Source organism: Delphinus delphis, chromosome 6 (assembly GCF_949987515.2).
Source record: "Delphinus delphis chromosome 6, mDelDel1.2, whole genome shotgun sequence".
In the NCBI taxonomy this organism is placed as follows: Eukaryota; Metazoa; Chordata; class Mammalia; order Artiodactyla; family Delphinidae; genus Delphinus; species Delphinus delphis.
The window spans coordinates 38,065,317-38,209,495 of NC_082688.1; positions in this window are offsets into that span (position 1 = coordinate 38,065,317).

A 144,179-nucleotide genomic window follows, 5' to 3' on the forward strand; every position below is an offset into this window, starting at 1 on the left:
CTGCAAGTGTGGTCCAGGGGCTGGGAGCTCGTTAGGAACGGCAAATGCTCAGTCTCCACCTCAGTCTTGCTCAATCAGAATCTGCATTTTAACAAGATGCTCAGGTGATTCTTATGTACGCTGAAGCTTGAGCACCAGTATTCTTCCCCCTATCACTCTATTCATCCTGGTTTCTCAACCACCCCACTCCTGAGGGCCCTCCTCACCCCTGGACTTCTCCACCTCTCACTTAGTGTTTCTTACCCTGGAAGCACACTAGAATCACCTGGGGAGTTTTATTTGTTTTCTATTTGTGATTTCTAGTTCACACCCCCAGAGTTTTGTTTTTAGTTTTGTTTTTTAATTAATTGAGAGTACTGACTGAGATCAGTTTTAATTGTCCCAGGTGATTCTAGTATGAATGAGGCTAGTATTGAAAACCACTGAAACACTTTCAAGAAATGACTGGTTTGGACTTCTGACTTTTGCCCTCTGGCTTCATAAGACCATTCTAGTGGTAGTGTATATGCTCCCCACTAAAACATGTTAGGCCCAGTGAGCCTCGCTTGTTGTCCTATATCAGCTGTCCTATACCAAGGGAAAGTAGCTGATCACTTTTCCCCTCTAAACAATCTATGGGAAGAAACCCACGTGACTGATGTAGCATCAGCAGCAACATGATGCTTTTTCTTCACTACGTTAAAACCAGCTATATCTATCATTGTAAGTGTATAAGTTTCAGTGTTAACAGATTTAAAATCTGTTTAGAACTGCTAGCCCATTTTCTCTTTTTAAATTAATTTTAGACACATAAATGATGTAGCTTTCATAAAAGCTCTATCTCCGAATTTTGTCATTGTGGAATTTTAGACATAACCATAATGTGTTCAAGTAACACTAAGAGTGAAAAAACCTGTTTGGGAACAAATAAGTTCATTTTGGAAGAATCTGCCTCATGTACACCTTGTGTCAGTAACTTCCCACTATGCCATGTACATATTTGTCTCACCACGTAAACCTGGATCTGTCTATGCTCTCAGATGACCTTGGTCTTCATCAGAAGTCTGTACAAACATGTGCCTCAGTGGACAGCTGGCTCGCTACCAAGTATCATACTTGCTGCCCCTCTACTCCATCACCTGGAGTCTGCTGGTCATGCCTCCAGCTGAATCCCCACATTTAGTTGTGTAGACCTCTGACCTTGCAGCTTTCATCAATTCCTGCCTAGTCTTTCTTCTGGATTCCTGATCCCTTCTTCCACAGATTCCCTGCCTGGGTCTCTGGAATAACAACAATGACCACTACTTGCTAGATTCTGCTAAGAAAACACCAAACATCCAAATATCATCCCATGTTCTCTTCAAGATAACCTAATCCTGATTTTATAGATGAGGAACCTGAGGCACAAAGACATTTATACAATTTGCAATATAAATCATTTTTTGCCAGGTTATGCTGTCATGACAAACGACCCCAAATTTTAGTGGCTAACAGCACAGACTCATGATGTCAGCTGTATGTCTTTATGACTTTGGCTCTCCCCACAAGTCTTTATTCTGAGATCCAGGCTGAGGGAGCAGACCCCAAATGCAACATGCCCTTCTTATGGCAGAGGGAAAAGAACAATGACAAAAAATCATGCAACGGATCTTGACATGATTTTCATTATTTCTGCTTATATGTTATTGTCCACGCAAGTCACACGGCCAACCCTGATATCAGTGGGTATAGAGGGACTCCTCCTACAGAGAAGACTCTGAAGGAAGGAAGCAGCAGAGAGAGGCAGCTAGTATTTTAAGCAAATAATATTACCATAGTTGTCCAGTCTCACAGGCAGAAAGAGGCAAAGTTGGCGATTGAATCCTGCTCTATTTGACTCTCAGCTGTCATGCAACGGTACTTCCATTTTCCTTTCTCTTTTTGCTGATTTCAAGTATTTAACCTCTAACTTGTCTGGCTCCACAGTCATTGCCTGTTCCTTCCTATTTAGCTGTTCTCCCCAGATATAATTTCTGGTCTGAGTTAATTATATTCTTGACAAATAGGTCTTCAGCTTAGCTGAACTGTAGGTCCCTGCCCTCTAATTGGCTTGGTTCTCCAGCTGCCCAAGTTTAGGATAAGTTTTAGTCTATTTCTCCAGCTTTTAACTCCACAGAACAAAGGCACTCCCATCCTCAATATGGTAGATACAGACAGCTTCCTTACTGCTGTAAAGAAATTCACAGGGAACAAATTTTAGCAACTTGGCCTTAAAACCTGAAAAATTATATTTAAACTGGGACAAGAAACTTTTTAGGACGATTTCCTGTCAAGAAACAAATCCTTTTTTATGGTGGTTATACATGCTCCATGGGAAGCCTTGTTTATTGCTGGTCTCGGGGCAGCGAGTTAGTGAGATTCTGTCAACACACTCGGATCATCTTTGGGTGGGTTAGCCCCTCCAAAATCTACCCACTCATGTCATCTTTCACCACTCATTAAGAGAGGTCACAGATTTAAAGCTTCCTTTCTCTTTTGCCAATGTGAGATAGCAGCACAATTTTACATGCTTTACTTTGAAACAGAAAATATGTTTTGTTGTTACAAGATCCAGTTTCAATCATGTATCACCTGTCATTTAATTAACCACAAATGAAGGCTGAGTTCTTCCTTTGTGGGTACTAATTTGGACCCACTTTTATATCAGCATTTGAGAAAGTCACCTTCTAACTTAAAAGTTGAGTTCATTTTTAAAAGAATGCTATTGCAAAAGCAAATAAATAGTAGGCTAAAACTGTCTTTTTTATCTCTTTGCCTAGTTTGAACTCCCTGTATTTCCTTTTAAGGAAGGATGTTTACTTTCTCCAGTTACATATCCAACTATTCCCAGAGGGGTCATCTTTATAGTTACCAATGTACTAACCTTATGTCCATTAGAGATGATGAACGTAGGACAGTATTATGTACATAAAAGCATAATTTATAGTTTCAAACTCAAAACAAAGCTTCTTTACAGAAGAGCACTTATTTCCATACTAACCTGCCTCCCAATAAGCTCTTGTTCACATATTAAGATTGACTATCTCAGAAACTATCATCTCAATATTTTTTCACTTGATGGTTGGTATGTATGAAATCATAATGAGGCATAAAAAACACTAATGTTTTTCAATATTTTTTGGTCTCTTGACTTAAAAAAAAATTATATATCGGAGGCCCTGAACCTAGAATAAGACTTTTCTTTAAATGCTTGAATCATAATTAGATGTTCTCTGTATGTGCCTACTATTAATTTTCATTATGTATTTTTGTGTAAATAAAATAGAGGAAAGGAAAATTAGGAAATGTGTTTCTGAACAAATAATGATTCTCTTTCTTCAATTTCCTCCAAATTTAAGAATGTGGTATTCATTATTACCCAATGCTTAACAAAGACGCAGTGCCCATTTAGACTTGGCAATCAGGACTTTAGTCCTGTAGCTTTATCATTTTCTGTACAAGTAGCAATCACTGTAGTAGTTTTGATTAAATTATTATCCATAGGCCTGCTCTTGAAAGAAATGACAAATGTCCTCTGGAAAAATTCAAGTACACTGTAAACTTGGAAAATGTCTAGTGTGAGTATGCCCCAAACAGTATTATGTATTATTAATAGCAATGACCTATGACTCAAACATAATAATCTATTTTCTACAGAGAGGAGGAACTAGCTTCATTTATTAAAAATCATGGGGGGAAAAGTAAAAAACTATATATATATATTTTTTTTTGGTGTAACGAGAGAACTTGGTGAAGTTCAAAACTTTCTTATCTTGAGTACTTGTGGAAAGCATGGTAGGTACGTATAAACTAATATGGTATACCTGGCCAGAAAAGAACACCTTGGAAGGAGATTTAGAAGGCCAGAGAATTTTGTTTTCCTCCTTTTCAGTCTCTACCGCTTGTTTTCTTTGAATAAGAGAAAAATGATTTAGGTATTCAGATAAGGAAAACTTCACAAATCTTGTTTTTAATTTCTATGATCTAATTGATGAAATATTCTGTGCTTTGACTATACTGTCTTCATTTTAGTTTTTTAACCTTGTAAGACAAGACACCAGCAGGGCAGAGTCTTAAGTTTCAAAGCATGAAGACGCTATGTGTTTTCTAAAATATTCATAACTTTAAATAAAAATTTAACTTTTGCAATTTGTAGGTTGTAAAGGCATACTCCCTATTTTGCTTGGGAAACAACAGAATTATTCAAATATCTAAGTATTAGATTGTTTTAGAAATTCTGACCTTAGCAAATCTTAAAATGATACTGATTATAGCTTAAGAGTTCAAAGGGATACAGGGAAGGGACATTAATTTAGGCCACTGATATCAAAACAAACCATTTGCTTTTGAAATTTGAGCGATTTTACAAATACAAAGATAAAATATATGGGTTGCTACTTTATTTACGTAACATAGAATAAACACTTACTTTGGGTTGGATGTAAAATTTTTTTTTCTTCATTAAAACATAATCACACTGGAAATTTATACAATGATATTCTACCTAAAAATTATTTAAACAAACAAACCCGACAGGTTTTAGGAAAAAAGCACTTGGGAACCAGGTTTTCATTCTGGCTTTGCCATTAACTAGCTGTGTGATTAGCTTGTTGATTTCAGGGAGCTAATCTATATGCTTCTGTTTTCTTTCCATCTGTAATGGAAGAGGGAGCCTTAAGATTAGGACTCCCCATTGTTCATTCTAGCTCTAATTTGTTTTTTTTTTTTTTTACTCTAAGCCCTCTGTAGGGATATGGCATAGTTGGGGATTGAACAGAGGTTTAAAATCTCCTTGAAAATAGAAGGTGTTAGATTGGTTAATGAAGAAAGAATGGAAGATTTTAAGTAAATTGTCCCTTAATGGCAGCAAGGAAGGCAAGGTCAGTCGTGTAGAAGATAAGGATAGCATTAGCAAGTGACTGGCCACGAGTGGAAGTGAAAGAGGAGAACATTTCTCACAGATGTCACCAGTAATTCTTAAAGCAATATCAGCAGGACTCTTCGTAGCCAATGACCTTTCTTCCCTAACATTGGTAATGACATTGCCTCTTATGAATGGACAGTCTGAATGTGTGTGGCATCTAAGCAGAGGACAATGGACAGAATGCCATAACTCTGCTATTTCATATGGACTTAACCCTTGTAGTTTACAAAGCATGTCTCCTATATTAGCTTACTGTTTCTTCCCAATAACCCAATTGCTGAGGCAGGGAAAGAATACAGTGGTGAAGCATATAGGTTTTAGAGTCAGACAGTCTGGGTTCAAATCCCAATTCCATCCCTCTTCGTTAGTTGACTTTGGACTATTCATTCTTTTAACAAATATGTGTTGAATCTGCTATGCTAAGCACTGAGAAATTAGGAGGTAGGCAATAGAGTAAATGATGATTTTAGATTATGAAAAGTGCTCAGAAGAAAATTAAATAGGGTAATGAAATGGCAAGTAATGGGGCTGGGGCTAAATGGGATAGGGTTTTAGGAAAAACTACTCTAAGGAAATAACACTTAAATGAGAAGAAGAAGTCAGCCACGTAAAGAAATGTTGGAAGAGTGCTTCCAGAAGAAGAAAAAGCACATGCAAAGGCCCTGTGGTGGAATAAGAAGCAGATTTTCATGTGTGGCAAACTCAGTGATTTGAAATTATTGGTATAAACAGTATGTGCAGGAAGAATGAGGAGTTGAGGTTGGGGGAAAGGGAGTCAGGGGTGTAATAATTACCAATAGGAATGATAATATGGTTGAAAGTAGAAACCACCAATTTTGTAACTTGAAAGTGAGTAGGACACCTGGACTGCCAGGAACAATGGGGCAATACTGACACTAAAGAAATAGCATCACATGGCACTTAAACATACTGCTTGACTTACGCTGTCTTATAGAAGCCTGAAAGCACCTCCATGAGTACTCGGAGCACAGAGTGCACATACGTGGAGACCAAAGCTCAGCTGGTAAGTGCCTTGCCCAAGGTCACTTGGATGGCAAATAAAAGAACCAAAAGGAGAACTTAGATTCCTTACCTTTTGTTCACATTCCATCTATCAACTACATTACTTGTCTATGTGGCCCGTGTAATAGTGAACATTGTTGAGAAAGAACTAGAGGCAGAGCATAGCAGCAGAGTTGGATGGTAAGGACGCTGAGAGCATAAAGGAAGACTTAAAGAGAAGGTGAAGCAGAGAAATTAACATCTGTCTGGATAATACCTGAATATAGGTTAACTTTGGGGAATTGGGGGAAAAAAATGACATAGTGTCTGAGGACAGCAAGGACCCAAAGACTTCTGGAAGGAAGGAAAGAAGGATGGGAAAGAAACAAGAAAAGAGTAATAGGGAGAAGTAAAGGGAGAAGAAAGGAGTGAAAGGCAGAAGGAGAAGGAAAGATAAGCTGGCAGACAGGCAGTGGGGGAAATTGTGGCTAAAGCATGCAGATGACTATGCCAGAGGAAAATGTCCCCATGAATGAAAAAGCAGGGACATAAAACTCTGAATGGATATACACAAACAGTTGGTAGTTCAAGGTTTACAACACTGGGGCTGCATGGTTTGGAGCTGGAGAAGGCTGTAGGGAATTTTCCGCTCCCCACTGTTTCAATACCTGTGTGCTTTCTCCACATGACCATATTTTCTGAACCTCAAATAAAGACACATAATCTGATAAAGGAATTTTCTGTCACTTTCAAGCAGGAAAGATCATCTAAAACTGTAGCTTGTTGGCATTTTTAGGATTTTTCCATGATATATAATTTCAGTAGAAAAGAATATTTGAAACTGGAATATCTCAGAAATTCCACAATATGTAATAATAACAATTAATCCTTTTTGAGTGCTGAGCATTGTTCTAAGGGCTTAAGTCACTTAATCCTCTCAACAGCCCTATGAAGTGGATTCTTTTATTATCTCCAGTTCACAGATAAGGAATCTGCGGCACGGTGGGGTTGAGTAACTTCTCAAGGTCACACCAATAACAATGACAGAGCTGGCTCTGAATTCTGCTGCTCCCTTCTACTTCCTGAAATTCCCTAAGGGTTTGATTACAATTCTTTTTTTTCTCTTTGAAGGCGACGTTATCTCAAAGAGTTTTGCGACAGAAAGGTTATGAGTTTTAGAGGTTCTGTTAATGTGCATCAACAAGTTTAATTCACCATTTAAAATATTTGTATAAGGGTAACATTATGAACCACCAGATAATTTAGGCAAAGCGCTTTGAGATCGTCATAGAAACCTGACATGAATTGTTCTCCCTCTCACTCTTTCAAAATGAAAAACATCTTGCCAGACTAAGGCAAAAAGTCCCAAGCCACACACTAAAGTACGTAGTATTTCTCTCTACGTTGCTTTATGAGATACTGGCAGCCAGACATATTTCTCAACCTTAGAAGACATAAATCTTTCAGAAGGAAACCAAATTTCATTGGTTTGCCTGCCAAACTATGACTTCAGCCTTGAATTTCATCTCAGAAAACTGTAAACACCCTTTTCCTCCCCTTTTAAGCATATCTTCCTTTCCTGTAGACCATCTTTCTTCCTTTTGGGTGACTGTCTCTCACCCCTGTCTTATCCTGCATGCCAGCCTGTGTGTGCTGACCTGCCGAGAGACAGGCTGCCCAGGCTGATGTCAAGCCCTCTGTTCTCACCTCCCGCTCATTCCACTCTTCCTTCTCCCCTCTGCTTTTCATCTTTTTCTTTTTACTACCAGTTTTGGGCTTTTAATTCACATTCCACTGAGGGCTGATGATTTTGCTGTGGAGGTCTTTTCCATGGACCTGCTGCTGTCTCCCTTGCCACAGTGACCCTAGGCTTGTACTTTGTGTCTATGATGCAAAAGGATTCAGAGGTTTCATTTTAAAATGGTCTTAGCTTACTTTTCTAGTAACTAAAGACTAATGGAGTAGGTCAACCCATGAACAATTCAGTCTAAATCTACATAAATTTGAAAACATGTGCTTTAGGATGAAAGGAATTAATGTGCCTGGGAATGGGGAGGGGATGGTGTTCAATCTCCAGAAATTCAGGTCAGCATGACACCTTCTGGGTATTCACATGAAGGGGACAGCAGAGTGTAGATGAATGCACCCCAGATTAGGAGACAGCACAGTAGATCAGGTAATAGTCCAAGTTCTGACACATAGACAAACCAGCTGTGTGACACTGGAAAGAAAATCATACTGTCATTCACTCCGAGTATCACTTTTATCATCCTCAAAATAAAGCACTGGACTAAGTAGATTCTAAACCTGGATAAACCTTGGAATCACTTGGAGAATTTTGGAGTGTCAAAAGAAAAACAGATTGGTCAAAGGCGTCAATGCTAATATACTTAATTAGAATCCTGAGTATGAATACATGATTTGATGTAGCTATACCCCAGCCTAGATTTGAGGACCAGCATTAGGGCGCCTTTTGATTCATTAAAGTCTTATGCCCAAGTTCCCTTGGCATTTCCTAGGCAAGGAAAAGCACAGAATAGTAACACCCACTGCTGTCCACTAGAACAGGCTTCAGAAGTGGCTAGCGATGAGCTGGGCAAGGAGAGAGCCAGACTTGTTACTTTCAACTGGTTGCTCACAGGTTCTAGTATGGTAAGTAACAGAGCAACAATTCCTTCTCCTAGATGATTTTCCTGTCTTAATGCATTGAAATCACAATCACTTGCAAGGTTGCTCCTAAAAGCAGGCACATTATTTAGCTGTGATCTGACCACTTCTGCTTGAACCTTAAGGTGCTGGTCAGATCCCTGCCGTAAGATTATATTGTTGGTTCTAGGAGTCTTATTAGTCTCCGAAAGTGCGATGGGAGGAGCCACATAAAGCTGCTGTTCATGAGAGCCAGGTGAGAACACGGCTTTTTAGCAATTAGGTATTTGTTGGTGTCATTTCCTTTTTGCTACGGAGTCTTTTTTTTCCCATAAAAACACTGATTTCTTTTATGATAATTATCTCTTTAATTCTTAGCTAATTGCCCCAGTTTAATTATTAACTCCTTTTCTTCATTTCTTCCTCTACTATTCCCGTTTTCAGTTGATTCTGCCATTACTCCCACAAAAAGCAGAGGGTACTTTTTACCGCTTGGCTTTGGGCTTGGCCACATGATTAGCTTTGGCCAACGGGATGTTAGTAGATGTGATGTAAGTAGAGGCTTCAACTCTGCCTACACAGGGGGGCTTGCATTCTTGTACTTTGCTATGGGAAGAGCCTCCCATCTGCAGATGCTGCCCCTCACCTGAGCCTCAGAAGGAACAAGCGTGAAGCATACCTTCAACACCTGACCCACATTTTTAAGCAGAGCCACATAGCTGGGCCCAGCTTAGATCAGCTGATCCCCAGCCTGTCTGCAGATGCCTGAGGAAATAAATGAGTCTGATTTCAAGCCACCGAGTTTTGGAGTGGCTTGCTACACAGCAAGAGCTGACTGATTCAGTATGTCAGTCAAGAATTCCTGCCTTTCCCTAGGCAGTGGGTGACATGTAATCCAATCTGGACCAATCAGATCTCTTCCCCCAAATCACAAACCACTGGTGAAGAGCTGGAAGTGCCTCAGCCTCAGAAATCAGCTGTTCCCTAAACATTCTTCATTAGTTACTGATACATGGGCCATTTGAGATTACCTGGCACCTGTCCTTGCCTTGCCGGTTCACCAAACTTTTCTCTTATCCTTCACATCCTTCTAAGGGGGGTTTCTTATTATCACTCCCTTGTGTTATCCCTTACGTTTATATCCTAATCAGTTCTTTTTAATTCAAGTTAGGGTCTTTTCTATTGCTTGCAACCAAAAAAATCTTAACTATTACTGAGTAACTCAAAGAAAGAATGAAAGGGTACACAAAGCAAACTCAACCTAACTCACTATGTGGTAGGGAGAGAGGGCTGTTAGCTAGGTTTTCCTAGCCCCTTTCCCACATTAGACCTACATTTGTCATGAAAAAAGGGAAATTCCTTGAATTTGTTATTCTTGTCAATTGGTATTAATAAATAGATCTACAGAGAGGTAAAAAATAGTTTGAATTTTTTACATAGAATATCAGAAAACAAAAAATTCAGTAAGCTCCTTAGAATCAAGTATTATTTAAAAAATAAATGACTCTCCTACAATAACTCCACAGCTAGAAGTGGACAGGACATATCCTATCTTGAAGTCCTGTTGGCTACCTGAGATGAAAATCTTGAATGTCACCTGAAATCATGCTCCATATTTGTTAATGTTAGAAAAACAATTCTTCAAGTTATATTTTCCCCTTTTTGCAACAGCCTCATATTAAAGAAGTAACATAGGTTTCATTTAAAATGATCATACTGGCAGGGCAGAGGGTAATCTGAATCCTCCAGTACACTTAAATTTTACTTATGAAGGGACTAGCTATTGAACACTGATAATTCAGAGATTTCTATGTGTCATTATGAACATTACATAACTTTTTAGAGTCAAGGATGTGCCGTTCAAAATGTGCAGCAATGTAGGTTCTGACAGATACTAAACACCCTTTTTCATCAAAACTACGAATTTTTGTTTCCATGAATCTTGAAAGAAAGATGACCCAATATCTTTGAAATGAATATGTAACAGAAAATAAATCCATGACAATCAAAAAGTGACTCAAAGGAAACAAGCTTCCAGAATGGGAAAAAATAAAAGCAGCTGCCAGACCCCACGCCACCCCCATAAATTGTTGCACAGCTGTTACCACCTCCAGTGATGCTGTTTTGCCAAACCAAAGACCAAGATATTCCTGGGATGATATGCTAGATTCCTCCTCCAGGCATCTCTGTATATCTTATGCATTCCAATAGCAAGGAAAATTGGTTCCTCTCCAAGTACAAAGAGTGGTGGAAAAGGGGACATTCTTAGGGCATGTGTCTCCTGGCAGAGCTCTAGGCAGAGGTAGTATCCCTGGTCATTCCTTCCCTTCCAAAAGACTCTGGGATTGTGTTGACAGCTTATCTTCAGAACACAAGGAGAGTGTCCAGGAAACACAAAAACAGTGCATTAAGAAACCATTACTCCAATGACAAAGTGGAAAATGTGGTAACAGAATGGAGAAATTTTGTTCAGAATCCTAAAGTTTGCTGTTACTCCACAGGCCATACAAAACTATCTTAAATTACGATCTCAAACAATCACTAGGTCACTTCTTTCCACTAATTTTGTTTTTTTCTGGACCGGTTGTTAATTTCCGATCTAGCGGATATCACTGAGTTCCCACAATTTGTATCAGAACTCTTTGATGAATATTCTTATTACTTTATTAAGCTTGCTATTAGAGGTAACTTCTATTTCACTTACAAACGGGGGTGGAGAAATGGATGGATCCTACCGTAAACCTAGGACCATCGCAATTCAAGCTACCTCACTGAACAAATCTTTATTAAAATTATCATTTGTTATGAGCTGAGCACTGTGCTAGACAATGGAGAACCGTAAATGAATAACACAGTATCCCTGCCTCAGGGATCTCATATCCTAGAGAGGAGGAATTCCAGAGTTTAAACTTAATAGTTTTCAATCCTACAGTGCAGAGATAGAGAAGACTACTGACTCGTATACCCAACTGCTTTTTTAGAAGTATGATACAATGGTTATACGCATTGTCTCAAGATTAACGACTTGGACTTGCATCTAAATTCCACCACTCACAAACTGGGTGACTTTTTAAGTTAGGTAGTTTCTGTGAACTTCAATTTTATCAACTCTAATTTGGGGACGAAATCATAGCTACCTCACAGGTTTTTGTGAAAATTAATTGAGTTCATACATGTAAGAAACCTAGTACAGAGCCTGGCATGGACTAAGCCCTGAATAAATATCAGCTAAATTATTACTATGTTCCAGGCATTGGGTGTGCTGAGATGAATAATTTACTGTCACTGCCATTAAGGATCATGCAATGCAGTGTGACAGACATCCCCCTCTGTGGGTAGCGTCACTCAGAGATTCCACTGTTCTCTCCTTTAGCCATGCTCTGAGTGCTCCTTCTTTGCCCCACCATGATCTTTGATTTATATTGGAGAGACTCATTAACTTTTTTTAGGAGCCTCATGAAAAAGCTTTGTATAAGACATATAATTGTAATGTCCCTATAATTAGAATGGATGAGACAGGAGAGGGATAAAATAATAAGAATTCCTGAATTCTCTCTTTTGTTTAAAGGATTAATTTATTTGCTGGTTTGTTTACTTTAGTAGTGAGGTATAGCATACACACTATAAGATATACAAATCATATGTGTATAGTTCAATAAAACTTACTTATATACACACTTGTTAACCATCACCCAGATCAAATTTACCAGTGTCCAGAAGCCTTTCTCATATGCCTTTCCAATCATGACTTTCTTACCAAATATAACCACTATGTTGACTTCTAACACCATATATGAGTTCTGCCCATTTTCAATTTTATGTAAATAGACTGAATACATACTCTTTTGTCTCTGCTCTACCATTCAACATTATATTTGTGATACTCATTCACGTTGCATGTAGCAGTAGTTTGCTGTTTTGCATTGCTGCTAGTATTCCATTGTATAAACATAGCAAGATTTATTTATTCATGTTATTGTTACTGAACTTTTAGATTGTTTTTCATTTTTTGCTATGTGGGATAATATTGCTATGAACATTCTTATACATGTCTTTTGCTGCATATATGTATGCTTTTCCACTGGTGCCTAGAAATAGAATTGCCGTGTCATAGGATCATGTGTCCCTCTGCCAAATAGACTTCCAAAGTGATTCGAGAAGTTTATCCTTTCCTTAGCAGTGGATGAGAGTTTCTGTTGCTCTGTATTCTTGTCTACACTTGGTTTTTACCTATTTTTCCTAAATTTTAGCCATTCTAGGGAGCATGTAGTGATATCTCATTATAGTTTTAAGGTGCTTTATCCTGATAACTAATGAATGCTCATCACCCTCCCATATGTTTTATTACCTGTTTGTGAAATGTCAGTTCAAGTCTTCTGTCTTTTTTAAATTGTTTTCTGTTTTTTTTTCCTTGTTAGCTTGTAAAATTTCCCCTATTAACGTGAATATAATTCTATTCTGTGGCTTGTATGTTCACTTTCTTAGTGGTATCTGTTCTTACATTTAATGAAGAATTTATTAATCTTGTCTATTATGCTTAGTGTTTCTGTGTCCTTTAAAAATTGCTTTTACACCCCAAGATCTCTTATATTATCTTTTGAATCTTTACTATTACGTTTCACATTTACACCTTTGATCCACTAGAAAATGATTTTATGTATAATATGAAGTATGAAGTAAAAGTTCTTTTAAAAAATCTCTATGGATATTCAACAGATCCAACACCATTTACTAGAAAAAGCATTCTTTCCTCACTGCATTGCAATGATGAATTTGGTGACTTTAAACATAGGTTCTCTCTCGGGTTCCTCTGCTATGTTCTATTTGTTTGTCTATTCCCACACCAATATCAGTCTATTTTAGTTAACTTTATAATAAGGCTTTATATTTGGGAATATAAGTACTCTCATTTTGTTCTTATTCTGCCAAAATTGTTCAAAAATCAGTATATCAGTTTCCACCACTCCTTCCATTGGATTGTCTGTACATTGATTATAATTTATTGAGTCTATAAAGTTAACATTCTTCAATTTTGAATCTTCCAATCTATGAACATGATATAGCCTCCATTTGTTTAGGCTTTAATTTCTCATAGCAATGTTTTCTAGGGTTTTTATTTTTAGAGGTCTTATACAACTCTCTGCATATATTTTTCCTAAATAATTTATGTTTTGCTGTTAGAGTAAATGATATCATTTAAAAATTTCATTAAAAAATTCTTTTTTGTTGTTAGTATAATATAATTGATTTTTATATAATGATCTTGTGGCCAATTACCTTATTAAATTTATTTATTAATTCCAGTGCTTTATATATAGATTATTTTGATAATTTTCTATGATTACAATCATGTTGTCTACAAATAATGGCAGTTTTATTTCTACATTATGTATATGATTTTAAATGTTATGGTAATCATGTTAAAATTTAGAAGAAATGAACAAATTCCTTTTTAAAAATTAACTATCAAAATTGACAGAAGGAACAGATAATCTAATTTTTCTTATGTCTATAATAAATTTAATATAAATTTAAAGCTTTCTCACAAAGAATATCTCATGCCTTGATATATCCTTTGGTGAATTCTTATAAACACTTAACAAAGAAACCACATTACTGAAAATTCAACCATCAGTTTAATGTCCCTTTGAAGATAATGTATCTTTTTATTCTATGGATACTTTTAGGATTTGATTTTTATTTTTGTCTTTCAGCAGATTTATTTTGATATGTCTAAGTGTGATGTTCTCTGATTTTGCCCTGCCTTTGATTTATAGATATTCTTGAATAAGTAGGCCTTTCTATAATTTTGGATAATTCTAGCCCATGATCTTTTAAAAAAGTTTCCCTCCCATTCTGTCTCACTTTTGTTTCTGGACTCCAATTACACATAAGTTCAGTCTTTTCACTGTGCCCCATATATCTCCTATGCTTTTTAAAGCATCTTTTCTTCTCTCTCTCTTTTTGCTTCAGTCTAGATATTTTTTACTAACCTATTGCTAGCTCATTAATTTTTTCTATTTGTCTAATCTGCTATTAAATGTATTAATTATAAAATTTTCTATTTCATTACTTTTATAGTTTCTTAATTTACTGTGGAATTATCTACCTGCCCCATCCCCTTATTCTTGAGCACATGAGTCACAATTATTTTAAAGTTCATATCTGTTAGTTTCAATAACCAGATCATTTTTGTTCATTTTTGGATGTGTTTCTACTTTTCTTGATTTTTGTAGATTTGGTTATGTTTCTTGGCATGTCTGGTAATTTTTGAATGAAGGCTACATGATATGTATGAATTACTTAGTTTTGTTGGGTGATGTTACCTCCTCTAGAGAGGGTTTGGATTTCTTCTCTCAGGCATACAGAATATAGATATATTGCCTTGATTCAGTAAAGATTAGTCTATTTCTGGTTTGCTATTATTCCTAAGGGAGTAAGCTTCCAGGGTTCTCCACTAATATCCTAGGGTGTTTACTAGGGCTCCTCCTCTTTAGAAAATACTGAAGCTGTGATAATCTCTGATTAGCTTAATAGTTATTTTATACTTACTTTCTCAGCTTTTTGCCCTGTTCAAGTACTGATTAGTGGTCACAAAATGCCTTGAGCCAACATGAGTGAAAATTGGCTCAAGCACTTAAAAAAAGCATTGTTCTTATGCAAACACCCATACTGAGAAAACAATATCTTATGACCAAACAATACCAAACATTACATTCCTGGGTATATGCCTAGAGAAAGACATTCACCTGTGTGTCAGGAAACATGTAAAAGAAAGTTCATGGCAGCAATTTTTGCAATAGCTGAAAACATCTTTAACAACCATCAGGAAATAAGGATGTTAGGATGGATAAGTAAATTGTGGTTGTTAATATAATGTAATTTTGTATCACAATTAAAGTTGTACATAGCTCTAGTTTAATTGTGGAATTTTGTATCACAATTAAACTAGAGCTATGAACAACAAGCTGACTGAATCTTACAAACAAATTGGTAATTGAAAGAAATTTTTTAAAATAATTCATTTATGTAAAGTTTAAAACCAGTCAATATTAGCCATTTTATTTAGGGCTACATACAAAAGCAATAAAAATCAAGGAATATCATGGAAAGAATTATCATACAGGGGCTTCTCTGGTGGCACAGTGGTTAAGAATCTGCCTGCCAATGCAGGGGACATGGGTTCGAGCCCTGGTCCAGGAAGATCCCACATGCCATGGAGCAAGTAAGCCCAGGTGCCACAATTACTGAGCCTGTGCTCTAGAGCCTGCAAGCCACAACTACTGAGCCCACATGCCACAACTACTGAATCCCGCATGCCTAGAGCCCATGCTCTGCAACAAAGAGAAGCCACCGCAATAAGAAGCCCACACACTGCAACGAAGAGTAGCCCCCGCTCGCAGCAACTAGAGAAAGCCCACGCACAGCAATGAAGACCCAATGCAGCCAAAAATAAATAAATAAATTTATAAAAAAAATTTATCATACATATCAAGATAGTGTTTTTTAATCTAAAAGGGATACAGGAAATGTGATTGAGGAGGGATACCCAGGGGCAAGGAGGTGCTTCTTCAATGTCGGCAAGGTTCTATTTCTTTACTTAGATGGTAGTTAAAAGGGTGTTCACTTTCTAATGATTCATTGTACATTTAGGTTCTATACACCTTTCTCTATGTGTGTTACATTTCATCATTCTAAAAGTTATGAAAATTTCCTCTTGGGAAGCAGCATACATACTTCAGTGTGCAAAAGAAGAATCTAATTTCCCAGACTAAGCCAAAAAGACATATACCACCATCTGATTATACCCACAAATTTCTGCATTTCTTTCAACACAGAACCACGAAGAACGAACACAGAACCAACATGAGCCAACCATGATGCCTTATTAGCAACAGTACCAATACTCTTTTCCCAATGTACATCATGGTTCAGAAAAATACCAATGACAGACTAATAATCTCCTCTAGTATGGATTTGAATGATTAACAGAACAAAAAGGCTTGGTGGCTCAGAGGGCAATGCAGAGGGAGCTTAATTTCGAGGTTGCAACTGTGAAAACTGATGGGCAATGTGAAAAATACGATATTAAAATTTAGAAAATAAACCGTGCTCAAGTGAACTGTTAAAAAACAAAAACAAACAAAAAAACCCATAACAACAAAAAAACCATCAAGCACTTCTCCTCTCTGTACATGTCATACATGAACCAAGCCCTGATTCATACCTTATAGTTTTGCCAACTGAAAAGCCAGTATCTCTTAGACCACAAAGAGTATATGCCATTAATGTTCCATCATATACAACTGTCATATGATAGGGAAGTTTTACCAATACTTATGCTTTCTCTTTGAACTCATTATTTGTTATTAATTTTCAGCTATTTTTACCAGCTGCCTTGAAAAAGTATGACTTGCACCTATACCTGGTTTTGCTACAAGGAATACAACGTCTGAATTACACCACTGTAGTTTTGATATCCCCATTTTCTTTAGTGACAAAATCCAGCAATTTAAAACTAGAAAATATTTCTATAGGAAAACAATCATTTTTAAAACCAGAGAGATACATAGTACTTACATGCAAAGATGTGATGGCTTCATGCCACTATTTAACCAAGTCTTATAAAAAGCAATTTACTACGCAGCACGGTTCAATGATTGCTAGTCTTCTTAAATAAAACTTTCCATTGTTGATTTTTGGATTTCTTTTTTCACTTTTTATATCTAGCTGCTTCTAGCTGCTTTTCCCTTGTCTTGGCACATATGTAATCACATTCTACATTCACTCTGAAACCTGGTCACTAAAGATGATTATGGCAGTGTTGTATTTCTGCCTCTACTTTTATAACTATCTTTATATTTGCATAAACTACTTTTATGTGATTGCTTCTTTAATAAAATTAGAAATTTAATAATAAACCCCAATAGTAACAATTTTTAAAAAGGCAAATGTAACAAATGTGAACAGTAACATGCCAATAATGTGAAAAAAATTTAACCTAAACACGTTGCATCCAATTAACTGATGGGAAGCTAAGGCCTAACCATCAGAGTCCTTGCAACGGGTAGGCTACCTTTAGGTTGCTAATGACTGTTAAGAATATAATATGTCTCAGTGAGAATTATATTTAATCTTACATTTTACATTTGCTAAATATTTGTGAACGAAGTTTTTTAAAATTTCTTTTTCCTCTGAAGTCTCTAAACAATTTGCTGAAAGACCACCAGAGGACACAAATGATTTATGGACTACACTTTGAGAAACACTGCTTCATATCATGTTATGATCTTTAAAACCATGAAAACCAAAACCAAAACTCTCAAAACCAAAATAGCCAATTTGGGGACCCAAGAAAGTAGCTCCTAGCAATTCAGTTCAAAGTGCTTTATTTCTTAGCTTGTTCTATGACAAATTAAAAAAAAAAAAAGCATGGTGGCTCTATTTGCCCAAAATATTGATGAAGGTTATGGATAGCATTTTCTAGGACTGAAATTTAGATCTTAAAGCTCCACCTTATTTTCTGCTATAGTCAGTCTTGGGCTTACAGCCACCCTATGTACTAATAACACTGTCAGACAAAGGAAGTTAGTGATGAGAACAGCTTTCCTAAAAAATCCCTTCTCAGCAATGCAGAGTTTTAGGGAGAGAATCGTATGTGAAAAGTCAGAACACTTACCTCAAGAGCAAAGCTGCAAGCTGGGCAGGCCTGCCTCTGAGTTGGGATCCAGATACCAAATCTTGTTTACCCCAAGTTGTTGAATTTTTTTCAGTTTTATCACATTGCCTGAAAGGAACAAATTAAAGATCATTTCAGATTAATTTGCATGCTTCTTAAAAATGCAAATAGCCTGAGATGATTAAGAGGTTACTCATACCTCAGCACAATTTTTTTTACATATCGAAGTATAGTGGATATACAATATTCGTTTCAGGTGTACAGCATAATGATTCAGTATTTTTACAGATTATACTCCATTAAGTTATTACAAGACAATGGCTATAATTCCTTGCGCTCTACAATTTATCCTTGTTGCTTACCCATTTTACACACAGTATTTTGTATCTCTTAATCCCTTACCCTTACCTTGCCCCTTCTGCCTTCCCTCTCCCCACTGGTAACCACTAGTTTGTTTTTTTATATCTGTGAGTCTGTTCCTATTTAGCCTGGGGGCAAGCTAGCATGTGTGCGCTTCTTACAAGCAGAGTCCAGGCTTCCCCCTCACCCACCCGTTAGTCCCAGCAGTCCTCCAACCAGCCCAGGGGACTCTGGCTCATCTCCCCTGCATAGGACCCCAGGACTGGGGCGTCCAACCTGTGGCTCTCACCACTCACTCCCCAGGGCATGTGTCTGCCCTTGTATTCTCCCTTTTCCTCTGAGTCACCTCCCAGGGACACATGTCCCTACCTGATCGCTTTTCTTGTCTTCCTACCCAATGACACATATATTTTTATTACAGAGTTGTTGCACCAGAGTCCTTCTGCCAGCTTCCAGTGAGAATTGTTCCACATGTAGATGTATTTTTGATGTGATTATGGGGGGAGATGAGCTCCACACCCTCATACTCTGCAATCTTGATCCTCCCCCCGTCCCCAGCACAAATTATTTTGATCACTAGGCTTTCCTTCTGATGATACCAAGATGTTTGGATGAAGGTGAGTGAAGGACTGTATATAACTGGTTCTACATGTGAGACAAGAGGAAAGGAGGGTCTCACAATTTTAAGAAGTCTAGGGAAACATGAAATAACCAGGACCTGAAAAATGGTTGTGAGAAAGTAAGAGAAAAACTATAGATGAGTTTCCAGAAGAGGGTGACAAATCAACTTTTGTCTCTTCCAATATGTTGCTTGGGATACCCTACCAGTAATACAGGAAGAAACTTTTTTCCTTCTTATTCCTTTACTCTTTGGCTTATGTCCCTGGACTCCCATACAAATGGGACATAGTTTCCATCTTGAAACTGCTGAAATAACTTTCTAGACCAGAGACCTAGCGGCTCCTGCCCGGAGTGCCACATCAGCAAACTGGAACTTAGATAACTTTCATATCCCTGTAAATCCTCCTCTTGACCAGAAATGCAGTATATCCAGTCAGCCAATCCCCAAATCCCAAGCCAACTCTGGGCCTTCTCACCCCAAACAATGACTAATGTGGCCTCAGCCAATCAGCAATTTTCTATTGGTCTCTCTTTGTTCCTTATTCCTTATCCTATAAAAGCTTCTTACCTTTCACCCCATTTTGCAGTTCTCTGAGACTATCCACTTGCTGAAGTGTTAAAGTTCATTTGTATCACCTAAATTGTTTTCTTTAATTTTTCACAAGATCAAGACCTCTTTTCCTAATACAATACTTTAAATACATTATAGGCTTCATTATGGGTCAAAGAGTCTTTGTGAGAACCCATTTATAACATTCCTTGTATAAGAAAGCACAAACTGAATTTCAAACAACTGAATTACAAATACACATTTGAAACACAATCCACTTTTAAATAAAATATTCTCTATTTGCCAAAGTGACTAGCCTCTCATTCCATCTCTTGCCCACCCCCACTTCCCTGAGAACATCCTGATGATGTGGAAATGGATAATGGAAATAGGATAATCATACCTTGTTATTGGGGGGGGGGTTCATAAAACAAAAAAGGATTGCCAGAGGAATGAAACTGTTTACTTGGAAAACCCAAGTGACCTCATTTCCTAAGGACATCTTTTAGGGAACTATGAACAGATTCTGAAGCCATATCTCAGCTAAGGGAAAAAAAACCCACAACAGTGGAGTGAATAAAGATATGATTTCGAGATTTCACAAGAAACAACAGAGTCAAATCAATCAGTGAGAACTCTCATTGCAAGGAGAATAGCTCAATTAAGGAAAATGGAATGAACCAGCCTGGGGGGACTTGCTTGCTCATCTTTATCTCACAGAAGTTCTTGGCACTCTGCTTTCTTCTATAGTTTCGGCCACAACTTCAGTGCATAACTATTTAAAGTTATCTCCATGCTGGATATCTCTGCTCACCCAGTGGTGCAGTACAGGAATTAGAGAAGCTGGCACATAGTTTTGTAGTTGTGATTGAGACCAGGCAAAGCCATGAAGGTATGCCTCGCCTCTGATTTATTACTTCCTGGAAGGTGTAACGCAGAATACACCTCCTCTCCGACCCTTGTTGCTAAAAGGCTTGAGAGAAAGGACAAAAATAAAAACTTTTCATAAGTTTTTCAGCTTCTTAGGAAAATGTGTGTGTTTTGTCGAGCCTTGATTATTTATTTGGAATCTTATAGTTCATTTTAAAGCCTTTGTTCAAACAAGGGTACGGAAAGACACAGGTTGGTAAAACTGACCTCTCAATTTAGTACCAAAAATTCCTACTGAATGTGCTTGTGTTCTCCTAGGCAGTTGGCTGTGTTAGGAACGAGCATGGTTGCCAACAACTTGAACAATAACCTGGCATAACATCATGTATCTGCTGGACTAGCTGGGATCCAAATGACACAAAGGAAACTAGGCTGAAGTATGGGGTTTGCTATACAAAAATAAATTCTGCCGAAGGAAAACAAAAGGGAAACATTAAGACCTTCAGAACAGCCAGTTTTTCTATGGGGACAGGGTAAAACTCTCAACTTATTAGTCAAAAGATTTTTTTTTCTCCTGACAGGAAGGAAATGGTCTGCTGTCCTGTTGGGTAAGCCGTGCAATGAGCTTAGTGGAAAAAGCATGGGATCTCTTTGTCATGAATTACACTCACCAACTTCAATCAAGTTAGGAAACCACAAATGAGAGGAATTAACTTATAAGTGAGAGGGTCACCCCTTTATATAAAGGAATGATCTCTTATCCTAAGGTCTCGGTTTGGAAGACTCATTCAAACAGAAAGCAAGCCCCACCCTGTGGGTACTGTTTTGTTTGACTGATTTAAATGCAGTCATAGAAGTATAATGTCATAACTTTCCCTCCAGACAAACAGGTTCTTTATGCCACTGTTTCAGTCAAGAGAGCCAAATAATACCTTTTTTATTGCAGTATTTTTAGCCATTGGATACATCTGGAAAAATGTTCAAGCAGATAATTAGATTGCATTAGCAATGTGTCTGTTGTGGTTTCCCTGATCCCAGAGAAGGCAGCCCTTTATGAAGCGCTTGGCCACAGTCTCCACAAAATCTACTGCGTAAATTGGCCCACACTAAAGCATGTGGAAAACATTTTTTGGCTGAAACTCGAAACCATTCATGTGGCTTTGAGACTGGGAAGCTCAGGCTGCCAACATCAATAGAACTTTGTACTACAAACCCAAATGGTCATTTAGACATGTGTACTTCTATGCTCACAAACGCACTGAGGTCAAATATTTTTTAATCTTGGGAATTTTTCCTCTTTATACAGCCTCATATTTCATGCAGGAAATGAGACTGAGTACAACAAACACAAATCATTGAGACTGACAGAGCATATTGGGTTCAAAACCCAAGCCTTGACTCTAATTGCTCTCCAAAGGCCCCTGGCTCAAGGTAACTGTTGATTTAGTTCAGCTGTTTTCAATCAGCACTGTAAGATCTCCCTAAGACAAACTGGTGAGGCCGCATTACATTTGTACCCCGGATCCCTCGGGTATAAGTATAACACAGTTAGCATTTTAAAAGACTGCATTTGTCTGTACGCTGCAGGCAGTAATTACAAGCAGGCAAATCTTTTGTGAAAGATGGTGTGACCTTCCTTATGGTGAAAGAGTGATGATGGCTCTTCTAGTGGAGGAAAAATAATGTTTCCATTCAGAGTTCAGAGAGGAGGCCCACCTCTTTTCAAAGGTTTGCCAAACTTGACAGCCAGTTTGTTGTTGTGTTGTGGAGAATACCAAAGTAATTTATTGCTTGAGGGGGCCAATTTCTTGGTATTGCTTAACTATTGAAGGATTTTCAGAAGCATATGATCCTGGACTCACAGAGAAGTGGCTGCTAAACTGCATGGACACGTTCTCCATCAGGTGTCTTTAGTTCATCTGTCCTTAATTTTCCTATGCAGCCGACAAGTTATAGTAAAAAGTTTAAAGATCTGAACATGTATTTTTCTGCTTGGAACAATGATCCCAATCTGTCGTAGACTCTGAAGTTGCAGAGTGGACTTTAAAATGAATATATTGGACTATCCAGCTATGGAATTGAATGTGAATATGGCAATCAAGTGTAAATGTCTGGGCTAGACTAAAAGACTGAGATTAAGGATAGACTGTGTTGCTAATAGCGTTCAGGAGAGCTTAGTTCCATATGTAGTTAGCTTCCCAAGGACCAACAGACTGCTGGAAGACCAAAAAATTTTTATTATTTCAGTAAGTTTCTTGTTACAAATTCTTATTTTTTGTGTGTGTATCTATATGCGTGTTTGCATGAGCGTGTGTGCGCACGCGCGTGCGCGCGCACACACACACACACACACACACACACACACAGCTTCTCCAGCACCTGGCAGAGTGGTAGGTGCACAGTAGGTGCTAAATAAATATTCCCTGAGTGACTGACACTGATGAAACAGATGCAATAAGTGTATATATTCAAAATACGGATGCCTTGCTTTGAGAAGATTAAGCATACACGTCTATTCTGTAAATCGTATAAATTGCCCAAGGAATCTTAACTTTTAAAAAAGAAGTAATTTAGTCAATTATACCTCAATGAAATTTTTTTAAATAAAATTTTTAAAAATTTAAAAAATAAAAGGATGGGCAAGAACAAAATAAAAGAAGTTGTTCAATTAAATATTGGCTCATCAAGTAAATAAAAATCAATTTAAGTAAAAATTCAATTTACAGTCAATTTTTCAGTACTATTTTTTGATGAGGGGTGCATGTGTATCCATGAGTACATGTGTTTATGCCTGTGATAAGGTATGTGTGTATTTATCTAGGGAGATTTTTATATCCATTACCTTTTTCAGAGTTCAAGTGATTCCTCCAAGTGCATACGTGTATGTGGGTATGTGTATACATCCAGATACATGCAGACACGCATGTATGTGTGTATATATATATATGATGATGTACATCGTTTTCAACAATCCATCTGGACTTTCTATTGTCAGTAGTCTTCCGTGGCAATTAAATTTTCCAGAATTCTGTTACTCCGTGTGACAATACTCCTTGTGTTTAAGCTATGCCTTCATTACAAGCAAGAAACTTTTAAGAAGTTACATTTAACTCTTTTAAACATAAGGGTAATAAATATCATTTTAAATTAAATTATTTTTTCCGAAGACATTTATTGTGGTTTCCTAATGTGTATATCCAAGCAAGAGTGTTGCACATTGAAAAAAACTGGCACACTGAAATATATTTATATCTTTTCTAGGTAAGAAATAATAATAACCCTTCATGTATGAAGACTTGAACAACCTCAGTGTTAGGTTCCAAAGTAAACTGGCTGAAAATCACATAAGTAACTTGACTCTAAAGGAAAGCTCCTGAAAGTCGTGGTTTCTAGGTAAATTGCAGAAGCTATTATCATTTTCTCTAATGCATCCAAAATGTCTGAAGGTGACTGTAGAACTCTCACCTGCATTGCTTTCAGGAGCAGCAATTATGGAAACCACATCTAAGAACACTCAAGTGTGGAGTCATGGGAAAAGTAGGAATGGAGCCTTTGTACTTTCTAAATGTTGAGTTAATACTCAGACAGGTATGGATTTAAAATTCTGGTGCTATCACTGACCAGTTATATAACATGGAGCGAGTCATTTACTTCTTTGAGGATCATTTTGAGTATTAAATAAAATAATATGCAAAGGTTTTGGAACATGGGAAGCGCTTATTATACCATATATCCCACATTCTATGAAGTTAATTTTTCTCACTTTAATATTTCTGAAAGCAGGTGGTATCTTACAACTGACACACTTTAAATTTTTTGTTTCTTTCTTTTCCCTAAAAAGTGATTACATTGATGGTATGTCCTAAAATTGTGGAATGATACTGTATTAGTTCCATCCTTCTTTCTCCTCCTTTCCCCACCACCCTCATGCCTTCATCTTTGCTTCTTAATGGACAGCATAGCATGGTGGTCAAGAGCTCAGGCTTTAGGAAAAGTGGTCTCTGTTTGATTCCCAGCACCACCACTTACTAGCTGTTGATCTTGGGCAATTTATTTAAACTTTTAAAGCCACGGGTTCCTTACTGACAAAAAGAGGCTTGTGGTATGAAACTCAAAATGTTATCTTAAGAATTTGAAGTGTTAGCACTGTATGTGGCACATAAGAAGCATGTAATACAGGTTTGTTACCAGTTTTCATCATCAGGCCTGGCTTGTAAGGACAACAGATGACAATGTTTGGCAGTGTATTTAGAATACTTGCTTCGTTCCTGGATCACCTCATAAGGATATTTGCCAGTCAGAATACAAATTTCGCTGATCTGGCTCTAATTGAGTTATATTTCCATTTATACTCCAATTTATAATCACTCAGAACCCCACTTGCACACTGCCTACCAATTCTTTTGGAGAGTTCCCATCACTGCTTCCTTGATGTTCAGAATCAGGGCCCTCATATCCCTTGGCTCACGTTCTCTATTTCTGCTCTCATGTCCCCTTGTGACAGGGCCATCCATCTGCTGGGTATGGACATCCTATAAGAATGTCTGTTTTTGCTACCATACCACCACTCTCTCTTTAGAGGTGGGATTGCACGACTCCATTTGACTTCACTGTTCTATACATTAAGCAAGCTCTTTCCTTACTTCTCCACAGTACCTTTAAGACCAGATTGTAAGATCTTAAATGACTTAATTAAACAGCAAGAATGATGAAAAGGAAATATTCTGGTTCATCCAAAGGGTCACTTCCTTTCTAGCCTAGTACAGATCAGTTCCCATTTTCCACCCAGTACAGATCAGTTCACCCACTTCAAAGGAATATTTTGAGTACCTAGGCTTTGGAGTCTAAGACCATCCATGGCAGAGTCCAGAGAAAGGAGAAGTATCTTTTTTTCTCAGGATTAATGATGTATTCCAAGCCATGTTCCTGGCCCAGTAATGATCTATTCCCAGTTTACTGACAGCAGGAATACCCATTCCCATGATGTAAAACTCCATGTGTGCCAAATTAAGTATGGTCTTGCTTTATAGCCTCAGCAAGACATTTACAGAGACCAATGTAGTTCAACACCAATACGCTCTGGATTATTTGACCTTAAATATCATAGGAGCAACCTCAATTCAGGCTGGGAAGAGCCAATATCTTTAAACAGTCCTTTAAACAGAGGACATTTTTATGTCCTCAAGCAGGACATAAAAATCACATCAGCAGCATCTTCCTCCCATGCTTACCTGTGTCATCTGTATTATCTGCTCAACCAAGAATAAAACCAACTCCCCAAAAACTAGCGCTATAAATTTATTACAGCCAAGAGATAGTTCTGCACAATAGCCACTCTTTATCACGTCTCTTCCCTTTCCTTTCCCTCTCACATCCCACACCCTGCCTGAAAATAGCAAGGGCATTTCATAGTCTTGACTCTAACTCAGCCATACCAAGCAATCTCCATCACTGAATAAAGCACATAGCTTCTCAGCTAACACCTCGTGTATCCCTTAAGGAATCTATCTGCTTGCCTCGACCCATGCTTCACCTACAAACATGGCTCTACCATGCTGGCCACTCCCCATGCTATGACTTGAGAACTGTGGTCATTTTCACAATCAATGTAGACCCACAAAACACCTTGGGGTTGTTAACAGTCTACAAAACTACCTACTATTGCTTTGCTTTCCTTCTTCCCTCCCTCCCTTCCTTCCTTCATTATTTTGCTTCCTCAAGTCCAAAATCATGCCTTTGGCCCTCTTAGTTTATACTGTCTTAAGCGTGAGGAACTATTATTAATATTCTTCCTGCTCCAATATATATGGGTTAAATAAATATGGGTTTTTTGGTAATGGAGAGACTGCCTTCTCTGTTTTCATGGTTGATACTTACAATTTATTAAAAACATGGTTTTTCTATAAGTAAGCATTGTGACACTAAAATAGAGGCATGGAACCTGGAGATCTGAGTTTTAGGAAGACTTAGATAAGAACAGTGGGAGTTTTCTGAGTTACTTAAACTTTGCTTTAACTTCTTCCATAAAATGGGCAGGATACTCTTTGTTGTGCAAATATTCTCTGACTGACACCTGAAGTTCTGTTATCCATAAAAGGGAAGCCTGCTCTTCCCTCAAGTCTCTAACACTTGCTTTTCCCTATGAAGCTCCGTCCTTACAACTCGAAATTCATGAAACGAAAGTTGGGATTCTGGAAAGCAAGTGGGCTGCGAAGTTAAGAAGAGATGTCAGGTGAGCCTTGCTTCCTCATCTAGATGACAGACGCCATAGCAGAGGTCAGTCAGCTCAGGGACTCTGCAATCTGCAATTCCAAAGATCAATAGATTGCTTTGTAATCACTATGGTATAAATTGGTAGAAGAATTAAAGATATTTTGCCGTGTTACTTTTAGGAAAGCCAATTGATATTTGTGTTGCTAGCAGTCTATCTATCTGCAGGAAACACAGGCAAGTTAGGAACATCGGAAGGCTCTCTAAACCTGTTTCTTAAACTCCTCATTCCTTTCCCCATTCTCCATTGGAAGGAGTGGCTCTGAATCCTGAAAAACCCAGCCACTGTTCTCCAGAAATTCTGATTTGATTGTTTGGGATGCATCCCTAGCACTGTTTTTTTTTTTTTTAAGTTCCCACGTGATTGTAATTGCAGTTGCGATTGAGAATTACTGCCCCAAAGCCTCCCTATTCTCTCCCTTTCTATCCATGTGTTACCCACATGCAGTCGTATGTGAAGGCAGGAGTGTGCCCCCCGTTTCATTAGGGACTAGAACATAGGAGATATACAAGTTTGCAGAAGGAAGGAATGAATGAGGAAACAAAGGAGAAGAGGAAAACACAGTAGAAAGAAGAGGGGGTGATGAGAAGGGGATGGGTGGGAAGGAGTGATAAATGACAATTTGTCTCTTGCAAACCCTAGGTCTCTTTCTACCCTTACATCTTTTCTATGACAGGGCACTTCAGCGTTATTTTGCCACTACTTAAAAAAAACTACTGCGTTTATTCTGGAATTCCTGTCTAAGTAGGCCCAATGTAATTTTTTAGACACTGCCATGGGGAATGACATTTTTCTTCTTCTGAAAGGCTGAAAGAGGAAGACAATGACCAAATGAGAGAATGAAAGGCTGCACCACGCGGTGGCTTTTTGATTATTCTAGGACCTCACGTATCCATGCCCTAACTACAATGTGAAGCCCTGTTCTTTGAAAAGAAACATTTGAATGGGTCAGAAAGAACAGCTCAGCAGTAGAATCAGCGGCGTATCCCCCCAAATTGTACATTTTAAATTGATAACCCTCGTCTGAGCATAATTTCTATTATGTCAAATGCACCCAGAGTAAAGACTTATTCATTTATGACCTGTGATTGACTAGACATGTTCTCATTAAACTGGATTTAATTTAGTACATGTGGGAAGGGCAGGTCTAAGTGGTAAAGGGTGCTTTTCATCATGAAAGAACATATTTGCTGGTGGTATGAAAATCTGATTCCAGAAGAGTTTCATTCAGGGAAAAAATAATCTAGAAGTTCAAGGAGATGTTGAACATTCCTGACAAGTAGCTTTCTCTGTCTCTTCAACTTGTGTGGGACACTGCCAAGAATTTTAGATTAGAAAGATATGAGTTCTATCCCAAACCTTCCCTGGACAGAGTTGATGTTGAAAAAGTTCCTTAATATTTATATTCTTCAACTTGGGTTTCTGTTTCAGGAAGTGCCCAGAGAGTTGAATTAGATGGTTTTAAAGGTGTCTCTTAAGCCCCAAGAGTCTTCCTGGTTTGTCATAGGATTTTTCACTCCCTGAAAGGTTATGAGAATGTTTGTTTTTCAAAGCAAATATCACAACTACTTACAAGAATTTGCAAGGTTCACAGATGAACAATTACATTAACAGAGTGGCAGGTGATTGTTAACCTTATCTAGACTTAATTATGAAGTCAGTAAGAGTTCATAATTGTTGCAGAATTTGTGAAGCTGAAAATCCTAAGTTTAAGCTTCGTACATGGTTTCATAACAGATGGCAAGTTAAGGTTATATCATAATCAAAAACCATTCACCTTTGAAGGAACTAATATAGTAGAGAATTATTGCTGACATAACCTAGAAACATGATAGCTCATTCCTTAAGGTTTTCCCGCCAACTATTTCTGGTTAACATTTTAAAACAAGTATACATGTAAGTGCAAAGATGTCGTCTTCTATTAAATATGCAACTGCCATTTGCCACTAAGCAAACCTTCATGCTCAAATAATCTTTATTAAGTACCAATGTGTGTGGTGTGGTATATGAGACACTATATAGAGTAAAAAAAAGAAACACACACACACACACAGAAAACAAAAAACAAACCTGGCATGAACATAGATGTTCATATAAACAGATAGATAGGCAAACATAAAATTCTTCAAAGAGAAATGTGGCAGCACTAGGCAAGAACCCAAGCTAACAAATGAATAAAAAGTATAGTTGGAACTTCCCTGGTGGCACAGTGGTTAAGAATCCGCCTGCCAATGCAGGGGACATGGGTTTGATCTCTGGTCTGGGAAGATCCCACATGCCAAGGAGCAACTAAGCCCATGCACCACAACTACTGAGCCTGCACTCTAGAGCCCACGAGCCACAACTACTGAGGCTGTGTGCCACAACTACTGAAGCCTGCATGCCTACAGCCCATGCTCCACAACAAGAGAAGCCACCGCAATGAGAAGCCTGCGCACCGCAACGAAGAGTAGCCCCCGCTTGCTGCAACTAGAGAAAGCCTGCGTGCAGCAACAAAGACCCAACGCAGCCAAAAATAAATAAATAATTTGTAAAAGTATAGTACAAATGTTTAACAAGTGCCTACTTGTAAAGCTTTCTTACGTGAAACATACATGTTCTTAGGTCATACATATGGCACGTTTTACCACTTCTCTCTTAGGATGTTCTCTCTGTTACGAATTTTTAGCAGCTGCTTTTCACGAAAGACCTTGAGAGGGTTTTACTGCCCCTTCATCATACATAAGCTTTAGTGCTCAGATTTTTATGGTGTTGGATGTGTTAGTAACCCTTTGGGAATAATGGCCATATAAACTCTCTTTGAGAAAGAACTACTGACTGATTTTTATCCTCTGCCTGTTTCATAATTATTTTGAACACCTATAATTAATGTACTTATCACATTCATGCATTTATTTTCATGCATTCATTCACTCATTAATTCTTACATTTATTCAACAAATAATCCCTGTCCTAATGGCCAAAACTACACCTTAGAAAACACTTGTTCTCTGCCTTCTGGAAACTGTCTTGGTGAGGGGAAAATGTATCTCTGAAGAGGCAATAGCGTGGAATTGTGCCCTAATGGTGGTATGGACAGTGTTGTTAGAACAAAGAGGAAAGGCCTAAATGCCACCAACAGTCTCACCAAACAACCAAAATGAGCTGAGTATTAACCAACAAATTATGCCCCCTCCACAGCAGGGCAGAAATACAATCCACTAAGTGGAACAAAACCCAGAAGGCTTCTTATGGACAGTTCATTTGTTCTTAAAACTGCTGCCATACTGCCTTAGGTTTTCCTCAGCCGACAGTAAGGACTATCAGTCCAATACAGGGTCGACAACATGCCTCATGTCCAAGGGTCACCAGAAGTTGGCTACTGCCGGAATCATCTGATGAGGAGGGGGCACTTGTTAAAAATACAAATGCATATACTTCCTTGCTGGATATTCTAACGTAGCAAGTCTGGGGTGAAGCTCAGGAATCCATATTGCTAACATGGGTCTCAGGTAATTCCAATTATTAGCCAGATTTGAGGAAATAGCCCTAAATAAAAATTCAGCATTTTTAACTACATATATATACTTGTGTGTGTGTGTGTGTGTGTATGTGTGTGTGTGTCATATAAAACACAAAAAAGTGGGGTAGTGGAATCCCTGCTTTAACTTAGTGCTCTAATAAAACTTCAGTTTAATCCCAAAACCTGAAGGTCTTAAGGTTATGGGGAATAACCTTTGAACACCACAGATAAAAGAAGACGTTTTGTTTTATAATGCTCAAGTTTTTTTCCTATCAAAGCATCTCCTCTCTCCTAACCTAGGCTTCCTTTTAAAAATAATTCCACTGTGAGCCTTCTAATGATTTTACATGGCTAATTAAATGTTAAATGAAAGAACTTCTTTGAGGAAGATGCTAGTGCTTACCAAGATATGTGCCATCGGTTCAGAATGTACTTGCAGATACCCTGATGCCATTCACCTCTCAGCCTCTGGCCTCATGTGCCAACTCTCCACGATCCCCATTACTACGTCACACCTGACGCTTTAGTGGGAGGGCCACACCTTGGAGCCGGTCGGCCGAGGGCTTATACCCAAGCTGTGTGAACTAGACTTTCCTGTCCTGGCTTGGTTAGACAGATGTTAATACAGTGGTGCTCTACTTTAATAAAACTAAAGCACTTTTTTAGGATCTCTTCAACTTTGTGAACTCACTTAGGTAGCAATAGGTACAAAGGCATGCACTGACCTACACAGTAAGCCTGCAATGAGAACTGGGAGGCAGCCTTTTGTGTCCCAACCTATTTCAGAGGCCATTCTGCCACAGATGAGATTTGACACAAGCTCTCTCATCTGCCCTTCAGGGGCAAAATGTCACCTTTCCTCTGACCCTCAACCAATGAATGCCTCAGGAAGATTCCACAATATCCCATCACTTACAGTCATGGAGCAGCAATGAGAATTCTGACTCCATGTTTTGATGTTTTATGCTGACAAATTTAAGCCTACCTTCACTCTTTGCTCTGTGACCCCCATCTGGACAAGCTGATAAGAAAGCCTGGGTGCTTCCTCCTTTGGTGGGGGGAGGGAGATTCAAATCACACAAGCCCCTACCTGCACATATGTGTGCCAGCTCTCACCCAACCTCACTCCCTAACCACGATAAAAAAACCCAGGCCTGTTTTCTTTGCTGGCTCCCTAAAGAAATTTTGAACCTGTTTGAGGGACATGCCCTATTCTCTCCAGGGACCTCAATTATGTAAGTAAGAAAATTTTTCATACCCTCTTGGTGTGTGTTTGTGTTTGGTGTCATCACTCAAAATCACAACTAAATTTTGGGTGGGGATCCATCTGCCTCTGCAGGTGACCATAACAATAGTTTCATCCAGTCCGGTTTAAAACTCCAATACCACATCTGCTTTAAAGTGTTCCTTTCCCCATTGCCAGTGAGGCTTTAGCTTTAGAACACTAAAGTGTGTGTGCACATGTGTGTGCATGCAAAGGCATGACACGTATGTGCTTTTCTGCTCCTCTTCTCTACCCCCATCTTAGGACTGGCTGGCAAACGGGTTTTGTTTGGGGTTATCTGTTCTCCTCTCTTTACAAAGCCCAACTCCATTCATGTCAGGTGCCAAGAGAAGGAATAAGGGAGCAAAAAACAAGGGCCAGTGAATCGGGCATGCGATTGCAATTCTTTCCTGCTATTTGCCTCTGCTGCTTTGGCTGACAATGCCTGGCCTCAATGCCATTCATGTGGTACATGTTCAAATGTTGGTTCTCATGGGGCACGTCTGTTAGTTCTAGAAGGTCCTCCCATTTCATGATTCCATTTTCACTCCCCTTAGCTCCCACCCCTAACAGTAATGAATAGCCTTCTCGCTTCTGGGGTCACCCTGTCTTGGTGAGCATCCCTCCTGGGATGGTTACAGGAAGGGGGCTCAGGCTGAGCTACTTACTGCAATGCCGTAGGAAAGATGCATCCTTGCCATGCCAAAGACAGGAGTACAGACTGCTCTACTGCTCAGCCAGCTCTGTTAGTTATTACTGTGGCAGATACAGTAAAGCCCATCAAACAGTCCATGTGCTTCCCTATATTTCCCAGTCCCTTCTGCAGTTAAGAAAGGGCCACGTGACTAGATTTGACCAACAGTCTGAGTGGAAATTCCATGTGTATGTCTGGTCAGAGGCAATTAAGAGAAAAATGTAAGTTCTCCATACTTTCTTCTCTTTCACTGGCCACTCTGAAAGCTACGTGTGGAGATGGTAGAATCATAAGATGGCTCAACCTGGAACCCAATCATGTTAGACACAGAGTACGAACAAGAAATAAATATTTGTAATTTAAGCCACTGAAATTTGGAGGTAAATTTGTCACTACAGCAAAACCTACCTTCCTATCCATCTTGCTACCTACTTAGGCAAATGTTCATGTATAATTATTTTACATATAGATGTTTATGATCTGAATTTATATAAATATATACATTATCTTTAGTTATATGTTGTGTATATATGGTAGAAATGTTATTTTATCTATGTCAATATTTTATTTTATATGTTATATAAATAAATGTTTTATAAAGTATATAATATATCCTACATTATACAAAATATATTAATATAATGCACTAATATAATTCATATAATTGCAATTAGTAAAACAAATAATGAAATAAAATAAGCACTATCTGAAGAAATCAGGAGTCTGATTGTTTAGAAAATAAGTAAATTAGTAATTAGTACATGATTATCATACCCATTGCAAAACAGACATCAGAGCATACACAGAAAAGTGATTCACTCTATGATTAATAAAAAAATGATACACAAGACCAGTTGTAAAACTTGTAAAAGAGAGACAGACATCTAGAAAATGAAGAAGGTAACACATCACATCCACCACATCTTTCTGAAAGACACAGCCCGAAGTGTTAAAGTCCCAGGAAGTTGCCAAACCGTCACAAAGCTGGAGTAATTAACTATGCAGGAGAGGCCGCCCTTCTCTTCATGTTAGAAGGGGGGCCCAGAGTTTGTGTGAAATTCAGTTTCCTGATCTAAAATCCTGGGTCTGTAGATTGGAAGTAGCAAGAGAACAAGACTACATTCTGATGAAGTGGCCCCTCAACACCTAGAAAGGAGACAGCAGAGTTCCTCGTCATCTCACAAGGCATCTGAAATGCAGCAAGAGCACAGCACTAGTTTAATACAGTAAATTATGTTTGTAATGAGGAGCTTTCATCCTGCAGAAAGCTGGAATCATGTTGAATAATTTGTGTTCAAGAAGGCATCAAATTAAAGAACATATTTCATTAAAATGTACATGATAATAGTCACTCCAAAAAAGATTAGTGCCGAAGGAGACACAGCAACATTTCACTTTTGTGTTCACAGCTCTGACTCCACTCTCCTGAGTGTGAGGCTACGGCCATGTTTCTCAAGAACTGGAAGGCAGGGAACATTACCCCTTCCTATCCCTGCCTCATTCTCTATTAAATTCTGGAGTACTGAATAATCATTTACTAGTAACACCTTTGGAATAGCACTCATTTCAATACGGTTTCCTTGGCAAAGTTGCCTTCAAGAACTGTGAAGGTTCTGAGAGTTTGCCTGTTTTCAAGGTAACAGGTTATCCTACCAAGTTTCATGGATGATGGCAGAAGATACAAGACTCCTATGTCATAGATAAAGGACAGTTTATACCTCACAGCAACAGTAGTAGCTAAAGTATTTTTGCATGGAGCATTTTTACAGCAGTTTCATGAGCCCGATTCCCACAAGGCAGTATGAAGAAAGCCTGAAGATACCTGCACACGCAGAGGATTGCAATACAAGAAAGGAACCCTGAGCTTAGGGAACTCGAATTGTTTAATAATGAGCACTAAGCATTCCTGTCCTTTACTCCAAAGGGAGACATCATCTTTATTATACTGGACAGGAAGCATGCCTGTCCTTTGCTCCTGAAGGAGACACTATCCCTGTCTACTAAGGCTCTTCTGTATATAAATATCCTTGAAGAAGACATCCTGAAACAAAGGGCAAGAAATGTTTCCCTCATAAGATGTGCAGAAACACAAGAGATGCGCGCAGAGTTGTTTTCCAAATGTTGTTTACAAAACTATAAAATCTGAAGTTTTCAGAAACAAAAGATGGTACAGAGGCATGTGGGTTGTACTTCAGATAGAATCCCAGGCCATGATCAGGCCAAATGATGACATTTGAGGCCTTGCCAATGCTAGCTGACCAAAGTGACTGGAACCGAAATGCCCTGGACAGAGATTAAGAAAGAATCTCACTGCCCTCCTCGACTACCCAACTACACGCACATAAACAAGAGAATATGTTTTCTGAAAACTATGTCTGCTTCTTTACTGCTGTATTCCCAGGTTCCTAAAACAGTGCCCAGCATGTAAGGGGAATTCAATATTTACTGATGATGAATGAATGAGGGTGACCTCATTCCTTTTCAAGTGTATTGATAGTAAAAAAAATTTTTTATTAAATCATGATAGCAATGTATCAGATAAAGTCACAAAGTGTGTGAAATATAGCATAGAAGTGCTATATTTCTATATAGTTCTTCAGAGTTTAAAAAGAGTGATTACTTTGAACACATACGATTTTCCTTTAAAATGTATGCATTTTCTTTCATACAAATATTGCAAGCTCTCTATATATTTGCTGTGTTTCTGAAAAGATGGAACTAAGACAGTGAGAAGGAGTGAAAGAGAAAGAGGATGGACAAAACTATACACACAGTATTGCCAGTGTGAGATTAAGGGAGGGAACCATTGAGGTTACAGACAAGTAGAGAAGCTTCAAGTATAGACAACCCCTCTCTGAAGACAATGATAGGAACAAGGGTCACAGTAAAGAAGAGACAGTTCCCTAAACTATCTTCAGGCAATTCCATCAGTCCTGTACAGCTCAGTTACCCTTTAGAAGGGGCTGAGTGAATGTAGAGGAGAAGCACTATTTAAGCCTTTGAGTAGGTTTACAGGAGAGGGAGGAAAAACTCAATTCATTTTTACACAGAATTTATCCTCTTATATGCTCACCTCAGATAACTCCCTTACAGCTAGTTACGACATGCCAACTTACTGCCAAAATTAGTAAATACCAACTCGAGATTTACTGTTTGTGATTTATACAGTTTCCCAAGAGCCAAGCTGTAGGAATCTCGTGTAACAGCATGCCAACAAAATGAAAAGCATGGAATAGAAAAATAATCCTCAAAATCAATAATGAGACATTTATTCTTCTTGTGTTGTTTGCTTTGCATTAATGATCAATGCATCTAGAATAATAAGTAGCTTACTGCATCCCATAGTTTTAGATTGTCATGTTTTCATTTCATTTGCCTCTAGATATTTTCTGATTGCCTCTGATTTCTTCAGTGATCCATTGGTTGTTTAGTAGCATATTGTTTAGCCTCCACATCTGTGTTTTTTGAAGTTTTTTTTCTTGTTGTTGATTTCTAATCTCATAGTGTTGTGGTTGGAAAAGATGCTTGATATGATTTAAAGTTTCTTAAATTTACCAAGGCTGGCTTTGTAGCCCAGCATGTGATCTATCCTGGAGAATGTTCCATGTGCACTTGAAAAGAATGTGTAGTTTGCTGATTTCAAATGGAATTCTCTATAATTATCGGTTGAGTTCACTTGGTCTAATGCATCATTTAAGGCCTGTGTTTCCTTACTGATTTTCTGTCTGGATGATTTGTCCATTGATGTAAATGTAAGCAGGGTATTAAAGCCCCCAACTATTATTGTATTACTATCAATTTCTCCTTTTATGTCTGTTAATATTTGCCTTATATATTGAGATGCTCCTATTTGGGGTGTGTATATATATATATAATTGTATCTTATTCTGGGATTGATCCCTTGATCATTATGTAGTGTCCTTCTTTGTCTCCTATGGCAGTCTTTATTTTAAACTTTATTCTGTCTGATTTAACTGTATTGCAACGCCAGCTTTCTTTTGATTTCCATTTGCATGGAATACCTTTTTACATCCCCTCACTTTCAGTCTACATGTGTCCCTAGATCCAAAACCTATAAGACAGAGCAAAAGTAGTTCTAAGACGGAACTTAATAGCAGTACAAGCTTACTTCAGGAAACAAGAGAAATCTCAAACAAATAACCTAACCTTAAACTTAAAGCAAAAGAAGAACAAACAAAACCCAAAGTTAGTAGAAAGGAAGAAATCATAAAGTTCAGAGCAAAAATAAATGAAATGTAAATGAAGAAAACAATAGAAAAGATCAATGAAACCAAAAGCTGGTTCTTTGAACAGATAAACAAAATTGATAAACCTTTAGCCAAACTCATCAAGAAAAAAGGGAGAGGGCCCAAATCAATAAAATTAGAAATGAAAAAGGAGAAGTTACAAATGACACCACAGAAATACAAAGAACCACAAGAGGCTACTAGAGGCAACTATATGTCAACAAAATGGAAAACCTAGAGGAAATGGACAAATTCTTCAAAAGGTACAGTCTCCCAAGACTGAACTAGGAAGAAATAGAAAATATGGACAGACCAATTACAAGTACTGAAATTTAATCTGTGATTAAAAAACTTCCAACAAACAAAAGTCCAGGACTAGGTGGCTTCACAGGTGAATTGTACAGAACATTTAGAGAAGAATTAACACCTATCCTTTTGAAACCGCTGCCCCCAAAAAAATCTCAGAGGAAGGAACACTTCTAAACTCATTCTATGAGGCCATCATCACCTTGATACCACACACAAAAAAATAGATACCAAAGATACCACAAAAAAATAAATAAATAAAATTACAGGCCAACATCACTGATGAAAATAGATGAAAAATCTTCAACAAAATACTAGCAAACCATACAATACACTAAAAGAATCGTATTTCATGATCAAGTGGGATTTATCCCAGGGATGCAAGGATTTTTCAATATATGAAAATCAATCAGTGTGATACCCCACATCAACAAACTGAAGAATAAAAACCATATGATCATCTCAATAGATGCAGAAAAAGCTTTTGACAAAATTCAACACTGATTTATGATAAAAACTCTCCAGAAAGTGGGCACAGAGGGAACCTACCTCAACATAATAAAGGCCATGTATGACAAACCCACAGCTAACATTATACTCAATGGTGAAAAGCTGAAAGCATTTCCTCTAAGATCAGGAACAAAACAAGGATGTCCAGTCTTGCCACTTTTTTTTTTTTTTTTTTTTTTTTTTTTTTTTTTTGCGGTACGCAGGCCTCTCACTGTTGTGGCCTCTCCTGTTGTGGAGCACAGGCTCTGGACGCACAGGCCCAGCGGCCATGGCTCACAGGCCCAGCCGCTCCGCGGCATGTGGGATCTTCCCAGACCAGGGCACGAACCCGTGTCCCCTGCATCAGCAGGCAGACTCTCAACCACCGCGCCACCAGGGAAGCCCCACTCTTGCCACTTTTATTCGACATAGTTTTGGAAGTCTTAGCCACAGCAATCAGAAAAGGAAAGAAATAAAAATAATCCAAATGAAAGAAGAAGTAAAACTCACTGTGTGTAGATGGCATGATACTATACATAGAAAATCCTGAAGACACTACCAGAAAACTACTAGAGATTATCAATGAATTCAGTAAAATTGCAGGATACAAAATTAACACACAGAAATCTGTTGCATTTATATACAGTAACAACAAATGATCAGAAAGAGAAATTAAGGAAACAATCCCATTTATAATCACATCAAAAAGAATAAAATACCTAGGAATAAACCCACCTAGGGAGGCAAAAGACTCTGAAAACTATAAGACACTGATGAAAGAAACTGAAGATGACACAAACAGATGGAAAGATACACTGTGTCCTTAGGTTGGAAGAACCTATATTGTGAAAATGCCTATACTACCCAAGGATATCACAGATTCAGTGCAATCCCTAATAAATTACCAATAGCATTTTTCACAGAACTAGAACAAAATTTTTTGAATTTGTATGGAAACTCAAAAGGCCTTGAATAGCCAAAGCAATCTTGAGAAAGAAAAATGGAGCTGAAGTAATCAGACTTCCTGACTTCAGACTATACTACAAAGCTACAGTTATCAAAACAGTATGGTACTCATATAAAAACAGACATACAGATCAATGGAACAAGATAGAAAGCCCAGAAATAAATCTACACACCTATAGTCAATTAATCTATGACAAAGGAGGCAAGAATATATGATGAAGAAAAGACAGTCTCTTCAATAAGTAGTCCTGGGAAAACTGAACAGCTACATGCAAAAGAATGAAATTAGAACATTCTCTAACACCATATACAAATATAAACTCAAAACGGATTAAAGATGTAAATGTAAGACCGGATACTATAAAACTCCTAGAGGAAAACACAGGCAGAAGACTCTGACATAAATTGCAGCAATATTTTTGGAACCAACTGCCAGAGTAATGGAAATAAAAACAAAAATAAACAAATGGTTTCTAATTAAACTTAAAAGCATTTGCATAGCAAAGGTAACCATAAACAAAATGAAAAGGCAACGTAACAGAATGGGAGAAGATATTGGCAAATGGTGAGACCAAATTAATTTCCAAAGTATACAAATATACAAACAGCTTACATAACTCAATATCAAAAAAGCCCAATCAAAAAATGGGCAGAAGATCTAAATAGACATTTCTCCAAAGAAGACATAGAGATGGGCAACAGGCACATGGAAAAATGCTCAACATCGCTAATTATTAGAGAAACGCAAATCAAAACTACAATGAGGTATCACCTTACACCAGTCAGAATGGCCATCATCAAAAAGTCTACAAATAATAAATGCTGGAGAGGGTATGGAGAAAAGGAAACCCTCCTACACCCTCCTCTCTGTTGGTGGGAATGTAAATTGGTACAGCCACTATAGAGAACAGTATGGAGGTTTCTTAAAAAACTAAAAGTAGAGTTACCATATGATCCTGCAATCCCACTCCTGGGCATATATCTGGAGAGAACTGTAATTCAAAAAGATACATACATCCCAATGTTCACTGCAGCACTATTTACAATAGTCAAGACATGGAAAGAACCTAAATGTCCATCAACAGATGAATGGATAAAGAAGATGTTGTATGTAGGTACACACACACACATACACATACATACACAGAGGAATGTAAGTCAGTCATAAAAAAGGATGAAATAATGCCATTTGCAGCAACATGGATGGTCCTAGAGATTAGCATACTAAGTGATGTAAGCCAGACAAAGACAAGTATCATACGATAACACTCTTATGTGGAATCTAAAAAAAAGAAGATACAAAAGAACTTATTTACAAAACAGAAATAGACCCACAGACACAGAAAACAACCTTATGGTTACCAAAGGGGAAAGCGGAGGAGGGATAAATTAGGAAGTTGGGATTAACTTATATACATTACTGTACATAAAATCAGTAACCAACAGGGACCTACTGTATAGCACAGGAAACTATACTCAATATTTTATAATAACCTATAAGGGAAAAGAATCTGAAAATGAATATATATGTATGCATAACAATATATATATATAAATGTATAACTGAAACACTGTGCTGTACACCTGAATCTAAAACAATATTGTAAATCAAGTACAATTCAATTTTTAAAAATTTTAAAAAGATAGTTTGTCTTCTATAGTTGCAGGCAGAAAATGCTGCTACATTTAGGCAGAGTCCAATCTCAAGTCCTGAAATTTATATTCACTTAAAATCATGAATAGTAATTGAGGCTTATCTAAAATAAGAAGTTACAGTTTTATGATCTTCTAAATTTGAGAGGAATTTTACTTCTAATAGTTTATACTATACCATACATACTCTTTGGTTGTAAGAATATTCCATATCTGATCTTTTTGTATGCATTTCTTGTGGAATATATTTAGATAAATGCATTAATGAATACACATGCTGTGTATACACAGGCATGTAATAGGTACATAATGTACATAATACTCAGTTAAAATAAATTCACATGGTTACTTACTTTAACACTCCAGACACCAAGATGTAAGGTCTTATTTTCTTCCCCTTGAATTTGAGCTAGCTGTGACCACACTGACCAACAGAGAACATATAATGACCCTATTCCGATTCCTGCTTCTATCTTGATCACTGGGATCCCTGAGTTGCCATGTAAGAAAGCGCTTCAGACCAGACCAGCCACCAACTGAATATTTCCTAGAGGCCAAATCAATGCCACATGGAGCAGAAGAATTGCCTAGCTGAGTCCTGCTCAAATTCCTAACCTACAAAATCAGAAGCTATAATAAAAAGGTTATTGTTTTAAACCACTAAGTTTTGGGGTAGTTTGTTTTAGTAATACAATGAGAAAAGAATAATATATACATATTTATACATACATGCACACACATACATAGCTAAATACATAAATGCACATATACACAGTGATATATGCCTAATTATTTTTCCTGAAAAGATTAATAAGGAATTTGCAATAGCAGCTTCTTTAAGGGATAGATGCTTGAAGGAAAGGAAAGCTTTTCCTTTTCATAATATGGCTATCTCGACCCTGAATTTTTAAACTTTGCTTTTTATAATTGCTGTTTCTTTTTCCTTTTCTTTTTTTTTGCTACAAAAAAGGTGGTGGTGACATAAAAGACCATTCCTTCCTTATGTTTTTTCTATATTTAAAAAAGTAATAAATTTCAAGAAAATTAAAATTAGCCTGGACCTGGATGAAAAAACGAGAATACCATACTTTCTAACCAAACTTTCTTAGTGTAATCTCTTTTCCTTATTTTGTACAATGATTTCTTTCTTTTTAATCCTATTCACCTGATCCTAGGCACATTTTGGAGCACCAGCAACGTTCTACTCTGGCTCTAATTCTCTTTTTCCTATGTTTCATTTCCTCCACTGTATTTTGAAATCATCACCCTTCACTCCTTGGGTCTCAGTCACAATACTATATTCTTAGAGTCAAATCGAATCCACTTCAAATAAAATATCAAATCTGCCAACAAAGACCCTTTTCTCTCTTCTCAAGAAAGGAAGAATTGAATGATGACGTGCTCTTTGTCATGGACATTGCTACTGATGATAGCAAGCTGATGTGTTCAGGCACTGCAGTACACCGTCAGTCGTAAAGCCTTTTTTGATTCCTATTCAAGTTAACCAAAGAAAGTAGTCCCAAAATGCCCTACCTGAATTGGAAAGTATCTGCCATTTTTCAAACACACTGCACTTTCTTAGAAGTCAAAAGGGATTACATTTTGAAAAAGACCCTAAGTCTGTAAAAGGCAGGCATATTATAGCTTGTTTTCCTAGAACGAAACATCAAAAGAAAATATTTCTGGAAATACATTATGTCTGTCACAGGTTAGGTGCTGTGGAAGTAGACAAGGAAATGGCGGATAGCATGCCAGATATTGATTAGGTATGATTAGGGATCCATACCTGTGGAAGGGAGGAGGAGAATGCAGGATCGATCAGAGAGAGAAGTCAAACTGATGCAGGCCCACAAAATCTTGTCCAACCACGTGGGAAGTTTTGGAGGCAACATACATAAAAGTGTCCCATGGTAGACTGAAAGGCTGAGCTTTCTATCCCTGCTGCAACCAGGCGTCGTATTTGGATCGCTCCAGAAAAGATTTACTGTTGGGTGACGCAGCTTTCTGCAGCTGGGGTAATCCCGAAGGAGCTGAGAGCTGGCTTTTTACTGTCGACAGCACTCCCAGAAGCAGGCCAACACGTCCTTCCTTAACTGGGAATCTGATCAGTGCTTCCCCATGCCCACCACTATGCAAAACCATACAACACTTCTGCACCAGATTCACAAGTACTCTCAGGGGTCACTAACCTAGGAAATAAACTCAGATTTTGAGACGGATATTCCCATGTTTTTCTAATGCTCTAATGGCCCACAGAGGCAAAATTATTGTCATGGGTGTGATAGAGCTAAGAAGGTAAATTAGAATGACAGGCTTTTGTAGAACACATTATCTTCTTTAAAGTGTTATTCACATACACTAGCCCTTTGACTCTAATGACAAATTTAATTTCTTTTTAGAATTCATTTTCAGAAATGATAAACCTGAGGTTCAAAGAGCAAATGATTTGCTCAGTTTTATCACAGATAATTAGAGGCAGAGCTATGATCCTCGGACTCGAAGTCCCACCATCACAGAGGCAATGTATCATGGCAGAAAATCATATGATCTGGACTCAGACGACTCTGGTTAAATCCCAGAATTTCCATTCATTAGCTGTGTAAGATTGAGCAACTTTGCCTAAACTCCATAAGGCTAAATTCTCCATACATAAAATATTAATAATAACACCACCAACAACATACTTCCCTACAGTCATTTGATGTGTTAATTTAAACACATCAAAATGTATAAAGAATCTGGTACAGTACATGGAGTATAATAGGCATTTCATCAACTGAAGTTCTTTTTTACACTTGAAGTCACATTTCACTTGTGTTTATGAGCTAACTGAGCACAAATAACCAGTTTTACCACCAGAAATGGTCCACTCTCAAAGGTCTAAACTCAAGCCAACTAAAGATGGGTGGCAAAAAATAAAACTGGGTTTTAGTCTTAAATACAATAAATCACAAGGCTTAATTAGTATCTATGCAATGCAATGATAACATTGATTTTTTAAATGTCCCTGATACTAGAGGAGTCTTGACAAATAAAACTTTTGGCCATATATATCTACTTATATATAGTTTTGTTTTTCAGCTTTAATAATAAATCCAATTTGTATAACCTAACCCATTAAGAAATAATGGGTTTTAATATGAATATTGAATTCATATATTCAATATGAATATTCAATCCTATCATACTAACAATATTCCCATAGGAAAATGATCACTAAATTGCAAAGCACCGTGAATGGGACTTTTGCTCTATGAAAGTGCACACAATACATTAGGGAAGATGCAGAGTCCATAGAACTGAAGCCGAACTCTTGATTTAGTAAATGTGGGAATTCTAGAGTAAGCTTGTGTTAAAAAATCATACAATTTTGTACAATTTACATGTTCTTTCTTGGCCCAGTGTCCTTTTAAAACTAAATATTTTAGAATGGATTAGAATTTCTATTATCACATCCAGATCCAAAATTCTAAGAGTCTATAAATTCACTGAAAAAAAAATGTGCTTACAGTGCTCTTAGGTGAGTGAAACAAGAAAGGAATAATATAGGACAACCACTAACTACTGGAACCCAGTAAGGCATGGGGTCTTCTGAAACAAACCCTTCCATAAAAAGCCTCCAATGTTTGTAATTATTTTTGGCATAGCCACTGAATGATTGTGTCTGAACCCAACCTTAGACTGGGCCAAAAGTACCTTCCATCAAACTTGGTCAATATTTGAACTAAGAAAACTGAACCAGGAGGAGCTGTTTTGGAAAAGATCAAGCCTATAACTACCAAGTTATGAGAAACACCAAGGAAAGGTACATGTTTAATGGAAACCAAGGGTATTCAATCAGTGAAATTCAGATGGTAGGAAACTGTATAGAAGTTTGTACAACAATTAAAAAGAAGAGAGAATAGAGAGAGAAAGAGAGGGAGGTTGAGATATAAGAAAGGAGAAGCTTATGGATAAAAAGTATTTGATGCCTATCAATCAATTGCAATTGGAAACATTATTTCAATTCTTATTTGAGCAAACTTAAAAAAATAATATTCATGAGATACTCATGGAAACTTGAACAATGACTGAATATTTAATGACATTTTTAAATTATTGATAATTTCTAAGTTGGTATAATGCTTTTTGGCTATATTTTGAAAAAGAATTCTTACATTTAGAGATAGATGCTAAAGTATTTATTGATTAAATGATACGGTAGCATATGGTATCAGAGATTTACTTCAAAATGGGAAAGAATGGGTAAAAGTATAGATGAAACAGATTTGGACTTAATGGATTATTACTTGAGTGATACTATACTTTCTGCTTCTGTGCTTCAAACTCCATCATAAAAGTTAAAATACACCCACCCACACACATACCCAGAAATTCAGGTCAAGGGGAGAGAAAAAAATCCTACTAATAGGACAAGTGAAGCAGGCATCCGGAATTCTCTTTCCTTGGAAATCTCTTGCTGACACTATGAACTAAATGTGGATAGTACCTATTAACCACAAAGTTCCCATGAAATGCGACAGAGATGATTTTAGAACTCTCTATGGAAAACACCCAGAGAGTATTATTGGAAGCCCATAGCATCAAAGCAAAAGTTTTACATAAGTCCAGCAAAACTTTCTGCAAAAATCTTTTCTGCCCTATCAAAATTTTGTTGTGAAGAAACCTGTGTGAGTTTGCCTTTCACTGTGTTGGTCCTGGGTCTTTGGGTAGAGTAGGGAAATTCTAAACCTCTTGTAGCATCTGTATCTAGGAAGGGACATTTTATTTGGGTTAAAAGCTGGGGGAGCTTCATTTTTAAAAAGACTTTTGTTCTGATGAAGCAAGTCCATTTCACAAATGAAGCAAGTCACTGCCTCTGAAGAGACAGGGAGCAGGGAAAGAGGAAAACGGTAACCCAAATTAAGCTGTTTTTAAAATTCATGTCTATCTTTATACAAAGTCCTCAAATTGTCCCATTGATGGCAACAATCAAAAATAAGAGAATGGTAATGCACCATTCTGACATACGTGTGTGCACCCCCCCCCCCCACACACACAGAGGCATGCACAGTGCAAGAGTGATAGCTGATGGACTGTGATGGTTCTTTCCAGTCCCAATTATGATTGATAGCGTTCCATTACCTTTATGCTTATTTTAAAATTCCCTCGACACGGATTGATTAAAGGCACAGCCCTCTATGAACCTATGAAAAATTTATGGATTTTGAAAGAGCTTTAACATGTACCATTCGAGCACAAATCATTTCCTGGCTGTCACTGTTTTTCCCACAACCTTTCTTACGTTGGTAATATATGTTTAATAATCAAAAACTGATGCTAGGGATTAAAGCATCAAGATGTTACAGAATAAAGCAACAACAAAAAAAGAAATTAGATTTGTATGATTTTAACTATTCTTTAATCTGCTTCTGGGCAACAAAAGTGATTTGTGTCAGCCGTTATTGCATTAAATTTTAATTTTCTTCTACCGGCGCAGGATTATATAAAGGAGTATTGGATTGCACTCAGCATGGATTAGCCGAGCACTGTCTCTGCTGCCAAGAAGCAAATGGATTTCCTTCTTTCTTTGATTTATATTTTTATTGCTGTTTTTCCCCTCCTTCTAATTCTCATTACCCTTCTGTTTGCCAGCACCGAGATACCCTGTAGGAGCAGCAGAAAGGCAGGCAGAATTATTGGCTTATTGCATATATTTATGTTCCAAGGCTTCTCAGTCATCTATGTCAGAGGAATAAAGTAGCCTCCAGCCATGGAGACTGCATGCCAAGTTTAAACTATAAAAGTAAAACTTTTTTTAAGGTAAGAAGTCACCTCTTACCTGCTTAAAATCAGCAAAACTAGCTGGGTTTTACCTCCCTTTTGATATCCTGGCTATATCTCACAGCAGATAGAGAAAACTGCTGCTGAGATAGACACAAGATAAAGATCTCAGGCCTCCCTTTTGTGCACAGGAGGATACACACAGCAGAGCCACTGAGATTCAGAAGGCAGAGGAGGCTCTCTTTGGCCTTTACCCCGAGGGTGTTTGAGGTATACAGGGTCTTTGAGATCCAAACTTGCTCCTGGAAACAAAAGCAAATAATCTCGCTCAATTCAGAGGAACAGAGGGCTAGTTGTTGGTGACCTGCATAGAACCCAGAGGGGACACTGGGGACAGGGCTCTAAGACGACAGTGGAGCAAAGGGTTGACATGGAAATAAGCTAACCCAAGCCCCACTAACTGTGGCAAGGAAATAAGAACAACGGTGCCCTAGGTTTGGTCTGCAGAAATCTCTGGATTTCTGAAGAAGAAAATGAACCTAACCGATTTCAATGTTGGTTTTGGTTCTCACAGACTTTTTTTTTTTTTGCCAATTCTCCAGAATGTTTATTCATCTTTGTGTGTGTGTGTGTGTGTTAGTTTCTGCTTTACAACAAAGTGAATCAGTTATACATATACATATATCCCCATATCTCTTCCCTCTTGTGTTTCCCTCCCTCCCACCCTCCCTATCCCACCCCTCTAGGTGGTCCCTAAGCACGGAGCTGATCTCTCTGTGCTATGTGGCTGCTTCCCACTAGCTATCTATTTTACATTTGGTAGTGTATATATGTCCATGCCACTCTCCCACCTTGTCACAGCTTACCCTTCCCCCTCCTCATATCCTCAAGTCCATTCTCTACTAGGTCTGCATCTTTATTCCCATCTTGCCCCTACGTTCTTCATGGCCATTTTTTTCCCCTTAGATTCCATATATATGTGTTAGCATATGGCATTTGTTTTTCTCTTTCTGATGTACTTCACTCTGTATGACAGACTCTAGGTCCATCCACCTCACTACAAATAACTCAATTTCGTTTCTTTTTATGGCTGAGTAATATTCCATTGTATATATGTGCCACATCTTCTTTATCCATTCATCTCTTGATGGACACTTAGGTTGCTTCCATGTCCTGGCTATTGTAAATAGAGCTGCAATGAACACTGTGGTACATGACTCTTTGAATTATGTTTTCTCAGGATATATGCCCAGTAGTGGGATTGCTGGTCATATAGTAGTTCTATTTCTAGTTTTTTAAGGAACCTCCATACTGTTCTCCATAGTGGCTGTAGCAATTTACACTCCCGCCAACAGTGCAAGGGGGTTCCCTTTTATCCACACCCTCCCCAGCATTTATTGTTTGTAGATTTTTTGATGATGGACATTCTGACTGGTGTGAGATGATATCTCATTGTAGTTTTGATTTGCATTTCTCTAATGATTAATGATTTTGAGCATTCTTTCATGTGTTTGTTGGCAATCTGTATATCTTCTTTGGAGAAATGTCTATTTAGGTCTTCCGCCCATTTTTGGATTGGGTTGTTTGTTTTCTTATTATTGAGTTGCATGAGCTGCTTGTAAATTTTGGAGATGAATCCTTTGTCAGTTGCTTCATTTGCAAATATTTTCTCCCATTCAGAGGGTTGTCTTTTCATCTTGTTTATGGTTTCCTTTGCTGTGCAAAAGCTTTGAAGTTTCATTAGGTCCCATTTGTTTATTTTTATTTCCATTTCTCTAGGAGGTGGGTTAAAAAGGATCTTGCTGTGATTTATGTCACAGAGTGTTCTGCCTATGTTTTCCTCTAAGAGTTTAATAGTGTCTGGCCTTACATTTAGGTCTTTAATCCATTTTGAGTTTATTTTTGTGTATGGTGTTAGGGAGTGTTCTAATTTCATTCCTTTACATGTAGCTGTACACAGTTTTCCCAGCACCACTTATTGAAGAGGTTGTCTTTTCTCCACTGTATATTCTTGCCCCCTTTATCAAAGGTGACCATATGCACATGGGTTTATCTCTGGGCTTTCTATCCTGTTCCATTGGTCTATATTTCTGTTTTTGTGCCAGTACCATACTGTCTTGATTACTGTAGCTTTTTAGTATAGTCTGAAGTCAGGGAGCCTGATTCCTCCGGCTCCATTTTTCTTTCCCAAGATTGCTTTGGCTATTCGGGATCTTTTGTATTTCCCTACAAATTGTGAAATCTTTTGTTCTAATTCTGTGAAAAATGCCAGTGGTAGTTTGATAGGGATTGCATTGAATCTGTAGATTGCGTTGGGTAGTAGAGTCATTTTCACAGTGTTGATTCTTCCAATCCAAGAACATGGTATGGCTCTCCATCTGTTTGTATCATCTTTAATTTCTTTCATCAGTGTCTTATAGTTTTCTGCATACAGGTCTTTTGTCTCCTTAGGTAGGTTTATTCCTAAGTATTTTATTCTTTTTGTTGCAATGGTAATGGGAGTGTTTTCTTAATTTCACTTTCGGATTTTTCATCGTTAGTGTATAGGAATGCAAGAGATTTCTGTGCATTAATTTTGTATCCTGCTACTTTACCAAATTCATTGATTAGCTCTAGTAGTTTTCTGGTAGCATCTTTAGGATTCTCTATGTATAGTATCATGTCATCTGCAAACAATGACAGTTTTACTTCTTCTTTTCTAATTTGGATTCCCTTTATTTCTTTTTCTTCACTGATTGCCTTGGCTAAAACTTCCAAAACTATGTTGAATAAGAGTGGTGAGAGTGTGCAACCTTCTTTTATTCCTGATCTTAGAGGAAATGGTTTCAGTTTTTCACCATTGAGAATGATGTTGGCTGTGGGGTTGTCATATATGGCCTTTATTACGTTGAGGTAAGTTCCCTCTATGCCTACTTTCTGGAGGGTTTTTATCATAAATGGGTATTGAATTTTGTCGAAAGCTTTCTCTGCATCTATTGAGATGATCATATGGTTTTTCTCCTTCAATTTGTTAATATGGTGTATCACATTGATTTGTGTATATTGAAGAATCTTTGTGCTGTTGGATTCTCACAGACTTCTTGAGAATAATAAATTCCTGAGTCTCAGAAGAGCGGCTCTTAGGGGGCACCTCCACAGCAGACGTCACTGAGCAACAGTGCTCAGGAAGGATCTAGGCGTCTAAACTGGGGCTGACTCTTCTGATTGTGAGTAGCCCCTGCACTGAGGACTGGAATTTATTCTCCAAAGGAACCCACAAGGGGTTGGCCCAAGCCAAAGAAGTTATATATGAGATAAAGAGAACCATTTCAAAGAGCAGAAAAGAGATTAAGAAAACCATTGGCAGGCCATTCAAACAAAAGACTGAGACCTAGTTACTGGAGCAAAGAAGTACCCATAGAATTCGAAGATTATAAAACATTGTTCATGAGTCCAACCTTAAGTATCTTTTGGATGCACAACCCATTCAAAATTTGGAAATACAAAAGTGTGGTTCGATGTGAACCAACTTCTTTCAGCCCTTTTAGTACATCTATTCATGGACAAAGTAAGGTAGGATTTGTTTCCAAAACCAAGAGTCACTTGTTACTTGTCACTAATCCTTATACCAGTGCAATGTTTTCCTATAAAGAACACATGAAATATTCAGAAGTCTCACTCCTAATTTTAGGAAATTTCCTACTTTATAGGAAATTCCATTGTATATTAAACAAGCTCTTATTTTCAAGTATTTCTTGAAAAGACTAAATTTGACTTCATCATTCCTTTTTCTTCCAATGGATTTTTGGAAAATGCATAGAATTTTCCATTTCTGCTGAGAATATTGACTTAAAAAGAACTTCTCGTGTATAGGAAATTCTCTGGGACCCCTTATCATAGGGATAAAAATGACCATGCCACAGAAAAGGCCATGCCACAGGAAAGTATACCTGAGATTGGATAATCATATCCCAGAGCCATTTGCAGTTAGGATTTCTTCCAGTTAGGCTTGACCTCTAATAACCTTGCTTTGGACACTAGGGTTATCCATGAAAATGTCCCTAAGATTCTATGAAAACTTATAATATCTCAGAAAAATTGATCTCACGGGAAGGGAAGCAATTAAAAATATAAAAGGTAAGAAAATGAAGATGATTCTCTACTAAATACAGTGGAGTTTTATATAAAGTACCATGGCTTATGTTTTATGCCTTAAGCATAAAGTTTGTCTTTTCCCTATTTGGCAAACTTTTCCTGGTTTAATATCTAGTGTTCTCAGGTCCCCCATTTGCCTTAAAAAAAATAAAAACATTTAATAAGACCGTCATAAGTTTTAGTCATTCTAAAATAGAAATGACAAAAACTGTTTTAAGTTTTATTATTCCTACACAACATTTACATCATTGAATCTTGGCTATATTAATGAAATAAAACTTCTTAGGAGTTCCTGTAATTTTGCCTTTTTGATGAAGCATCAGTTAGCTTTGCATAAATCTATGTACATTGAGGTCATATTAAAAACACTGGAAATTGGGACTTCCCTGGCAGTCCAGTGGTTAAGACTTCGCCTTCCAATGTGTGGGTTTGATCCCTGGTGGGGGAGCTAAGGTCCTACATGCCTCGCATCCAAAAAACCAAAACAGAAGCAGTATTGTAACAAATTCAATAAAGACTTTAAAAAAATGGTACACATCAAAAAAAATCTTAAAAAAAAATGAGAACACTGGAAATGTATGTCTAAGTTTATGGTTAATTAGTCAAATGTTTTGTTTCAATATGAAGGTTTTTTTTTTTTCTGAAATTCTATGTGGAAAACACTCTTTGTATTTGTCAGGTTTATGTTGCAATAATACTGTGTAACATCCCCCAAACTCAGTGTGTGTTCTTTTTCTGCTCTCACCAAATATTGATACATGCTGCTTTTCCACAATTCTCTGATACTAACTGGGTATCCAGCAATTCAATTCAATTAGGACACTAACTTCTGGAGCTATGGCAGACCTCACAGGTTAAGGGCTATGTCCCACGAGACGAGACTGCCCTCACTTCAGATACCAGCCACAAATGGAGTGCCCTGGCTACCCCCACTTTTGCCCAGAAGACTACAAATTTGGGGGTTCCTATAACCACTCCCTCCTTACGTTTGTGAGGCGACTCACAGAAATCAGGAAAGTGCTTTGGTTATGACTACCAGTTTATTATAAAGAATACAACTCAGGAATAGCCAAATGGAAAAGAGGCATAGGGCAAGGTATGGGGAAGTGCGCCACCCTCCCAGCACATCAGTGTGTTCAGCAACCTGCAAGTCCTCCAAATCTCATTGTTTAATAGTTTTCATGGAGGTTTCATTACATCACCATGACTGACTAAATCACTGGTCATTGGTAATTGAATTCGATTTCTAGCCTCTCTCCCCTCCCCAGAGGGTGGGGGTGGGGCTGAAAGTTCTAACCCTTTAATCTCATGGCTGTTTTTTCTGGTGACCAGACCCATTCTGAAGCTATTTAGGGCACCCCTATGAATCATACCATTAGCATAAAAAAGCCAGAAAATTCCAAGAGTTTTAGGAGCTTTGTGCCAGAAATTGGGGACAGATCAAACATTTATTTTTTATTATACCACATAGGGCTTACAAAAACAAATATTCTTTTTTATCTCATGGATCTTTCTGCAGGTAAATTGCGTCTCTGCTGAGCTTAGATGGGATCATTTGAGATTGGTCCAAGTTGTGGTTTGGTTGAGATACACTCTGTGTATTTTCTAATTTTTGACCCTGCAGTTACCCAGTGTATGTTTTGTCACGGTGGATGGTCAAAATACATGAGGGGTGAACAGAAATGTGCAGTGTCTCTTAAGGCTTCATCTTAGAACTGGTACACACTCTCTCCCACCCACATTCAACTGGCCAAAGCAACACACATGGTCAAACTCAAAGTCAATGAGTCAGGGAAATAAATCTGCCCACATGGCATTAGTTGGGGAAAAAGGATGGTAGAAAAGGAATTTGTTTTTTACAATTTATACAATATACTAGAGGCCTACAAACATTTTCTTAAAAGGCTAGATAGTAGAGAGCATCACAAAAGGTATGGCTATGTACTAGGCAGCTTGTGGGCTATTATTTGCTGACCACTGCAATATAACAAAATCTTCCCTGTTGTCACAAGTTTCCCTCCCAAATGCAAATTACTGATGCCCCGAGTCACATTCAGTCAAGGTTCAAGTCCAAGATCTCATGACAGTATCTATCTCAGGACAAAATGTGGCAACTAACGATCCAGAGACTTATGAATTAAAATGGCAAGCCATCCTCTCTAAATAGATATACAATGATGAGAAGAGGCAGGATAACCACAGTTAACATCCCCATTTGGAAAGAAATGAATTGGAGGCATGTAGGAGTTGCCAAAGTCCTACTGAAGGAGTAAATATGTCCTGACTAGGCCCTAGCTTCAATTCCCAAGAGTAAGTTCCTAGTCTATTGTACTCCATGGTTCTTAGATCCACCCTCTGTGATATTTTATCTTTCATCCTTGGCCACATCTGAAATGACCATCAGACAATATGACTTTTTAAGAACCTGAACAGCTTTCTCAGCCTGTTTCCTGCCTGTATAAAGTTGGAATCCCAATGTTCTTTTGCACTGCTTATTCTTAAATCCAGGCTGATGTACGTTTGTCAATACAGCTTTCACCCCCCACCATTTAAAAAAAATCTTTGAGTTTGATTAGTCAGTCCTATATGCCAAATGTCACATCCATAATTCTTTTTGGGGCATGTCTCTCTCTCTCCCTCTCTCTAGACTTAACTGCAGGTCCTTTCACCATATCTTCCTTCAGTGGGATTATATTCTTAATCCCCTTTATAGGAGTATTTTGTCCAGCTGTAATGATCTACTGAGCCTTATCTTAAGTTGTTCAGAGCTCTTAACCAAAAGTGTCACTGCCATATCTATATTTTATCTTCGTTGTGAAGCTGTCTTTAAAATCAAACCCCCAATTTGGATTTTGCCATGAGGCTGTGTCTTAGAATGCCTTTTAAACTCAAAATATTACTTAATTTTATCTTCACCTGGTGGAGACTTGAGTTTCATTTTTCAACCTTGAAAATTCTAGATTTTCTGAGCATTCTAAATTACCTTTCAATTATTTTTTTCCTGAGCTCCTCCGTTTCTTAAGGCATCTTATCAAATAAAACTAGTATCAATCAGCTCATCCTATCAACAATCTGTCTCAAACTTTCCATGTTCAATGCCACAGTTCATTAGCAGACAGATTTACCAGATGTTTCCCCCCAAAAGAACATGGGTTGCTATTTTCAGGCTACTTACAACAGTTTCCTCATTCTAAAAACAATGCCACAAATTTAGGTTGATGTTATGGCTGCATCCCGTTCTTACTACCAATTTTTGCATAAGGTGTTGCTTTAATAATGCTGCTTAACAAACATTCCTAAAACTCAGTGGCTTATGATTATAAACATTTGTTTCTTGCTGAATAATATGAAGCTAAGGGAGTTTGTTGTTATATAAATAGGTATAATATATGTATATTATATATATATATATATATATATTTAGTTGCATGGTAAATGTAGCATGTAGTTGCATGGTTAATGATTTGTTTTAGAATGGTTTTGTGTTATGCGAATTTCACCTCAATTTTTTAAAATCCTAAACACCAAAAAGAAAAAAGACATTTGATGTAACCCAACGAGTTCACTCCTACATATTTATCCAAGGGAACTGAAAAAAAAATTTAGTCACAAATACTTGTAAACAAATGTTCATATCAGCTATATTCATTATAGCCCCAAACTGGAAACAACCCAAATGTCCATCAATTGTGAATATAAAAACAAACTGTTGTATATTCAAACAATGGAAAATTACCCAGCAATAAAAAGAGACAACAACATGGACGGACCTCAGAAACACTGGGTTTTGTGAAAGAAGCCAGATTCAAAAGACTACATATGGTAGGATTTTTGTTTATATAAAATTCCAGAAAAGGCAAAACTATAATGACAGAAAGCACTTCACTGGTTGACAGAGGCTAAAATAATGGGAAGGAATTGACTGAAAAGGGGAATAAAAGAACTTGGGATAATAGAATTGTTCCATATCTTGACTTTATAGGTGGTTACATCACTATACATTTGTCAAAATTCTTTGAACTTGAAATATTTAAAATTGGTAAATCTTATTATATATAAAGTATACCTCAATAAAGTGGAGTTTTAAAAGAAGGAAAACAAGTCTATATGCTAGACTTTCTTTGGGTTTTTTTTTTTTAAATGCCCAACACAAATCTTCTTTTAGATGTGGAATAGTGAAGTTCTTATGGTCATATATATTTCCTAGAACCAAGGGAAATCTTTTACCCTCTTTATCCAGGTGCTAAAGGAGAATATGAAGACAAATATGCCTTCTGTGCCAATGGAAGATTGAACCAAACAATATATTCAACCATATGTTCTCATCTCAGCCTGACCATCTGCTGGCTGTGCACTTAAATATATCATCTAGTTCACTGACTTCCATTTGAAGGCAACCTATGAGGTAAAAAACAAACAAACAAACATATCCAATAAAATAATAAGTTAGCTAATAGCTATGTTGAAGAAACCTAAGTACATTGTTTTCTAAGAATGAACTGTGTACCCTGGGATAAATAAATTTATTCAAGATATCAAGGTAACTTTGAGTTTTGAGGAAAATATATTTTTATATCTATAGAAAAGAAATAGAATGGGAGCTGTGTCTCAAAATCTTGACCGAAGACAGTCAAAGGGACAAATCTATTCTTTTGCTATCCCTAGATTGCCCCTGAAAAGAAATTAGATACAAATTAGAGTTACAGCTATCTTTCCATTGCCACTCTGATGCCTGTATTTCTATCCTTCTGAGTACTTTTGTTGTTGAGGTAAGTTGTCCATGTGTGTGTGTTTCTAACAACTGTGTCAAATTCTATTCCTACACTTCCTTGGAGTGTTTTCCTGAGCATTTGGAGAAAAATCTTGATTTTTATATTCTTACTTCTCCAGAGGCAGAATTAATAGTTTAAAAACATACACACTCACAGGTGGTAAACAACTGCTTTTATTGTTTGCCAACCTACTAAAGGTGTGTTAGCTCCCATTGTTAGCTCCCCAAAGTTCGTATCTGTGAGAGTGTGTTAGTTCTTAACTAAAACTGTATCTACAAAGAGATGCGTGATAATTCACTCTCCATTCATTCCAAAAACAGTATCACCAGGATAAAGTTTCTGATGTTTGCAAAAGTAAGGGCAAGTCTGCTTTTTGAGAGATTTTCCTAATTTAACCTCTAGCATATTTCATCTCCTTAGCTCCTTGGACTCCTTTCTTCCCCCTGCCATTGGCAAATGGTGCCCTTCAGCCATTATCCTTTTCCCAATCCAGCACTTAGTACATTGTAGCCACTATCAGAAAAGCAGCCTGTCAAAGACTAAATCAGAAAGGATGGACCCTGCTGTTTCCTTCACATCAGACAGAGAATCCCCTGGGGTGACTTTAAGACAGTGTTCACCTGTCATTTCTAGCTCATCTGCAGAATCCACTTGGGGTGCTTTTCACATTGTCAGGTAGTCACATTTCTTTCCTTGTGCCTTTTATTTATGAAAAAAGAAACACTCCACAGAAGGCCAATGTAGCACTCTTTTTAAAAGAAAATTCAGTGAGGTACAGATAAAAAATGAATAATCTGCTTGCACTGTGCTGCTTTCAAGCAGGCTTAAAACAAAGCATTTTATAAGGCCAAACTGGAATTAGAGTATAACAGACTCAAAATCCCTTTTTACGCCCAGTGGTGAAAATGGACGCATGGTGAACTAGCTCAAGGTACCTGAGACAGGAGGAGAGCATTTTCAGCACCTCCTTACACATCCTCTGATTACCTGTTAGGTGCTTTGGTTTCTTGTCATCCAGGGGAACCTCAGATCTAAGACTGCTTGCTAGGCACAAGGTTTGAGGAGGGTATAATCTCAGTCTGAGGGTGAAGATTTAAATTGTATTGCAGAAGTGCACTCAAATCTGCCTAGTTCAACTGAACATAATTCTTAAAGCTTACGATTGCTGAATTTAAGTGCTCACTCTAGCCCTCGGAGTTCCTTCCAGATGAGCTAAGTGCATTCTGCATGCAAATTTCATGATTAGAGACAGGCATTTAATGGAACAATTCAATAGATGTATGATGCATAAAAACAATGGAGGAGAGGAATTACCTTCTGATTACCTGGGATTGTTGAAAGATTGCCAACCTTTTAGCAGGGAAAAGGTTGATAGGGAATACCTCCAAAATGCCAAGAGAATCAGACCTACTAGACTGCCTGACTGGAACAACCATTCCCTCTCTGCTCCAAAGCTTCCCTCCCAGGCCAGGCCCTCTCAACCTAGGCCACCTAAACAGCCTTCCTGCTTTTTGGAGATCTCCCATTCCATCCACTCTGCATGCCACTGCAAAATAAAACTTTACATAGTACAACTTTTCATTAAAATGCTCTCATACTTGACTCTTGTCAGATATATGGTTTGCAAATATTTCTCCCTTTCCATAGGTTGCTTTTTCATTTTATTGTTTCTTTTGCTGCGAGGTTTGTGTGAGGTTTGCTTTCCTGACACATCTGAAATATCTTGAATACTGACAAGATGATGGTTTAGACTTTTTACTCATACCCCTCAAATCATCCAGCATAAGGCTTATACATAACTAAAAGAAGCAATCGTGGAATGTATAAACAGTAGAGGCCTAAGAGAAACAGGCAGCCCCAAGATGAAGTCTTTTGTCTCAATCTTAGCGAGCACTGGAAATAATCTATATTGAAAGAGAATACAGCCAAAAGGGAAGTGAGTTATATTCTAAGAAACATTCACTCGTTGACCAAAGACTTAATGAGCATGTGTAATGAGGTGCAGTCACCCAATACCACAAGAAAATAGATAATAGTCTCATTCCAAGAGCAGTAAGAGCTCCTGGCATTTGAAGGTATTCATAAGCCACTTTTCCTTTGCCCTTTCAGCTTTACACGGATTCTCCGTTAGGAACAAAACTCGTGATTGCAACGGAAGTACAACTGCAAAGCTTGGTGTCAATGAGGCAAAAAGCTCTTTGCTCCAAGCAGTTACTGACAGAGGGAGTAGGCGTCTCATTAACTTTGCCAATGGCCCTGTCCAACACTGTCCAGAGTGTGACACAGAAACAGGCAAAGCAGTTAAAGGCAGAGCCATGGAGAACTAGGATGGCTTGAGAGGTGAATTTAGACCAGGCTGGGATGGGTACCTGGACCACACATTCTCTCATCACCCTGGTGTCAGAGCTTCTCCACCTCCTTAACATGGGGGACGCTTAGTTAACATGAACCACACTGTGCATAATATGAAACTTATGGCAAATATTTACATCTATGTTTCTTGTCAGTAAAGTGTACCTAGATCATCTCACACTGTGCGTTTAATTCTCCAAGTGGCCTTTTGCTGCTCTCCTAAATTTCCAAATTAAAAACCACATATATTGCTAAGGGGGAACACCTGCCTTGGGTGGACACAACTACTATTCTGGCAACTGCCCTGAATGCTACAAGGTACAAAGGACTTAAAAATTTAGAACAGACATCTGTTTTAATCTACTATATAATCATCCATTCTCACATGCTATGAAGACCCAATAAACAACTGGTTGATTAGAATGTCAGGTCTGTTGCTTGAGTGAATCAACAAGTTATCGAACTGGGATTTTCCATCATATACCCCAGGCGAACAAAGCTTTAGGTAGGACTCCACAACTCCTTCTGCACTGGAACAGGGAACAGGCTTGCAGCTAAGTCTCCAGCAAGCTTAATATTTTCTGCTGTTTACCCTGGAGTTCAGGCAAACCCATCCACTGTCCCTGTGCAGGAAGCATTATGATCACCAAGGTGATTGATATGCTCCTTTTGCTGTGGCAAGGGCTGCCAAAAGCCAGTTTCCCAGGAGCTCTGCCCTCCATTGAGCATATGCCTACAAAGTTGAAGTAAACAAGAGTATTTGACAATGTAGATTATGTTGGCAAATACATTCCTCCTACTTTTGAACTAGTCGCCCTAGGACAAGGCAAAAGTGCCATCCCGCCTGAATGTTCATTGCCAGTCTCTGAGTTCACGACGCCTTTACAAAAGCAGTTATTAGGTGACTCATTTACTTCACGTTAGCACCTGAACAGTGATAGCAAAACATACAGAGAACTTAAGGAAAAAAAAAATCTGTTCTTTGCAATTGATTATGAGTAAAAAGACACGAATGCTTCATAGCTTGCTGTCCACATCTGTGCACAGAACACAGATGCAGTCCCTCAAAGTGGTCCACACAGTGGTCCAGTTTATGAATGGCTGACCTTCCCCAAGCCAGATACATGGGTATAGGATATTATATATGGGGCTCCCTTTTGGATCAATCTGTCAAAAAAAGAAAAACTAACGGAGCAAATTGTCCCTAGAAATCAATGCTTCGATGACTCCTTTGGAAGTGTGGAACAAGATAAGAAGCAAGACCAGCATTCATTCTGGTGAACAGCTTTGTGATCCACTCTGCCGATTTCAAGATGAACTGCCAGGGTTTGTTATGCTACAAAGACATTTCACCAGAGTGACAAAGTCCAAACACAACACATGTGAAAAGCCAGGTATCGTTCTGACCTTTTAAAGGTCCTCTGGGGATTCCAATACAGAGTCCTTTTCGACCTAGTAAGCTCACAGCACTAGATCAACTGCATGTGGGGTTTAGAAAAAGGAATTCCAATTTCATTTCTTTGTTATTTTTTTCTTACCATTGATTTATGGCTTAAATGTTCTTGGATTAGAAGAATCAATGCTGTGAAAATGACTCTACTACCCAAAGCAATCTACAGATTCAATGCAATCCCTATCAAACTACCAATGGCATTTTTCACAGAACTAGAACAAAAAATTTCACAATTTGTATGGAAACACAAAAGACCCCGAATAGCCAAAGCAATCTTGAGAATGAAAAACGGAGCTGGAGGAATCAGGCTCCCTGACTTCAGACTATACTACAAAGCTACAGTAATCAAGAAAGTATGGTACTGGCACAAAAACAGAAAGATAGATCAATGGAACAGGATAGAAAGCCCAGAGATAAACCCACACACATATGGTCACCTTATCATTGATAAAGGAGGCAGGAATGTACAGTGGAGAAAGAACAGCCTCTTCAATAAGTGGTGCTGGGAAAACTGGACAGGTACATGTAAAAGTATGAGATTAGATCACTCCCTAACACCATACACAAAAATAAACTCAAAATGGATTAAGACCTAAATGTAAGGCCAGAAACTATCAAACTCTTAGAGGAAAACACAGGCAGAACACTCTTTGACATAAATCACAGCAAGATCCTTTTTTGACCCACCTCCTAGAGAAATGGAAATAAAAACAAAAATAAACAAATGGGACCTAATGAAACTTCAAAGCTTTTGCACAGCAAAGGAAACCATAAACAAGATGAAAAGACAACCCTCTGAATGGGAGAAAATATTTGCAAATGAAGCAACAGACAAAGGATTAATCTCCAAAATTTACAAGCAGCTTGTGCAGCTCAATAACAAAAAAACAAACAACCCAATCCAAAAATGGGCAGAAGACCTAAATAGACATTTCTCCAAAGAGGATATACAGACTGCCAACAAACACATGAAAGAATGCTCAACATCATTAATCATTAGTGAAATGCAAATCAAAACTACAATGAGATATCATCTCACACCAGTCAGAATGGTCATCATCAAAAAATCTACAAACAACAAATGCTGGAGACGGTGTGGAGAAAAGGGAACACTCGTGCACTGTTGGTGTGAATGTAAACTGATACAGCCACTATGGAGAACAGTATGGAGGTTCTTTAAAAAACTACAAATAGAAATACCATACGACCCAGCAATCCCACTACTGGGCATATACCCTGAGAAAACCATAATTCAAAAAGAGTCATGTACCACAATGTTCATTGCAGCTCTATTTACAATAGCCTGGACATGGAAGCAACCTAAGTGTCCATTAACAGATGTATGGATAAAGAAGACGTTGGCACATACATACAATGGAATATTACTCAGCCATAAAAAGAAACGAAATTGAGTTATTTGTAGTGAGGTGGACGGACCTAGAGTCTGTCATGCAGAGTGAAGTCAGAAAGAGAAAAACAAATACCGTATGCTAACACATATATATGGAATCTAAGGGAAAAAAAAAAAGGTTATGAAGAACCTAAGGGTAAGATGGGAATAAAGACACAGACTTACTAGAGCATGGACTTGAGGATATGGGGAGGGGGAAGGTAAGCTGTGAGAAAGTGAGAGAGTGGCATGGACATATATACACTACCAAACATAAAACAGATAGCTAGTGGGAAGTAGCCGCATAGCACAGGGAGATCAGCTAGGTGATCTGTGACCACCTAGAGAGGTGGGATAGGAAGGGTGGGAGGGAGGGAGACGCAAGAGGGAAGAGATTTGGGAACATATGTATATGTATAACTGATTCACTTTGTTATAAAGCAGAAACTAACACACTATTGTAAAGCAATTATACTCCAATAAAGATGTTAAAAAAAAAAAAAAAAGCCAGGCCTTTGAAATTTGTAATGGGCCCTTAAAATTGGCAATTCCTTTTCCTGCTTATTAGCATAAGGAAAGGAAATTATATCATTTATTATCAGTATAATGTACCAGATGGACATTAGGCTTAAGAATAAGATAAACTGGAAGATCCTTTGGAAACAATTTTATCATTTCATTTGTTCATTGATTATAAAATATTAGTAACATGGTTTTGAAATGGAATGAAACACAAAACTTGCAGCAAATTATCAATGTTGACTATATTATCATGCTAAATAATTAGTTTAAGAAATGAATTAGTAAGTGGCCACTTAGCGTGGGTGTTTTGGGGTTTTATTTTTGCGGTACTCAGGCCTCTCACTGTTGTGGCCTCTCCCATTGCGGAGCACAGGCTCCGGACGCGCAGGCTCAGCGGCCATGGCTCACGGGCCCAGCCGCTCCGCGGCATGTGGGATCCTCTCGGACCGGGGCACGAACCCGTGTCCCCTGAATCGGCAGGCGGACTCTCAACCACTGCGCCACCAGGGAAGCCCTAGCGTGGGTTTTTTTTAAAACTTGGTTTTCTTGAAGTATGAACTAGAATAATACTAAAATAGCCATATATATACACTTTCCTCTAACTATGCTTGTATTGAAAACAAAATATGCCATCTATGCAACCTACTTGCCTAATGTTATGTGGGTACTAAAACTAGGGCTCTGTGGACCCTTCAAATTTACACCCTCGGGCTTCCCTGGTGGCGCAGTGGTTGAGAGTCCGCCTGCCGATGCAGGGAACACGGGTTCGTGCCCCGGTCCGGGAAGATCCCACATGCCACGGAGCGGCTGGGCCCGTGAGCCATGGCCGCTGAGCCTGTGCGTCCGGAGCCTGTGCTCCGCAACGGGAGAGGCCACAACAGTGAGAGGCCCGCGTACCGCCAAAAAAAGCAAAAACAAATTTACACCCTCTGTGATTCTAGGATAGTTAAAATGATCAATTCTTGCGTCATATCAGCCAAAGTAAGAAGCTGTAGGAAAGGTATTTGCAAAAGCAGTATGTCAGAAGAGAGAATCTCAGTGCTTGTATTTGCTTATGAAAGCTAGCTTAGAGGCTTGCCTGGTGGCGAAGTGGTTGAGAATCTGCCCGCTAATGCAGGGGACACGGGTTCGAGCCCTGGTCTGGGAGGATCCCACATGCCGTGGAGCAACTAGGCCCATGAGCCACAACTACTGAGCCTGCACGTCTGGAGCCTGTGCTCCGCAACAACAGAGGCCGCGACAGTGAGAGGCCCGCGCACCGCGATGAACAGTGGCCCCCACTTGCCACAACTAGAGAAAGCCCTCGCACAGAAACGAAGACCCAACACAGCAAAAATCAATAAATTAATTAATAAACTCCTACCCCCAACATCTTCTTTAAAAAAAGCTAGCTTATTAGCAAGGGTATTTTCCACTTTCAGCTTTTTCCCCTTGATGTGATTTACCATTGAAAAAACTGACTCCTAAGGTCTCTGACCTATTTTAAAGCTGTCTTATCTCAGGAGGCATCTCTTTACTGACTCTAAGAATAAAGCTGAGAGATGGGCATTGAAATTCTACCATATGGTGCAACATATGTACAGTTGATATACATGCCTTGAATGGGTAGCAACATAGACACGCTTTATATACAGTGTATCATCACACATAAAGCTTTCAAAAGAAGTCTAGAATATGTGTGTGCATGCATATAATTATAGGAATACATATACATAAATGTGCATATTTATGCATATATAGATTCTCAGATATGTGAGTATACAACCAGGAATTGTTTTCATGGGGGGCTTAAAATATTGGGAGATGGCCTGCCTTGACAACTCCAGAAGCGTAATTTTGAATTCATTCATTTATTTATTTGTTAAAAAATTTATTGACCTATTATGTGCCACATTGTACACAGTGTTGAATGCATCACTGGCGCTGCAAAGGAAATGATGTTTTGTAATAAAGAGAATGTGTCACCTTCTGTAGAAGGTTTTTTGGAAGAAATGGCTGAACAATATTTCCCAAATTCTCAGTAAGAGTCTTCTTTGGCAAACGTTAATTCCATGGTTAAGGATTATTTATGGGGAAAAAAAAAAGTATCTCTTTGTTTACACCTTTGTATGTAACTGTGAAAAAGATGAGAAAACTCCTACTAATTTAGTCATGACTTCAAGTCATACCTTTCCAAGAACTCTCTGTGCTCAATTAAACATTACAGGTTTCCCCTGCTTTCCAAAAGTAGAGTGTTCTTATGAATCCTTTCGTTAGAGAAAACGGTATAAAGCGAAGAATCAATTACCTTAGGACCCATCTTGCTAACAGATGCATAAAGTAAATTCAGATAAAGCACAGATGCTCACAGACACAGTTCAAAGCTATGGTGGCTTGAGGCTGAGATGCTGAGTGTAGTTCCCAGGGGAGGAGCTCCGGGTGCACACTACTGCTATAACGACTAGCTGCAAAACAAATGCTGAATGCTATTTTCAGCTTTTGCCTTTTTCCATAAAAGTGGAAATCCTCTTTGGATATCTTTTGGCAAGCAAAACAGGTACTAATGTAGGTCTTCAGTAAAAGCAAAGCGGCGTAAAGCAAACTTTCAGAAAGGAGTGGGTACCTGTAAACAGTTACACACACGTATGTCACAATAACTACTAAGAGATGATGAAAATGAAGAGGGAACACTGTTCTTAGAAGAACTGACAGGATCTTTGGAGTGTCCTCAACACCTTCAGAACAATCTGGTCTATCTTTGACATAACAGGAACTTGCACACAACCACTTAGCTATTTGTTTTCCTCTTACCTACTCTTTCCATCTACCTAGCACTTCTTATGAGCATTGATGCACTTTCCCACCTATTTCTTTTCTTCTGTTTTTTTTCTTGTTTGATAATTCCTCTGTTTTAAGATACTAAATATCCATTTCTGTGTAGCACCTAAAAATCTTAATATAAAGGTACTCTACAACACAACCAACTAATGCATAAAATCTTGGGGAATGGTGGTAGAAGAAAGACATCAATATGAAGGCAACAAATTCAGATTTTGAAAAAAAGGGGCATTGAATCCAAATACTCTTAGAAGTCTGAATATTACCCTAATCATTAAATCTGCTGCAAACAATTCCACTATTCACAGGTCACTGTGATGGGGCACCTGTAAAACCCTCAAAGGTATATTCTAGAAGTTTCTGTTCATGAGATGTCCTCTCCCTCTTAAATATTAAGACAAAGACTTGTACATAAGACATGACACCATAAAACTCCTAGAAGATACCATAGGCAAAACATTCTCTGACATAGATCATACAAATGTTTTCTTAGGTCAGTCTCCCAAGGCAATAGAAATTAAAAAAAACAAAAACAAATGGGATCTAATCAAATTTACAAGCTTTGGCACAGCAAAGGAAACCATAAAAAACAAACAAACAAAAACCTGAAAAGACAACCTATGGAATGGGAGAAAATATTTGCAAATGATGCAACAGAGAAGGGCTTAATCTCCAAAATATACAGAAAGCTCATACAACTAAACAACAACCAAAAAACAACCCAATTGAAAAATGGGCAGAAGACATTAATAGACATTTATTAATAGACATTTCTCCAAAGAAATCATACAGATGCCCACCATCACTAATTATCAGGGAAATGCAAATCAAAACTACAATGACGTACTACCACACACCGGTCAGAATGGCCATCATTAAAAAGTCTATAAATAACAGATTCTGGAGAGCGTGTGGAGAAAAGGGAACCCTCCTATACTGTTGGTGGGAATGTAAGTTGGTACAGCCACTATGTAAAACAGTATGGTAGTTCCTCAGAAAACTAAAAATAGAACTACCCTATGAGCCAGCAATCCCACTCCTGGGCATATACCTGGACAAAACTATGATTTGAAAAGATACATGCACCCCTATGTTCATAGCAGCACTATTCACAATAGCCAAGGCATGGAAACAACCTAAATGTCCATTGACAGATGAATGGATAAAGAAGATGTGGTACATACATACAATGGGATACTACTCAGCCATAAAAAAGAACAAAATAATGCCATTTGCAGCAACATGGATGCAACTTGAGATTATCATATTAAGTGAAGTAAGTCAAAAAGACAAATACCATATGATATCACTTATATGTGGAATCTAAAATGTGGCACAAATGAACCTATCTACAAAACAGAAACAGACTCACAGACATAGAGAACAGACTTGAGGTTGCTAAGGGGAAGAGCAGGGAGGAAGAGGGATGAACTGGGACTTTGGGGTTAGTAGATGCAAACTATAACATTTAGAATGGATAAACAACAAGGTCCTACTGTATAGCACAGGGAAGCATACCAATCTCTTGGGATTAGAAAAGAATAACAGAATAATGGAAACAATATTTTAAAAAGGATGTATATATGTATATAACTGAGTCACTTTGCTGTACAGCAGAAATTAGCACAACATTGTAAATCAACCAACTATACTTCAACAAAAAATTAAAAAAGAAAAAATGAGAGTATGTTTTTCTTTAAAAATAGTAACAGTCAACTAGCAGGACAAAGAATACATATTTCAAATAACAAATGATTTTAATATAGCAATATATTTTTAATTGAAGTATAGTTGATTTACAATATTGTGCCAATCTATGCTGTACAGCAAAGTGACTCAGTTATACACATATATATTCTTTTTTTAATATTCTTTTCCATTATGGCTTATCACAGGATACTGAGTATAGTTCCCTGTGCTATACAGTAGGACCTCGTTGTTTATCCATTCTAAATGTAACAGTTTGCATCTACCAACCCCAAACTCCCAGTCCATCACCCTCCCTCCCCACCCTGCCTTGGCAATCACAAGTCTGTTCTTTATGTCTATGAGTCTGTTTCTTTCTTGTAGATAGGTTCATAAGTGTCATATTTTAGATTCCACATACAAGTGACAGCATAGGGTATTTGTCTTTCTCTTTCTGACTTACTTCACTTAGGATGATAATGTCTAGTTGCATCCATGTTGTAATATACCAGTATATTTTAATATAGCAAACTTTTTACATTAGAGAAAAACTTTCAAGTGTATTACATTTTCAAAGAGTAAAGTCAAGTCCAACTTTTCATATGATTTTAAGTGCTGTCTTTGCTTCTCTTTGACCACAACAAAATACTTATGCTTAAATTGTTATTCCTTGTTACTCATGATGTGTGCGCGCTATGTTTCTCCCAGTGTGTTTGTTTAGAGCAGGTACTTAATACACATGAATTTAACCAGTCTTCTTCCATCATTAGGCCATGCAAGTGGAATCTCAAGTCTCCCCAACAACCCCTGATCTTCATTACTTCAGTTAGAGTCATCATTGCCAAGAGTTACACTAGAAGCCACAGACACACCACTAAAGACCACTTCTGTGTTGTTCCTCCAGTCCAAGAACATGGTAGAATTGTCATGTAAACCAAGTTATCTGCCAAAATGTCTTCCAAATCACTGAAACCAACGGCTTTGGCTTTTTTGGGAATCTGTGTCAGTCAGAGGTAGGTATGTGGTTAAGACTTTTCTCAAACAGCATTTGACATCTCTCCAGGCGGGACAACAGTATGTGACAACAGCAGCAGTAGTGGAATAATAGCTACAATTATGGAGAAAAACTTTATGCTTGGCAATGTGTTCTATAGACACAATCTGATTTTATTTGCATGGTGACTTGTGAGGGAGATGGTATTATTATTATTACACTAATGAGAAAATAACCCCAGGGAACTAAAGAAATGTGTGCAAACGCTACAACTAGTAAGCGGAAGAGTTGGGATTTGAAACCAGATTTACATCATTTGAATTCTATGTTGTTAGACAAAAGGATATATTGCTTTTTCCCGGTTCTTCTTGCTGACTCCTTCATTTCTGTGAAGATCCTAAACATTCTCCAAAAGAAAACCAAAGTCTTGGATTCTCTTTTTACTCTTTCCTTTCTCCTCACCACAGACAATTTGTTGCCAATTTTTTTTGCTGATTCTACCTTTAAATATTTGGTACAGCTGTCTCTCGTTTTCCTTTTTTTTTTTTTTATGGCCACTACCCTATTGAGATCTGCCTTCCTTTCAATAGCACTTTAACCCTTGTTTCCACTTTCAGCGGTCAAATTCCCCGTCATCCCATCTCAGCATTCCTCAGCCTCAGCACCACTGACACATGGGGCCACATAGTTCTTTGTTATAGGAGGCACTGTAGGACTTTTTGCAGCATCCTGGACTCTACCCACCAGATTCTACTCCCTCTTGCCATTCAGTTGTGACAACCAAAAGTATCTGCAGACCTTGACAAATGTCCCTGGGGGGTAAAATCACCTGCAGTTAAGAACCACTGATCCATCCTAATCACCATTAATAGTTAAGCACTCATGCTTTGATAGTGCTCCTCCCTGCCTCAGCATGTTTCAGGACAAATGTTCCAAATTTATCTTTCTTATCTCATCTCTGGGTGCATCCCTTGCTCCAGCAAAATTATCCCGATCATTGTTACTTAAATATATCCTGTATTCTTGCTCTTGTCTACCCTATTTCTTCCACCTTAAGGCACACTCTTTTCAGTTTCTCCTCCTGAAACTCCATCTATCCTCCAAGGTCTATCTCAAAAGCCACCACCCCTAGGGACTTCTGTGATACTCCCAGCCAGGAATGATGGCTCCCTTTTCTGTTGCTTCCGTTAGGGGTTGTCTCTTAGGCTACTAAACTGATAGCAACACTCTGAATTGTAGCGACCTGTACCTATCTTCTTCCCTACTACACTGCTAGCTCCTCAGGAATGGCAGTCATGCCTCAGTTATAGTTTATAACTCTAACAGTGTCTGATAACTATTAAGAGTACAATAAATATTTTTGAATTAAATGCTACTTGAAAAAGAGCTCCTAATGCCTACACTGAGAACATACACTCAATGTCAGGAAACTTCCTTTAGTCTTGCCCACAGAGCAGACAGAAATGTACTAAGTACGAAGCTGCCAGTGCAGACAGTGTCCACTTGCAGGAGTTCCTAGACTCCAGGTAAACTGGCATGTATGCCCCCAAATGTGCTAGTGGGATCACCAAGCTGTGTAAGAGACAAGAACAGTTACCATGTCAGTGCTGAAGCTGACAAAGTGGCCCAGTCATGCTGGGAGTGCTAGGAGGATGGGTGTGGCAGGAAGCAGGTGGGAGTCCTGAGCAAGGGAGCTCTAGTCTAGAAAGCTGCTGATCACGCAAGGAAGTGAAATGTGGCCTATGTCTGTGAAGGCTGATTACTGGCCAAGACAGTCCTTGGGTCCAGAATATGTTTCCCAAAGCCAACGGTGTGGGCTAATGGAAATTTCTCTGGTTTGACATAAATCCCAATTGTTAAAGTCTCATAAAAATCCACGCTCCAAAATGATGGAACACGTAAGCAGTCATTCCTTACATCTTCCAGGCCTATGGTATAAATACTGTGAACAGGTAGAGGGACAGAGGATCTTTGGAAACGTCTCTAAGATCATTACAGACACTTGAGTAGGTACTACTTTAAGGGCTGTTATATATATAGCTAGTACACAAGGTCCATGCTACCAGTCAGATGGGACTTATGCTGTACTGACAACTGATAAACTTGTGAAACCAATGCCCTGTCAGAGTTTAAATAGAAAAGTGACATTTTACAATGTGCCGCACATTGGCTATAAACCAACCCAAAACCCATCCAGTATTTCATTCCAGAAGGTCTCCATGAGCAGTAACACACATTTAATGCGCTTCCCATCAAACCTGCCCTGAATGTGATTGTTGGCACAACATGCCCTGCCCCAGCCCTACTGGGAACTCCAGCCTCCTCTCAGGACTGCATATTTGCAGCTGTCCTGAACAGACTTCACATTGACTGCAGGTTTCAGTTCTTATAAGATTGAAAGCTGCCTTATTGGTGGCGAGGTGGAGGGGGAAAGCAGATCTAATTCAGGATTCTTGCATCTGAAATCATATTTTGAATGAACGTAATGCATACCAATAACTGCCAAACAGAATATTGTTTCTCTGAGACAAGCTTCCAAGAAGAGACTGTTGCTTATCTTCATTCTTGTCATATACTCCTCCTTCAGCCCCCTTTCTTTTCCACCCCCCGTGTTCATTTGTGACAGTTGCATTTCCTTTAAAGCACGTTTTCTCATCCATATTGTCTGTTACTAGAGCTCTTTTATTTGGGATTTTTCACACATCCTTCACATCTTCTTTGCAGCTCCAGTCAATAAGCGCTAAGACCTAAATGTGCCTTTGCACTTCATGGCTGTTCTCTTATCACATGCATTTTCTGTTGCCTCAAGGAAGACCTGTACAATTTTTGTTATTGAAATCTGAATTTTTCCCTCCCAAGCAGATGGAGGATGTGTAAATGTGTCTAAAGACTTAGAATAACATTAAATCTATTTTTTTTCTTCCTACAAAGCCCTGGGAGTCAGACTATTTCTCAGGCACCTGTTAAAACCAACAGGGGAGAAAAGCAGCAATAATTCCACAACCCGGAGAAAACTGCAAGAGCATGCTACCAAGCCTCCCTTGAAACAGAGACTTTCGTTTGGCTGGGAGAATCAGTCTCCCCATCTTTGGCAAGACAGTGTGATTCCCAAGTCATCCATGGATGGAATTACATTATTCTATTATATACTGACTGAAAGATGTGAAGCTTTTATTGTTGCTATTTGTCAGGGCCTCTTGCCAGGAGATGTGTGGGAAATATGCTGCACGGGGAGCCCCAACTTACCCATCTGCTACAGTCACAATCTCCTTCATAAATTGACTTGGTGGATATTAAATACATTTCCCAGACAAATAAGACTATCTTGGGTGGTTAGGTTCCCAGGAGAGACCACTAAGGCCAAATTAACCCTTAATAGAATGCTCCTCCAGTTTTATTTTGTTTTTTTGTGCATTTATTTATTTAATACACCATGCCAATCTTTGTTCACATGACACACACATACACAGACAATTCAAACACATCTTGCTATTTTATACTTCAAAGTCTTCAGTCATCCTATTCTCATTGATATGAATATCCTTCCCTTCTCTATTCGTGTAACTCTTATAAATCTCTTCTGACTGAACCTTTTCTGACTCTTTCCTAGCCCACTCATCTACCAGTTGAGTTAGGTGGGTTCTCTGGGCTCCCATCGTAATCTAGGCATATGCAGTGCCATATTGCAATGCTTATAACATTGGACTAAAATACTATGCTTAGCCTTTTCTTTCTTTTACTAGACTTCAGTTCCTTGAGGGCTTGGTCACCATTGTGCCCAAGAAGTAGTAGTTGTTCAATATGTTTTCATAAACAGCAACTTCATTAGCAGTCACACAAGTTCTGTCTCCAGGAATCCCCATCCAGCCCACTATCTCCCTGTCTTCCTGCCCAACACAAACAGTGAGGCTCTCTTAGATACTCAAATTCACTTCTAGAAGACTCTGAGTCATTATCAGCAAAGAAGTGTTTGAGCTGTCTAGCTAGATTCGGGAAATCCAGTGTCATGTGAGATGGGAGGTAGAGGGGACTATATGGGAAACTAGAGGCAGCAGAAGTATGTGCTCCAGCGGAAAAAGTGGTGACCCTAGATATCCTAAAATGGACACAGGGGTCTCTACAGAGGCTACTCAGGGGACAGTTGGCATCGTACACATGTTAACTCCTACAGGTAAGTCAGGTCCTGTAGCTGCACTGCTCTTCATGGAATGGCAAGAATTCCATAGGTTTTGCTTTAACTCAGAAGATTTACTGACATTTATTCACCCACTCAATGTTTTTCTAATCCAACAGATAAAGATTTTCCATGTACCATCTATTGCATGAAGTTTTCCCTTATCACGACAATCTCTTCTTCCTCAGGTATTTCATAGCTCTTAGTGGACTTAGTGCCAGTTTATCAGTGTTTCTCCATGTTCCCATGGTACTTTTGCTGCCACTCCCTGATAGCACTTAACTCCTACTCCCTTACAGCACTGAAAGAGAGCATGCAGTCATAGAATCTCGCCACTGGACAGAATCTTTGAGCACATCGAGTTCATCTCTCTTATTACACACCTAAGGAAACCAACATCCAGGAGAGTTAACATGTCTTGCTCAAGTGCTCACAATTAGTTAGAAGGAGAGCAGGGATGAGGAATCTATACAACCTAATTTCAAGTTTATTTTTCTTACTGGTACATTAATAAATTCTGTCTTGTCATACTTATGTTGATACATGCTTTATCTTCTCTTTGAAGACTTGATATCTGTCTGATTTATCTTTGTATGAGTTCAAATCCAGAGAGGAAAGACACAGACCATTAAAACTGGGTAATTTATATTGAACTTTAGGGACTATTTGCAAAACTGTGGGCAGGGTTCATGTTTTCCTTAACCAACAGAAGACAGTGCAGCACTCTAGGACTGGGAACTACAGGGAGCCATTACTTCCCTGGGCGTGAAGGGCAGGGTACCAAGCATTTACTAAATCCTGAAGAGGGTGGCTCTGTGAGTAAAGCTACCCATCTAGGATAATCCAGCAAGGAGGGAGCCAAGAGAATAACGACTACAACTTCATTCTTTACCTACCCTCCATCTCATGCCAGTATCTCCCACTGGCCAAACCTAATGAGAAATGAGAAGGCCAGAGATCCTGGACGGATGTAATCTGTGTGGGTCCACCACCCTGAGCTGAGAGCAAGTGGAGAAGAGTGAATAGTGGATCTTGAGAGAAATGGGAGACACCAAAAGAAATGCTTAGTACCCTGCCTTGTACAGAGTAGAGGCTCAGGAAATATTTTTTTTAATTAACCAATGCTCTTGATGACAAAAAGATTCATATCTTTATTTTATACTTCAAGTGTGAAGTCTTGACTTTCTAACTCAACTATAAATTTGTTGAGGGTTTCCTCACATTGTACAGGGTAATGCTCTACCCAGAGTAAGCATTAAATAAGTATTTGGTGAAGGAAAGATTAAGTAGCCCACATAAACAAAAAGTAAAATCATTTTTCCTGGACAATAATAAGGCAGCCTCTTCACAAACATGTATGACAGCGAGGTTCAGTTAGTGGAACAGATTCAACATTTCCATACACTGTCAAAGATGAAACTCTCCTGTTACTTAACAGCCTTCATGAATTTTCCTGCAAGTAATTTCCCCCAACCATGGTTTCTAGATTCTCTTCATTTACATTAGAAGTTTGAGGAGCGGAGGAGACTATATGCTCTTTACAACATTTACTGCCTGATTAGACTGAGACACTTTTAAATCACAACACTGTTTACTGTACAACTGGTTCTGTTCTTCAATTCCACTAGGTATTAAATACTACTAGGGTGTATAGTGTGACTACCACACATATACACACTGGGGTTATTGCTTGGGTAACAGCTTCTTTAGAAGCGTCATATCTATAGCAAGAACCTACTGAAAATCCTATGAAAATGTGGGTAAGTGTTAAGTAAATATTAGTTTTCTCTGGGAGAATAAATATTGATAGAGGATTCAGAGCTTCCTTGAGCATAACTTTATGCTTTAGAGAGTTTTTTAATTCTTATAAAATATTATCCACCTAATTCCACTTTTCCTCCCATTAAGCACACTGCCAAGAGTTGGTCACTATGACAAATGACCAAGGCAGTCCATGGTCACAAAGTTTTCCAGCAGCTTAAGAAGGACAGAGGAGTCAAGCTCAAGGTTGGTTCACAGCTCAGCTGTGGGATAGTTCTTATGGGATGGGATGCAAAGGCCCCTTTTGAGTTCATGGTATCTTTCTTTATTAGCAAAGTAGTAAAGAAGAGAGAAGATTTCAGAGGATGAAAGTACACCTGTAGTCAACTCCTTGGTGATTATTAGAGGCAAAAGTGAGGGGGTGTGCATGCCCATCTCACTAGAAGAGGACTTCCCTAGCCATCACATTGACATGTGAGGCTTCCTAAGACCTTCTGTCCTGATCCCTTGTTCTGCAAAAAATATGACTCTCACTGAAGCCAGTGGGATTTATCCATGCCTCTTCAAGGATAAAATCCAACCTCTATGTACTAAGAGTCACGAAAACTATAAAGGAATGAATTTTGTCTTCCTATGCTCATTCATGCATCCATGTCCTTACCCTTCTCTCTCTTCCATGTGGACACCTCCTCTCAGGAAGGCTAGCCTGAGCCGAGGCATAAATGAATGAACAAGATATATTATGTGTTCCTGCCTAGGGCAGGAAAAGGACCAATGTACTTATGAGAGAGACAGGATGCTATTCAATAGGAGGAAAGGTTTCGAAGAATGGAGCAAGTGGACTCAGCTTTATATCTTTTGTTCGTTGGTCGATGCTTGGCTGTTTCTTTCAGGATTTTTCAGGAAAAGAAAAACCACTGTAGGTATTTTGAACAGTAATAAATTTAATACAGGGAATCAGAAGTTTATCCCACCATTGGGATGGCTGATGAGCTAAGGTCAGGGCGGCCTCTGCTGGCTTGAGGAGTCTAGAAGTACCAGAAATTCAGGGAAGCTGCTACCAAAAATCCCAGCTGCTTGTGGCACAAAAATGGATGATGCTCAAGAGAATGCTGGTGAAACCAGTGTCCCTTTGCATCTGCTAGTGCCCATGCACGTTCTGCCATAGAAAATAATACTTTCTTCTTCTCCCCTCCTGCCTTCCAAATCTCAGAGAAATGCATCTCAATGGGAAAATCTAAACAGACTAAAGAGAGTGGGTTTGTTACTGACAGATAAGAGACAATATCTGACATACTGGCAGGGTAAAGGGACTAAAAATCTATTCACTAAATTAATGAATGAATAAATGGTAGGATGCAGAGATGGATGGATGATGAATGGGTGGCTATGGATGGATGGATGGATGGATGGATGCATATTTTCTCACAGAATAGGTCACTACTCCCCAGAGATTGATATAATGAAGTCCAGTGTCAGGCAAAGATTAGACTAGGAGACTGGTAAGACCCTTTTTATACTCTTAGGTTTGTGGGTCTCGTGCTTGAATTGAAAGCACTTACCAGGCCAGAGCTCTCTTTTGCTTTGCTCATGGGATTGAGTCTCTACTTTTAGAATTTTAGATATTTTCTAATCTGTGGTGATAAGTTTTACAGATGCACTATGGAGTCTTCCAGAATCTCCAAACCTTGTCATGAAGGCTGTTGCCTCATTTCACCTACTAGTGAAGAATGCTCAGGTAATAAAGCAGGGCACATGCACGTGTGTGTGTGCGTGCTCTCTCTCGTGTGTGTGTGCGTGCTCGCTCTCTCGTGTGTGTGTGCGTGCTCTCTCTCGTGTGTGTGTGTGTGCTCGCTCTCTCGTGTGTGTGTGCGTGCTCTCTCTCTCTCGTACACATACACACACTTCTCCATTTATACTTTGTTCAGATATTCGTCCTAATTTAGAAAGTTTAATAAGAAATAGTCATCACATTAGACACAATTTTACCTTTGTTAGATGTAATTATCCACCACAGTTAATAAATCTCTGGATAAATTATACTGGAAAAGAACAGGGTCTCAGCTGCTAGAGACCTGAGTCTAAATAGCAATTGTTACAGTGATTTCCTGAATGATAAACACATAGACCCTCAGTTTCTTAATTTGAAAATTGAGCATTTTGAAATGTATGATCTCTGATACTGCAGCACAAGGCTGGCTACATATTTTTCAGGGCCCAGTGCAAAATGAAAATGTAGAGCCCCAGCCAGAGGTGGGAAAGTCAACATCTCCTTTCCACGGGTGTGTTCCTCCAATCCATGGCAGACAGGCAACTCCCAAGGGCTTGCAGTCTCCACACAGGACACAGTGGTTACCTGCATTCCTGGGTGAAGAGTAGCAGGGTGGGGGGAGGTTGGGCAGGGCCTGGGGAGTCAGAGGGCAGGGAGCAGAGAGCAGACGACACATCCCAGGGAGGCAAAAGGAGGCTTGAGGAGGGGCTGGTATGAGCCAAGGCTCCAAGCCCTGAGAACGTGCTCCACTGCCTCACCAGACTTCACTTACACAACATAAATTCAAAGAGAAAATTATTAAGAATTTCAAGACAGCAGTGGCAGAACATTAAAACCCAAGTGTGGGGTCGTTATAAGAGAGGGGCGCCACGTGACTACACCAACTGCTTGCCCATGAAGCTGACCTTGCTGCAGCCCAAAAAACCTTCCCATCCAGGTTAATGCTCCTTCCCTCCCAAGAGCTGTAAAGTGTCTGGCAGGGCAGGGATAAGTGGATAGTTGTGGGATAGCCCACAAGTAGGATGGGCTGCTAAGATCCAAACAGGAAAATTCCGCTAGCCTGGCATTCTTACCCACTTCCCCCAGTATATGGTTCTGGGCAACTAATGACTTTCCTGCAAAGATTTCCTTTGATTCTCTTTAGCAAGTCCCATCTACCCAAGGGAGGTTCTGCAGTGCAATAAAAGGAGCATGAGCTTTGGAGCCACGGAGACCTGGGTTCAAATCTGACCCTGGTTCAACTGGGTACAAACTATTTGACCTCTTTGAGCCTCAGCTTCCTCAAATATCGAATGCAGATAGTAAGATCTTCCATAGAGTGCATACAGTAAAGTGTCTGACAGAGTACAGTAGTGTGGTGTCTGCTTTGGGTAGCAGCAATCTCCGTCAGCAGGAACTGTGCATACAGACCTTCAGCACCATTTCCTATAGCTGTTGTCTCCTGTCAAGAGCCTACACCCATCCAAAAACGGCTCTCCAGGCCTTTTAGCAGCGACATCATCAGCTGTACCTAGCCATGCCCAGCATCTTTCTTGCCTGTGGCTTCTGGAGTGCCCTGGTACCTCCTGCTTCCCTGGAGAGCTCTAGGCAGATGGAAAAGTTAAGGTTCTTGTTATCAGCCCTCTGGTTCTCGCTGAGCCCTGCAAGAGCAGTGACAAGGTGGCATCACCCTTCAAGGAACTGGTGAGAGGGCCCCAGAGTAGCATTAAGAGAGAAGGAAAGGTCTGTCCCACAATGGTGCCACACGTCTCCTTAGCCTCATAGGGTTAAGTTTCGGGCAGGACGTGGGTCTCCTGAGTCTCATAGCTGAGGTGAATTTCCAGTCTCCGTCAGGACCTTCTCCCAGAGGATGGATGCCACCTGTGCCCTTCTGACAGTATCTGAACTTTGTACTTTAGGCAACTGGGGATTTGACAAAAGTCCCAAATCCCTCTTTGTGCAAAGCTCCCAAGGACTCAGGAACACCTATGCAAATAGGACTCCCAGAACAGTCTCTGTTGCCCTGTTCTTTCCCAAGAAAGATTTGCAAACTCAGTTTTAATAGTGCCTCTGGGCTATACTCCTGTGTGCCTGTGTGTTTATATATATATATATATATATATATATATATATATAATCTTTCTCTGTTTATCTCATCTTTACAGTCAGATTTCAAACCCCTGGGGGACTGCTCTGGTAGTCAGCCTTCAGTGGGTGTCCTTGCCTTGTAAGAGCTCAGTGACGGCTCGCTGATCTAGTTTATACGGGTCAACGCTGTGAAGTGTTCCTGATCTGAGTGACAGGCTTACTTCAGTCACACTGTTTGTGTTTAAAAGAGGGTACACCACTATGGATTTGCTACTGGGCATCTGGACCTGGGCCTTTTATACCAGAGCATCTCCAACTTTAATGTGTACAGGAATCATCTGAAGATCCTGTTAAAATGTAGATCCTGACCCAGTAATTCTAGGGTGGAGCCTGAGATTCTGCTTTTCTAATAGGCTCCCTGGTGCTGCCTATGCTGTTCGTCTGAGGACCACAATTAGAAAGGATGTCGACAATGCTCATTTTACAGAAGAAAAAAGAGGGGCACTAGGAGGTGCAGAGCACAAGGGAGAGGCCTTGCTTCTTACTCTTCGGCTCCCAACCTGCTTGCTGAGCTGCACGGTCCTTTAGATAAAGTTTCTGGTCCCTTTCTCTCCTCACTTCTTAACTCAGGCTCTGTTTTCTTTGGATCTCCAGACCTTACTTTGGAGCCGGAGACTCAGGGCCAAAAGTCGACATTTTCATAACAGTCCCGCCGGAGCGCCACTGAGTTCAGAGCAAGGTTAAATTTGCTCTGGCTGGGCTGCTGACAATCACTTTTGGGTGCCCAAACTCCCAGACTTAAAGATGGAAATATAATACCTCTCTGAGGAAGCATTTTTATTGAGTCCATGAACAAGAGACCATGCCGTTTGCTGCGTCTAATTTCAGCTCTACTCCATCCATGTGGCGTGGCTGCAAGGCAGCAGGGCTCATGGCCCAGTGATATGGGAAACATGGCAGGAGTTAGAAAAAAATTGGAACTTGTGTAAAAGCGGAGAGCTATTTAAAGCAGCATAAATGGCTACCCTAAGCCTGTCCTTCTTTTGATATTATCTAGGATTTTAAAATTATGAGACTGTTTAAGAAAGAAACATAGTCTGGAGTCTCCCTCTCTCTTTTCTTTCCCCACCACTGCTAAAAACTACACTTATTTACTAAAGATAGTTGGCCCAGAAAAATCAGGAGGGTATATGTCTGCTCGGTTCTAAAGTTTCATTGCAAAGAAGCAACATAGATAGTAATGCAGTTGATGTTACCTAACAAGGCGACAGAATTGAAGATATTTCCCTAGGATTGTTTTAATAAAATCTTGGAACATTATTCTTTTAGTTGCTGGAGGAAATTTTCTCCCCTATCAGGAGCAACAATTATTGGCCCTGAATGTTTAATAGAGTCTGTGGAGATTTTACCTCCAAGGAGCCCCAGGAAAGAGCACCTTTTAAAAAAGTGCAGCCGTAGCAGTTTGCAAAGATGCAATGATTCAATACTAAATTAAAAAGAGTCATTCTGAAAGTTCTATGCATATAAACTTAGATATAAGAAATGTTAGTGCTTTATTATTCCACCATTTAACTCAGGGGTTTTAATCCCAATCCATGGTACAGCCCAATTCGAGTAAGTAGGATATAGCAAAGTGATAAGGAAAGTTAGATTTATTCACTAATATTTAAAAATATAACCTCCTCCTATCACACATACGATGGGATGCCTGATTCTTATATTCCCAAACACTTAAGATTATTTGCCTTGTCTCTCTTTTTAGCTCCTTTACCAGATGAATTTCACCAATATAACCACAGGAGAGAGCTTCCATTTCTGCATGGAACAAATCTTTAAATAAATAAATAAATGAATAAAGGGAGGACATGCATTTTCACAGGACCATAATAGGTACTTGGGGGTTCATACATCTTGTCTAGTTCAGACCCTCTGTTTGAGTTGTAGTCTTTTTTCCACAATAATTTCTAACCAATGTACACTTTACTGGAACAGAAAAAAATTTACGTTGGCTAGACAACCACAAAAAGAATTTTATGGTGTTTTTGCTACCTGCAAGTAAATAAATACGCTTTTGGCATTCCTGGATATCTGATCTGCTAAGTGAGCCAAAACAACCATTTGTCCTGCTTTTTTTTTTTTTTTATGGTTTATATAAATTCTAGAAACCTATTACGGCACTCAAGGGTGAGTGCTTTTGTGATTTAAGCTGCAGGAGATATTACTGTGTAGCAAAAAGTGTAGCAAATGAGATGTCAGGAGACAGACTTCCTCTCCTGATCTACCACTTATAAGTGGTGTGACCCTAGGCAAGTCACTTTACCTTTCTCAATTGCAGTTTTCTTATCTGCAAAGAAAGAAATTTCATTCACTTATTCAACAAATATGTATTGAGCTTCCATTGCATCAAGCACATTCATGTTCTGGGGACACTTTAGGGAACAGAAAAAGCATGGGCCCTGCTCCCGGTTGGTCTGAATTCTAGATTCTAGAACCTACAGTCTAGGTAATCTATAAAGTTTTTCCCAGAACTGAGACTCAGTGTTTCATTATTTCCAGAGCTTGTCAGGTGAGAACTTGAAGTGGCAGCAATTAAGATGGAGAAATTTCAGGCTTCTTTACTAGTTTTATGTTTCTGTTGCTTTTCTCTTGCTTTTGCAATTGACAGCACAGGAATGTCTATACACAGATATAATAAGTAGGAAACCAAAAGGCAGTGTAAGTCTTTTCTTTTTTATACCTCAGATGACCCATTTCCATCTAGTCCTCTCTACATCCTGACCTACCAACACAGGGCTCATAAGACCATTGAGACCATTGCTATTCTTAAGCCTTGCCTCTTCTACACTTATTGGTTAAGGATTGCTGTTCAGCGCTTGTAAAAGAGGGGCTAACTATTTCAAGATGAGATCAAGGAGACTTAGAAAAAGTTCCAGTACCACAAGAAGTCTTCTTTCATCCAGACTGCCATATTTCTCCTCTATACCATTCAGCATAACAAAATAAACTTGGTTTTGCAGCTAAAACTGGTACCAACAAGCTTTGCGAAGTAAGAGATCCCATTCAATTTAATCCATTAATTATTTTTTGCCTATTTATATGCCAGGCACTATGCTCAGGGCTCATATGCAAAAAAAGAAATTGACCAGAAGTCCCTCCTCTCATAAATTTTCTGACTGGTGGTGGAAAGATGTGGAAGAAGTCTGAATATAATCTGACATCTGAAAGTAGAAAAGTGCGAAAGGTGCTATGGGAAAAGAAAAAACAAAGTAATTCACCCTAAGAGAGTCAGAGAATGTATGACAGTTGAAGTTTACTTTTGAACTGGATGCCTGAGTCATGTCCCCAATGGCTAATGGAACATCAGTCCAGGGCCTGGACTTGACTGACCACCCTGAGGCAAAATCCCAGAAAGAACCAGAGATCAGTGTGAGTCCAGAGCTCATTTGCCCATTGCCACTGGCTCACATAAACCCCTCTGAACACTGTACCCAGGCACCATCTTAGAAAGTACAGGAAGGGGAGCAGTAATCTGAAAGACTAAATTTACTCCAAAGAGACTGAAGAAAATAAAAGATACAATTTCAACAGAAGAGAAACTGAAATACATTAATTGTCAAGGTGAAGTACTCCAGCATCTCTGCTACCAGGTGAGGGGAGAGTTTACGAAGAAGAAAGAATCGATTATAGAAAATAAAGAAGCCAAATGTTCTCTATAGATCTGAATCACCTTCATTTCATTTTAAAACCTGTTATATCTCCTGCCATGTCTCAAAGGTACCTAAAACTCAACACGCCCAAAACAGAAATCATGGCAATTTCCCGTCCTCAAACCTGGACCTTTTACATTGTTTTCTATGGCACTACCACCCACCCAAATCTAAAATCCAAAACCTACCAGTCACTTTGCCTTTTATATTAAACCCATTCCCTAATGACACTGAGTTTATTTACTAAATATATCCATTTTATCTCTCTCTCTAGTACCACTATATTTTCTCTTCTCTTTCTCTCTGGCATGTCTCCCTCTTTTCCATTCTCCAGCCAGAGACAGCACGGAAAATGCAAATGCAATCAGATCACCAACCACCACCATGTAACCCCCTCCCATTTGTTTTAGAATAAAGTTTAAAACTGTAATGAGGTTTAGAAAGCCTTTCATGGCTTGTCTCCTGGCTCTTTGTCCACTACTACCTACTTTCTCTGTGTACTTAAACTTCCTTCACTCCCCCTCTGGGTTCTGCTCCCTCACACTAAATTTTGTGTCCCACTGTGGAATTTCTTCCCACTCTACCCCTTTTCCCCTGGTTAATTCTTATCCTTCCTTGAGATCCCAGCTTCCTCAAAGATACCTCTGGATTCCCAGGCCAGGTCAGATCCCCTGCTATATGCACTCACACTATGAATATGGTGAAACTTCTTTTCCAGCTCTTGTTTTCGTATGTAATAATACCTCTCCAACCCCAGGGGATTGGCGGGGCCATGTCTGACTTTGTATCCCAGACCCAGGGCTGGCACTCAATAAATAGACAAATAATGAATAGAACTATTCTCTTTCTAGTGGATGGACTTTTCCTGAGGTTGTCTCTTCAACCTTTATGGTACAAAAATGGTTTTGGAAAATCCTAGCTAGATTTTTTTCCCTCTTCAATTTATTGGTTAAGGTAAATAGGGACCACAGCAGGAAACAGGAAAATAATGAAGAGACTATTGTCTATTCCCATAAATTCTAGAGGCTATCTTTGAAAAATCTGTTGTTTCCTTGTTAATAACTAGATTATAAAAGATACAAGATTGAAAGGAATTTATGTCTGTCTACAAAATTGTGAAGGAGGCTGATTAAGGCTGAAATTACTGTAGAAGAGTTTCAAATCTAACTCCTCCATAGCGGGGAAAATACTCCCTCCTTCTTGCGACCTTATTTTAACTGCTTCCTTCTAAAGTTGAAGTAACTTTTTCTCGTATTACCCAGCTCTCATACTAAGCACTGAAATGAGTATAATACTCATTCTAACCTTGGTGAGTAATGTTCAGGCAATTATTTCCAGTTCTAAATGCTAAGTTTTAGGTTGGCACAGAAGAATTGTACGGTTGGGTAATTCCAGTATAACCAGTAATGAGAACTTACAGTCTGTTTTGACCAGACCTGATTTATATTTGTACAAACGAATTATATCCCTAACTTTTGTTTTTAAGTTGGTATACTCTCGCAGGCATATAATCATTGGAGGCTTGAGTTCTTGTCTCATCCACAAAGGACCTAATTTCAAGTGATGGGAAGCAATAGCAGCATTATTCCAACCACACACACACACACCTCATTTACTTTATTTCTATACAAAAATATGTTCCATGCTTCAGCAGTGGATACCAAGCTGGGGGGAATCTTGTAGTTCTCATTGAGGTTAGCTGTTCCAGCCACAAAGATTACAGGAGATAAGCAAGGAAACTATTCCTGGCTCTAGTCTTTGCAACTCGCCACCTCCAATGAACTCCACTACAGAGTACATTCTCTAGGTGCTCTGGATTAAAACCATATAGAAAGAAGCAGAGACAGGAGCCCCAGGCCAAACTTACCCCAAGGCCCCAAGGCTCCTGACTGAATGCTTAGGTATACAAATGTCTGTGCCCTGAATTCAGAGACAGGCAAGCCCATGTACAAACCACATTCTCTCAAAAGGTCAGAGTTAATTTTCTTAAAATTAGTTTCATAATTTCCAGTGTCACGTGATGTGAACTGGATATGTGAACATGATATCCAGAGAACACTAGCAGTAACAGCTTGTAATGGCCATTGACATTCGTTCCCTCATAATAAGCTCACCTTCCCTCAGTTCTTTCAGACAGTAAAGTAGAAATATCAAAGTACCTTGCTATACCCCCCAAAAGTTTTGTAATTATGACTAAGTTTAAGTCAGCTTGCTTTAACAAAGCCTTAGATGAAAGATGACATGCAAAGACTGAGAATCACTTACTTGGGCAGCTTCACAGAAGGAAGACTTCAAAGTTATGCTAATAAGATAAAAGCCTTCTTATGAGCTAATTTTATGGGCACAGAGCACTTCGATGTTGAATCACTCCACTCTCAGGCTACATACGTGGGGCTACATATATTTGTTTCTACATCAGCACCTCTTTTACACCTCTTTTATACTAAAGAGTTTGTCCTGGCTACCAATCAAAGCTACTTTGCCAGAAAAAAAGTGAAAAATGAAAAAAAGGAACAGCTGAGGAAGAGCTCACCAAATGGAGGTGTGCAACGGGAGAAGTGTCTCTCTAACCACAACCAAGAAATATTGGAAGACAGTTAGAAAGGGAGCAAGAACTAGAGAATGTGAGGCTAGATTGACATTGTTAAAGAAAACCTGTTTCCAGATGGTATCAAGAAAATTTTAAATATCATAAGGGAAAAAAAAAAACCTGCTCTCCAATATGTATTTCAGACCACATGTTTAATTGGATGAAAATAGAAACTTGCATCCTTTTTGAACAGTGATTCTGTTAAGCTTGGTCCAGGTCTATGGTACAGAACTGGGTGTTGGGAGACTCCACGGACCCTACAGTGGAATCTGGACAAGAGGAATTCCTCTGGAATATACTGAATAGTTATAAGATCATTCTGGATTTAATTCTCAACTCTTAACTTCTTTGAGGAATTCTGATACTATAAATTTCTGAGGGTGAAAACATAGCCCTGTTGAAAAGGTAGCATATGGGGAAAGAATTTTACTATGTTTTCTTCAAATATGAAAGTGCTTCTTCAGCTGCAACATTCTGGACTCTTAAAATTTTAGTTGATTCTTGTAATGTCATGAAAAAGGAAACTGCAACAGATTGAAGCAAGACATGTTTTAGCCTTATTTGAGGCCTAAAAGATCAAGGTATTCTAAAAAGAAGTTTGGATCAATTCCAAAAGTGCAAAAGAGAGGGGAACAAAAGAGGAAAATGATTTTAAAGTATATTTAGGGTCTATATGTCTATATACATGCTCTTGTCTGTATTTTTTGCTTTTCAAGGGATGGTTTATGAAGTCTTAGCTGGTTCTGATTGTTGCTCTGAGGCTGTAAAGACAGTTTTAACTGTCTCACTCTGGGTAGGAGTTGGCATGGATAGGGAGGAATTGAGACAGGAGCACAATAGGAAGTGAAGGTAAAGTGAAAAGAAGAACTACAACAGTTCATAACCTGCTTTGGGTTCAACTTACATCTCAATTTAAAGCTCACCTCAAACAGAAAAGATTTACTAAACACACAAAATCATTCAGTGAAAGAAAAATGCACATGAGATTCATTTGTTACCTACATTCTCCTACCTTTGAGTCTGGATATAGAGTAAAACATTTTGGGAATAGGATGCAATCATTTAATCTCTCACATGATATCTGCTCTCAAGGAAGTTGCATTCTGGTATGAAGACAGCCAGGAAAGAGACAAAATTCAATACAGTATACGATGATGGTAGTGATGATGATGATAAGGTTAAAGCTGTGTACAAGATACCCTGGAACATAGGAAAGGAATCCTCTACATCACCTGGGAAAGGCAGGGAAAACTTCACGAAGCAGGTGTCCTTTGAATTGTATTCAGAAAGAAGGGTAGCACAAGAACATACAGGGAGGCCCATGAAGTTTAGGGCATTCAGAGAATTATAAATTGTTAGATACAGGAAGCTGAGGAAAGGGAATGATAGGAGATGCAGTTAAACAGATGGATGGAGCCCAGATTATTAAAATGATGTATGGAATTTAGGTTTTATCCTATAGGTGATATGAAGACTTGGAAAGTTCTTAAGAGAATGACATGTCCAAATTTTCAGCTATGGAACACATTTTAGCAATGAGTCTGTCAGAGTCAATAGTTCTCCCATCATATTAATCAGCGAGGATAAGATTTCTCAGTAGCCTTTGAACTTGCCTTCAATATGTCAAGTGTTCAAGATTTTCTCAGAAGTTTCTGAATGTAACTATATGACTTCCTGACCTCTAATTCTTGCCCTCTAGAAAATGTCTAGCCCCAGTCTCCTTGGGTACGTAAATGTAAGTAGATCTCCAAGTAAGACATTGATCTCCAGAGGAACAGAAAATTAACCACTGAAAAAACTTAGTTTTTATTCTACCTGTTGGTAAAGAGGGGCCATTTATGGGCTCTTTCATTTTCTGACTCCATTATTAGGGGTAGTCAGGATATCAAAGCATTAGTAATAGGAATTCTAGTTCTAGGTCTCATTTAATGAGGAAGGAGAGGAGAAGAGTGAAGATGGTTAAATAGGAGTATGTGGAGTTCGCCTCTCCCAACAAGTACATCAAGATACATCTACAGATGGAACAATTCTCACAGAGCACCTGTTGAACACTAGCAGAGGACCTCAGACACCTAAAAGGACAATAAAAATCCCCATGCAACTAGGGAGGACAAAAGAAAGAAAAAAAAGAAAAGAGGAAACGGTCCAGGACCTGCACCCTTGGGTGGGGAGCTGAAGGAGAGAAGAGATTCCCATACTCACGGAAGTCCCTTCACCAGTGGGGAGATCAGCTGCAACAGAGAGGGAGCTTCAGGGGATCAGAGGAGAGTGCAGTAACCAGTCTGTGGCAGGCAGGACAGCGTAAGACCTACACAGACGGTCTGTGCCACAGCTCTGCTCACCCCAGCCTGAGCTGGGCATCTCCTGGTGCAGAGGGGGGCTGGGTTCTGGAATGTGGCATTTGGAGAGCAGACCCAGAGAGAGGACAGATGTTGGCTGTGAAGAGACTGCCTGAAGGGACAGGAATAAGGAGCTCCACAACTGGAAAAGTCAGTGGAAGAAGCCCAGGCCACCACAGAAGCAGGGTGCCATTGTTGAGGGGTCTGCAAGGGGTGTGGCAGCCAATGCAGCCCCCTTCCCCATGTGCTGACCCCTACCTCCGTGGGTACTAGGAGGGGCACCTGCCTGAGCAGGCTTGCCCACCTCTCCCACCAAAGCCTCCTCTGGTCGTGCTGGCCCTAGTGGGCCCCATGCACCATCACCACCAAAGCCTCTTCTGGCTGTGCCAACACTGGTGGGCCCACGGGACACGCCCACCTCTGCACCCACCTGCCTGGGAGGGCACACGTGCTCCAGGGCAGCCTCGGGAGCAGACGCTGGTGGGAGCAAATGCAGAGATGGAACTGAAACCACAGCTGAGCCCCAGGGGCCGTGCAACCAAGGAAGAGGAGCTGAAATCTCTCTGCGTGACTATGGGAACCGTGGATTCACACCCCCCACTGCTGGCTTTGTAAACTCAGTGCCTGCGGAATGTCTGAATGAACAAGTGCTCCCGCAGCTGAGACAGTCTAGCTTTAGTAGCTGTGGATTTCTGTGGGCATGCACGGGTGGGGACTGGACCAGATCAGAATCTAAGTTGCTTCCATAGCTCCCACAGTGGGTTCAGGTACACGATTACTGCAGTCCTGAGACCTGACTTCAGTGGATCTGCATCTGTGGCCTGGTAAAAACAACGCCTGAGGGTTTCCCTGGTGGCTCAGTGGTTGAGAGTCCGCCTGCCGATGCAGGGGACACGGGTTCGTGCCCCGGTCCGGGAGGATCCCACATGCTGCGGAGCAGCTGGGCCCATGAGCCATGGCTGCTGAGCCTGCGCGTCCGGAGCCTGTGCTCCGTAACGGGAGAGGGCACAACAGTGAGAGGCCCGTGTACCGCAAAATCGAACAAACAAACAAACAAACGATGCCTGAGAGACACCAGGGCTAACTGCTGGCATATCCATGGTTGAGATGGAGCAGAGGGCAGTTCAAACAAAAGTGTAATTTGTGAGCTAGCACAACAGGTGAAAAGAGACACAACAGGGTATACTCACAGATAAACAGCTCCAGAGGAGGAAAACTCAGTGGCCTCTCTCACAGGACTGGGAGCACTCCAATCCTGCCTACCTCACACCAAGGACCATAAATACGGCTCAGAAACAGTTCTGGGGGCCTCTACCTCAACTGTTAGGGAGCAGACCCTGACCCTGACAGGGCAGTAACAATCACAGAAAAAAGGGGAGGCCCCGCTCAGTATTCAGGGCAGGCTCAGGTCACCACAATATCAGTCACACCTCCAATCAAGGGGCTAACAGCCAGCATACACTGAGGAAAGATATGGCAGACATCCATAAAAAAACAGCCCTCACACCAAAAAATATTAAACACACAGAGACTACACAGGGATGTTCCCACATAAAAATAGCCCTCCAAGACAATCTGCGGGTCAGGCATTGTGAGGAAGAACCCCCAGAGCATTTGCTTTGAAGGCCAGTGGGGTCTGAGTGCAGGAGATCCAAAGGGCTGGGAGAAACAGAGGCTCCACTCTTGGAAGGCACACCCAAGACCTCACATGCATTGGGACCCAGCCCAAAGCAATACCTCCATAGGAACTGGGGCTAGACCTAACTAGGGGCCTGAGAGGCTCTCCAGGGGAGGCAGGGGTTGGTTGTAGCTCACTGGGGACAAAGACAATGGTGGTGGAGGCCCCAGAGAACACTGATCAGCATGAGTTCTTCCAGAGGTCCCTATTTCAGCACCAAGACCTGGCTACACTCAATAGCCTATAGGTTCAAAAGCTGGAATGCCTCAGATCAAACAAACAGCAAGACAGAAACACAGCCCCACCCAAAAGCAGACAAGCTACCTGAAGGCATACTGAGCTCACAGCTACCTCAAAACACACCACTTGACGTGGCCCTTCCCATCAAAGGGACAAGACCCAGCTCCGTCCACCAGATGGCAGGCACCAGTCACTCCCATGAAGACTGCACAAGTCCCTGGACCAACCTCACCCAACAGGGGGCAGGCACCAGAAGCAAAAGGAACTATGATCCTGAGGCCTATGGAAAGGAGACCACAAACACAGAAAGTCAGACAAAATGAGATGGCAAAGAAATATGTTGCAAAAGAAGGAACAACATAAAAAACCCACAAGAATAACTAAATGAAGAGGAGAGAGGCAAACTACCTGAAAAAGAATTCAGAGTAATGATAGTAAAGATGATCCAAAATCTCAGGAAAAGAATAGAGGCATGGATCGAGAAGATAAACGAAATGTTTAAACAGGAGCTAGAAGATTTAAAGAACAAACAGAGATGAACAATACAATAACTGAAGTGAAAAATACACTAGAAGGAATCAAGAGCAGAAAAACTGAAGCAGAGGAAAAAATAAGTGAGTTGGAAGACAGAGTGGTGGAAATCACTGCCACAGAACATAATAAAGAATGAAAAGAAACAAGGACAGTGTCAGAGACCTCTGGGACAATATTAAATGCACCAACATTCGCAGTATAGGGATACCAGAAGGAGAAGAGAAAAAGAAAGGGCCTGAGAAAATATTTGAAGATATTATAGCTGAAAACTTCCCTAACATAAGAAAGGAAAAACTCACTCAAGTCCAGGAAGCACAGAGAATCCCATACAGGATGAACCCAAGGAGGAACATAGCAAGACACATTAATCAAACTGACAAAATTAAAGACTAAGAAAAACTATTAAAAGCCACAAGGCAAACTCAACAAATAATATGCAAGGGAATCCCCGAAAGGTTATGAGCTGATTTTTCAGCAGAAACTCTACAGGCCAGAAGGGAGTGGCAGGATATATTTAAAGTGATGAAAGGGAAAAACCTAAAACCAAGAATACTCTACCCAGCAAGGCTCTCATTCAGATTCGACAGAGAAATCAAAAGCTTTACGAAAAACAAAAGCTGAGAAAATTCAGTACCACCAAACCAGCTTTACAACAAATGCGAAAAGAACTTCTCTAGGCAGGAAAGAGACCAGCAACTTAAACAACCTGTACACATATAGACTGCTATATCAAAACCTCATGGGAACAGCAAACCAAAAAACCACAATAGATAAACACACAAAAAAGAAAAAGCAACCCAAACACAACACAAAAGAGAGTTACCAAATCACAAGAGAACAAAAGAGGAAGAGAAGAAAAAAGACCTACAAAAACAAATCCAAAACAATTAATAAAATGGCAATAGGAACACACATATTGATAATTACCTTAAATTTAAATGGATTAAATGCTCTAACCAAAAGACATAGACTGGCTGAATGCATACAAAAGCAAGAGCTGTCTACATATGCTGCCTACAAGAGACCCACTTCAGACCTAGGGACACATACAGAATGAAAGTGAGGGGATGGAAAAATGTATTCCATGTAATAGAAACCAAAAGAAAGCTGGAGTAGCAATACTCGTATCAGACAAAATAGATTTTAAAATAAAGACTGTTATAAGAGACAAAGAAGGAAACTACATAATGATCAAGGGATCAATCCAAGAAGATATAACAATTGTAAATATATATGCACCCAACATAAGAGCACCTCAATATTTAAGCCAAAAGCTAACAGCCATAAAAGGAGAAATTGACAGTAACACAATAACAGTGGAGGACTTTAACACCCCACTTAACCAATGGACAGATCACCGAGACAGAAAATCAATAAGGAAACACAAGCCTTAAATGACACATTAGACCAGATAGACTTAATCGGTATTTACAGGACAGTCCATCTGAAAGCAGCAGAATACACTTTCTCCTCAAGGGCACATGGAACATTGTCCAGGACAGATCACATACTGGGCCACAAAGCGATCCTCAGTAAATTTAAGAAAATTGAAATCTTATCAAGCATCTTTTCCAACCACAATGCTATGCGATTAGAAATCAATTACAGGAAAACAACTGTAAAAAACATAAACACATGTAGGCTAAACAGTACATTACTAAATAACCAAGAGATCACTGAAGAAATCAAAGACAAAATCAAACAATACCTAGAGCAAATGACAATAAAAGCATGATAATCCAAAATTTATGGGATTCAACAAAAGCAGTTCTAAGAGGGAAGTCTACAGCAATACAATCTTACCTCAGGAAACAAGATTAATCTCAAACAACTTAATCTTACACCTCAAGGAACTAGAGAAAGAAGAACAAACAAAAGCCAAAGTTACTAGAAGGGAAGAAATCATAAAGATCAGAGCAGAAATAAATGAAATAGAGACAAAGAAAACAAAAGCAAAGACCAATGAAACTAAAAGTTGGTTCTTTGAAGAGATAAAGAAAATTGATAAACCTTTAGCCAGACTCAAGAAAAAAAGGGAGAGGACTCAAATCAATAAAATTAGAAAGGAAAAAGGAGAAGTACAAAAGACACCACAGAAATTCAAAGGATCATAAGAGACTTCTACAAGCAACTATATGCCAATAAAATGGACAACCTAAAACAAATGGACAAATTCTTAGAAAGGTACAACCTTCCAAGACTGAACCAGGAAGAAATAGAAAATATGAACAGACCAATCACAAGTACTAAAATTGAAACTGTGATTTAAAAACTTCCAACAAACAAAAGCCCAGGACCAGATGGCTTCACAGGTGAATTCTATCAAACACTTAGAGAAAAGTTAACACCTATCCTTCTCTTTGGAAGTTAAACTATTCCAAAATTTTGCAGAGGAAGGAACACTCCCAAGCTCAGTCTATGAGGCCACCATCACCCTGATATCAAAACCAGAAAAAGATATCACAAAAAAAGAAAATTACAGGCCAATAACAACGATGAACATAGACACAAAAATCCTCAATAAAATACTAGCAAACTGAATCCAACAATACATTAAATGGATCATATACCATGATCAAGTGAGATTTATCCCTGGAATGCAAGGATTCTTCAATACACGCAAATCAATCAATGTGATACACCACATTAACAAACTGAAGAATAAAAATCATATGTTCATCTCTATAGATGCAGAAAAAGTTTTGACAAAATGCAACACCCATTTATGACAAAAACTCTCTAGAAAGTGGGCATAGAGGGAACCTACCTCAACATAATAGAGGCCATATACAACAAACCCACAGCAACATTATTCTCAAGGGTGAAAAGTTGAAAGCATTCCCTCTAAGATCAGGAACAAGACAAGGATGTCCATTCTTGCCACTATTATTCAACATAGTTTTGGAAGTTGTCCTAGCCATGGCAATCAGAGAAGAAAAAGAAATACAAGGAATCCAAACCAGAAAAGAAGAAGTAAAACTGTCACTGTTTGCAGATAACATGATACTACACACAGAAAATCCTAAAGATGCTACCAGAAAACTACTAGGACTTATCAATGAATTTGGTAAAGTTGCAGGATACAAAACTAATACACAGGTATCTCTGGCATTCCTATACACTAACAACACAAGATCAGAAAGAGAAATTAAGAAAAAAATCCCATTTACAATTGCATCAAAAATAATAAAATATCTAGGAATAAATCTACCTAAGGAGACAAAAGACCTGTTATTCAGAAAAATTTAAGATACTGATGAAAAAAATCAAAGATGACACAAACAGATGGAGAGATATACAATGTACTTGGGTTGGAAGAATGAATATTGTGAAAATGACTATACTACCCAAAGCAATCTACAGATTCAACGCAATCCCAATCAAATTACCAATGGCATTTTTCACAGAATTAGAACAAAAAATTGTACAATTTGTATGGAAACACAAAAGACCCCAAACAGCCACAGCAATTTTGAGAGAGAAAAACAGAGCTGCAGGAATCAAGCTCCCTGACTTAAGACTACACTATATAGCTACAGTAATCAAAACAGTACAGTACTGGAAAAAAAAACCCCAGAAATATAGATCAATAGAACAGGATAGAAAGCCCAAGATAAACCCACGCACATATGGTTACCTAATCTATGACACAGGAGGCAAGAATATACAATGGAGAAAAGACAGTCTCTTCAAAGTGGTGCTGGGAAAACAGGACAACTACATGTAAACAAATGAAATTAGAACACTCCATAACTCCACACATAAAAATAAACTCAAAGTGGATTAAAGACCTAAGTGTAAGATCAGATGTTATAACACTCTTAGAGGAAAACATAGCCAGAAAACTCTCTGACATAAATCACATCAATAACTTTTTCAAGCCTAGAGTAATGGAAATAAAAATAAACAAATGGGATGTAATTAAACTCAAAAGCTTTTGTACAGCAAAGGAGACCATAAACAAAATGAAAAGACAACCCACAGAATGGGAGAAAGTATTTGTAAATGAAGCAACCAACAAGGGAGGCAGCTCTAAATCAATAAAACAAACAACCCAATCAAAAAATGGGCAGAAGATCTAAACAGATATTTCTCCAAAGAATACATACAGATGGCCAAGAAGCACATGAAAAGATGCTTAACATCACTAATTATTAGAGAAATGCAAATCAAAACTACAATGAGATATCACCTCACACTGGTCAGAATGTCCATCATCAAAAAGTCTAAAAACAGTAAATGCTGGAGAGGGTGTGGTGAGAAGGGAACCCTCCTACACTGTTGGTGGGAATGTAAATTGGTATAGCCACTGTGGAGAACAGTATGGAGGTTGCTTAAAAAACTAAAAATAGAGCTACCATATTATCCAGCAATCCCACTTCTGGGCATATATCTGGAGAAGACCATAATTCAAAAAGATACATTCACCCTAATGTTCACTGCAGCACTATTTACAATAGCCAAGACATGGAACCAACCTAAATGTCCATCTATGGAGGAATGGATAAAGAACATGTGGTACATATATACAATGGAATATTACTCAGCCATAAAAAAGAGTGAAGTAACGCCATTTTCAGCAACATGGATGGACCTAGAGATTGTCATACTGAGTGAAGTAAGTCAGATAGAGAAGGACAAATACCATGTGATATCGCTTATATGTGGAATCTAAAAAAAAAGTACAAACAAACTTATTTACAATACAGAAACAGAGTTACAGATGTAGAAAACAATCTTATGGTTACTGGGGGAGGGGAGAGGGAAAAACTGTGAGACTGGGATTGACATATACATACTACTATATATGAAATAGGTAACTAATAAGGACCTACTGTATAGCATAGGGAACTCTACTCAATACTTTGTAATGACCTATATGGGAAAAGAATGTAAAAAGAAGTGGATATATGTATATGTATAACTGATTCACTTTGCTGTACAGCAGAAAGTAACACAACATTGTAAATCATCTATACTCCAATAAAAATAATTTCAAAATAATGAGAGGGAGGGAACCCACTGTAATAGTTGTCAAGAACAACTTAGCTTTGTAAAAATCATCTTACTGACAAGTCTCTAGAATTTGTTGTTGTTGCATGAAATTTCCACAACTGGGCAAGAATAAGGAGGTTAAATTAAGATTGTTAGCTATTCTTAAAAGATATTTTCAGGTCAGTGAGATTCCCAGGCCCAAGAATAGTATTCATGAAACTGTAAGAAGTACCACATCACTGCCCTGTGGTTCTCAACCTTAAGTTATATCGTGGGGCTATAACTACCCCGCTCATGACTTCTAAGACTAGAAAGCAAAGTGATTTGAGGATTACAAAAGAAAGCCACTCTACTCATGAGAGGAGGAAATCAAGTGTGACAGGTAGATATAAGTATTCTTAGAAACAGGCTCACATGATTTGTGTAGAAGTTATGAAGAGCTGTTAGTGAAATCTAGTGTTTTTCAATCTCTCTGGATGAAGTGTAAAAGTGTCCTCACCTCTAGGATGAGTGGAAGTCTTCGTACATTATATCTGAGTTAATTTGGGAACCGTGCATCTTCTTCCAGAGAGATTGCCTTTGTCTTTACAGTTTTAATGGTTCTTGAGATTTGGAGTTGGGTCCAAAAGTGGCAAACTGAAAAAAATCATCAGTCTAGGGATCAAAAAACCCATTTCAGACCTAGTTATGCCACCTACAAGTGGTCTTGTGGGGCCACTGGATCTCAGTTGAATCTCAAAATTCTGACGTTTTAAAATTGGGACATTATTCACCACTCCTGTTAGATTGCTCCTGCTAAATGATGCTGTGTGGATCCAGAAACAATGTGCAAGCACCAAACTAATATTTTAATAGAGCTATATAAATAAAAGCATCAGCACTAGTGATGGCCAAAGAGAGGCCTGTTAAGGCCATATCTGTTTAGGAGAGGAAACGAGGTTGTGAAGTTGATATTAATGATCTTTGAGGGCCTTGGTGAATGGTACAAGTAATGAGAAATTGGAAGGTTTGAATTTTCCTCTTAAGAACTGAAATGCTGGCAGGACACAGTTGTCAGGTTTTCCAACTTAATGAACCTGCAACTTTGCTGTGGTAATAGAAAGCTAATTTTATAGATTGGTCTTGAATTTTAATGATTCACAAAAGAAGTGTTTTAAAGATTACTGTAGCTAAGAAGCTAATGTCTGAAGTCTTGCATCAGATTGAGTACTGCTTCCCTTTTTCTGGTGATCAGCATCTGGTTGGTCTAAGCAACAGCAATCATAACTGTTCCCTCATGTTTACCGTCAGAATATCAGCAATGATGACATCAGACTGGGTGACAAGGTCCATGTAGATTGGTTGGGAAGAGAAACCACACAAATTGAGACTCATTAAATTTGCCAAATAGAAATCAGAACATGTTATCTCCTTACCAACATAAGCTCCCTCCCCTTACTTTTCTTCTAGGTACATAAAAGTGCAATTATCTCTGAACTTTTTATCTCCCTACCTGGCTCTATCATCCAAACAGCTGTCAAGATCTAGATATTTTTGCTGCAGATTCTTTTTGCATTCTTCTCCAAAAAGAGAGAGGACCCAAAGGACATACACTATCTATCGTGATCCAGCCTTGAGCTCAGACACAGAAAGCATCTAGAAGTCTAGCTTCGGTTGGACTGTGAGGAATTCAATAGACTAATGAACTGAGCTTGGAGACTACTCCCAAATTCTTGTTTCCACTGTGAGCCCCTTCTGGTCATCCTATCCATCACTGTCTTGCAATGACCTTTTCAGCATCCTCCCTCCTCTTCTACCTCCCAAGGATATACCCTTCTGTTTGTGTCGACTCCCTACTTGACTCTTGTCTTAAAGAGTTTAGACCCTCCACCAACAGATAAATCCTTTCATTTTTGCCTATTGAGTTCCCCCAGGAACTGTGGCAGGTTTGACCACGGAAGTGCTTTTGTCCATAACTTCAGCTATTCATTCCTGCTTCAAGGGTCTGAGAGAAAGTCAGCTGGATGTTCTTCATTCTCACTTTATAGTGCTTGATCTTACTCTAGTTTCCTGGCTTCCTCTTCCTTTCCTTCCCTAGGCCCATCACCAAATACTATGCCTGGTTTTCTCTGAATAAGAATTTAGGGTGGGGTAAGGGTGGTAATATTACAAATGACCCAACAATATAACTGTTCTAAGTGTTTTCCCAGCAGTTAAAAGACATGTGGTTACCAACTCCAAAAACAACTAAAACCAAATCTAACTTGCTGAATCTAAACTCTATCACTGTAATCAGCATAACTTGGTCCTTCAAGTTCTTCCTGTCCTGGGGAAGTACTTGGGAAATTCAATATCCTCCCCTGGAGCAGAGTTGTCCACACTACTCCTTTGGACACTGTAAGCACAGTATCTATGTTTCCAGGCCCTGCCCTGTGGCCACTTTAGCCTATGTACCAGTGTTACACCCACTGTGTGCCCAGGGCACTTCCTCTCAAGTTCTTCCTTCCCTGTTCCTGTTGCTGCACTAAGCTCCCACATGCCGGAGGCCATTCTCCAAAGAAAGGTTTGCAGAACAAGTCTGGTTGCAATCAAAGCCAAGCTGTAGGCTTGGGCCACAGTACAAAAACTGGTTCTCCTGTTTACCCATTGTAATATTCACACCTATAAGCTGAACAAAATCATTCTCATCTTACAGTGTTATCACAGGATTTAATGAGCCAATGTATTAAAAAGCCCTCAACATGGGGTATGGCACTTGGAAATGTCTTAATAAGTAATATGAGTCATTGACATGGTCATCAAGGGAGACAGTAGACAGCAGTGTTTGAGCACAGACTCTGGAGTCAGACATTCCAAGCTTGAATCTTGTCTCTGCAACTTATTAACTCTGTGACATTGCATAAGTTATTTAACCTATCTCTTTCTTCATCTGAAAAACAAGGATGATAATGATGATAACTGTGACAATGATTACGATGGTTATGATGATGATGGTGATGTTGATGATGATAAAACTCATCTCACTAGTTTGTTACGGGGATTAAGAGAGCAAATATACGTAAAATGCTTAAAAGAGTGCCTGACACATATATATTAATTGTTAGATTCTATTGCTACTACTCTCGTCGTTGTTATCTCAATAGATGGTAGAGGGCTCAGCTACTGCTCTCCCCAAGGATGCAAGCGCATGTTCTCTTCTGAATCAGATTTTCTCCATTCTACAATGCTGCATTCTGTCCCTCCAACCCTCTTCACTACACCACCACCACCACCACTAGAGAATAATTCAGGAAGCCTCAAACCACCTACGTTTCCACTCCTAAGAAGTACAACACCCAAGGACTACAGCAGATATTCTCTATCCACATTTGTATCCACCCCAACATCAAACACAGAGCACATCTTGGGCACTGAAGTGGGAACTCACACAAATTTAACTGAGCATTTCTTCCTTCAGTAGGGCTCCCAAAGCTCAAAGATGAGGGACTCTTTCATCCCATAATTTGTTTCTGTTTTATCCTAGCCAGGTGACTGAAGCTCCATTTCCACTCCCATCCTCCACATTCATCTGTTTCTTTTCTACCTAAAGAATGTGGCTCAAACACCTCATAAGTATACTGATATTAAGCTTAGTACATTTCCCGTTTTTAACAGATAGTGTAATAATTTTAAAGAAATACTTTGGCAGGTCGCTGAAATCTACAGTGGCCACAGTGACCTCAGGATGGATTCTAATTGCATTGCTAGCCTTCCTTTCACCTAATTCCTGTTTAAAGCTTTGGTGTTGCACAGACAGAGCTTCTTTAACATGCAGTGTAGATTAAAAGCAAGAAAATTTCATCAACAGAGCATTAAACTTAAATATCTAAATGCAGAAGGGCTGGAAATTCAACCTAATTAAAACAGCTGAACGCAGAGTCAGTTAAACAGTGAGAGAATTATGGAAAAGTAAATATTTACACACACATTGTACACTTATTAGGGTTTACAAAGAAATGCTTCTCATCTGCACAGCTTTCCTTTGTAATGATATTGTTATGAGTCAATAAATGTGGTTATAGTTAATAACAGATGTTAAATGGCGTAATTCATCCAGAAGCCTCACTAATTACTGCAGCAGCACAAGACAAATGCACAGCGTCATATGGGAGGTCTTTCTTATCTGTTAGTTTATAAACTGAAAAAAAGAAAGGTCCCTTGTAGAAACAGAAATGCTTAGAGTAAAAGCCTTAGATATTTAAATGAAAAATTTAAACACTGTAAAATTACAACAAGCTTCCCCTCCTAGAGAGTTCATGCTTCATTCAGAGAAAACAAATTGGCCTAAATGAGTTTGAGTTAACTTGGCCACTCTAGTGATAATCATTTTCTAAGTTAGAATGCTCCATATTTTAAACATTACATGCTGTGTTTACAATGATGCTTACCATCAAGTATTTCATTTTCCTTCAGTCCAATCCTTCTCTCCTTACAAGGGGGAGGGAGAGCAGAGCATAACGTCACCTAAAGCAATTTTCTTTTACCAAGATTATGTAGAGAAGAGGTGGGAAATACAAATGCTTAAAGTAATTTTTCATAATAAATTTGGGAAGGCTGAATAGAAAAACTAAAATCAAGAGGCATCTTTTGTTTTCTTCACAAAAGCTTAAAACCTGGATAATCACTGTGACACTCCCTACCCTCTTAACATAGCTGACTTTCATTCTACTCTGTAATGTTCAGTTGTTTCCTCCACTTCCATGTTGTCTTTTTGTAAACTGAAGCATAGTTGATTTACAATATTATATTAGTTTCAGGTGCACAGCATACTGATTCAGTATTTTTACAGATTACACTCCATTAAAAATTATTACAAGATAATGGCTATAATTCCCTGTGCTATGGCACTAAGAGACACTTCCATGTTGTCTTAATAGTGGTGCCCTTTGAAACGTTTGCAATTGATCTGCACTACATTTTAGAAAGCTTTACTTCTTGGATTTAATTTCTATTGGTCTTCAAGACCGAAGAGCTACCTTTCCATCTTGATTCAAATAAAATCAGATTGTTTAGGTTAAAACAGCAATATCTTCCAAAGTTTTTAGTTGTACAAACACACGTATGCACACACAGGCACACACAGAACATCCAATGAGAGAGAGAGAGAAAGCGCAAGGAGAATGATGTTTGAGATAGAAACAAAGAGAAAAAGAGACAAACAGTGCCTTTAGTTTTCTATGAAATAGAAATCATTATACCAAACCTCAATTTCTTCACAATGTTAAATTGTCCCTTTTTATTGTGGAAAGCCTGGTGGCCAAGTGATTTTTTTAATGCCTTTGAGTAGGACCACCTTGAGTCTCTTTCTCTTTTGGTTCTCTGAAGAATAACTTCCCCAATAAAATAAAAACAATAAAAATCAATGTGTCTCCATCACTATAATGGTTTGAATCAAGCGAGAATTTTTTTCCTTCCATATTATCTTTTGGAACAATTTGGGAAAAAATCTGCTTAGGAAAAAGGCAAAGAGATTATTCTAGGGATAGAGAGAATGGACTAGACCAATTCTCAAACTTCCGTGTACACATACATCACCTGGGGATCTTTTTAAAGGACAGATTCTGACTCAAAAGGTCTGCAGTAGACCTGCATCCTGCATATCTAATAAGCTCCCAAGTGATTTCAGTGCTGTTGCCTATGGACCGCACTGTGAGCAGTGAAGGCCCAGAGGACCACCGGCAGTCTCATCTAAATCTGGTACCATACACAGTTCTGCTCCACTCATCAGTTGCAGAGTTCTGCAAAAGGAAGCAAAGTGAAAGTTCATACTGAGGCTTAAATTAGAAAGCTGGAAGGGTACTTAAGGGGAACCCTGATTTATTTCCCATCCTGTTGTGTTCTATAGTATCACAGAGAAACCATTCCAGATGGCTGAAAAAGTATGTTTGTAACAAACTCCTTTGAAGACAGTCTGTAACACTGCTTGGGAAGTTAATTCCGTTTTTAATAACCTCTATCATATTAGGCAAATACTCCCTTTGCTGTATCACCAGCTAATTCTTTATCTCCAGATCTCATTAAGGCAGAAAATTTCTCTAAATGATACCCTTTTATAAACTCAAAAACTATTCACTAATTTATACTCTCATGGTTTCCATTCTTTACAATAAGCTATCTCAGATGGTTTAGACTTTTCTCAATGGGACATTTTCCAACCCTTTAATCATTTGGGTAATCTTATCCAAGTGATGTCATCCCCCGCCCCCCACCCAGAGTAATTTACTCTATCCTCAGTTCAAAAACATCCATCCTCTTTATTTTCATTCTTTCAACCCTAATGGTCCACATTTTTTCAAGAATTTCTTTATCATCTTTATGGATTGTTGTCATCTTCTTAAGATCTTTGGTGAATAACTGCCAAAATCTCAGTGTTGTTAAGTTATTCATTTGTAAAGTAAGAGACAGCAATTAGGGGTCAAAATTATCATAATGTTGTACCTGTGGTGTTCTGTGCTTTGCTGTTCGGCCCTGAAATAACCTAATTACTTTTTAATAGTTGGTAAATATCCACATACAAGGCACATGAACTAAACTAAATTATAGGTACTTTTAAAAGAAAACAATGATTTCTTATATTTAGTTTTACTGAAATATAATTAATATATAATATACTGCAAATTTATAAATATATGATTTGATGAGCTTTTTACCATCTTAACCTTTTTTTTTTTAAACATCTTTATTGGAGTACAATTGCTTTACAATGCTGTGTTAGTTTCTGCTGTATAACAAAGTGAATCAGCTATACGTAAACACATATACCCATATCCCCTCCCTCTTGCAATTCCCTCCCACCCTCCATATCCCACCCCCCTAGGTGGAGACAGCACCGAGCTGATCTCCCTGTGCTATGTGGCTGCTTCCCACTAGCTAGCTATTTTACATTTGGTAATGTATATAATGTCCATGCCACTCTCCCACTTCGTCATGGCTTACCCTTCCCCCTCCCTGCGTCCTCAAGTACATTCTCAACGTCTGTGTCTTTATTCCTGTCCTGCCCCTAGACCCTTTTTTTTTAGATTCTATATATATGTGTTAGCATATGGTATTTGCTTTTCTCTTTCTGACTTACTTCACTCTGTATGACAGACTCTAGGTCCATCCACCTCACCACGTATAACTCAATTTCACTTCTTTCTATGGCTCAGTAATATTCCATTGTATATATGTGCCACATCTTCTTCATCCATTCATCTGTCGATGGACACTTAGGTTGCTTCCATGTCCTGGCTATTGTAAATAGTGCTGCAATGAACATGTGATACATGTCTCTTTTTGAATTATGGTTTTCTCAGGGTATATGCCCAGTGGTGGGATTGCTGGGTCGTATGGTAGTTCTATTTTTAGTTTTTTAAGAAACCTCCATACTGTTCTCCATAGTGGCTGTATCAATTTACATTCCCACCAACAGTGCAAGAGTGTTCCCTTTTCTCCACACCCTCTCCAGCATTTATTGTTTGTAGATATTTTCATGATGGCCATTCTGACCGGTCTGAGGTGATACCTCATTGTAGTTTTCATTTGCATTTCTCTAATGATTAGTGACATTGAGCATTCTTTCATGTGTTTCTTGGCAATCTGTGTACCTTCTTTGGAGAAATCCTAGATCTTCTACCCATTTTTGGATAGGGTTGTTTGTTTTTTTGATATTGAGCTGCATGAGCTGCTTGTATATTTTGGAGATTCATCCTTTGTCAGCTGCTTTGTTTGCAAATATTTTCTCCCATTCTGAGGGTTGTCTTTTCGTCTTGTTTATGGTTTCCTTTGCTGTGTAAAAGCTTTTAAGTTTCATTAGGTCCCATTCGTTTATTTTTGTTTTTATTTCCATTACTCTAGGAGGTGGGTCAAAAAAGATCTTGCTGTGATTTATTTCAAAGACTGTTTTTCCTATGTTTTCCTCTAAGAGTTTCATAGTGTCTGGCCTTATACTTAGGTATTTAATCCATTTTGAGTTTATTTTTGTGTATGCTGTTGTAGGGTGTTCTAATTTCATTCTTTTACATGTACCTATCCAGTTTTCCCAGCACCACTTATTGAAAAAGCTATGTTTTCTCCATTGTATTCTTGCTTCCTTAATCAAAGATAAGGTGACCATATGTGTGTGGGCTTATCTCTGGGATTTCCATCCTGTTCCATTGATCTATATTTCTGTTTTTGTGCCAGTACCATACTGTCTTGATTACTGTAGCTTTGTAGTATAGTCTGAAGTCAGGGAGCCTGATTCCTCCAGCTCCATTGTTCTTTCTCAAGGTTGCTTTGGCTATTCGGGGTCTTTTCTGTTTCCCTACACATTGTGAAATCTTTTGTTCTACTTCTGTGAAAAATGCCAGTGGTAGTTTGATAGGGATTGCATTGAATCTGTAGATTGCTTTGGGTAGTAAAGTCATTTTCACAATGTTGATTCTTCCAATCCAGGAACATGGTATATCTCTGCATGTGTTTGTATCATCTTTAATTTCTTTCATCAGTGTCTTATAGTTATTTGCATACAGGTCTTTTGTCTCCCTAGGTAGGTGTATTTCTAGGTATTTTATTCTTTTTGTTGCAATGCAATATGGGAGTGTTTCCTTAATTTCTCTTTCAGATTTTTCATTAGTGTATAGGAATGCAAGAGATTTCTGTGTATTAATTTTATATCCTACTACTTTACCAAATTCATTGATTAGCTCTAGTACTTTTCTGGTAGCATCTTTGGGATTCTCTATGTATAGTATCATGTCATCTGCAAACAGTGACAGTTTTACTTCTTCTTTTCTGATTTGGATTACTTTTATTTCTTTTTCTTCTCTGAGTGCCATGGCTAAAACTACCAAAACTATGTTGAATAACAGTGATAAGAGTGGGCAACCTTGTCTTGTTCCAGATCTTAGTAGAAATGGTTTCATTTTTTCACCATTGAGAAAGATGTTGGCTGTGGGTTTGTCATATATGGACTTTATTATGTTGAGGTAAATTCCCTCTATGCCTACTTTCTGGAGAGTTTTTATAATAAACAGGTGTTGAATTTTGTCAGAAGCTTTTTCTGCATCTACTGAGATTACCATACGGTTTTTCTCCTTCAATTTGTTAACATGGTTTATCACATTGATTTGCGTATATTAAAGAATCCTTGCATTCCTGTGATAAACCCCACCTGATCGTGGTGTATGATCCTTTTAATGTGCTGTTGGCTTCTGTTTGCTAGTATTCTGTGGTGGATTTTTGCATGTATGTTGATCAGTGATATTGGTCTGTAGTTTTCTTTTTTTGTGACATCTTTGTCTGGTTTTGGTATCAGGGTGATGGTGGCCTCGTAGAATGAGTTTGGGAGTGTTCCTCCCTCTGCTATATTTTCGAGAGTTTGAAAAGGATAGGTGTTAGCTCTTCTCTCAATGTATGACAGAATTCGCCTGTGATTCCATTTGGTCCTGGGCTTTTGTTTGTTGGAAGATTTTTAATCACAGTCTCAATTTCAGTGCTTGTGATTGGTCTGTTCATATTTTCTATTTCTTCCTGCTTCAGTCTCAGAAGGTTGTGCTTTTCTAAGAATTTGTCCATTTCTTCCAGGATGTCCATTTTATTGGCATATAGTTGCTTGTAGTGATCTCTTATGATCCTCTGTATTTCTGCAGTATCAGTTGTTACTTCTCCTTTTTCATTTCTAATTCTATTGATTTGAGTCTTCTCCCTTATTTTCATGAAGAGTCTGGCCAGTGTTTTATCAATTTTGTTTATCTTCGTAAACAACCAGCTTTTAGTTTTATTGTTCTTTGCTATTGTTTTCTTTGCTTCTATTTCATTTATTTCTGCTCTGATCTTTATGATTTAATTCCTTCTGCTAACTTTGGTTTTGTTTGTTCTTCTTTCTCTAGTTCCTTTATGTGTAAGGTTAGGTTGTTTGAGATTTTTATTGTTTCTTGAGGTAGGCTTGTATAGCTATAAACTTCCCTCTTACGACTGCTTTTGCCGCATTCCATAGGTTGTGGATCATTGTGTTTTCATTGTCATTTGTCTCTAGGTATTTTTTGATTTCCTCTTTGATTTCTTCAGTGATCTCTTGGTTATTTAGTTGTGTATTGTTTAGCCTCCATGTGTTTGTATTTTTTACAGATTTTTTCCTGTAATTGATACTTAGTCTCATAGTGTTGTGGTCGGAAAACGTACTTGATACGATTTCAATTTTCTTAAATTTACCAAGGTTTGATTTGTGACCCAAGATATGATCTATCTTGGTGAATGTTCCATGAGCACTTGAGAAGAAAGTGTATTCTGTGTTTCTTGGATGGAATTTCCTACAAATATCAATTAAGTCCATCTTGTTTAATGTATCATTTAAAGTTTGTTTCCTTATTTATTTTCATTTTCGATGATCTGTCTGTTGGTGAAAGTGGGGTGTTAAAGTCCTCTACTATGATTGTGCTACTGTCGATTTCCCCTTTTATGGATATTAGCATTTGCCTTATGTACTGAAGTGCTCCTTTGTTGAATGCATAAGTATTTACAATTGTTATATCTTCTTCTTGGATTGATCCCTTGATCATTATGTAGTGTTCTTTGTTGTCTCTTGTAATAGTCTTTAGTCTATTTTGTCTGATATGTGAATTGCTACTCCAGCTTTCTTTTGGTTTCCATTTTCATGGAATGTCTTTTTCCATCCCCTCACTTTCATTCTGTATGTGTCCCTACGTCTGAAGTGGGTCTCTTGTAGACAGCATATACACAGGTCTTGTTTTTGTATCCTTTCAGCCAGTCTATGTCTTTTGGTTGGAGCATTTAATCCATTTACATTTAAGGTAGTTATCGATATGTGTGTTCTATTACCATTTTCTTAATTGTTTTGTGTTTGTTACTGTAGGTCTTTTCCTTCTCTTGTGTTTCCTGTCTAGAGAAGTTCCTTTAGCATTTGTTGTAAAGCTGGTTTGGTGGTGCTGAATTCTCTCAGCTTTTGCTTGTTTGTAAAGGTTTTAAATTCTCCATTGAATCTGAATGAGATCCTTGCTGGATAGAGTAATCTTGGTTGTAGTTTTTTTCTCCTTCAGCACTTTAAATATGTCCTGCCACTCCCTTCTGGGTTGCAGAGTTTCTGCTGAAAGGTCAGCTGTTAACCTTATGGGGATTCCCTTGTATGTTATTGATTCCTTTTCCCTTGCAGCTTTTAATATTTTTTCTTTTAATTTTTGATAGTTTGATTAATAGGAATCTTGGCGTGTTTCTCCTTGGATTTACCCTGTATGGGAGTCTCTGTGGTTCCTGGACTTGACTGACTATTTCCTTTCCCATATTAGGGAATTTTTCAACTATAATCTCTTCAAATATTTTCATAGTCCCTTTCTTTTTCTCTTCTCCTTCTTGAACCCCTATAATTCGAATGTTGGTGCACTTAATTTGTCTCAGAGGTCTCTGAGACTGTCCTCAGTACTCTTCATTCTGTTTTCTTTATTCTTCTCTGCAGTAGGTATTTCCACTATTTTCTCTTCCAGAAACTTATCTGTTCTTCTACCTCAGTTATTCTGCTATTGACTCCTTCTAGATAATTTTTAATTTCATTTATTGTGTTTTTCATTATTGTTTGCTCTTTAGTTCTTCTAGGTCCTTGTTAAATGCTTCTTGAATTTTCTCCATTCTGTTTCCAAGAATTTGGATCATCTTTACTATCATTACTCTGTTCTTTTTCAGGTAGACTGCTTATTTCCCCTTCATTTGTTTGGTCTGGTGGGTTTTTACCTTGCTCTTTTATCTGCTTTATATTTCTCTGCCTTCTCATTTTGCTTAACTTACTGTGTTTGGGGTCTCCTTTCTGCAGGCTGCAGGATCATAGTAGTTCCCGTTGTTTTTGGTGTCAGTCCCAAGTGGGTAAGGTTGTTTCAGTGGGTTGTGTAGGCTTCCTGGTGGAGGGGACTGGTGCCTGTGTTCTGGTGGATGAAACTGGATGTTGTCTTTCTGATGGACAGGACCATGTCTAGTGGTGTGTTTTGCGGTGTCTGTGAACTTATTATGATTTTAGGCAGCCTGTCTGCTAATGGTGGGGTTGTGTCCCTGTTTTGCTAGTTGCTTGGCATAGGGTGTCCAACATTGTAGCCTGCTGGTTTTTGAGTAGAGCTGGGTCTTAGTGTTGAGATGGAGATCTTTGAGAGACCTTTCGCCATTTGATATTACATGGGGCCAGGAGGTCTCTGGTGGAGCAATGTCCTGAACTTCCCTCTCCCACCTCAGAGGCTCAGGCCTGACACCCGGTTGGAGCACCAACAGTTTGTCAGCCACCTGGCTCACAAGAAAAGAGACAAAAGAAAAGAAAGAAAAAATAAGAAAATAAAATAAATTTATTAAAATAAAAAAAATTATTGAAAATTAAAAAAGTAAAAATAAAAAAAATGAAAGAGCAACCTAACCAAAAATCAAATCCACCAATGATAGCTAGTGCTAAAAACCATACTAAAAAAAATAATAAAAGGAAAAGAAAAAACAGACAGACAGAACCCTAGGACAAATGGTAAAAGCAAAACTATACAGCCAGAATCACACAAAGAACTATACACATACACACTCACAAAAGGAGAAAAAGGAAAATATACATGTATATATAAAAAAGTAGAGAGCAACCCAATCAATAAACAAATCTACCAATGATAAGCTCTAAATGCTAAACTAAGATAAACATAAAACCAGAAACAAATTAGATGCAGAAAGCAAACCCCAAGTCTACAGTTGCTCCCCAAATCCACTGCCTCAATTTTGGGATGATTCATTGTCTATTCAGGTATTCTACAGATGCAGGGTACATCAATTTGATTGTGCAGATTTAATCCGCTGCTGCTGAGGCTGCTGGGAGAGATTTTCCTTTCTCTTCTTTGTTTGCACAGTTCAGCTTTGGATTTGGCCCCGCTTCTGCTTGTAGGTCGCCTGAGGGCAACTGTTCCCCATCCAAACAGGATGGGGTTAAAGTAGTAGCTGTTTAGGGGGCTCTGGCTCACTCGGGCCGGAGGGAGGGAGGGGTATGGTATGTGGGGCGAGCCTTTGGCAGCAGAAGCCAGCATGACATTGCAACAGCCTGAGGTGCGCCATGCATTCTCCACGGGTAGTTTTCCCTGGATCGTGGGACCCTGGCAGTGGCGGGCTGCACAGGCTCCTGGGAGGGAAGTGTGGATAATGACCTGTGTTGTACACAGGCTTCTTGGTGGCTGCAGCAGCAGCCTTAGCATCTCATGCCCGTCTCTGGCGTCTGCGCTGATAGTCGTGCTCGTGCCCGTCTCTGGAGCTCGTTTAGGTGGTGCTCTGAATCCCGTCTCCTCACGCACCCCAAAACAATGGTCTCTTGCCTCTTAGGCAGTTCCAGACATTTTCCCGGACACCCTCCCAGCTAGCTGTGGTGCACTAGCCCCCTTCAAGCTGTGTTCACGGAGCCAACTCCAGTCCTCTCCCTGGGATCTGAGGCCAGAGCCTCAGCTCCCAGCCCCCACCCACCAAAGTGGGTGAGCAGACAAGTCTCTCAAGCTGGTGAGAGCTGGTTGGCCCCAATCCTCTGTGCAGGAATCTCTCTGCTTTGCCCTCTGCACCCCTGTTGCTGCACTCTTCTCTGTGGTTCCAAAGCTTCCCCCCACCCCAACCCACCATCTCTGCCAGTGAAGGGGCTTCCTGGTGTGTGAAAGTTTTTCCTACTTCCCAGCTCCCTCCCAGAGGTGCAGGTCCCTTCCCTATTCTTTTGTCTCTGATTTTTCTTTTTTCTTTTGCCCTACCCAGGTATGTGGGGAGTTTCTTGTCTTTTGGGAAGTCTGGTCTTCTGCCAGTGTTCAGTAGGTGTTCTGTAGGAGTTGTTCCACATATAGATGTATTTTTGATGTATTTGTGGGGAGGAAAGTGATCTCATCTTACTCCTCCACCATCTTGAAGCTATACTCTCTTAACCATTTTTAAATGTATCCTTCAGTAGTGTTAAGTATATTCACACTGTTGTATCTGTAATGTTTTAATACTTACAAAACCTAACATTGAGTCAGTATTCAACAAATAAAATGCAAATGAGACACAGTTAGATACAAATCCTATTTCTCCTCTTACTAGCTCTGTGACTTTAGGCAATTTAACATCTTTGAGACAAAATTTTCTTCCTTTTATAACACACATAATACCGAACTTATAGCTATTCATACAGATTAAATTAGATAACATATATAATGTGCATGGCACACAGAGGGCATTCAATAAACAATTACTTCACTCCTCTCTAAGTAACAAAACATCAATTAAACCATCACTAGTACTCAGGATATCATTTTTCACATTGCAAGCAATAAATGTGTTGGACGAATGAATCAAAATATAGGCATAATCAAGTTGAGTGTCTAGACAAAGAAAAATCATTGGATTTGGTTTTTATTATGTTGATATAATTTTTACTATATTGATAAACTCCTAGCAATTCCTCAGGTTTAGCTTTTAAAAGTTTCATTCCAGGATTAAACAATACAACAAAATGAGATAATCATATTTAGATGAGACTAGTGTCTATCTAGGTCATGAGAATCATACTGGTTATATAATAAAAGTCATATTGAAAGGGCTTAGGGTTTTTTAGAGGAAAGATAATGTAAGTGAATCATATTGTATAGTTGCTCCTTGGACAACACGGGGGTTAGGGGTGCCAACACTATGCAGAGTCAAAAATCCGCCTATACAAGTATAGTCGGCCCTTCATTTACGTGGTTCCTCTGCATCCTGGGTTCTGCATCTAAGGATTAAGCCAGCCTGGAATCATGTATAGTACTGTAGTATTTACTACTGAAAATGTTGTTTAAGGGTCAACTGTATTACATAAGAATTATATTAATTTGGTGGAAGCCTTTATTTAGATAGGCAAGACTGTGACCATTTACCTAAAGGGACTGTGTCCAAAATAATACCATCATAATTAACTGACACTTAAGGGGCAAGACTCCAGGAAAAGGTGGTAATGAGCAAGCTTGACTTCTCAGTGCCCATAAGGACTCCTATCTATGCAGGAATGACTGTATCTTGGCATGACCACTAATTAGTGGGGTAAATTTGGATGTCTTGGGCTATGTAAAGCTTTGGTTTCTCATCTAAAGATAAGAATGAAAATCAAAAGGTGTGTATATACATAAACAAAATGAAAAGACAACCCACAGAATGGGAGAAAATATTTGCAAACGAAGCCACCAACAAGGGATTAATCTCCAAAATATACAAAGAGCTCATGTAGCTCTACATCAAAAAAGAACAAACAACCCAATCAAAAAATGGGCAGAAGATCTAAATTTCTCCAAAGAAGACGTACAGATGGCCAAAAGGCATATGAAAAGATGCTCAACAACACTAATAATCAGAGAAATGCAAATCAAAACTAAAATGAGATATCACCTCACACCAGTCAGTATAGCCACCATCAAAAAGTCTACAAACAATAAATGCTGGAGAGGGTGTGGTGAAAACGGAACCCTCCTACACTGAGAATGTAAATTGGTACAACAACTATGGAGAACAGTATGGAGGTTCCTTAAGAAACTAAAAATAGAACTACCATATGATCCAGCAATCCCACTCCTGGCTATATACCTGGAGAAGGCCATAATTCAAAAAGATACAGTCACCCCAATGTTCACTGCAGCACTACTTACAATAGCCAGGACATGGAAGCAAACTAAACGTTCATCTACAGAGGAACGGATAAAGAACATGTGGTACATATATACAATGGAATATTACTCAGATATAAAACAAGAAAGAAATAATACCATTTGCAGCAACATGGATAGATCTAGAGCCTGTTATACTGAGTGAAGTAAGTCAGAGAGAGAAGGACAAATATCATGTGATATAGCTTATATGTGGAATCTAAAAAAAATGGTACAAAAGAACTTATTTACAAAACAGAAATAGAGTTACAGGTGTAGAAAACAATCTTACAGTTACGAACGGGAAAGGAGGGAGGGATAAACTGTGAGATTGGGATTGACATATACACGCTAGTATATATATAAAACAGATAACTAATAAGGACCTACTGTATAGCACAGGGAACTATTCAATATTCTGTGATAACCTATATGAAAAAAGAATCTGGAAAAGAATATGTGTGTGTGTGTATATATATATCTATATATATATAACTGAACTGAATCACTTTACTGTACACCTGAAACTAACACATTTTAAATCTACACTCCAATAAAATTTTTTGGGGCTTCCCTGGTGGCGCAGTGGTTGAGAGTCCGTCTGCCAATGCAGGGGACAAGGGTTCGTGCCCTGGTCCGGGAAGATCCCACATACCACGAAGCAGCTGGGCCCATGAGCCATGGGCGCTGAGCCAGTGTGTCCGGAGCCTGTGCTCCGCAATGGGAGAGGCCACAACAGTGAGAGGTCCACGCACCGCAAAAAAAAAAATTTGAAAATGTTGTGTATATATTTATTAAAGCCTTATCATAGTGTCTGATAAATTTTAGTTGTTTTTCATAGATACTCATTGTTTACACAATATATATGTAGCCTCCTTTGTAAAGAAGAAATTAGAATTCTTGAACTCTCAATCTTCAAGGTATGATACATCCAATTATATCTAAAGTGTGAATAAATGTATTTGTATTTGTGGCTTCAGATTGAGAGATGATTTATGGCATTTATTTTCATATAATAATGCTATTATTTCTAGGTTTTAATAAAATAAGCCTAGATGATCACATGATTATCTATTAGCAATTCCAGTTATAATTATATAAAAATAGTTTCCCCAATAAAGGAGCATAAGTTTATTAACCAGGTAACATTAGTATTGAGGAAAAATGTATTATTAAAACTACTGAAACTTATAATTTAAGGCAAATTATGGTATATTTTAAAGTAAACTTGGAGTAGTTTTGTTATGAATTTGTCATTAGCAGAATTGTTGGTAAGTTTTTTTAATTAATATTTTTAAGTTATATGTACACAAGGTTTAGTTAGTTCCCTGCTAGGGAAAACAGTCCTCCAGCCAACCCCTTTCCACAAAATTCCCACTCTCCACGAACACTTCAAATCTTTTAGCCTATTCTTTTGATATTTATCTTCATAGTTTTGAATAATTAATATATCATACTACTCCAGTTTTCTTCTATTTTTGGCTTGAGTTACTGACATAACTCAAGATAACTCTGTTATTCAGCTATTAGAACTTGTAGATTGGGCCTCTTTTCCTTTCTCTCATTCGTTTACTTTTTAGTCTTCTTTTTCTCTATTTTCTAGAAAATTCTTCACTTTGTTTTTCTAATCTTTTGAGCTTCTTATTTCTGCTATTTTTAATCTCCAAATGTTTTCTGTCCTCTGGACTTTCCTTAAAAAAGTCTCTCATTTTAGTTCTATAGTTTTACTATCTTCTGTCTATAGCAATATTAATATGTTTCTTTGTTGGTTTTAATTTCATTTTCCCTGCACATTCTGTTTTTTCTTTACTGCTTTATTCTACTAGTTTTGGCTTCTGCCATTTATATTATATATTTTTCTCAAATGTTTGGTGATCCTTTACAGTCGGCTCCTATTAAATAGAAGGGCACTAAGAAGCTGACTGGAAGTTCTGTGTTCATGAGTAAAGCCTCCTTGACTGTGGATTTCACTGTAGAGTGGTATAGTTAAGTCATCTTGTTGGACAAATGCCAAAGTCAGTAACATTTACTTAATCCTCCTGTGTAGTATGAAACATTACCCCCAACTGTGTCTGGTGTGCCCAGTGCAGAGACCCTCTGTTTTAATTCTCCAGAGACTAAGCCTCTAGTCCTTTGCTCACACTGGGAAAGAGTGTTAGGGCTAACTTATCTTAAATATTCTTTCAACTAATCCTCCTTTTTTGTTTAAGCTCCCCTTCACTTCCAAAATCCAGAGTTATTTGGCATCACAAAGTCCTGAGAATACTAGAGATTTTTTGATGTAAATCATATTTTTCCCCTTCTCTGTTGACAGTTTAGGATTTCATTTTCTCAGATCTGCTACATTATATCATTTGTCTATCTGAATTTTATCTTTAAACATTTGTTGCCATCATCTCTTTTCTTTTTGCTTTATCCTTGTGAGTTTATAGTTTTAAAGATATATATCTTTACTGCTGACTTAGTAGAAAGTTAGGAAGGAGTGAAACTAAATGCATGTGTTCCACTCTCCACTTTTAATTAGAAGTCTCTATAACGAGTTCATAACTATATATTGAACTGGGATTTTTTTAAATCTCTCCTGTTAAAGTTCTATAGTCAAGAAGAATCTTTTTGTCATTGTCGTTGTTTGTTTTTCTTATATTTTAATAAAATACCTTCTAGTGTTGTTATCCCATGTGTAAAAAAAAAAAACAACAATAATGGCTGCCATACTGTACAATAATTTCTCCATATTTTCCAAGCTTACTTTCCAAGCTTGCCTCTCAGTAAATGGTTAACAAATACCTGTTGAGATTTTGATCTTAAACCTAGACTTTCTAGTATAAAGCCAATCACTGGAAACTCAACTGACCTTTCCCAGTCACAGTGATAAGACTTGGTTCATTTTAACTACAAAGAACTGTCCCGATGTGGAACATCCCTTTCTTTTTTTTTTTTTTGTAAAGTCAGAACAGCCCTAAAGGACCATCAAAATTCCAACTTCTGGGGCTTCCCTGGTGGCGCAGTTGTTGAGAGTCCGCCTGCTGAATCAGGGGACACGGGTTCGTGCCCCGGTCCGGGAAGATCCCACATGCCGCGGAGCGGCTGGGCCCGTGAGCTATGGCCGCTTAGCCTGCGCGTCCGGAGCCTGTGCTCCGCAATGGGAGAGGCCACAACAGTGAGAGGCCCAAGTACCACCAAAAAAAAAAAAAAAAAAAAAAAAATTCCAACTTCTTAGAGAAGATCATGAGACTGATCCTTATTTAAGAAGAAACATATTTTGACAAATGCTTCCACTTTGCCTCCCTGGGTTCCTGCATTTCTGAGGGGTGAATGTGAGGAGATCTTATTTTCTCTTGAAGCGCCACTGTTTATGACTTTCCAGTGGCATTAAGTCCTATTATAACTTGCTGAAAAGTTCACAGGTAAATGTAAAACAAAACCAAACCTAGATTGACTTTCTGCTGGATTGCAGTTCATGCAGAAACTTGAAACTGGATGATTTCCAGGTTCATGCTACAGGTTTTTTCAGTTTTATTTAGTACTGCTTGTTTTCCTTTCAATCCATACTCGACTTAGCTATCTTGTTTACCAACATCTCAAGTGTGGTTTCACATATCCATCAAAATTTACAGTAAATTAGAAAGGTAATGTTTTCAAGAAGATTTAAAATTACTGGTAGTAAAATAGCGACCACAACCCAGATTGGACCCTCTGGAGAAGGCTGAGGTTTGCTTTTCCTGAAACAGTCAATTTTAGATTGCGATCAAGGCAGCTTCCTGAGTGATGAGTTAAGAAGAAAGAGTTTAACAAGCCCATATGTTTCAAGTTCTGTAATTTGATCTTCATGGTATAGATCCATCATGTTTTCTGCAAAGTTACTTTTATGGGTTTTTTTTCCTAAGCACCATAAAACACAAAACACTGTAGGGGTTGTTCTGTTGTTGTTATTTACAATTAAACATTTGTTAAAATAAACCTACTATCTTTTGTTTTGTTTTGTTTGCTGTACGCGGGCCTCTCACTGTTGCGGCCTCTCCCGCTGCAGAGCACAGGCTCTGGACACGCAGGCTCAGCGGCCATGGCCCACGGGCCCAGCCGCTCCGCGGCATGTGGGATCCTCCTGGACCGGGGCACGAACCCGTGTCCCCTGCATCGGCAGGCGGACTCTCAACTGCTGCGCCACCAGGGAAGCCCGAAACCTGCTATCTTTTGAAGGCAATTTGAGAAAATGTTCTACATGACAATTTTAGAGGTTTAATTAACTTAGTGTTACAGATGTAAAGGCCTCTCCCGAATCCTCTCCATTTCTTAAAAACTAAACTATTCCTCCATTTTCAATATATAACCAAAATAGGGTCACACACTTGCCTTCAGCTAAAAAGGCAGCAAGCTTTAAGTGGGTGTCAATTATCTGTTAATTTATAGTGAGGCAGAGAAAAGAAACAAAACAAGGTTGGGGTTTAAGGGCTGTAGTCCAAATCTGCCAGTTTCCCAGGTGAGTACTCTCTGAATTAAAATATTAGTTTTGCTAGCTCAAGTCAATAGAGATGCCTTTCCCCACAGTTCCGTACAGTATATAAAGAACAAACCTCAAAGCAGTTCAGCAGGCACATATTTGTTGGTTAAAGCACTGTGTCTTGCAAGGCACATTAAAAGAAAAATAAAATCCTGACTTCATTCTGACGTGGCTCCTTCCAGCTGAATATAATAGGACCACAACAAGGAGTACAGAAACTACTTACAGGTGAAACTTTAAAGCCCTGACTGTTAGATCAGGATGGACTCACTGAAATAATCTGCCTCCATGATTTGTGAAATTGAACTAACTCTTCAACAAACTATAAGGCTAAGCAGCAAATTAATGTGCCCAACCCCACCCAATTTTGAAGTTAAATCAACAAAGAAGAAACTAATCTTTAGTATTCTTTAAGATAAAACTTACAGTTTTAAAACTTAACGTGGGGAAAAAATATACATTTTGAATTTTTCCATGCCCCCTTCCCATAAATACTATTGCCCTTTATAACAATTTTTATATATAAAACTATACTTAAAGGTTATTTTCTAAACATTTTATGTAAATTTTGCCTTACTGAGGATTCAAAATATTGATCAAAATTTCCCCCACTCATTCTAAAAAAAGAATGAATTCCAGACATAAATTGTGGGTAGAATTTTAGCTTAATTAGATGCATATGTCCAGCTTTGTTCTCTGTCTAAATCCTAGGAGTATTTCCAGCTTTGGATTTACAGAATTATTACATTTACAAAACAAAATGCAAACTTAGGCTTGCTTTAATATTGTAACGGTATAAACAACTTGGCTGAGAGACACAAAGGTTTACTCCAAATGTTTCCAGACCACCAGTTTTCTCACTTATGCCCACTGGGAGGGAGATAGGACTAAGACACTGAAAGGGTAGCCCCTAGACATGGCTCCCAGCACCTCAAAGCAACAACACGGGAAAAAGGAGAAAGACTGGTCCAAACAGGAAGTGGCTCTGAGCATCTTCTGGGGTCTGGAAAAGTATGTTAATAACACATATTTTTTCTTCTCCTGCCAGTAGATATAATCAGTTGAGACCAGCACCAAAAGAGCCTCAATACTGTGCAATACTGAGCCTCACTCAGAGCCTTTAAACCCATGACAATGAGAAGTACCCATGCACAAATTCTGCCCTCAAATCTTCCAGCAATGCTTTATGAGACCAGTGAAGTACAGCATTAACCTTCAAGGAACACAAGGCAGAACATATAAGAATGCTGAAAAGGTCAGACCTTCACACCATAATTACTACCAAAAATTCATACTTTCAGTGTTAAAATTTTCCAATTATTCACACTTATAAAAACATCTAACAGTGTTAAAGAGGGAAATGACTTTCTCTTTTTTTAACTAAAAACTTAAATCTCTTCAATTAAGTTTTTAGTTAATTGGGCAATGCTAGTTGTGCTTGTTAGCAAATAAGCAGGATACACTCATTGCATTCTTTTTCTGCCGTGAATTCTAAGTACAATGACAGCAAGAGTGGTTTCATTTGGTCTGAGTATTATAAAAGACTTTACATTTCTTCAGGGCCTAAAAACAGAAATCTAAGACAAAAGCTTAGGAAAACATCTGGATTTTCTATTCAGATATATGTTCATTCCACAGTGTTTGAAGCCATGTGGCTTGAAGTGGTTTTGTTTTAATCAACTTGTCCCATTCTTATTTAGAAGACCTCTCATTTTCCAAGACTCCCTAACACCAGTTTAAATTCTCTCCCTCTTCTTTGTCCAATACTCTCAGGAACCTGGACTGACTTCTACAGAGTGTTATAAAACTGTGCCCAGGTTTTCATAGTAAATTGCATTTTACACGCACCCAGGACACAAGCAGTAGGGATGCAACTTTATCATTAATATCCAAGGAATGGCAGGAAGTAAATCTGTTTGGTTTCTTGGATCCTTGTGGATCAGGGTATCTTGAAAGCATAAGAATCTTAGACCAGGATTAGTTAGTTACTATGAACTGTGAGGCAATTTGGGCTTTTTCAGTGGTGAGAAGGGCAAGAAAGAAAAAAGAACATGCATTTCTATTGCAATTTAAAGAACACCTAGACTTTACATGAAAATGGAGCCTGCTATTTCTCTCTCTCTCTCTCTCTCTCTCCCTCTCTCTCCCTCTCTCTCTCTCTCTGTGTGTGTACGGTATTTTCCTTCCAAGAAATTATAATCTATTAGAGGAGATAGGTACCCATTATGCTCTATTCATGCAAGACAAAACAAAACCACCATGATACACTTATATCAAAAAGTACAAAGGGAACCTGGGGCACGTGCAGAAAACTTCCATTTAGGGCATTCAGAGAGGCTTCCTAGAGGACGTGGAAGCGAAATTTTGGCTGAACAAGATTTTGAAAGGCGAAAGCAGGAGTGGAAGGAATTAATTAGCTGAAACTCTGCAACTAAATATAAAAGCCACATTTGCCCACAGGAGAGTTCCTCTGTTGTGGTATTCAAATGCCCTCTCAATGGTCACCAACTTGACAGATTTATGAAGTACTGCCACTGTTGTCAGTTCTGAAAAACATTACTACTCCTATCTACAAAGCTAAGAAAGTAGAATTACAGTACTTGCTATTTATGAAATATAAGAGCAATTCTTATCAGATTGGAGCTACAAGAAGAAAAATTTAATATTTGTAATGTTTATATAGAGATTTATTTCTGAGACTCTCCTCTCATATACATTATTTCCTGGTATAATCTAATATTTGCTAGGAATCTTCCTCATGTTCAATACTTTTTAGAACTGTAATAAATAATCCAATTCAATTTAAAAAATAATAATGTTTTCCTCCAAATTCTAATAATCCTATGATACAATCTGTCCCTAGTTGTGGTTACATGTAGTAATTTCCCTTCCTTTTCAATTTCTTTGTCAAGTTCTTTTCTTTGTCCCATTAACTTTTTTATATGTGGTCTTCTGGTTCAAAGAGGCCACGAGAGGTTGGCTGGGCTCTTTAGAATTCATAGTTACATGAAATCTTTTCAATTTATTTAATGTTCAAGATATTACTCTCCTGAAATATTACATAAAACAACAAATGGACATCATTGCTGACTGGGTCAGATTTTTTCATTTTTACATTTAAACTGAACTGTAATAAATCTTCTGTGAAATCATTTTACTTTCCTTGATGCTAGAGGAGTAGGTATGGGGGAGGCAGTGCTGCTTATATATATTAAAACTATCCGCAAGAGCAAACCTCTTTTCTGAAGTAAATCTCCTCTCTAAGCAGATGGACCCTTCTTTTGAGATAAATAAACTGCCATTAGCATTTGCATTTATGATTTTCTGGGGAAGATCTTAGCTGTGATATTTGGATTTTACTTCAGTCTTTTGCAAATATATATATATATAAAATACTCATATGTCCAATTTAATATGAGCTGTATATTTTTTCTTGTTAATGAATGTAAAAGTACACTGTTCCTCAACTTCACCTTCCCAGGAGTACCCTAGTTGCCTTAAAGGAAGTTGGACCTCTGCTACTTCATGTATGATCTTAGGGGTTAGGTACTGGCCAGACCAATCTTCCACTATGGCCTCTCTTTTCTAACAAGTAAAGGCAGAAAATGATTACATAACCTATACATGAACAATAAAACAGAGATCTAGAATTTTGGGTGTGTGATGCAAAGACATGGGGATCATGGGTGGTCAAATCACTGCTGTGGCAGTGGGCTGATGACAGTGGTAATGGTTGCATTAATGAGAACAGTGGTACCAGTGACCACATCTCACCAGATGTAGTGAGAACTTAGCTGGGCTCTAGCTGGGTAGCCATCCCTGTTTCCTGCATATTTTGGTTCTCTGATTTTTTACTGATTCTATGAGTCTTAAGATATTTCCTATATTTCCCTTTTAATCCTGATATTTTACTTAAGATATCCAAATATAGTTTGAGTGGCTTGTAACCAAGAACCCAGATGGATATAGGGATATCAGTATGAAATCAAATTCACAGAAAAGAGGAATGATATCTCTTGTTGAGAGATTAGGGGGATTAAAAATCACCCCTGTTAGGGGCTTCCCTGGTGGCGCAGTGGTTGAGAGTCCGCCTGCCGATGCAGGGGACACGGGTTCGTGCCCCGGTCCCGGAGGATCCCACGTACCACGGAGCGGCTGGGCCCGTGAGCCATGGCCGCTGAGCCTGCGCGCCTGGAGCCTGTGCTCCGCAACGGGAGGGGCCACGGCAGTGAGAGGCCCGCGTACCGCAAAAAAAAAAAAAAAAACACCCCCGTTAGAAGCACAATATAAAGCACAATCAAGTTTAAACCATTTGATTTAAAATGAAAAGATCATTGAAGTGACTATAGAATACATAATAGTTTTGTATCTGTGCTATTTTCCTGGCATTTATAATTATGCTGTTGTATGTAAAAGAAATTCTTGTTTTTAGGATATATACACTGAAGCACTTATGAGTAAAAGGACATCATGTCTATAACTTATTCTTAAATATTTTTCGAAAAAATACAGACAGGAAGACAGATATAAAGCGAATGTAGCAAAAAGCTAACGTTAAAGATTTGGGGTAATGAATTGGTATTTGAGATTTCTTTGGAATATTATTACAACTTTTCTATATGTTTTACATATTATCAAAATAAAACAAATTTAAAACCCTTAAGATTGTGGTGCTTTAAAATCTACCCTCCTATTCTTTCAAAATGCTGATGAACCATCCCTGAGAAGTTAAACAAGTTGCTAGCGGTCACATTACTTGACAGTGGTAAACGTTTCTCCAAGAAGGGTGTGAAAACAAAACAGAGTGGAGTAGAAGTTCTCAGTGATGTTCTAGTTGACGAGATCAAAGAGGGGTCTGGTACATTCCATAAGGGAAGGATAAGAAATGTTGGACTGGAGACAGAAGGTGGTGGAAGAGTACGACGCGGAGATCACCTTCCTCCCCACAAATACATCAGAAATATATCTACATGAGGAGCAACTCCTACAGAACACCTACTGACGCTGGCAGAAGACCTCAGACCTCCCAAAAGGCAAGAAACTCCCCATGTACCTGGGTAGGGAAAAAGAAAAAAGAAAAAACAGAGACAAAAGAATAGGGACGGGACCTGCACCAGCGGGAGGGAGCTGTGAAGGAGGAAAGGTTTCCACACACTAGGAAGCCCCTTCGCGGGCGGAGACTGCAGGTGGCGGAGGAGGGAAGCTTCGGAGCCGTGGAGGAGAGCACAGCAACAGGGGTGTGGAGGGCAAAGCGGAGATATTGCCGCACAGAGGATCAGTGCCGACCAGCACTCACCAGCCTGAGAGGCTTGTCTGCTCACCTGCTGACACGCGCAGGGGCTGGGACCTGAGGCTCGGGCTTCGGAGATTAGATTCCAGGGAGAGGACTGGGGTTGGTGGCATGAACACAGCCTAAAGGGGTTAGTGCGCCACAGCTAGCCAGGAGGGAGTCCGGGAAAAGTCTGGAGCTGCCAGAGATGAGACTTTTTCTTGCCTCTTTGTTTGCTGGTGCGTGAGGAGAGGGGATTAAGAGCTCAGCTTAAAGGAGCTCCAGAGACAGGCCCGAGCCGCAGCTATCAGCGCCGACCACAGAGACGGGCATGAGACGCTAAGGCTGCTGCTACAGCCACCAAGAAGCCTGTGTGCGAGCACAGGTCACTATCCACACCTCCCCTCCCCAGAGCCTGTGCAGCCCGCTGTAGGGCGTGGTCAGCTAACTGCTACGCGGCAGGAAGCTGAAATAAGCTGAGTCATCCTTCCTGTGGCCACTGCGCTTGCGCTAAGTATACTAATGAGGTTTTAAAGTAGCGACCTATCCGATGCTGGCTCACAAATCGCACCATCGGCGAAAGCCAATCACAGAGCGACACATGTTCTTAATCCCTATATAAGCAGACTGCTATAGGATTGCGGGGTCTTCCTTCCATCTTTCTTCAACCAAGCTGTGCTCCAATAAAGTGTGATACGAGAAGAATCTTGCGTGTGGCGGCTCGTTATTCTGCCGGTCAGAAACGGCTCGCCGCAAGTGGTGCCGAAACCCGGGAACTTCGCGCCCTGCATGGAGGACCGATTCAGAACTCGACACACGGAGTGAACCGTCGGTGAGTAGTCCAGTCAGGTATGTTTTTCGGGGGTTTGGAGCCTGAAGTTTTTACTTTCGCTTTTGTTCTTTTAGTGTTTCTCATGTTTTTCGTTTGCTTGTGGCTACGGTGCCACCAGCCCGATCGAGTGTGTCTTCCCTGGCCGATAGATAAGTCAAGCATTTTTGGGAATAGTTCGTCCACGGAGCCTACAACTGATTTTCATGAGCCTATTCAAGCCCTTTTAAGGGACCGAGGGCTAAAGCTCTCTCATAAAATCATAAGTAGGCTGCTACAAGATATCGAAAGTGCCGCGCCGTGGTTTGGGGTATCAGGCAGCTTGACTGTTCCGTCATGGGAAAAACTCGGAAAAGACCTAGAGGAGTGTAACACAAGGGGAGAACTTTCTCGAGGCGCTCTCCCCTTGTGGAGCATGATACTTTCTTGCCTAAAGGAAGGAAAATGTGAAGAAATTATTCAACGAGGACGCAAGGCTCTTAGCATGTGTCAAGATAGCGCATCAGAGAATGAACAAACAGGGACTACGGTAGATAGGCCTGAAATTATGAAAAGAGGAAAAAGAAAACAAAAGGAAAAGCAAGAAACGGTGCCAGGATTATATCCAATCCTAGATGAGTTTAAGGAATTATATTTGTTTCAAGATGAATTAAATCCTAGAGAGGAGGAAGATTTAGAAGGAGCGGCCGCGGCATATGAACAAGAGCGGTATGGGCATTGGTACATGCCGCCACTCGCTAGCCCACCATATTTTAATCCTGCGGAGGCTAGAGCTTCCGCCCCTGATATCTAATAGAGGGATAAGACGTAAGTTACAAGGCATGACCGCCCCTATAGAAGCCCGCGGAAATTTAAACCGCCGAGGCTTGGGTTTTTCTCAAGGGTCACTGAGTTTATGATTACATGGAGGACCACAACACCTGTGTGGGTACCTCAGTGGCCTTTGTCAAAGGAAAAGCTGGAGGCGGCATCCAAACTAGTGGATGAGCAGTTACAATTAGGGCATTTAGAACCCTCCCAGTCACCCTGGAATACTCCGATTTTTGTTATTAAGAAAAAATTAGGGAAATGGCGTAAAGATTGTTTCTTTTTTATTCCTTTGAATAGTCGAGATAAAGCCCCTTGTATGGAGTTGCTTGCTTAATTCCCCACGCCAATTGACCCCAGAGGCATTCCAAAAGCTTTGCTCCTTTTTGTCAAAAAATGCAGGTGATTCATATTACAGGCTTGTCCTATAATCCACAAGGACAAGGAATTATAGAACGCACAAATCGCACACTTAAAGAACTCTTAATAAAACAAAAAGGGGGAATCGCAGAGAACTGTACCCCTAGACAGAGACTTTCACTTGCCTTATTTACCATAAATTTTTTACATTTAAATGATGATAAAGAAACCTCTGCTGAACGCCATGTGGCAACAAACCATAAAAATTATGGCAAAGTGATGTGGAAAGATGTGTTGTCCAATCAATGGAAGGGCCCGGATCGTGTTATTACTCGATCCAGGGGATCTCTTTGTGTCTCCCCACAGGATCAAGATCCGATCTGGGTGCCATCAAGACTGACGAGAATTGTTGAAGAAAACTTCAGAGAAGATGCTGAGCTGGATGTTCCTGATGATTCTTAATCGAAGTCTTTGTATTAGTTGGAATTCCACAAAGGATTATTCAAATTGTGCAACTGAGTGCTGCCGGGCTGGAGCCCGTTGCCTTTGGAGATTTTGCCTCTTGGCTCTCTTCTGCCTTTTCCTCCTTTGGGGAGTGGGTGGGGGTAGGAATCTTTGGAGTCTGCTGTGTATTTGGGATTATGCTGTGTCTCTGGTTGGTCTGTCGTGTGCGCATCAGGGCACATCGAGATAGGGTCCTGCTCACTCAGGCACTTCTGGCTATTAAGGAAGGAGATTCTCCCGCAGCCTGGCTCTCCGCCCTGAATAATTCGAAATGATTGCCCTTGCACAGAGAGGCCTTGTCGCCATTGCACCTCTATAGGGAGTCATCCATTGTCCTGATTGCCCTTGCACAGAGAGGCCTTGTTGCCATTGCACCTCTATAGGGAGTCATCCATTGTCCTGATTGCCCTTGCACAGAGAGGCCTTGTTGCCATTGCACCTCTATAGGGAATCAGCCATTATTCTGAGTCAGCCTTTGCACCCTGCAGCCCTTGTTGGCATTGCACGCAGGAAGGTGTCTCAGACATGCCAACAGAAAACTGCCCTCGAACAGTGAGCACATCATGAGGTGAACACTTGTACGGGCTACATTCTGCTTGGTGTTCTAATAAATAAAAAAGGGGGAGATGTAGGGCGCGGTCAGCTAACTGCTACGCGGCAGGAAGCTGAAATAAGCTGAGTCATCCTTCCTGTGGCCACTGCGCTTGCGCTGAGTATACTAATGAGGTTTTAAAGTAGCGACCTATCCGATGCTGGCTCACAAATCGCACCATCGGCGAAAGCCAATCACAGAGCGACACATGTTCTTAATCCCTATATAAGCAGACTGCTATAGGATTGCGGGGTCTTCCTTCCATCTTTCTTCAACCAAGCTGTGCTCCAATAAAGTGTGATACGAGAAGAATCTTGCGTGTGGCGGCTCGTTATTCTGCCGGTCAGAAACGGCTCGCCGCAGCCCGCCACTGCCAGGGTCCTATGATCCAGGGACAACTTCCCCAAGAGAACGTACGGCGCGCCTCAAGCTGGTGCAACGTCATGCTGGCCTCTGCGGCCGCAGGCTCACCCTGCACTCCGTGCCCCTCCCTCCCCCCGGCCTGAGTGAGCCAGAGTCACTTAATAAGCTGCTTCTTTAACCCCGTCCTGTCTGAGCGAAGAACAGACTCCCTCAGGCGACCTACACGCAGAGACGGGGCCAAATCCAAAACTGAACCCCGGGAGCTGTGCGAACAAAGAAGAGAAAGGGAAATTCTCCCAGCAGCCTCAGAAGCAGCGGATTAAAGCTCCACAATCAACTTGAGGTACCCTGCATCTGTGGAATACCTGAATAGACAACGAATCATCCCAAATTGAGGAGGTGGACTTTCAGAGCAAGATAGATTATTTTATCCCCTTTTCCTCTTCTTGTGAGTGTGTATGTATATGCTTCTATGTGAGAATTTGTCTGTATAGCTTTGCTTTCGCCATTTGTCTTAGAGTTCTGTCATCCATTGTTTTTTTTACTTTTTAAAATTTTTTTCTTAATAATTATTTTTTATATAACTATTTTATTTTCTCCTTCCTTCCTCCCTCCCACCCTCCCTCCCTCCCTCCCTCTCTCTCTTTCTTTCTTTCTTTCTTTCTATTTTTTCTCCCTTTTATTCTGAGCCATGTGGAGGACAGTCTCTTGGTACTACAGCCAGGCGACAGGGCTCTGCCACTGAGGTGGGAGAGCCAACTTCAGGACACTGGTCCACAAGAGACCTCCCAGCTCCACGTAATATCAAATGGCGAAAATCTCCCAGAGATCTCCATCTCAACACCAACACCCAGCTTCACTCAACGACCAGCAAGCTACACTGCGGGACACCCTATGCCAAACAACTAGCAAGACAGGAACAGAGCCCCATCCATTAGCAGAGAGGCTGCCTAAAATAATAATAAGGCCACAGACACCCAGAAACACAACACCAGACGTGGACCTGCCCACCAGAAAGACAAGATCCAGCCTCATCCACCAGAACACAGGCACCAGTCCCCTCCACCAGGAAACCTACACAACCCACTGAGGCAACCTTAGCCACTGGGGACAGACACCAAAAACAATGGGAACTATGAACCTGCAGCCTGCGAAAAGGAGACCCCAAACACAGTAAGATAAGCAAAATGAAATGACAGAAAACCCCGCAGCAGATGAAGGAGCAAGGTAAAAACCCACCAGACCTAACAGATGACGAGAAAATAGGGAGTCTACCTGAAAAAGAATTCAGAATAATGATAGTAAAGATGATCGAAAATCTTGGAAATAGAATAGAGAAAATGCAAGAAACATTTAACAAGGACCGAGAAGAACTAAAGAGGAAACAAGCAATGATGAACAACACAATAAATGAAATTAAAAATAAGCTAGAAGGGATCAATAGCAGAATAACTGAGGCAGAAGAACAAATAAGTGACCTGGAAGATAAAATAGTGGAAATAACTACTGCAGAGCAGAATAAAGAAAAAGAATGAAAGGAACTGAGGACAGTCTCAGAGACCTCTGGGACAACATTAAAAGCACCAACATTCGAATTATAGGGGTTCCAGAAGAAGAAAAGAAAAAGAAAGGGACTGAGAAAATATTTGAAGAGATTATAGTTGAAGACTTCCCTAATATGGGAAAGGAAATAGTTAATCAAGTCCAGGAAGCACAGAGAGTCCCATACAGGATAAATCCAAGGAGAAACACACTGAGACACATATTAATCAAACTATCAAAAATTAAACATAAAGAAAGCATATTAAAAGCAGCAAGGGAGAAACAACAAATAACACACAAGGGAATGCCCATAAGGTTAACAGCTGATCTTTCAGCAGAAACTGCAAGCCAGAAAGGACTGGCAGGACATATTTAAAGTGATGAAGGAGAAAAACCTACAACCAAGATTACTCTAGCCAGCAAGGATCTCATTCAGATTTGATGGAGAAATTAAAATCTTTATGGAAAAGCAAAAGCTCAGAGAGTTCAGCACCATCAAACCAGCTTTACAACAAATGCTAAAGGAACTTCTCTAAGCAAGAAACACAAGAGAAGGAAAAGGCCTACAATAACAAACCCAAACAATTAAGAAAATGGGAATAGGAACATAAATATCAATAATTATCTTAAATGTAAATGGATTAAATGCTCCCACCAAAAGACATAGACTGGCTGAATGGATACAGAAACAAGACCCATATATATGCTGTCTACAAGAGACCCACTTCAGACCTAGAGACACATACAGACTGAAAGTAAGGGGATGGAAAAAGATATTCCATGCAAATGGAAACCAAAAGAAAGCTGGAGTAGCAATTCTCATCAGACAAAATAGACTTTAAAATAAAGACTATTACAAGAGACAAAGAAGGACACTACATAATGATCAAGGGATCGATCCAAGAAGAAGATATAACAATTGTAAATATTTATGCACCCAACATAGGAGCACCTCAATACATAACGCAAATACTAACAGCCATAAAAGGGGAAATCGACAGTAACACATTCATAGTAGAGGACGTTAACACCCCACTTTCACCAATGGACAGATCATCCAAAAGGAAAATGAATAAGGAAACACAAGCTTTAAATGATACATTAAACAAGATGGACTTAATTGATATTTATAGGAAATTCCATCCAAAAACAACAAAATACACACTTTCCTCAAGTGCTCATGGAACATTCTCCAGGATACATCATACCTTGGGTCACAAATCAAGCCTTGGTAAATTTAAGAAAATTGAAATTGTATCAAGTATCTTTTCTGACCACAATGCTATGAGACTCGATATCAGTTACAGGAAAAGATCTGTAAAAAATACAAACACATGGAGGCTAAACAATACACTACTTAATAACGAAGTGATCACTGAAGAAATCAAAGAGGAAATAAAAAAATACCTAGAAACAAATGACAATGGAGACACGACGACCCAAAACCTATGGGATGCAGCAAATGCAGTTCTAAGAGTGAAGTTCACAGCAATACAATCCTACTTTAAGAAACAGGAAACATCTCGAATAAACAACCTAACCTTGCACCTAAAACAATTAGAGAAAGAAGAACAAAAAAACCCCAAAGTTAGCGGAAGGGAAGAAATCATAAAGATCAGATCAGAAATAAATGAAAAAGAAATGAAGGAAACGATAGCAAAGATCAATAAAACTAAAAGCTGGTTCTTTGAGAAGATAAACAAAATTGATAAACCATTAGCCAGATTCATCAAGAAAAAAAGGGAGAAGACACAAATCAATAGAATTAGAAATGAAAAAGGAGAAGTAACAACTGACACTGCAGAAATACAAAAGATCATGAGAGATAAGTACAAGCAACTCTAGGCAAAGAAAATGGACAACCTAGAAGAAATGGACAAATTCTTAGAAATGCACAACCTGCCAAGACTGAATCAGGAAAAAATAGAAAATATGAAGAGACCAATCAAAAGCACAGAAATTGAAACTGTGATTAACAATCTTCCAACAAACAAAAGCCCAGGACCAGATGGCTTCACAGGAGAATTCTATCAAACATTTAGAGAAGAGCTAACACCAATCCTTCTCAAACTCTTCCAAAATACAGCAGAGGGAGGAACACTCCCAAACTAATTCTAGGAGGCCACCATCACCCTGATACCAAAACCAGACAAGGATGTCACAAAGAAAGAAAACTACAGGCCAATATCACTGATGAACACAGATGCAAAAATCCTCAACAAAATACTAGCAAACAGAATCCAACAGCACATTAAAAGGATCATACACCATGATCAAGTGGGATTTATTCCAGAAATGGAAGGATTCTTCAATATACGCAAATCAATCAACATGATACACCATATTAACAAACTGAAGGAGAAAAACCATATGATCATCTCAATAGATGCAGAGAAAGCTTTCGAAAAAATTCAACACCATTTATGATAAAAACCCTGCAGAAAGTAGGCATAGAGGGAACTTTCCTCAACATAATAAAGGCCATATATGAGAATCCCACAGTGAACATCATCCTCAATAGTGAAAAACTGAAAGCATTTCCAGTAAGATCAGGAAAAAGACAAGGTTGCCCACTCTCACCACTCTTATTCAACATAGTTTTGGAAGTTTAAGCAACAGCATCAGAGAAGAATAGGAAATAAAAGGAATACAAATTGGAAAAGAATAAGTAAAGCTGTCACTGTTTGCAGATGACATGATACTATACATAGAGAATCCTAAGGATGCTACCAGAAAAGTACTAGAGCTAATCAATGAAGTTGGTAAAGTTGAGGATACAAAATTAATGCACAGAAATCTCTGGCATTCCTATACACTAATGATGAAAAATCTGAATATGAAATCAAGGAAACACTCCCATTTGCCATTGCAACAAAAAGAATAAAATATCTAGGAATAAACCTACCTAAGGAGACAAAAGACCTGTATGCAGAAAATTATAAGACACTGATAAAAGAAATTAAAGATGATACAAATAGATGGAGAGATATACCATGTTCTTGGACTGGAAGAATCAACATTGTGAAAATGACTCTACTACCCAAAGCAATCTACAGATTCAATGCAATCCCTATCAAACTACCATAGGCATTTTTCACAGAAGTAGAACAAAAAATTTCACAATTTGTATGGAAACACAAAAGACGCCGAGTAGCCAAAGCAATCTTGAGAAAGAAAAATGGAGCTGGAGGAATCAGGCTCCCTGACTTCAGACTATACTACAAAGCTACAGTAATCAAGACAGTATGGTACTGGCACAAAAACAGAAATATAGATCAATGGAACAGGATAGAAAGCCCAGAGATAAACCCACACACATATGGTCACCTTATCTTTGATAAAGGAGGCAAGAATATACAGTGGGGAAAAGACAGCCTCTTCATTAAGTGGTGCTGGAAAAACTGGACAGCTACATGTAAAAGTATGAAATGAGAACACTCCCTAACACCATACACTAAAATAAACTCAAAATGGATTAAAGACCTAAATGTAAGGCCAGACACTATCAAACTCTTAGAGGAAAACATAGGCAGAACACTCTATGACATAAATCACAGCAAGATCCTTTTTGACCCACCTACTAGAGAAATGGAAATAAACACAAAAATAAACAAATGGGACCTAATCAAACTTCAAAGCTTTTGCTCAGCAAAGGAAACCATAAACAAGACCAAAAGACGACCCTCAGAATAGGAGAAAATATTTGCAAATGAAGCAACTGACAAAGGATTCATCTCTAAAATTTACAAGCAGCTCATGCAGCTCAATAATAAAAAAACAAACAACCCAATCCAAAAATGGGCAGAAGACCTAAATAGACATTTCTCCAAAGAAGATATACAGATTGCCAACAAACAGATGAAAGAATGCTCAACATCATTAATCATTAGAGGAATACAAATCAAAACTACAATGAGATACCATCTTACACCGGTCAGAATAGCCATCATCAAAAAATCTAGAAAAAATAAATGCTGGAGAGGGTGTGGAGAAAAGGGAACACTCTTTCACTGTTGGTGGGAATGTAAATTGATACAGCCACTATGGAGAACAGTATGGAGGTTCCTTAAAAAACTACAAATAGAACTACCATATGACCCTGCAATCCCACTACTAGGCATATACCCTGAGGAAACCATAATTCAAAAAGAGTCATGTACCAAAATGTTCATTGCAGCTCTATTTACAATAGCCAGGACATGGAAGCAACCTAAGTGTCCATTAACAGATGAATGGATAAAGAAGATGTGGCACATATATACAATGGAATATTACTCAGCCTTAAAAAGAAACGAAATTGAGTTATTTGTAGTGAGGTGGATGGACTTAGAGTGTGTCATACAGAGTGAAGTAAGTCAGAAAGGTAAAAACAAATACCGTATGCTAACACATATATATGGAATCTAAAAGAAAAAAAAAAGGTCATGAAGAACCTAGGGTTAAGATGGGAATAAAGACACAGACCTACTAGATCATGGTCTTGAGGATATGGGGAGGGGGAAGGGTAAGCTGTGAGAACATGAGAGAGTGGCATGGGCATATATACACTACCATAGGTAAAATAGATGTCTAGTGGGAAGTAGCCGCAAGGCACAGGGAGATCAGCTAGGTGGTTTGTGACCACCTAGAGGGGTGGGATAGGGAAGGTGGGAGACCCAAGAGGGAAGAGATATGGGAACATATGTATATATATAACTGATTCACTTTGTTATAAAGCAGAAACTAACACACCATTGCAAAGCAATTACATTCCAATAAAAATATTAAATTAAAAAAAATGTTGGATTGAGAAAGGATCCATTATGAAGAGACAGAGCCTTGTATGCCACTACAATAAAAACGTTAATAAGACTGGTAATAAGGGTCATCAGTACAAAGAAAATTTTAAATACTCTGAAATCTTATATCTCATAAATAGGCTTCAGGTTCCAAATATATGAATCTGCCCCTTGGCTCTTTGAATATTACCTCTTACCCAGTTGTCTACTCTCTCACTCTGGGACTCCAATTACACATTCATTAAGACTTCACATATAATCCTGCATGTCCCTTAACCTCTCTTTCATATTTTCATTTTCTTGTATTTCTGTGCTCTGGCTTATTTTTCTGCAGATCAAGCTCCCAATTCACAAATTTTCCCTTTACCTGTGTCTAACCTGTTGTTTAATATTCAGATTGAGTTTTTAATTTCACCTGTTAACTGTTTTATTTATAAAAGTTCTATTTTTTTTCATCCTCCTGGTCATCCTTATAGAGCCATGTTAGTTGTTCATTTTTTATTACATTTTTATTTATTTAAACATCTCATGCATAGTTATATTTTATTCTGTATCTGATTATTTCAATAGTTGAAATTCTTAGGGGTGTATATCCAACATGTTTCTGCTGACTACCCATGAGTGTCTCTTATCTTGTGTATTTGATGATCTTTGATTGTGAGTTTATATTTGGTTGATCTTAGTGATATTGTGCTGAGGACTTAACTTGGAGATGTTTTCTTCCAAAAAGGATACTTTTTGCTTTTTCTTCCTCCAGGATTCAAGAGTAACATCAATCTGAGATTTCATTAGCCCCATTCAAGGATTTTGGTTTTATGTCAGAGTAGGAGATAAGCATTTGTATTAACCTATGATCCCTATGGCCTTTTAGCTAATAATTTTTCCTTTGTTTGTATATTTTGAGGGTTATGAGTCCTTGGACTTTTTGTTTAGTTACTGAAAGCCTAAAATACATTTTGGCATCTGTTTTAATCCAGGGCCTGATTGTATTATAATAGAAGGGGACTTCAGGTATGTACCACCAGACATTCTGAGGGAGCCTTCAGAAGAATGCTTTTTGCATTATGCTTTAAGTGGGGACAGTATATTTCTTATTATCTGGAAGTTACTTCTTAATAAGTTATACAAGTATATAATCATAGGCTGATGAAACTGAAAAGGAACTTAGAAGTAATTTTTCCAATCCCCTTAATACTTCAGTCTTTTATATTCTGATATAACCTGTTTGACCACAAATTTATGAAAGTATCACCAAGATGAACTAGCATTACCAAAAAATATTCAATGTGCAGTAAAAATAAAGGACTAAATGTTCAATGCTAAACTTTAAAAAATATCTTGAATGTTTATAATTTGGACATTTTTCATAGAAAACAATTTCATGTAAGCATTACTCATCTCAGTGTCATTTGCCTAGAATTAATTCTTCCTTTAATGGATTTATATAGAGTTAAATATTAATTGTGAGCCAGGAACTCTCTATCCCACATTCTTAAAAGGATACTACTTTGATTTCAACTGAAATGAAATACATCTTTTATAAAAGGATGCATCTTTTAAATGAATCTAACCTATGGGAAAAAATGATGGGGAAATATAAAAGTTACAATTATCTTAAACTTATAATCAATGGTTTCTACTTGCTTAGAAGGTATAGTCTTTGGAATAAAATACATGTAAAAAGCAATATCCACAATTAATTTCCATTGATATGTCATTAAGGCATATTAACTAGTTAGCACGGTATTTCATTTGAGAACTGGTTTCTGTGTGTATATATATATTTGAATTTATTATACATCAAACTCAAAGGCAGTCCTTCATGTTTCATAGAAAGTAGTACTGGAACATAAAGGACACTCTTTTGCCTTGCTCAAAAGGATCTGTAGCAACCTTAACTTTATTAGAAGTCACTTTGCATCAAAAACTACTCAAAGACAGTCTGAAAATCAAGCACTAAAAAAAATGAAAATATATGTGTTTTAACTGAAATATAAGAATGACATTGTCTTTTCAAATATCTTGTCGGTACTTTACTTCAAGAAGGGAAGAGTTTGGGACATGAAATTAGCTATTAAGAGAAAAGTTAGCTATTAAGGGAAAAACCTTTTAACCAACATGACTTTGGATATCAGGTGCCACAGGAAAGATTTCGCCACAGAAGAAAATTACAACATTAAAACTTTCTTGCTCAATGTGCCAATTCATTTTAAGGACTGTTCTAAATTATAAAAGGTATTTCTTTGGAATGTGAACTGAACCTCTATGGAAACAAATATGACCAATAGGTAGACCTAGGAAATATTCAAGTAGAAAATCTAATTTTAAAAAGATTATTATTATTTTTTATTTTTTTGCGGTACGTGGGCCTCTCACTGTTGTGGCCTCTCCGGTTGTGGAGCACAGGCTCCGGACGCACAGGCTCAGCAGCCATGGCTCAAGAGCCCAGCCTCTCCGTGGCATGTGGGATGTTCCCGGACCGGGGCACGAACCCGTGTCCCCTGTATCGGCAGGCGGACTCTCAACCACTGCGCCACCAGGGAAGCCCTAAAAAGATTATTTTTAATGGCAATATTCAATCCTAATGAGAGGATGGCCTAGACTATGCTCAATTCTGTGAGGAGTATATGTTGGCACATATATTCTGGAAAACAATTGTGTTATATGTTCTGAAAGCACTGAAACTGTGTATGTCCTTTGATTCAGTAAACTTGCTTCCAGAACAATGATTTTGTTTCTAAGTAGTAAGATTACTTATGCTTTTAATTTTTAATTTACACCTTTGTATATTTTTCCAATTTTTCTGTGATTACCACAGATTATATTTTAATAAATTTTACATTCATTCATAGAATCTGTCCTTGAGCAGATAGAGAGACATAATGAGAGCACCCATATCAGCCTGACCATTTGCCTTCAATATATTGACAAGCTATCATAGATGATTTCCAAAACACTGTCATTAATGTTACTGATAAACTTGCTATTCTTGGCATTAGCACTTTAGGGCAGAAATAGCATGGCTGTAAGAGAGAGGACTGGGCTGGCTAACTTCTGATGTGCCTTCTAATTTTAAAATAATTATCTTTATAAATATTTCTCCATAAATTATAAAGAAACTGCTGTGTGGGTAGATCAGCCCACTGAGGTTATAACAATCAAGATTTTCACACATGATGGATAAAATTTATCAGTCTCATATATTTCCAATAAGCAAAATATGTAAAAATCAGAAAATGACAAGTTTGTCAAGCATGATGAAAACAGAGAGCAGGAAAAAAATACATAAAATATTCTGAAGTACAACGTATATAAGTTATATAAAATATTAAGTAAATAAATGTTTGGGTGATATGTAAATAAAGCAAATATTATGAAAGTGGTAAATGAACAACTGGTATTTGGGAAACATACCATTAATGTGTGCATGCTATGCCTGCAGTTTTGTGTATGTTATATGTATTTTCTATGTGGCACATATTATTATTTGTATGTGTGTGTTTTGTGTTATGCCTTTGTCTATGTAGTAGCCATGTATTTTGCATGTACGGTATGATCACTGTTCTGTATGTGTTGACTTTGTGTGTTACACACATTAGTGTGTTACGTGTATTTATGTGTTGTGTACATTGAGTGTTCTGCATGAGTTTTATTTGTATTTTGTATCTGTGCTATATTGTGTATGTTGTAGTTGTGTGTTTGTATCTGTGTGTGTATTAGGGGAGCTGGGTCAAATAGTGACTGCAGAACCAAAAAAAAAGGAAAAGAAGCTATTGACACTCTAGCTACATATCCAACATTTAAGTTGCATGTACATCCATGGAGACTGCAAACAGCATTAATAATGAGATTGAGCATGAAGGATGATGTTTTGAATGCACTGGGCATCTGTGTGATGTGTGGGAGTGCATGCATGCATGCATGCACTCACACATATAAAATGCTAGGAGCCTGAAAGCATAGGGTGGGCCATTTTACAAGGATCATTAATCTCATGGGTTGCTCTGAGCTTCCTTTTCCGTGGGTCTGGTTTTCTGAGCTGGCTAAAATTGTGGGAGGTGTGGATTTCTGCCAACACATTAACAGTCTCTGATCTCTTTCCTACCTGTTGTAGATGAAGGAGTCAAGAGTAATCTATTTTCTCCAATGCTTTCTTCATATTGCAATAATAACTTACCATTGAATGACAAAATGATAGTTTGAAAATTATTTCACAATCATTAGTGTATTTTTCCCTACAATGTTGGAAGGAAGGGTATTCTTCCCAAAAAAACTTGAAAAGAAGAACGGTTAATTTTATCCAAAAAAGAAACTGAGGCTCAGATTAAGAATTGTGCCTCAACACATCTGATTTAAAGTGGTAAAACTGAGATTAGAAACCACATTTTATGTTTTCCTAAGTGCTAGAAATACCATAAGACACAACCATGTAATCCTGGACACATTTTTCATTAACATTTTATAACATCTGACAATAAAATATTTCCTTTAAATAATCCTAGAAAGATTTCAGTCACTTTGTGTATTAATCCTTCCTTCTGTGACAAATATAAGACCTGGCAGGAAAATATACTGAACAAAATGCTATGTGCACAATGATCTCATCTTGATTCAAACCCTTATAATTAGGGTTTTGACCACTATATACACACTCCAGGACTTGGTTTCCTAGCCTGAGTCTTGCTTTTTCTGCTGCATCATTCCCAACACTGCCAGGAGTAACTTTCAAAAATGCAAATAAGATCACCCTTCTTCCAAGTTAAAAACACTTTCACTTTCCCCCTGCTCTAGCAAGAAACCCAGTGTCCTTAGCAGGCATGTTCTAAGGAGCCTATATAACCACCAATCTTTCTACTCTCATTTCTTACTATGTGCCACATCCCAAACTATGCCTCAGCCATACTAAACCATTATTCAGTATTCAAATTGCCAAACTCTTTCATGCCTCTGTAACTTGTATACAATTTCCTCTCCCCAAAGACCGATTCCTGTTTTTGTGTACCTGAAAAACTTTTCACTATACTTCTAAATTAAGGATTTTCTCTCTCTTCCTCCCTCCCTCCCTCCCTCTTCCCTTCCTCACTCTCTCTCTCCCCCTCCCTCTCTCTCTCTCTCCCTCTCCCCCACCACCTCCCCCTATGCTGTATATATCTGTCATGCTACCCAACACAATATATTATACTTGTTTACGTACATGTATATATACTCTTACTAGTCTAAAAGCTCTTTGAGGCCAGGAACCAAGTCAGATACATTTCTGTACCTCCATGCCTAGCACAGGGCATGGCATATAGTAAGTAGTTAAGGAATAACTGCCCCATGTTGTTGACTTTCAGAGGTGGCAAAATATGACCCACAGACCAAATACAGCCCACTACCTGTTCTCAAAAATAACATTTTATTAGAATACAGCCCTGCCCATTCATTTCTGTAATGTCTACCATTGCTTTTGTGCTACAATGACAGAATTCAGTAGCTGAAACAGAGATGGCATGGCCTGCAAAGCCAAAAATGTTTACTATCTGACCCTATATAGAAAAAGTTTGCTGACCCCTGGCTAAGACTAAATCTCTAAGGATATGAGAGTATTGCCTTGATTATGTAGCTTTTAACATTATGGGGTTTTTTTTAATCACATAAAAAGAAATATATTTAGAATTTATTGCATTTTACTCACTAAAGTATCAGAAATTTTACATTAATAGTGTCTAATTTTTTTGCTGAAGTTTAAATGTGTCATCTTAATGGTGTGTAGTTCAGATAGCAAAGAACTAAACTGCCAAATATGGATCAATGTTTAATAATGAACACTACAGAATATATTCTTTACTCAGAAATATTTAAGGGATAATGGATATTTGAGTTTTCAAGAAATATAAAGGTATGTTTAAAAACCTTTAAACACACATTTAGATAAATTCCAGTCACACTAGAGAGAATACATTCTTGTAGTTTAAAGTTAGCTTACTAAATAATGAATTTAATTTTTAAAATGGAGACCAATTTTTTTCTGCAAAATGCCTGATAATTTTGTAAAGTGATGTTCTCTTCTTTTTTTTAGTAAGAGTAATATTTTATACTTTGATATATTTCTAATTTCCTTTGAATCACAATCTTGGTTTTATTATTGCCAACTAAATGTATCCCTCAATCATAGCCTTACTCAGAAAATGTATACGTCATTAGCCTTCATGGGGCTTAATTATGTTGAATGATACTGTATTAAGCATATCTTTGTATTACATCCAGAAATGGCGGGGAGGGTTCTAGAAGGATAAAGAGGATAAGTTCATTATTTTCCTTGGTTTTGTAATAATGTACCTTTTACCACTCTAGTAAACCCTGTCACTGTTTCCTAAAATTCACAACCCTCCTCTCTTGTGTCAGCTACCATAAACATGCTGAATGGTATTTATTTAATTAAAATAAGTTTAACATAAATTATCTTTGAGAATTTTTTTAACAGGTCTTCATATCCCTTAAGCTAATTGAAGGTGTGCTAGGGCATTATAAAATCAGGGTTAGGAGTTATTTCAGAGTTGAACCTATAATATATGCCACTCACTCTAACTGCCACTAATTTAAATATATTTTTGAATAAAGAAAATATTCTCTGTCATTAAGCCCATATATGTGCTTTCCTAACACTTCATCTGTTATGTAGGAAGCACAATAATGATAATAATAATTAAAATTATGATTAAAAACAATAACAACCCAATAGCAAACAAAATTCAAACCCAGAAACATTTCATGGTATAACTTTCACAGTGCTAAACAATTACTATATTACATGTATCATCAAAACACAGGTAAACATAAATGATAAGTGAGATAATCATTATGTATACGTGCCACACAATGTAGTGATAGTATACAGAAACAAGAAGTAATACCTGAGGGTAGTCATCATTTATTCTAAAATTTCTCCTACTTTCCCATGATGATGAAGTATTTATATTTAACAGCAGCAAAAAATAGAGACAAGATTTTTCACTGGCATATAGTGAAAGCATATGAAACTTTGGGGAGTCCAATTATATCTATGTTAGACATTGTTATCATGTCTCATATGTCTCATTATTTTTTCTGTAGTTTTCATTCTTTTCCTCTCCGTGCTTCAGCCTGGGTATTTTCTAATGACCTATTCTAACTAATGCTTTCTAATTCGTACAATCTGCTATTAAAGTCACCATTTGGTTCATAAATTTTATTATTGCATTTTTCACTTGGTTTTTAAGTAAGTTCCATTTCTTGGGTGCATTTTCCATTTTCCATTTTGTCATTTATTTTTTTCCAGTACTTTAAACGTAAGTTATTTAAATGTGTGTTTGATAACACTCATAAATGGCTCACATGCCTTTTCCCTTGATTTCCTTTTTGGTATGTTTGGTAATTTTATTGAATGCTAAACATTCAATAATTCTATAGGTTCTAGATGATTTTATCTTACTCCAGAGAGCTTTTACTCTATCCTCTGGATAATTACCTTAATCTAATCAGGAGTCCAGGCTAGGATGCAGTTTTTAAAACCATGGTCTACCTCTGGTTCACACTCATTTTTAGGATATATTTCTCTAGGGGGCCAACTGTGCCTGATGGAGGCTGAAGTTAAATTTTTATTTCCTCAGGACCATGAAACGGTTAAATATTCCACTCTGGTTTTCAGTAGGTTTGTATTTAGGTTCTTAAAATCTTTCCCTATGTTACTTAAGAATTCAGAAGCATAAAGTATAAGTAACTCCCCAGAAGGTAAGAACTGATGCTCTAGGTATTACTTTTTAAAAAAAAAAATCAGTAATCTTATATAAAATTTGTGCTTTAATTGAATGCTTTAAGGTATATTCAAGATTTTTGTTATCAATAAATCTGGTTCGTAGAATTTACCAGTAAAAGGGCTGTTCATATGAAATGAATAAAAGAAATTTTATACAAATTGTTGTTTGCTTGAGTTGGTCCATGGAGTTTAAGCATTGGCTTGAATAAGATAGCTAATTCCTCTCTGCTTCATCTTCTTTTGATAAATATATGAAACTGTTTAAAGAACCCTTTTCACCAGCATCCTCTTTGACCATTAGACCTTTATATACCATAAAGAGAATGAACAATGTGTTGAATATATTGTGTCATCAAAGGCAATGCCTGCATCCCTCAAAAAAGTTACTCAAAACATGTTGCATAAATCTCACACTGCAATCTCCCCAGACCAAAATCTTGGTGCTAATCAAAAATCCCTTCAATTTATTACCTACTGATGAAGTTACTTGCCCATTTGAAAACTTTTACAGTACCCTTGAGAGAAATTTCAGTGCCCTCTCCATCGCACCAGATTACTTTTTAAATTAAGACATGTGGGAGAAGCTTCAAGATGGTGGAGGAATAAGATGTGGAGATCAACTTCCTCCCCACAAATATATCAAAAATACACCTACATGTGGAACAGCTCCTACAGAACACCTACTGAATGTTGGCAGAAGACCTCAACTTCCCAAAAGGCAAGAAACTCCTTACGTACCTGGGTAGGGCAAAAGAAAAAAGAAAAAACAGAGACAAAAGAATAGGGATGGGACCTGCACCTCTGGGAGGGAGCTGAGAAGTAGGAAAGTTTCCACACACTAGGAAGCCCCTTCACTGGTGGAGACGGGGTGTGGGTGGGGGGGAAGCTTCGGCCACGGAGAATAGCACAGCAATAGGGGTTCAGAGGGCAAAGTGGAGAGATTCCAGCACAGAGGATCAGTGCTGACTAGCATTCACCAGCCTGAGAGACTTGTCTGCTCACCCACCGTGGTGGGTAGGGGCTGGGAGTTGAGGCTCAGGCTTTGGAGGTCAGATCCCAGGGAGAGGAATCGGGTTGGCTGTGTGAACACAGCCTGAAGTGGGCTAGTGTGCCACAGCTAGCCAGGGGGGAATCCGGTGAAAAAGTCTGGAACTGCCTAAGAGGCAAGAGACCATTGTTTCGTGAGGAGAGGGGATTCAGAGCAATGCCTAAATGAGCTCCAGAGACAGGTGCGAGCTGTGGCTATCAGCACGGACAACAGAGATGGGCATGAGATGCTAAGGCTGCTGCTACAGCCACCAAGAAACGTGTGTGCAAGCACAAGTCACTATCCACAACTCCTCTCCCGGGAGCCTGTGAAGCCCGCCACTGCCAGGGTCCTGTGATCCAGGGACAACTTCCCTGGGAGAACACACATCGTGCCTCAGGCTGTTGCAATATCATGTTGGCCTCTGCTGCCGCAGGCTCGTGTGCATTCTGTACCCATCCCTCTTCCTGGCCTGACTGAGCCAGAGCCCCCTAATCAGCTGCTACTTTAACCCCATCCTGTCTGGGTGGGGGAACAGATGCCCTCAGGTGACCCACAAGCAAAGGCAGGATCAGATCCAAAGGTGAATCCCAGGAGCTGTGCAAACAAAGAAGAGAAACGGAAATCTCTCCAGGCAGCCTCAGGAGCAGCGGATTAAATCTCCACAATCAAACTGATGTACCCTGCATCTCTGGAATACCTAAATAGATAATGAATCATCCAAAATTGAGGCAGTGGACTTTGGGAGCAACTGTAGACTTGGGGTATGCTTTCTGCATCTAATTTCTTTCTAGTTTTATGTTTATCTTAGTTTAGTATTTAGAGCTTCTTATTGTGGGTAGATTTGTTTGTTCATTTCCTTGCTCTCTGCTTTTTTTTTTTTTTTAACTACAGTTCTTAGTGCTTGTTTTCATTGGTGGATTTGTTCTTTGGTTTGGTTACTCTCTTCTTCCTTTCTTTTTTTATTACTTTTTTATTTTTAATAACTTTAAAATTTTTTTATCTTAATAACTTTATTATATTTATTTTTTTCTTTTTTTTTTTTCCTCCTTTTTCTTCTGAGACGTTTGGCTGACATGATCCTGATGCTCTGTCAGGGAGTGAGGCCTGAGCCTCTGAGGTAGGAGAGCCAAGTTCAGGACACTGGTCTACCAGAAACATCCCAGACCCATGTAACATAAAATGGCAAAAGCTCTCTCAGAGATCTCCATCTCAATGCTAAGACCCAGCTCCACTCAACAACGGGCTAGTTACAGTGCTGGATACCCTATGCCAATCAATTAGTAAGACAGGAACAAAATCCCACTCATTAGCAGAAGGCTGCCTAAAATCATAATAAGGCCACAGACACCCCAAAACACACCACCGGACGCGGTCCTGCCCACCAAAAAGACAACATCCAGCCTCATCCACCAGACCACAGGCACCAGTCCCCTCCACCAGGAAACCTACACAACCCACTGAACCAACCTTAGCCACTGGGGACAGACACCAAAAACAACGGGAACTACGAACCTGCAACCTGTGAAAAGGAGACCCCAAACACAGTAAGTTAAGCAAAAAGAGAAGACAGAAAAATACACAGCAGATGAAGGAGCAGGGTAAAAATCTACCAGACCAAAAGAAGAGGAAATAGGCAGTCTACCTGAAAAACAATTCAGAGTAATGACAGTACAGATGATTCAAAATATTGGAAATAGAATGGAGAAAATACAAGAAGCATTTAACAAGGACCTAGAAGAACTAAACACCAAACAAACAAGGATGAACAACACAATAAATGAAATGAAAAATTCTCCAGAGGAATCAACAGCAGAATAACTAAGGCAGAAGAACGGATAAGTGACCTGTAAGGTAAAATAATGCAAATAACTACTGTAGAGCAGAATAAAGAAAAAAGAATGAAAAGAATTGAGACAGTCTCAGAGACCTCTGGGACAACATTAAACACAAAAACATTCGAATTATAGGGGTCCCTGAAGAAGAGGAGAAAAAGAAAGGGACTGAGAAAATATTTGAAGAGATTATAGTTCAAAACTTCCCTAACATGGGAAAGGAAATATTCAATCAAGTCCAGGAAGCACAGACAGTCCCATACAGGATAAATCCAAGGAGTAACATGCCAAGACACATATTAATCAAATTACCAAAAATTAAATGCAAACAAAAAATATTAAAAGCAGCAAGGGAGGGCTTCCCTGGCGGCGCAGTGGTTGAGAGTCCGCCTGCTGATACAGGGGACACGGGTTTGTACCCCAGTCCGGGAAGATCCCACGTGACGCGGAGAGGTTGGGCTCGTGAGTCATGGCCACTGAGCCTGCGCGTCCACAGCCTGTGCTCCGCAACAGGAGAGGCCACAACAGTGAGAGGCCCGTGTACCAGCAAAAAAAAAAAAAAAAAAAGCAAGGGAAAAGCAACAAATAACATACAAGGGAATCCCCATAAGGTTAACAGCTGATCTTTCAGCAGAAACTCTGCAAGCCAGAAGGAACTGGCAAGACATATTTAAAGTGATGAAAAAAAACCCCTGCAACCAAGATTACTCTACCCAGGAAGGATCACATTCAGGTTCAATGGAGAAATTAAAAATGTTACAGACAAGCAAAAGCTAAGAGAATTCAGCACTACCAAACCAGCTTTACAAATGCTAAAGGAACTTCTCTAGGCAGGAAACACAGAGAAAGAAAAGGCATACAATAACAAACACAAAACAATTAAGAAAATGGTAATAGGAACACACATATTGATAACTACCTTAAATGTAAATGGATTAAATGCTCCAACCAAAAGACGTAGACTGGCTGAATGGATACAAAAAAAGATCCGTATATATGCTGTCTACAAGAGACCCACTTCAGACCTAGGGACACATACAGACTCAAAGTGAGAGGATGGAAAAACACAGTCCATGCAAATGGAAATCAAAAGAAAGCTGGAGTAGCAATTCTCATATCAGAAAAAATAGACTTTAAAATAAAGACTATTACAACAGACAAAGAAGGACACTACATAATAATCAAGGGATCAATCCAAGAAGAAGATATAACAAGTGTAAATATGTATGCACCCAACACAGGAGCACCTCAATACATAAGGCAAATGCTAACAGCCATAAAAGGGAAATCAACAGTAACACAAGCACAGTAGGGGACTGTAACACCCCACTTTCACCAATGGACAGATCATCCAAAATGAAAATTAATAAGGAAACACAAGCTTTAAATGATACATTAAACAAGATGGACTTAATTGATATTTATAGGACATTCCATCAAAAAAAATACAATTCCTTCCCAAGTGCTCATGGAACATTCTTCAGGAGAGATCATATCTTGGGTCACAAATCAAGCCTTGGTAAACTTAAGAAAATAGAAATTGTATCAAGTATCTTTTCCAACCACAATGCTATGAGACTAGTTATCAATTACAGGAAAAAATCTGTAAAAAACACAAAGACAGGGAGGTTAAACAATACACTACTTAACAACCAAGAGATCACTGAAGAAATCAAAGAGGAAATCAAAAAATACCTAGAGACAAATGTCAATGAAACACGACGACAGGAACTGATGAGATGCAGCAGAAGCAGTTTTAAGAGGGAAGTTTACAGCAATACAATCCTACCTCAAGAAACAGGAAACATCTCAAATAAACAACCTAACCTTACACCTAAAGCAATTAGAGAAAGAACGAAAAACCCCCAAAGTTAGCAGAAGGAAAGAAATTATAAAGATCAGATCAGAAATAAATGAAAAAAAAAATGAAGGAAATAGCAAAGGTCAATAAAACTAAAAGCTGGTTCTTTGAGAAGATAAACAAAATTGATAAACCACTAGCCAGACTCATCAAGAAAAAAAGGGAGAAGACTGAGATCAATAGAATTAGAAATGAAAAAGCAGAAGTAACAACTGACACTGCAGAAATAAAAAGAATCATGAGCGATTACTACAAGCAACTATATGCCAATTAAATGGACAACCTGGAAGAAATGGACAAATTCTTAGAAAAGCACAACCGCCCGAGACTGAACCAGGAAGAAACAGAAAATATGAACAGACCAATCACAAGCAATGAAATTGAAAATGAGATTAAATATCTCCCAACAAACAAAAGCCCAGAACCAGATGGATTCACAGGTGAATTCTATCAAACATTTAGAGAAGAGCTAACACCTATCCTTTTCAAACTCTTCAAAAATATAGCAGAGGGAGGATCACTCCCAAACTCATTCTATGAGACCACCATCACCCTGATACCAAAACCAGATGAAGATGTCACAAAGAAAGAAAACTACAAGCCAATATCACTGATGAACATAGATGCAAAAATCCTCAAAAAATTCTAGCAAACAGAATCCAACAGCATATCAAAAGCATCATACACCATGATCAAATGGGGTTTATCACAGGAATGCGAGGATTCTTCAATATATGCAAATCAGTCAATGTGATAAACCATATTAACAAATTAAAGAAGAAAAACCATAGGATAAACTCAATAGATGCAGAAAAAGCTTCTGACAAAATTCAACACTCATTTATGATAAAAAATCTCCAGAAAGCGGGCAAAGAGGGAACTTACCTCAACATAATAAAGGCCATATATGACAAACCCACAGACAGCATCATTCTCAATGGAGAAAAACTGAAAACATTTCCACTAAGATCAGGAACAAGACAAGGTTGCCCACTCTCACCACTCTTATTCAACATACTTTTGCAAATTTTAGCCATGGCAATCAGAGAAGAAATACAAGGAATCCAAACCGGAAAAGAAGAAGTAAAACTGTCACTGTTGGCAGATGACATGACACTATATAGAGAATCCTAAAGCTGCTACCAGACAACTACTAGAGCTAATCAATGAATTTGGTTAAGTAGCAGGATATAAAATTAATGCACAGAAATCTCTTGCATTCCTATACACTAATGATGAAAAATCTGAAAGAGAAATTAAGGAAACACTCCCCTTTACAATTGCAACAAAAAGAATAAAATACCTAGGAATAAACCTCCCTAAGGAGACAAAAGACCTGTATGCAGATAACTATTAAGACACCGATGAAAGTAATTAAAGATGATACAAACACATGCAGAGATATACCATGTTCTTGGACTGGAAGAATCAACACTGTGAAAATGACTACACTACCCAAAGCAATCTACAGATTCAATGCAATCCCTATCAAACTACCAATGGCATTTTTCACAGAAGTAGAACAAAAGGTTTCACAATTTGTAGAGAAACAGAAAAGACCCCGAATAGCCAAAGTAATCTTGAGAAAGAACAATGGAGCTGGAGGAATCAGGCTCCCTGACTTCAGACTATACTACAAAGCTACAGTAATCAAGACAGTATGGTACTGGCACAAAAACAGAAATATAGATCAATGGAACAGGATAGAAGGCCCAGAGATAAACCCACACACATATGGTCACCTTATCTTTGATAAAGGAGGCAAGAATATACCATGGAGAAAAGACAGCCTCTTCAATAATTGATGAGGGTAAAATTGAAGAGCTACATGTAAAAGAATGAAATTAGAACACTCCCTAACACCATACACAAAAATAAACTCAAAATGGATTAAAGACCTAAATGTAAGGCCAGACACTATCAAACTCTTAGAGGAAAACATAGGCAGAACACTCTATGACATAAATCACAGCAAAATCCTTTTGCCCCACCTCTTAGAGAAAGGGAAATAAAAACAAAAATAAACAAATGGGACCTAATGAAACTTCAAACCTTTTGCACAGCAAAGGAAACCATAAACAAGACGAGAAGACAATCCTCAGAATGGGAGAAAATATTTGCAAACGAAGCAACTGAGAAAGGATTAATCTCCAAAATATACAAGCAGCTCATGCAGCTCAATATTAGAAAAACAAACAACCCAATCCAAAAATGCGCAGAAGACCCAAATAGACATTTCTCTAAAGATATACAGATTGCCAACAAACACATGAAAGGATGCTCAACATCACTCATCATTAGAGACATGCAAATCAAAACTACGATGAGGTATCACGTCGCACCAGTCAGAATGGCCATCATCAAAAAATCTACAAACAATAAATGCTGGAGAGGGTGTGGAGCAAAGGGAACCCTCTTGCACTGTTGGTGGGAATGTAAATTGATACAGCCACTATGGATAACAGTATGGAGGTTCCTTAAAAAACTAAAAATAGAAGTGCGATATGACCCAGCAATCACACTACTGGGTATATACACTGAGAAAACCATAATCCAAAAAGAGTTATGTACTACAATGTTCATTGCAGCTCTATTTACAGTAAGCAGGACATGGAAGCAACCTAAGTGTCCAGCAACAGATGAATGGATAAAGAAGATGTGGCACATATATACAATGCAATATTACTCAGCCATAAGAATAAACAAAACTGAGTTATCTGTAGTGGGGTGGATGGATCTAGAGGCTGTCATACAGAGTGAAGTAAGTCAGAACAAGAAGAACAAATACCATATGCTAACACATATATATGGAATCTAAACAAAAACCAGTGGTTCTGAGGAACCTAGGGGCAGGACAGGAATAAAGTCGCAGATGTAGAGAATGGACTTGAGGATACGGGGAGGGGTAAGCATAAGCTGCGACGAAGTGAGAAAGTGGTATGGACATATATACACTACCAAATATAAAATAGATAGCTAGTGAGAAGTAGCCAGATAGCCCAGGGAGATCAGCTCGGTGCTTTGTGTCCACCTAGAAGGGTGGGATAAGGAGGGTGCGAGAGACACGCAAGAGGGAGGATATATGGGGATATATTTTTATGTATAGCTGATTCACTTTGTTATACAGCAGAATCTAACACACCATTTTAAAGCAAGTATAGTCCAATAAAGATGTTTAAAAAAATTAAAAATAAATTAAGACATATGCCATATTTTATACGAACTTGCAATCTAGGATACTAGACAATAATAACCTTGAAAAATCATAATATGATTAAGATTTAAATTATTAGGTATTTGCTAAACCAAGACAAGAGTCCAGGGAAGGTCAACTGAGTATGAAATGGGATTTTAATACTCGTAAATGTGAGTGGGAGTAATTTCTACCTTGTTGGGAAACAGCATGAATACATATCTTAACCAAAGCCACTTAGAAATTTCCGTGGCAAAGCTAGAATTTAAAAAGAACTAATAATCTTACATCTAGTCATTCGACAAGTCCTTTGAGCCGTACTTCCTCTCATTTGAACTAATACTTCATAGGACATTTTTGCTAGAAAAATGAACTCTTACACATAGACTGCCTCAGGTTAGTTCTTTGCTATTAAATCTTTGGAAGGGGAGTGAGCATAAAAGGTTTCTAGGATTGGCAGTGTGAAGTTCTTAAGCTCCATTGTTTTTGAATCTTAGTCTTCTGATACAAGTCTGTCTCTATTTCATCAAAGAGAGTTGTTGGCAGAAAGGAAGAGAATGTGTGATGGGATAAGAGAAATGAGTTCCACGGTGCCCAAATCAGCCATTTTGGGCCTGAAGGTAAAAACACTGTGCAAGAGGATTCTTTCCTGGTACCAAGAATGGAGAAACTTTGTGAGAAGTGAAGTCTTCTGGGGTTCAGAGGCCTCAAAGCAGCACCAGCAGCCTCCATTTGCCACCTCTAAGGAGTTACAGAAAGTGCAAAGAACTATTTAGTTCTAGAGACAGGACTTGAACATCAGAGGACTCAGAAATATCTGAGCAATGGTGGCAGTAAGAACCTCTTGAAGAGAGGTGGATCCCTGCATATGACAAATTGCTATCTTGGTACCAGAGCCAATCAGAGCAAACTAAAAAGGGAGCCACAAATCCAATGTCTTTCCTTCTTTCCAGAGAAAAAACTCAGGCCCAGTGAGGTAGGGCTGGGGGGCTGGGAGGCTGGGCGGTGGGGTGGGGTGGGGTGGGGGTGGATTACTCCAAACCATACAATTACTCATATTAGCTAATATTGATTAAATACTCTCCTGAGAAATTTAGATGCCTAGCCTCACTTAACTTTCAAAACAATCACACGTAGTAGGTAGTATAATTACAGAGAGGTAGAATAGCAGTTCAAATGGCAACTCCACCACTTTGGGCTATATAACCATAAGTTACTTAGTCAATCTATGCTTAATTTTCTTCTTTAAAATGGAGGTAATAATATCAGCAATAATAATAACAATGATAAAAAAATAATATCAGCAAGCCATTTAACACATTAATTCTACCCAATGGAGACACATTCCTAAATGTATGTTAGACACTCACTCTTCTACCCATCTGCCACTTATATTACTCCTTTTCCCATGGAGATGGATTCAATGAGAAGGGAAAAGGAGGGTTTCTCTGCAATACTTCCAACAGGGGGGAAAGGTAGAAAGAGAAAAAGCCTTTCCTGTGCCATGCCCAATGCCCTGTTAAATTATCAGTGTC